The sequence below is a fragment of the Lampetra planeri genome, chromosome 21, assembly GCF_965212315.1.
Source record: "Lampetra planeri chromosome 21, kcLamPlan1.2.h2, whole genome shotgun sequence".
Taxonomy (NCBI): Eukaryota; Metazoa; Chordata; class Hyperoartia; order Petromyzontiformes; family Petromyzontidae; genus Lampetra; species Lampetra planeri.
The window spans coordinates 12,012,882-12,157,060 of record NC_136127.1 but is presented as its reverse complement, the minus strand read 5'-3'; the positions used below and the strand labels follow the sequence as shown (position 1 = coordinate 12,157,060).

Sequence of the window (144,179 nt, the reverse complement as noted above, 5' to 3'; positions counted from 1 at the left end):
TTTGAAGAGAACCTTGATGATGAAGACAGCCCAGTGGTGGTCTCTCCGGCTATGCAGGGGGGGGGATATTTGAGTTTACGTGCAGCTTCATAAAATAAAATCCTTCCCATGCTGTGTCGGTCATAGGGGCGTTTTGACCATACTTCACCACGCTGGTCAGTGCGGGTTGGTAAAATGGTGGGGAGGGAACCCAGAACAGGTCCAGGTATAATTCGCCACTGATGTTATCCGTACAATGGGACTCTATTTCAGTCCGCTGGGGGTTGTAGAGCAGAGCGCGAACCACCACACGACCACTCCTCACCTGTGATAGCGACACGGTGCTGACATAGTTCACATGGGTGGAACTGCTGCAGCGTTTCTGCTTCAGTGATGACCTCTGAACTAAGCGGTGCTTCTTTGCAATTGGGACCGTTCGGAACTTTTTTCCGTGACACTAATCTGGCACAATTATTTTGGCACGTGTCAGAGCGGTAGCGCTCACCACCACCACCACCATCCCCCCCAACCACACCCATTCTGTTAGTCAATTACTGTCATCACGTGCGGCGGTGACAGGGTCTATTAGGGCAGTGACATGGCCCAGCGGCAGCGCGCTCGCCGCTCGGTTCTTACTGCGGGCGCGTCAACCGTGACGCACCCTCCGCTGTACAATGAACGTGACAAACAGTCGCCCCCTTCCCTGATGTGATTCGAAATGAGCAGGCCACCGCCTGTCGGCGTCACGGTCCAAATGTGAGCAAAATGCTCCACAATTTACTTACTTGGGATAACACAGAGCAACGTCGCTCCTCTACTGGCAGGCTATTTCCATCCGTCAAGCGAAGCACCTTCGTCGTAGCCTTGCGCTAAAAGAATGGCACGAATACCAAATGTTCTAAATTGTTATAAATCACCATCATCATCACCACGATTCGACCTCTTGACATGAGAACCGACCGCTGCGGCGATTGATTCACGAGCGTGGAGACGCCCCGTCACCTTCCCCCACCCTCCTCCTCCTCCCCCTCCCCCTCCACCTCCCCCTCCTCCCCCTCCACCTCCCCCTCCTCCTCAAGAGCGAAGGGCAGCGACGCCGGTCTGTAGCCCCGGGCTGGTCAGCGTAACCTTGGCAGCTGTAACTCCGCGGAGGCAGTGGCGTTCAAAGCCGATCCGGTTGGGCCAGCTCAGACTCGCTCGGATAAGTCACAGCCAGCTCCACGCTTCACGCCTATCCGCCGTAACGTCGCCGGGCAGATGTCAGGCAGCTGTGAAACCTCCGCAGCCCCAGCGAGGGCCTCTGTAACACGGGTTGCGGCGCTAGGGTGGTGCTGCTGCACGTGCTGGGCCCTGTACCAACAAACGAGCCCTAGCGCCAAACAAAGTTCGCTCTCCTTAGCGGTGAGTCACGGCCATGGTGCCCCCCCCCGGCCCCTGACAGCTCTACAGACTGCCCTCCCCTTGCCCACCCCCCCCCTTCCCACCCCTCCTCCCCTTGCCCCCCTTGCCCCCCCCCCCGCCATCCGAGAGAAGCTGGGCCAGGTTTGGTGTCGCACGACTCGGTGGCCATGCGGACCGTGCGGTCAAATTGTTTGGGAACTGAAATTCGTTTGGGAATCTTGATCGAGATGATTGATTATTGTGCTTGCACAGCATCATCATTATTATTATGAGGGTAATTACACGAGAACCCACCTGCACGTGTGTAACTATAATAATAATAGCTCCCATGACTTTGTCAATCCACTGCTGGATGAAGGCTTCCCCATTGCGCGCCTGCCTCTGACTTGTGTTTGCGACTCGCCGCGCGAATTTTGTGCACATTGTTATCGGGTTGTTTGGCCATACTTCACCACGCTGGTCAGTGTATAGGTTGGTTGGTTGCTCATTACCAGCTCGGATATTCATTAACTCGCGACTGATGTTAGTCGTGGCCGGGTTAACTTTTATTATGACGTTGTACGAACCACACTGCACCACCGCTCCACTACCAAATGTGTGGCTGTATGCGTAATGGTGTAACAAGAAAACAAAATATTCGAGAAAAAATCATTGTTGGGGACTTTTATACTATTCTTAAAACTAGAGTGTCCTGTACATGTGTAGTGACATAGAATCGGTCACTTAGCAGCATAGCGCTGGCTTCTGGCAGGGAATGGGGTCTGCAGCTACAGCAGCCCTGTCTGACAGCAGGCCACGTGATAGACCAGAGAGGGATGTAGGTGAAAGGTCACGGAAGGGGCACATCCAGAACCCACTAGTAGGTTCCAGAAGGGGGGCGTGGCCGGGTACGGAGGCGGAGCCAGGCCACGCTGGCAGTATAAGAGGGGCCCCGGGAGGGGAGCTCGGGGCTGTCGTGTGGAGTGGGGGGGGGGTCCCGTCGTGCTGCTGCTGCAGTCTTCACCATTTCGGCGTCGCCAGTCAGGCAGTCTACCAGCTGCCCTGACTGGGAACCGTAGTTACCCAGTGTGAACTGTTAAGGCCGTGTTAATAAACAGAGTGGCTCGTACTCTTAGTGTCTCTGAGTCAGTCACCACACATGTAATAAGACACTACAATCGCATTCCCCAATGATGCGCACACAGTTTCCGTAACGTGCAAATTTTAATTGTTCTTCCTGGAAACATCTGGCTCCCCGTAAAACAAAACGAAAAAAACCGTACACACGCCGCTTCCCAGAAATTATTATTACCAAACCGCGTTGTCGCAACCAGGGCACACGCACTGCTCGCCAGAAGCGATTCGGGACAGCCGGAGCAGGACCAGCGCCAGACGACGCCAATGCTCGCACGACCCCGCACGCACCCCGCACGCACCCTGCACGCACCCTGCATAGACCCCGCATGCACCCCGCACGGACCCTGCACAGACCCCACACGCACCCCGCACGCCCCACGAGTCGCCCCTCGGGCGATCCGGACACGGAGCACTGGGGCAGGGCAACCACCGCCACCAAAGAGAAAGATCCCCCGTATAGGCTGCACAGACTGTTAGAGCATGAGCTGTCAGCGATCATCTATGAAGGCCGGAACGGTACACGAGGGGGTGGCTGGACAGCACCACGCCCGGCCGCAGTGACGATGTTTATATCACCGCACCAGGCACTCAATTGAGGCTGGGCCGATCTAGGGGAGGCCCAGGACCGGTTCAGATCAATCGTCACTGGTGTTGGCCGTGAGCGGGAATGGAACTCGGGTCGTAGGGTTCGTTGCGCAGCGTAGCGCTAACCGCTGCGCCACCGCCACCACCAGCACCTATTCTTTGGTTCTTTCGGTTAAGTCACGTCTAAAGATAAAATAATAAATTAAAATAATAGCGACGTTTCGATTGCAACACAAGCAATCATCATCAGGCATAAGAGAAATAGCAACAAAAATCGAACTAGAAAACTATAGACAGACATACAAGCAAACAGACATCACAAGGACACACAGAGAGAGGACACATATCGGCACAGAGAGAGGGGTCGTTTCTGTGACGGTCCCTTAAATATAGGGAGGGGGGGCGGGGACGGAGAGAGGGAGGGGGCAGAGAAAATTAGCATATCAATGAGTGGACGGCAACGTGTTGCTGTTGCCGTCACAGAAACGACCCCTCTCTCTGTGCCGATATGTGTCCTCTCTCTGTGTGTCCTTGTGATGTCTGTTTGCTTGTATGTCTGTCTATAGTTTTCTAGTTAGATTTTTGTTGCTATTTCTCTTATGCCTGATGATGATTGCTTGTGTTGCAATCGAAACGTCGCTATTATTTTAATTTATGATTTTATCTTTAGACGTGACTTAACCGAAAGAACCAAAGAATAATTCCTGCAGTCACGAAAGCTCCAAAAATTAAGATTACCACCAGCACCATCAACGACAAGAGTGAATTCCATTCTATCGTTGCGTATGGCGGCAATGTGTTCAGGAGCTAAACGCAGATTACGTCGAGGTCTGCTGCTCACCACAACGAGAGGGCTTCAGGAGAGAGAGAGTTGGGGTGTCGTTTTCTCCACCCCCCACTCCGTTGAAGGAGCGCAGACTCCAGCACTTGACTCTGCGGGGCCTGCCATGCGGCAGCGGCAGCAGCAGCCTTCTCACGACGGCACGCGCCGTTCCGCGTCACCTTGAACGCCACCAATTGCCGCGTCGTAGAAATGGGCGCCGTTCGTTCGAGCAGCAGAGCGAATTTGAAAGAAAAAAATAACAACCTCAGAGAACTCAAGTGTGTGGAGTTGTCACCTGTTCTGGTTTTTTGTTCTCCCCAGGATCGTCCTCTTGTAGCTGCTGTCCTGGGAATTGTGTCAGTCAGGACATGAAAAGTCCCGGCTTTTGCAAGTTGCGTATCAACAACAATAATGATCACCACGAACCACTCGCGACAATGCACTCACACGTGGCGCTCCCCTCTTCTGGTATTGCGAGATGCGTTTCTACCCGGCGCATGTCCCGGGTTTTTGGTAAACTCAGAGGTGGCGCACTCGAACGACCACCGCTTACATATTGAACGTCGTGTGGTTTTTGTTGTTTTTCCTTTCTCGTTCTGGAAACGATTAAAGTTGACGCTGCCCACCGCGCGGCACGCAAAGCTCTCACGAGCATCACTCGGCTATGGGAGCCGGGGGGATAATGGGGGTGGGGGGGCTCGGAGGGGGACTTCAAAGGGTCCCCCCCCTGCACCCCCAGTGTCCCTGCCCTTCGCTCTACGCCAGTGTTGTTCACTAGCTTGCAGTAGGCGTGGGCGTGGGGGGGGGGCCCTTCCACCGATAAGACATCATGAACGCGGGGGCTCTCGCCACATCGCCTGCAGGGAGCGTTGTCCCGTGCCGGGTGTTGTCGGGGCCGCACTGCAGGCCACCCAGGGGCAGCCAGTGACCCGCGGAGAACGGCTCGAGAGCAGAGTGGCTCCGTTCTCGAGCCGAGCCGAGACGCCCACTCTGCGGTGAGAGGCCGCTCCATGCGGCTGAGCATCGAAGCGCGGTTGATTTCCTCCCCCCTCCTCCTCCTCCCAAGCCTATGTCTCTCGTTCTGTTTTAGGAAAGATTTTTGTTTCGTGTTTTTAATAATTCCACGGGAGGGAGGGAGGGGTGGAGGGACAAGAAGGATGGAGGGAGGGAGGGAGGCGAGGAGGGAGGGAGATGGAGGAGGGAGGGGGGGGAGGTGGGGGAAGCAGAGAGATGGATGTAGGGAGGCTGATGGGAGAGCCAGGGATGAAGAGGAGGAGGGAGGAGATGAGGGAGGAAAGGAGAGAGAGAGGGAGGGGGGGAGGGAGGAAACGGAGACGTCGCAACACACCCACGGCCTCCCTGCACCCACAGCTCCTGTGGGCTTCTGGAATGAGAGCCTCGGTGCTGTTTTCCAGATGGGGTGGAGGCGGAGCTGGGATAACGCAGGACTAGCAAGCACAAACGAGAGACATAAGCACAGATTGTTTCAGTGCCCAGGTCTCCGAACCGTGCAGTCAACGTCGCCAATGTTGAATGCATTTGGAAAGTTACTTTAAAAAAGTGATGGCTTCATTTCAGACGGGTCTGTCCGGCTCGGTCACACGCGGCACACCACATCCAGTAAAACCTCATCCTGCTGTGGCTGCGGCTACCAGTCACGTAGCTACTCCAGTCTATTGCCAAAACTGGAAAACGTTCATTGGGAAATTCGTTTACAATCCAGTCGCAGGTCGATGGTACACTTACGAAGCGTACTAACTACTTTGCGACGATAATTTGCTGTCCATATATTTTTTAAGATGTGACGCGCATTGTTTAATTCATTAGCTTTCTAAAATAAATATTCGCGTTACATCGATGACGTGTCGGGGTCATTTCGGTGGCACAATCGAGGAAGCTGCCGTTTCGCAGAAAGCGACGACCTCCAGTGACAGCCAAGTCCACGCAACTCGGCAGCTGGACCCCGTCCCGCCTTGCTCGGTTTAACGTGGAAGACGGCGTTGTGTGCGCCGAGCTGACACCGTACAGCACCGCGCCAGCTGCAGGCCACCGCGTGTTTACGAGTGAAGCGACACCGCGGCCACCAACGAGACCTCCGTCACGCGAGCCCGGGCCGCGGCACCCCCAACACCACCCACACCACCCCCACCACCACCACCACCACCACCCCCACCACCACCCCCACCCCCACCACCACCCCCACCACCACCACCACCCCCACCACCCCCACCCCCACCCCCACCACCACCACCCCCACCACCACCACCACCCCCACCACCACCACCCCCACCCCCACCACCCCCACCACCACCACCCCCACCCCCACCACCACCACCCCCACCACCACCCCCCACCCCCACCACCACCCCCACCCCCACCACCACCACCCCCACCACCCCCACCACCACCACCACCCCCACCACCACCACCACCACCCCCACCACCCCCACCACCACCACCGACAGCCTCGACATCCGTCACCAAGCGGCGGCGACGTCACGACTGGCGCCTGTGCCAGGCCAGGTGCACTTTGAGGTTCCACGTGAAGTGTCGAAGGCTCGCTGACAGGGGTGCGCATGGGTTGACTGAGATGACTGGCTGATGCAACAACTGCGTTGTGAGCGTCGCTCCTCTGCCCTCCGTTGTTGTTGGAGGGCGACTGCCTCCAACTGCCCAGTAGCGTCCTTCACGAGCCTCCTCCACAGAGGCCGATCCTGACACCGCTGGTACCAAGTCCACTCAGCTCCACATCCTCCCGTACAGCATCAGACAATCTCCTCTCCAGCCCGCACCACCAACAACAACAGCAGCAACAGCAACGGGGGCCGGTCACCCCGCCTGCCCCGCGTCCCACAGCACTTGCACGCGATGCCGCTCCACTGCTGGATGAGTGAGGGCCTCCCCACGCCGAGCGCGGCGTCGCCTTTGTATCTCCCCAGCGCGGTGAGTGGACCGCACTGGGCTGCTGCTGCAGCACCCTGCTGGGCATTGGCGGTGACACGGCGAAGGTGGGGAGCATAGACGTGGGAGCAGAGTACAGGACAACAGTGGCGTTTGCTGTACCCCCCCCCTCCCCGCCTGCTACCGCCATGGCTCAGCGATGGGCGACTGCGCATGTCCCACGCGTGGGTGCCCCCCCCCCCTACCAAGCGCTCTTGTCCAGGCTAAGCCCCGCTTAGCTTCGCAGATCGGACGAGGTTGTGGGTAAAGTGTTCATAGGACACAACGACAAAACACGACAACAAACGACCAACAACAACAAACAACGAGAACAGCAAAACAACAACAACAACAACACGCAACAACAATGCACCCCAAAGAGGCTCGCTTGCGATATTGCTAAAGCTGACGTCTCCGCGGCTCTGATGAATGCAGCACTTTCCTCGCTTAGAGCCCGCAGCAAAGTGAGTCGATACATTACACATAACCTACTCGGCGTTGGGTGGCGTCGACACTGAGCAATGGTTTATCAGAGACTCCCACCAGCCCTCCCTCCCCTCCTACCCTCCCTCCCTCCATCTCCTCCCTCCTTTTTTTTCAAGCAGTTATGTATATTAGGTAATGCCCACGCCACGTTTAATGGAAAACTTAAATGACAAAACTTAGCATAGATTTACTGAAAAAAATCCAAACGCAATTCACGTGCGCAGTACTTTTGGATAATAATGCACCAACAATAACACTGCAGCTCTGTTCGAAACACTGGTGTTCTGAACACAACCACAAATAACTCCTCTTATCCGTGGTCCTATTATCCACGACTCCTATTATCTGCAGGAGTCCACAAAAACCCCATCATCCGCAACCATTTCCTACAAATAATTCTGGATAACACTGCGACTAATAGGATCTCCCTCCCCTCCTTCCCTTCCTCCCTCCCTCCTCTCCCTCCCTCCCTCCCACGCTCCCGAACGCGACAACCGCTTGAGGTGGCCGGCCGATTCACGGGGTCAGAGCGCTGAGACGGCACCGCCAAATAAACGTGGAATTCTCATCCAGGTGTCAGCCACTCTCTCGATTAAGCCGCGTGCCTCGATCGCGGTGAGTTGATGGCCTCAGCCCGGTCATCAATGACTTCACAAACATCACGTGAAATGTAGTTCTGCCCTTAACGTTGGTTCTTTTCCAGACTAGCTTTACTACCTGGCTTCGCCCGGGACTTGGATTCTTGTCTTGGATTAATACACGGCCTACGTGGAGGGTGGGGGGGGGGGATGCGTGACGTCAGCAGGCACACTGCGTGACGCTGCCGCGTGCGGGTGACATCACAGATGTGACGTCAACGCTCATTTGCCGTGCAAAATATATCCATTATTGCGCCCCCCCCCCCCCCCCCAAATACAAAAGTCTACTTTTATACTTTTTGCATTGTGTACAGTCTGGAAGCTACCCACATGCCAAATTTCAAGTTTGTTGCATGTTGGGAAGCATGCTAAACATTTCGAACAGACACACATATTCACAAATTTCCTTTTTATATATATAGATGAGAATTACAAACAACTGTTTAACTGCCATGCGACGAGCATTACTCTCAGCGGCACAGCGGTTAGGGAAAGTGCCACCCCTTAACCGTGCGGACCAGAGGTCTCAGAGGTACTTCTGCAACATTCGCTTCCGCGGACCGTTCTTTAACGCGGGCATGCTTTGCACTGCTCCGCGAGAGTTCCAAACGGATTCCTTCATCCTGTGACGCGACTCCAACAGCGCACCCGGGATTCAATTTGGGGGGATATATACCACAACGAATGGAATTGAACTCTTCTCAAACTGACGAGGTAAACGAAGCGGGTCTTGGGCTGGGCACGTCTCCAGAAGAGGCGACGCCCGCTGGTCGACACCCACGCAGGAGTGGCAGCCAGGCGAGCGAAACGCGACCGAGATGACGCCCAACTCTGAGCCAACCGATCGGATCGGCTCGTGGGGCCAACGCCTTGGGGCGGGTGGGAGAGGGGAGGCCTTCATCCAGCAGTGGATTGACACTTACCTCTTCGTCAACAGAGCGCGCGGCTCAGACGAACGCACGCAAGCGCGTGTTTTGTGCATCCACGTTGAGATTTCGGAACGCGCCTGCCGGCTCGTGGCTGAGGCGCCGTGAGCGGCTCCGGCAGCACCGCGTGTGGTCACTACCGCGCAGTAGACGACAAAACCCTCCCCCCACACCCCCCACGACCCCCCCCCCCTCTCTCAGGGCATTAATATTTCATCGAGAAATTTGCCCGGCACGCTCCCGCAGCTCCGAGCGAGCCCGCGATAAAGCAGATGCATCCTGCCGGCTGCCGTGAATAATTGACAAGGCGACGAGAAGGCGCGAGGTCGCGGGGTAAGACGCTTCCCTGCAACGCCCCCACCCCCCACCACCCCCCACCACCCCCCCCCCTCGTGTGGCCGGGAGAGGCGCGTGGCCGCCGTCGGACCGTGGAGGTTCATTTGTCGCGAAATATTCCCACGTGGCTGCGGAGAGTGGAGGAGGTAGCTCGCGATTCGTAGCCGCAGCTATAGAGGGGTATGATGATGACGACGATGGTGATGATGATGATGATGCTCGTTTGTGTGTTTTTTTTAGTGCTTTCTTTTACGAACTTCATGAGAATCATAATCTTGAGTTAGACAGCAGGAGGAGGAATCCGATGAGCAATAAAGCTATTTGTTCACAGATGTCCAGTAGTGAATAAAAAAACTAACAAAAACGTAACGATAGAAATGCAAAATAGAGCAAGGTTAAGCAAGTCACGAAAAATAAATACAAATCAAACAATATTTAAGTCCATAAATTCCTTCCGATTATTCTACACTAAATGCAAGCTTGGGCAAGGCAGCAAAACAACAACAACAACAACAGTCCCAGACCATATCAAGACAACGCACAGTCCCGCAATAAATTACATCAAAATCGAAGCAACGCTGCACTGCAAACTCAACAACGTGGTTCCGTGCCCAAGTCTCGAGTATCATCACAGCGATATTAAGACCCCCTCTAAGTCTACTCAGTTGTAAACGAGTACGTGGTGCAGCGTGTAAACATCGGCATTGGGGGAGACAAAGGCGGTCGGGCGCGGCGCTGGCCTCGAGAGGCGCTCGCTGACAGCTCGTGACCACTCGTGACCACTTGCCCGTAGCGTCCGCTAAAGGCTCCCGCGTGGGATGTCTGTCACCGAGCCTTCAGGTAATCACCTGCGATGCAGAGTCTCAAGACGGGCAGCCGACAAGCACCCTGTCACACGGTGCCTGGCGATGTCACTCTGGAGCAGCGTCTTCAGGTGCTTTTAAGACCCCTTTCATTGGGTCCGTTTCTAAACATCCACATCCCGGCTCCGACGAAGGCGTGCATTGAATGACGGGCGATTACCGTTTCTTTATCTTATCTTCATGAGATGTATATAGCGCCTTAACCGATGCGCTTTACGGCAATTGTTACAATTGTACACAGCGTGATTATAATTTGAAATAAAGAATTGGGTTATTCTAAGCGGTGTAGTTTTGATGCGGTAAATCAGGATGGATTGATAAGGAGGGGGTCGGGATAGGCCTCATAGTAGTGGGGGGAGGGGGCGACAGAAAGCTGGGGGGCTGCAAGGCAATCATCCAACATCGCCTTGGGAAGATAAAGGGGGCGGCGAGGGGCTGGAGCCAGGAGGGAGAAGGGATTTACCGGATTTCACGACGCACACGATTCCCCTGCATTCTAAAGCAAAACGTTGGGCGGTATTATAATCCGCGAAACACAAACGTTGTCTTTCGGACAACGTGCTTTGGTCTCGCTCTTCAGAATCACCGTGCACACGGTGATCCTCCGTCGAGATGCGTCGGCGATACGTGAGCACCCAGGGCTCCGAAGAGACCACCCAGCCACTCAGAAAAGTCGCCCACAAGACGCCGGCTCTGCCCATGTCGAAGCAGCGCGTTTCACGATCATCGACTTCTGTCACGTGGCCCTCCGTGGCGATGCCGCATTCTGCCCATCATGAAACGCACCTCATTTCAAAATGACGCCGAACTTTCGGGTGCGTCTCACTTTGCGAAATGTCGCGTAATCGCCGCGTGTGGCGACGTGTGAACTACCCACCGAGTCACGGAGCTCTTGTGTCAGAAGCGACGTGGCCACAAACGGCAGCTCAACGAAGCGGCTTATCACGTGGACATTTATAGCAGACAAATACTCGAAACGCGCGATGGTGATTCTCAAAGTGGAGGACCCGGGGAAAAATCCACGCGACCATAGGGAGAGAGACACGCGTACTCCAAATATACAGCAGGCGTCAGGCTCGGAATCAAAACCCACAACCCTCCTGCATACCGGGCGAGGTGGTTACAATCTCGCCACCGTGGCCACACACATATCTGGAGACGGATGATGTTTCACGATGGGGGGGGGGTAGACGCGACGGTGCCGCTGTAAAGCTGCTCGCGGCGCGCGGCAGACATCTGAATGGGGTCCACAGCGGAAGTCGCAGCTCACTGGCTAAATGACCGGTAACGTGAAACGCTTCGAGTGGCGTGGCAGCGCCTCCTGGCATGCCGCGCTTGTCGCGAGCGGCCACGTGGGGCTGGGCACCTCGTCACGCCGGGCACGGCTGCGGAGGCGCCAGGCAAAAGCAAAGTGAGGCAAAGCTTCGGGGTTCCCAAGCAGCTCAACGGGGCACCGAGGATCAGGACAGCAATATGGGCGTCACGAATATCGCCTCAAATTCAAACACTACTATATAATGAACGAGACAAGCTACTTTCGCATCTCCGATTCGCACGCTTGGCGACGTACGGTGCGAAAGAAGTTCAACCAACGTGCAGCATGTGAATATAATTAACCTCCCTCATAATCATCTCGTCCGCAGCTCTCTCTTCTCATCTCCCTACATCCGTCTGATCCGCAATTGTTTTCTCTCACATCACTGCATCTCAATCTCGTGCCTTCATCTCTCTCATCTCACCGTCTCATCGGTGTCTCTCTTCTTCCCATTTTTTTTCTTTCATCTCCCTAAGTCATCCCAGCCTCGTGCCCATATCTTCTCCTGGCGTCTCGCTCGCAGTTGTATAACTTAGACGTGGGAAGGAGAGGCGCCAACACAAATCCTGCCCAGGAACCTGGGCAGTCACGGCCAGCACCGTGGCTGGCCATGAAAGCTGCTAGCCCAGGCATCACGCGAGCGAGCGAGAGGACGCTTGCTCCGTGAGACGTTAAACACGCACGCCAGGAATTCCTCATTCCCATTGCATTGAGAGGTTATTTTTCTTGGGAGGCGGGGTCCGCGGGAGGGGGGAGGGCATTCTTTTTCAAAGGGCGCCCAAATAGCCCAGCGCAAACAGCCGGGTGACAATGCGTCGGGAGGCTTGCAGCGCATTAAACGCAACGTGTGCGCGCTTGCTTTATGATGTGTCGGCTACGCCTTGAGTTAGCCGCATCACGCACACACACACAGATACAGATTCCCCGTGCACTTCTTTTTCGGCCGGCACGGCACACGAGCGGGTGGTTGGGCCAGGTATTCGAATTGAGGCCCAGGACCGGTTCAGATAAAGATCCCCCGTTTAGCCTTAACACACTGCTGGGGCAAGTGCTGTTAGCGAGCACCAATGTGGATGACCAGCACCACTCCCGGTCGTTTTTGTCTACCCAGTGGCGATGTTTACACACCGCACCAGGTATTCATTTGAGGCTGAATCCACCTAGCGGAAGCCCAGGGCCCGCTACAGATAATGGTCACTGGTGTTGACCGTGAGCGGGATTCGAACTCGGGTGGCCGGGTTCGTAGGGCGGCGCGCTAACCGCTACACCACCGCTCCCTACACACACGCGCACAGAAACGCAGACACACGCGCCGAATCTCATTGTTCTGGCGATCAGCCCCGGCGGTGATGTAACGACAACGACACGTGGGGAAACTCAGAGGCGATGCAGGCTACGCCTCCGAAAGAAACATCGATGAGCGGATAAAGGATCTCCGTGAACTTTTCTCGAGAGATGCGGGGGGTTGGATGGGGGCGGGGGGGACGAACCCGGCCATGAAGCCGGCCTGATAGCGACTCGCGCCGAGACGCCGCCACTGGCGGATGGAGGGAGGGGGGGAGGAAGTGGGGGGGGGTCTGAATGTTGGCGCGGGGCGTCCGACATCTGGGTTGAATCGCTGCGGGCATTCCGCGCGTAGGCGCATGAGAGGCTCAGAGAGTTCAGCAGCACGCGCGCGGGAAGAGTTGCAGGCGACCACGTGGTTTCATGAGCGCTCGACCCTCCCCCCCCCACCGAGCCAGACTCAAACATCCCCCGGCCACTGTTCCCGGCCACGTGAAGACGCGGGAGCGGTGGCGCAACGGTTAGCGACGCTGCGCCATTCAACTCGGAAGTCGGCGGCCACTATTCGATTCCCGTCCACGGCTCACATCAGTGGCGAGTTTTGGTCTCGACCGATCCTGGGGCCTTGCACTTCCGCTGGCCAGCGTGGTGAAGTTTGCTCAAACAATCGTCGCGTTCGACGGGGAGTCGGGGAGGCATTCATCCAGCAGTGGATCGATATGGAGCTGTAGGATAATGGCCAGTGTTTTCATGTCGTGGCCAGCTCATTGACATTCCTCGGCGTTATCGCTCCCCACTCTGAGGACAATTGGTGATCATCGATTGCAATTAAAGGGTCCTGCCAAGTTTTCTCGCAGGAGGGGGGCGATGTAGCGGTGTGTGATCCCAATTGAGGAACTCCCAGCGTGATTTTTCAACGTCGGGAAGTTTGGCCCGTGCCGTGTTTTGTTTCGGCGATGGGAGGAAGCCGGAGGACCCGGAGGAAGGGAGAGAGAGAATAAACAAACGCCGCACAGAAAGGGGCCCGAGTTGGGACTGGAACCCAGGAACGTCTTCCTGTGATGCACACGTATTACCACCCTGCCACCTTGCCAGTTCATATCGTAATGCAATCGGTCTACAAGTGCATCCTAACGCTTCGTTGTTTGGGCATATATTCTAATCACCTTCCATTATTTGTTCAATTTTAGCGGCCTTAGGTTTGGCTGCGCAACTCCATCCGTGAACACAACCCTGAGTCCCCTCTGAGCACCTGAGCGGTGACGATGGTGACCTCTTCGCCGCATCAAAGGGAACGCGCGCCAGTTTGATGTACACGGGGTCCAATACGACTCTGTGTTGGTTAGAAGGCCTCGCCAAGCCATGCTGGTCATGAGGGTTCGTTGGACCACGCGTCGCCACGCTGGTGAGTGCCGGTTGGTGAATGGGGGGGGGGGGGGGCGCTGCGCAGGTTCGGATGTCGCTCACAGGTCGCCGGGTTCCAAGAGCAGTGGTCGCATCAATGCAGTGCTGGCGACGATTCATCTCCAAGTATGTTATGCTACTTCTCTGTTTCTCTGTGTGTCTCTCTCTCCCCCCTTCTCACTTCTCTTTCTTTAGCTATTCTAGTTTGTCCTCCGAGATTACAAGCGGCGAGGAGTCACCTCGGGTTTCATGTTCGTCACGGTCGCCTTGATATTTGTTTGTGTTTATTTACGTGTTTATTTATTTTGGTAAGCGAGCTCCACTGAGCTAGGTCGCTCTTTTGAAGAAGCGACGTGGCCACAACGGATTGCTCAACGAAGTGGCTCATCGTGTTGAGATGTATAGCACATTAATTAAATGGCTGTGTCGGTTGGAGGAGGGTGTCCGACACAACGTTTAAGTTTCGTGATCTCACCCCCCAAAAAAAATCCATCATGAGTCATAACATCGGTCGCGAGAGCCTAAGTGTTATACATATATACACTATAAATAAAATAATAATAAAAACATCTTAAACGTATTTCGTAAAAGCCACTTCTGCACGTGTCACGCAGCACACGGGCGAGCGCGCCTCGATGTCACGTGACACTCAGGCGTCATCAGCGCTTGAACCCCACGCGTCCCGTACACGTCCCGTACAGGTCGTGCGCGTGCACAGCGTTTCGCCGAGACGCGGCCAAACATTTGGAGCCGTGGGAGTCGGCCCGCTCTGTGGAGCACCACGGGGCCCGCTCGAGCACCTGCCGCGCGCGCATGCCGCGGCGTCGGATGTCGGCGAGATCCGAGGCTGACCCGGGCTGGTGAACATCGCGCACGCCAAGCGATCAGATCCGCCTCCCTGACGTTCACTGACACCGTTCCGAATCGAGCGTGGAACTCGGGGTGTATGGACAGTCAGTGCCGAATTAAGCTAGCGTGGGGCCTGTAGCAGATGTTATAAAGGGGCCCTAAATATAAAAAGCACTTAAATATATATAATGTTACTTGCATAGTAAAGTAATTGTATTTTTTTCATTTCCTTTGCAGCCAGATAATACGACAAATCGCTAACCTTAAACACCCAGTCGTTAATACAAGTTGAAGGCGGTATAGTACTATAGTAATAGAGCAAGTGCAGAATCACTGAACCGGAATTGATAGCGTGAAAGCATTTAGCGCGAGGCCCTTGAAAGTGCGGGGCCCGTAGCACGTGTAGCTACTTGTGCTCCTAGGATAATCCGGCACTGTGTACATTATGTTTGTCTGTTGAACTTCTTTCGCATCGTACGTCGCCAAGCGTGCTAATCGGAGGTGCCGGGGAGGGGAGATCAACGAGCTAAACACGTGAAAATCACTTCCAGCGTAAGGTGAAAAAAAAAATTATTTATATTTTTTTCACCTACGTGACTTTACCGAAAGAACCAAAGAGTATGGATCCTTGCAGTCACGAAAACTTAAAATCTAGATACAGGCTGAAAACCCCTGCTTGGCTTCCGAGATGTGAATAGCTCAGGCGCATTTAAAAATGCGATTCTACCTCGACAGCTCGTGGCTCCTGCTTGCTTCACCGTTCGCTTCCACGGCGGACATCACCACCGATGTCCGCCGTGACCGCGAATCCAACTCGGGGCCGGCGGGTGCGCTGACCGCGGCGCCACCGCTCCTCTCGCGCACTCGCTCATTCAAACGCCGTCGTTTTAAAGGTCCCGGCGGCATCGGTGTCTCGGGTGAATCTACACGTGGTCGCGGCTGTTATTGGCCAACTGTGGTGCGTGGTCGCTGCAGCGGTATATATTTGGCATGTTTATATACTGACAAAGTACAGCCCCGTGGAGGTTATTGGATAACCGAGATTAAGTATTTGCTTGACAGCCACACTCAACTCTTCAACCCCGCACACGCCTCTCAGTTACCCCTGTGCTGTGATTGAGGCGCGTTGTTGTGGGCAGATTGTAATGCGGTGGCCGTACGCTCGTTCCGTTCGCTTGTCTGTGTCATGACGACTTCGACGCACTTGTCTTGAGATGGTTTATTTTATTTAAGGACCCACGTGCTCACACTCGGACGGGCGGAGACCTCCATTGCAACAGCCCCGAGTCTCCCGCGCATCTCCACCTTATATACGGTCCGAGGCCACGCCCCCATTCCCGAACCTTCTCGCTGGTTCGAGACCGCTCGCTCCACCGGCAGACTCGACCGTCCTCTTCCATCACCTGGCCACGCTCCCTTCTCGATCATTCCCGGAGCCACTAGTCCCTTCGCATTCACAGCTGACTCCCCCGTCATTACCTCCCGTGGCCACTAGTCCATTCGCACTGCAGGCTGACTCCCCTGGCATTACCTCCCGTGGCCACTAGTCCCTTCGCACTCACAGCTGACTCCCCTGTCAATATCTCCAGTAGCCACTAGTCCACTCACACCGAATGTAGACTCTACTCTCATAACATACGTTTGGTGAACTTCTTTGGCACCGCACCGCTCTCACTCGCCCATGCGGTTTCGGGTCTCTACCGCGTGGTGCTTCGGCGTGATGTGTCCGACGTTTCGCTGCTCCCGTAGAAGCTCCCGTGACGGCCGGCGTGAGAACAATCTCTCACGGTACGGCTTCGTCGAGCGGCTGTGAGAGGCAGTGACAGCTTCGGGAGTCTTTCATCCAGCAGTGGATAGATCATGCCTGCCGATGCTGCTGCCGATGATTATTACAGGGCAGGAGATGCAACTATGCTTGTAACTTGAGGAATCGACCGGAGAGGAACTGGCCATTCGACTCGTATTCAGTTTGAGATGTCATCATCATGGTCATCATCTCTGAGAAGTGATCACCCGTTGTTGATTACAGACGCTGGAGGAATGTGCAGAGTTCCACCCACGCGTCCTACCCCCTGCACCCCACCCCCTCCACCATCTGCATTCCGACGCTGCCCGAGCCGAGTTTTATTGCAAGACGCGGTCTGAGTTTCGTAACAACATTCACAGCAGCAAAAAACCGACTCCGAATGCTACGGACATTACGTAATCGTGGGTGAGAATGAAGTTGACACTGGATCACACGTGTGGAGAATTATGAGAATAATCCCAGGAATTAATCTGGTTAGTATTAGTATTCGCTCAAACACGTGACAGAGCGCTTCACCTTCTAAGTTCACAAGTTCAAATCCCAATCGGGGTTCGACTCAGCCAGTCATACCTCCAATGTCAATAACTTGTACTGGAAACCCACTTCATGGGAAGTTGACCATGGGCTAATTAGTCATGGGAATGTGTAATTTCCACCATCGCACTCAAAGGAAACGCAAGCCACGTCGTTGCGCACAGCGGTGTAGCTGTTGAGTGCGCAAGCAGTGCAACTGCACAGGGCCAAAGAACGCCGCGCTCCCAAGACGGCGGAGATTGGACAGGAAGGGCCCATGCCAACTCAGGGCCATGCCAACTCAGGGCCATGCCAACTCAGGGCCATGCCAACCGCATGGGGTTGTATTCGACTTAGCTTTTTTGCGTTGAACAGGACCACGTGGTTTAGCTGGAGTGCCCTTGCCAATCGCGTCTGGTAGGCCAGTAGAATTTGTTCAACAAGCCTGACTCTACTGATGAGACCCAGAAGGTCGAAACCGGCGCACAGCTGAATTGATTAAACCCATGCAGATGGATAATGTTTGTCTGGAAAGCAAGTAGGCCGATGGACTAACGCACATATTTGTGCGTAAATAAGTGGAAATTGAATGGAGCTGTGTTCATATCCACAAAGACACTGGCCAAGGAGACATCCTCAAGACTTTTTTTACTGAGCCACTGCCATCTGACACTGGACAATCTGCTGACCAGCAGAATGGAGTCGTTGCCCGATTTCTCCACGATCCCTCACCATGAAGCAAGACTCAGCTGCTGGCAGAGACACGTCCCGTTCTTTCCTCGAACGTTGTACCACCAGCACCACCACCACCACAAGCAGCAGCATCACCAGCACCACCACTACACCACCACCCGTTAACTCAGCCGAAAGACGCCCTTGTTAGTCACCTTCGTTATTTCAGTGCTAAAGTTTTATAATTGCGATATGCACAATTGTAAAGTGCAATCGAAGTGAATACGGTAATAGCTGCAACTCGTAACACGCCGCAGCGGGCGAACCGTCATCAGGGCGCGAGGAGGAGCCACGGACAAGCGGCAGCCGCGGGATCAGCCGGTGCCAACCATTTCCCAATCTCTGCGGTCCTCTATATATGACGCTGTTATCGGCCAATTCACGAGTGTTTACATGCGAGATGAAATGGACATTATGGCGGGACCCCGGGGTCCCGAATAAACTGAATTTAAGATCGTAATTAATTTTTTAATTATTTACTCTTGATTTGCGGCTTTCGCGACTGCAGGAATCCATTCTCTTTGTTTTTTTGGTAAAGTCACGTAGGTCGAAAAAATCATAGATCACGACGTTTCGATCGCCACGCAAGCAATCGTCTGCAGGTGGCGATTGCTTGTGTGGCGATCGAAACGTCGTGATCTATTATAATTCATTTATTTTTGGCGACTCCGTCCCACCGCGCACATCAACGCCGCGACCCGCCTGGCGCCGATCATTCTGTCGTCGTGTCGTCCAAGCGCAGCAGCGAGGACGAATGCGCAGAAGAAACAAAACTTTGAAACTTTGATGAGCGCATCGTGTAGAGCTCGTCGAGAGGACTAGATTGAAGGCGAACCATACGGCAACAGACATACAATGGCGTGGCAACGCAGTTTATGCGAGAGCCGGGGGCTTATGGGATCTCGGGGTCCCTCCATAAGGTTCAAATATCGGCACATGGCTGGTAGCAATACACACAGTGACGTATATGTCTCTAATTACCAGGTTACAAGTCTACAATACAAGTCAACACATTCGTCAAAAGATTGCCAATCGGGCGTATCATTGTGCTACAATATTGTGTTTCAACCTGCAAGATATATATCTATACACACACACATTTTTACGGGACTTGCTCAAAACATGAGGCCATGGGTTGCAGCAGACCTCTTAAATCCCCGGCGTGAATGGAGCCCCGGCCACCAAGACCGACAGAGAAACGACACGGGACCCTCCGCGTGAGCCAGCGGCTGGGGTTGGCGATGCAGGAGGTGGAGGGGCGGCTGGGGGGCTGCGATGGAAGGGGGTGTGGATGGGGAATGATCGCGCCACGACATCGGCACGTTGCTCAACACCAGCGGCGGCTCCGACGTTGCCACAGACGCGAGAGCGCGCGCTGCTGCTGCCGCCGCCGCCGCCGCTGCTGCTGCTGCGTCTCTCCCCGGCGCCTGCCGCTACTCGGGACCCACGTGCCGTGCCCGAGTGGCGGGGGCGGCCCCGTGCCGCGTTGTTGCGACAAACCAAACAATGCCCGTGCAGCCTGTGCACCGCTCCTGCGTCTGACGCGCCGCGCGTGTGCCGTGCGTTTGAGTGCGAGTCGCCTGGGTCGTGAAATACGTTTGAGAAAACAAACCCGTGCGCGAGGACGGACGCACGCACGCACGCGTTAGTCAATCTGGTTTTCACAGTTTGCTCTTTCCAACCAATTGTGCATTCCGATTGTGCCGTCGGGGGCATGGCATCGCCATTCCCGAGACGTTGACATTCGCAGCTCAGCAGCTCGAGGCGTCCTGTTTGTCGAGTTGTATTTATACGAAGCGTCGCTCGTTTATGCAAATTACGGCTCACAGGCATCGAGGAGTCACATGCAAGCGGCGAGGCAGCCAGGCGGTGAGCCGGAGCTCTCAGTTGCCCAAGCTCTGTGGTCCTTGACATATGTCGCATGTCGCCAGCCGATTAACGAGTGATCACAGTACAGCAGTGCATCACCCTGTGCGAGAGAATGGCTGTTGAAGAGGACGTAACAGAACAACTCCTGAAGTCGCTCCAAAGGGGGCATCTTTAGCCACACCGAGGTGCATAGCTTAGTCCTGACCTCCAAAGGGCGCGAGACGCATGCCATTCAAAACCGAAATGACTGAAGAGCTGCAGGAATTTTGAGAAATGGAGCTACGAACCCACATTCTTTGGGTCTTTCGGTAAAGTCACGTAGATAGGTTAAAAGAAAATAAAATAACAGGAAGGTGACGATCGCTTGTGTTGTGGTCGAAACGTCATAGTTTTTTTGTTCTTTTTTGTAATTTTCTTTGAACCTATGAACGGGACTTTACCGAAAAACCCAAAGAATATGAATTCGTGCAGCCACGAAAGCTTTCAGTCAAGATTCTACGAACCCAAGTTCACGCGATGTTTTTTTCGGAGCAGTCATGGGGCGACCGGGTCGAGACCATAAACCGGCGACACCTGCGAATCCGGCTAAATCACAGGCTCTGTCTCGTTACTTAAATAAAAAAAAAAGACTCCATCGCTGGGTCGGTCTTCCTGGCTGATGTTATCTGGAAAATTCGGTCAGCTAGACGAACTCCAGACTCGCTTCATCCTTTCGAGTCTCATCAGCTTATGAAGGAACACTCACCAGGTATTCTTGGCAAGGGCACTCCCCTTTCACGATGGGACTCGGCGTAACAGAGAAACGTTCCACAAGAGTCCTGAGTGACTGTTTTCTCTCTCTCTCTCTAAAACCTGGATGACGTATAAACGGATTGAGGAAAGACCGCCCGTTGTCAGCGTGGTGTATAATTATCGGCCTCGTGAATTTTAATCGGACAATATCCACACAGTGGCAATTACAGCAGCGGTCTCGCCACCAAACACACACACGCGCAACACAAACCACACACAATTACGGGCCGCGTTCATGCATATATACATGATTACGAGTTTTATTTAAAAGTAGTATTATTATAATTGTTTTTTTTCTCACTGACGTTCATAGAGAGGCGTTCACAGAGAAGATTAAGCACGTAGCCGTCTTCCTAAGACGCATATAATTACAGAGTCTTGTCGGCAGGTACCATCACGGCAAGCAAATGCGTGTCTTCAGCTGCGACTTAGCAACAATCGATGTTCGAGACCCACGCCTCCAGCAACACCCTCCCCCCCTCAATCTCCCCCCTACCCCCCCCCCCGCGGGGAAGCATCCCGCGTGTACGGCGCCGGTTCGGGTGGCGCAGATATCGCGATACGAGGCACGATACGAAACGAGCGTCGCCACGATAATCGCGCATCGTTCCTGAATTTTGCAGAGCGTGCTCGCGGCGAGTTGAGCGTTTCCCGTTTTATTTTTTCCCAACTGTTGCATGTCCCGACAAAAAAACTAATTATTTAAACGGCAAACTCAATCAGTAAAGTTGTAACGAAATACATTAACTGTTATCTATTAAGGTCATACTTTGGAAGAATTTTTTTTCTGTTGGGAGTGATTGAGGGTCGTGGCTTTGATTATGACGTCGCCATCGTCGCGGGCCACGTGATTGCTTCATTATTTCCTCGTGCAACTAACGGCACGTGGATCAAACGCGCTGCGGATTGTCGGAGTCACGGAGATTAGAAGACTCGTGGAAGGCTTACGCTGAGTGAACTGCAACTGAAGAAGCTTTAAGTTAATCTTGATGCTGTGTTGGACGTACAGAAAAGCACTCGGGCAATCGAACTTAACGGTGAAGTACAATTAAGAACTAACGGGAAACCGGTTATCGCGACAATCGCCCCAAATCGTCTCAAATGATCCCGCGGCAATCATAGCTGTGACCGGCGTTCGTACCGGGTGGTAGCCCCCGATGGGGCCACCACATCAAACGCGTGGGGACGAGGTCACCCCTCGACCTGATGGAGCGCCCTGGCCTGGGCACGCTTGGTAACGGCCAAAGGTCATGACGTATGGCGAGACTCCAAAGCCAGGGGCGTGGACGAGGGGCGGGTGGGGGGGAGCCGAGGAATGTGACCCCCACCCGCAACTCCCCCCCCCTCCCACTACCACCATCAACTCTGAAATTCTTCTTGTCACAGCTTCTGTCCATCCCCCCCCCCCCCCCAGAAGACGGGGAGATTTGGAAACTGCGAATGAGCTTAAATCAGCGGGAGTTTACATTCAAGAGGAAAAGTTGGTTCAAACAGAGATCATCATGGTGAGGTGGCTGCGGCTTGGGGAGGCCTTCATCCAGCAGTGGACTGACCATGGCTCATGGTGATGATGATTGTGATCGTGACAGAAACAACAACAATAACAAAGTCATCCTTAGATCGGACCAAGAGCTCACAAAGCACTTCATATTCCCATCGGAATCTCAAGCGTAATATGAAACACAAGGCTCAAGAGAGATTCATCATCGTCGGCCACGATATATCAACTGCTGGATGCAACAATCCATCTCGGGCTCCTGCACGCGGTCTGGTCGATTGGCTCCAACTCTCGACCGCGTTCCCTGCATTTGGCCGCTGGCCATCATCTGTGAAAAAGAGCTTCATAGCTCATCAGATTCCTCCTGCAGTCTAAATAAAGATGATTCACCGTGCATCTGGGCGACGTGGTAATGCCCAAGGCCACGTACGTTTCCTTGACAGTCAACGTGGCATCCTCTACTTTGCATATGTTCTCTCATCCGTGTGTTCCTCTTCCCATCTCTCAGCGTAATTCCAAGCATGAGCCTCTCCATGTTACGTCTGGACTATACAACAACAGTGGAGAGATTCAAATCTGTGAACTAAAACGCGGCTCTTTGATGCTCAGTTGAACGTTACTAAAATAGCTTTGGAACAAATGCCTCTTCAGGCGTTGCTTACAAACGGGCACTGAATTAGGGAATCGTCCCGAGAGGAGCAAGCGGAGTTCCAAAGGTCACGGAGCCAGGACTTAATGCCAGCCGGGTCCGTCCAGATCGGCGACCCAGAAAAAGTGTCCGCATGCAGCACGCTTAATCCAGTCTACCTCTCGATATGGCTGTGCATGGCGACCTGTCACGTGCCATCTACTGCAGTCTTCGACCAGCGACCCGGGTAGTGTTCAATCAGCAACTGAGACCTGTCTCGGAGGATGATGATGACGATGATGAGAAAATGTGTCATCAGCCAGAGGGCGCATTTAGAATCAAGGAAGTTCAAATATGGGCATGAATAAGACGAAAGTCCAGTGAGCTAAGAGGAAGCAGAGACCACTTAAGAGCCTTACGACCTAAATACAAAACATTTGGAAGACACTAATACCCGAGGTTATGGCTGTTTTAGAGGAGGGCGATTCTTTCAAGCGAGCGCATTAACCAAAGCACGAGCCGAGTATTTAAGTTTGCCCTGCCGGGCAGGGTTAACGATGAACTTGTCGAGATCATGACAACTTGGTGTATCTGCTCGTGGAACACTGCCGATGCAAACTTCCGGTTCATTCACTAAAGCTCGGGGGGGAGGGGTCGCACGAAACCCGGGGGCAGTGGTTAGCACCCCGCGCCGTGAACCCGGCACCCCGAGTTCAATCCCCGGCCATGGCTAACAATCAGTGACGGATTACGTCGGAACCCAATCCTGGGACGCCCCCCCCCCTCCAACCCCTCCCCTCGCTGACCAACATGGTGAATTATGGTCAAACAACCCCCATTAATAACCGACCCCGTGTGGAAAAAAAAACCCTCTTCAACCAGCAGTGAACTAACACGCGGCAGTAAATTATAATAATGACGACGGCAGCATGCACGAGCTGTACACAGCGGACGGAGAATGTCGCAGCGACGGCCTTGGCTTTGTTCCTGCGTGCTGCATGAAAGCCACCTTGACAACCTGCACGACACAGCCACCTTGACAACCAGGTTTACAGCGAACCAGTTCCTGTTTACAGGCCTCATGCAAATCCTCCGCAAGGTAAATCTGCTCTCGGATTCACATCGGGCCTCTGCACATCTGCTACTGGCTGCAGTGGATGGGGTAGGTGGGTGGAGAGGCGTTAGAGCAACGGGGGTGGTGGAGACCCTGGTAGGAGACATCTGTGTGGGTGGGGGTTATGGATAGAGGGGGTGGGTTAGTGGTGGTGGTGTTGGAGGAGGAGGGGGAGTCGTGGGCCCTCTTACCTACATTCCAGGAATTCTGTCCAAATGCCACTGGCACCTTGAAAGGCCTCTGAGCCCAGCCTGCGGGGAGCAGTGGCCAGAACCGTGCAGTGGAGCCGTGTTGCAGTATCCCATTCAGAATAATTCGACCAATTAGCCAACACGATGGAATTTCAAAAACCGCAAACAAGACGTGCGGACGTGTGCTGGGCGGGTGTGGGGGGTTGATGAGGACCTAGAAATGATCACGTTCAGTCCGTGACTGGGTGTGATCACGGACAAAATAGCTTGGCCCTTCCGTGAAATAGCTGAAATTCCTCAATTAAAGAACCTTCAGATTCAATTGAACTTCTTGAAAAAAAAATACCAGTGCAGTCAATTAAACTGTGCTCGGCTGTCTAAAAAAGAAAGAGCTTAGCCCCTTTAGAAATTCAACATTCCTCAAAGCCCAAATCATTTCCCACCGCGACACCAACGTTATCTTTACGGTTGGGAACTGCCAAACCTCCTCTGATTAAAACTCTTTGGCGACTTAAAAAACAAATTGCACGCGGATCTCTCTCGCGCCTGCGAGCCTTGTGTGAGCAAGGCGATGGCAGATCTCCATCCTTGCGTCAAACACCGCGCCTCTTGCCAAAATAGCGCTCGTGTTTGATTCTCGCGCAATTATATTGTTGTTGTTACGCTTGTTTACCCTGCAAAGTCTCACCCGCAGGGTCGAACAACGCGGACAAAGCAGGAGGAAGAGGAGGAAGAAGATGATCAGTGTTCGTGTGCCGAGTGCGTTGCGTGCGTTCTGTATAGGACAGCAAACATCGTAACTCGGGAGACAAAGGCGGCCAGGCGTGGTGAATGTCACCCACGCCTTCGTATCTTCAAATGTGGGGCTCGCTACCCGCACTTGCCCGAAGAGTGTGTAGGAGGCTACACGGCGTATCTTTGCCTTTGTGTGTTCTGAATGAGCATCACCGGGGCGGGTCTGTGGTGACCGTATACGCGCGATGACGTCAGCAGCTTTATTCAGCCACTGTAGCCAGCGCAAGCGTAAACACAAAGACAAAGACCCCCGTATAGCCTTCGCCGACTTTTGCGGGCAAGGGCAGTTATCGAACACCTACGAAGACCGGCACGGCACACAAGAGGGGGAGGGAGGGTGGGTGGTCAGCACCCAAGCCCGACCGTCTTTGTCTCCCTAGCGGCGAGTTTTACATATGTTCACACATCGCACCAGGTACTCATTTGAGGCTGAGTCGACCTTAAGGGAGGGGGGGAGGTGCTCAGCACCGGTTCAGATAATCGAACTCGAGTGGCTGGGTTTGTAGCGCAACGCGCTAACGACGGCACCGCCGCTTGTCGCATGAAACACGCGGACACAGCGCACGCCTCCACGCGTCACTGGCGTCTGTGCGTGGGCAGCCGCACGCACAGACGCCAGTGACACGGGGAGCGTCACCTCTTGCAACGTTGTTTTATAGCCGGCGTGGAAGCTCGAATGTGTAAATGAGTGAGAAACGCCCTCCCACCATCACAAGGGGATAATAGTGCAGGCTGGAAAAGCCATAATACTCCACAGCAACTTTTATGGTTCAGCATTAGCAGACTTCGCAGAAGTGAGCATTGGTGACTACGCTGTGCTGATGAGTCCTAATGAGGATGTAACCGCTGCTGTTAGTCAGTCACATTTGCTCAAACGTACGTCGACGGTGACCCAAGACAATGGGACCGGAATGCACTCGTTCAGGAAATGCTGATGGGGGGAGGGGGGGGTTTGCATGACGCGCACCCGAGATGTGTTCCTGACACGCGTGGAGTGTCCTGTTGGAAAGAGCCTCCAAGAAGACTCCACCAGAATGTCCCGTGCAGGGCCCTCTCTGAGTTCGAGCGGCGGCGGCGGGAGCCAGCGTTGCGACTTTCAGGGCCGCCCCTGTGCCCCATAACGTGGATCATTAGACCCAAGCCGAAACATAACATATACAAAATATAGTTTATAAAAATATATATATTTGTTTTAATGATATAATATAGTATTGTCTTCAGTATGACATAAGTATAACAAATTTGCAGTCGATACCACATTGGGAAGTGAGTTAAAACCGAGTTACAACATTTGAGGATACAACAACAACAACAGACAGAGTGAGTTAAAAGAAAGCGTGTAACAACAGTTTAGTCTCAAGGCCTCTACGCGTCTCCCACCAACCTCGTTGAAGCCGACTTGGCATCCTCACTCTTTCCTCCGTGCGAAAGGGAGCCAGCCATCTCTTTGGCAAGAATTCTATCAGCATTGGAAAAATCAGTGGTGTAGCTAGAAATGGATCGCCCTGTACTTACTCACAAGTTGTACAGTGGCGTGTATTGTTTCACCCGTTTGAGTGGTTATATTTTGGTGATATAATTACGCCAGAATTTGTTGTCATATCGTTCGGTGCAATCCTTAGGGAGGGTGGCAGCACACACGATACGATTTATAAAAAACACAGATTTAATGTGGAGTGGTGGCGCTGTGGTCAGCGCGCTGTGCTATTTACGGCTCCTGGCCACGGCTACCATCAATTTGTGCCACGAGGTCGTGACTGACATCTCGACCCTACGACACTGACCAGCATGGTGAAGTATGGTCAAACAACTGCCGTGACCGACATGGTGTTCTGAGGCCTTCATCCAGCAGCAGATTGACAAAGGGCTGTATATTGCCATCATTATTATTGTAGTGTTATAAAATCATTTACGGCGCGCAAAATATCCGAGACTTTCATCAGACCAATGCTCACATACTGGAATCATCAACGGTAAAAGTGCAGCCCTGCAATCATTTTGCAATGCCGCTACAGGCCAAGGTGCCTGCACTAGTGGGAACTCTTAAAGGGGCCCTCCAGAGTGTATCCTTGGCCTACTCTTCCACACTGGCCAAACGTCTTGGACGCGGTGTGAGTACCCACACTGTACCCCACCATCGACTCTGTTGTACCCATCCATAGGGGCCGTCTATAAATGACGTCACGCGATTTTGGACGATGTTTGACTCCCCCCCCCCCCCTCGTCACATGGCGTCACAAAAAGTCAGACCCCCCTCAAATATGACGTCACAAAGCTCTGCCCCCCCCCCCCCTCAAAACCATATTTCCATTTTTAAAATAAAACATGCTTCAAATCGCTTTAAACTATTGTCATTGTAGTGCGTATTTAATGTGGCGCTGCACTCTGATGTTGCAGGATAAAACATTTATTCAAAAAGTCTATTTAATGAAGTAGAACGTGTTGTCTATATTTATTTCAAGTTGCGCATTTTGATGTGACGTCACATTTCTCACCCCCCCCCCTCTCATCACACATCGTCACAAATATCTGACTCCCCAACCCCTAGGTGCGTGACGTCACATATGGACGGCCCCATACCGCTGAGTGGAGAGAAGCAGGGGGTGGGGGAGTGGATTAAAAAAAAACTTACAACCTTCTTTTCAACTGCCGCACAGAAGACTGGGAGATTCGAATCGAACCGGCGACCTCTGGATTGCAAGTCGAGTGCGCTAACCATCAAACACCACGCCAGCATCCCGTGGAATCAACAGCCATCCCTCAATTAGCCCACATGGCCCTTTCGTGGTTGAAGTGGCCCACCCCCTGTTTATTTTCATGGGTTCAGGAGGTTCAAAGCGTTGCTGGCTGTACCCACGCAGGACGCTCAAAATAAACCATCGCCGCATTGTCCCGGCGCTCAGAATTTGGCACCGGGCGGCCAGATGCTGGGTTGGTCTCGCACAATCGGCGCGGTTATAATTTTAGCTCACAATGCGCGCACGGCCTGAGAAAATGGTGAGCAGAGCCGCCACTACATCTGATGGTTCCGCCAAACCGCTGCGAACGTGCTCGCAGTCTTGTCAGGTCGCGGAAGCGAGAACAGAGTTTGTGCCTGGGCTTGCACTGACGATGGGGAGACCTGTCTGACTAGGAATAACAGTGGTCGAAGGCTTGGGATGCCGGTGGGCTAAGAGATGGCGGTTTAAAATAGATTCTGGATAGATTCCCATCCATATCGCTGGGTGGACAGATTCTTGAATCTATCCGTGCGAACATTTGAGTGTCACCCACTCGTATGTGTGGTGGTTCTCCAGGCTCTCGGGTATCCAACCCATGTGAAGCAAAACACTCTCATGAATGGAATTGGCCAAAAATCCCAATGTAGCGGGACCCTCAGAAATATTGGACATGAGACTCAGTGAGCCTCTCCTGGATAAATAAAAAGCATTGTTCATACACTTCAAGAGCTCATTAAACATACATTGGCAGAGCAAATGCACTGTATTTATATTAAAAAATACAGTGGTGGCCAAGGAATGGAATACATCCAAGAGGATGTCCAACTCGGAAACGAAGCGATAAAATCAGCTCGTGTGCTCGATGGATTATTCCAACAGGATCGTGAAGGACGTCAACAGCTTGAGGGGGGGGGGGCGGATGCCTTCATCCAGCAGTAGATTGCCTATGCCCTTCGATAATGACATGCACGTATAGTTGCATTTGTGCAGTTTTAGTCGAGAGTCCTGGACACCCGATCCGACATCTGCCTCGTGTTTATTTACACTGCTCGGGCTGGGGTTGTTGGGTGTAGCAGGGTGGGGAGGGGGGAGGAAAGGGGGGTGGTCGGGTGGTTGGCGGGGACGCTGCTGCGTGCTGTTTGGTTGGGGGGGGGATGAGGATGTGTGTTTTCCATTGTCTCACCACCACCACCTCCTCCTCCCCGCTCCCACTGCCGCCCCCGCCGCCGCCGCCGCTGCCGCTGCTGCTGCCCGGAGGCCCCAGCACAGGAAGGAGGGCTCTGACCCCGACTGGCCAAGCAGGGCGGTTCCCACAGCGCTCGCCGCCGCCGCCCCTGCGGAGTGAAACTCCTCCGGGGCTGGCCGAGCGCAGGCACAGAGAGCGCCGCAGCCGCAGCGTCCCGTGGCACGCAGCTGGCCGGGATTACGGGATTCGTGCAAAGGGATGGCCCGTATCTGATGCGCCAATAAGACCCAATGAAGGCCCCCTGTATACATAGCATTGTACGCGTCTCAGAATATTGGCGTTCCGTTCCAAACGCTGTACCGTACGCGCTGTGCTAAAACCGAAACTCTTAAAAAATATTAATATGAAAACAATAAATGTTTTCCATAAGGCGCAGTGGTGTTTTGTTGTTGCAGGGACTGCAACGAACATTCACTGAGTGTGGGTAAGGACGCCCCATCGCTAGAAGGAACGATCGTCGTGATGATGATGGCACAACGTACGAGACTGGTGGTGGAATGACAGTCAAAGGAGGGAGCACGCGCCTCAAAGGACGGCCGCCGTGTAGATGGAGAGATGAGATCAGCTCAGGCGAACGAGACGGACTGTGGCACCGCAGCACCGCGGGGAAGCGGCATTCATCCAACAGCGGATAGACAATGACTGACGTTGATGACGATGAGGAATCTTTTAAGCGTGTGTTTCATATTTGCTCACACTTCCGATTGGAATGTCTAATGCGTTGAGAGGTCATGATCCCATACAAAGGCGATAAGACCGTGAATGAGTTTCGTTTCCCTCTCCGGGCATTGGTTCACTTTGCGATGAAGTGCTCCGTCGTGGCGTTAACCGAGACAGCCCCGACCTCATCGTCGTTCGTATGACCAGGAGCAGCACCAATCCCCACAGGGGCAATAAGAGACTAAAAGCGGAACCATGAATCGCCATAACCATCGCGCCAGATCATAAAAGGCGCTGTTGTCACCACACCGTATTTGCGACCAGCGCCACCTTGGTGACGCGTTCTCGTTGTCAACCTTCCCCCGTCATCTAATTTCCTGGACAACTCCGACTACGCGCGTTGGCATGCGTCGCGTGCTGTGCGTGCGTACTGCAAGTTGAACTTCTTTCGCACCGCACGTGGCCAACCGTGCTCATCGGAGTGTTGGGGGGGGGGAAGACAAACGAAACACACACACGGCAAAAGCAGTTCGAAAGAAGTGCATCTCCGCTCGTTTCCCTTCCTCACTGCCCTGCACATCGCGTGTGACCCCCCCCTTCCTCCTCTTCTTCTGCGCCACGCTGAGGATGCTCGCGCGCGCTCCCCTTCCACACAGAGCTCCCTTAATGCCGTGCACATTGCGTGGGACGAAGAATCCTTACCACCCCCCCCCCCCCCCAATTATTCTTCTGGGCCACGCTGTGCCACGCTGGGCCACGCTGGGCCACGCCGAAGGGGCCCATGCGGAGTGTCCCGGGCGGAGTGGCCAGCTCGCGCTCCGTGCGCCTCGCGTGCACTCCCCGCCCCACGCGGCTTTGATGATCTAAACGCAGTCATGTGACCCGAGGAATTCCAGCTATGTGGGCGAGACCGTACCACTCGCAGCGTTTGCTTGCGAGCGGACCGTATCCAAAGCGGGCTTCCGTGACCCCGATCAATGGGATTTTTTTGGGTGACTCATCGAAACTCATCTGCTTTGGGGGTGTTTGTTGTTGTTGTTTACGACCGTTCGGCTAAATTTGACTCGCCCGTTAAGGGACGGGCCCCGTGACGCCGAGCGTTTTATTTCTCAACTGCATCGGCGCACACCCCTCCGACCTCGCCTCGGCGAATGGTACGACCCGGGTAGGTGGAACTTGGAAACGCCACAGATCAGCGAAGCGTCGAGGCTAAATGGAGAGGAGGCTCAAGTAATTGAAGTTGTGTTTGACGGCGTCGGCTCCGACTCAGTGACGCGCTCCCTCGCTCGCTCGCTCCGCGGCACGCCCGGCCACTCTGACGAGAAGGCAACGGGGGGAAGGGGTGGTTACAGGGGAGGAGGAGGAAGAAGGAGGAGGAGGAGCAGCGGAGGTGGTCTCCGTGCCGTCGACTGACTCGACTCGCCACCACCGACGAGGGGAAAGAGACCCGCGAAGAGTGCGTGACGACAAACCCCACCCCCCCCCCCGAGCTTGTCCGAGCACAGCGCCTCGCCACAATCGCCCCCAAGTTTTGTCGGCATCGCCACAACCTCCCCCACCCACCCATCCACCCGGCAGCCTGCACCGAACTGTGGACAGCACCGCGCGGGCCGCCCAGGAAACCGCCCACCCACCCGCCCGCTCGCTCCATCGCCCGCCCGCCCGCCCACCCGCTCCATCGCTCGCCCCATCTCAGCGGCGGTCGCTCTTCTCGCGCGCCTCGCCCCAGCGGTAGCGCACGGAGAATCGCTCTTCTCGCGCGCACACGCGGCACGGAGGAGGAGGAGGAGCGGCGGCGTCGTCGAGAAGAAGGGAAGATGATTCTGCCACAGGGCCCAAACAGGGTCAACTCGAGCAAGCCGGTAAGGGCGCACTCGTCCGCTTTGTGTGTGTTTTTTTGACTTTTACGCTCCGCACAGACTTACGAATTCGTTGAGATGGCCGTCAATTGAGTCGTGAGTGATGTGACGTATTGATGGTGATATTATTATACTACGGCTAGAAAACTGTGAGGTGTGGGAGGGCATGAATGCTACTTTCATGCCCCCAAAATGTTACTTCATGAGGGCGCCACGGTGGCTAGGAGAGATTAACTACCTCGCCTGGTCTGCAGGAGGTCGTGGGTTCGATCCCGACCCTGGCGTCTGCTGTAAATTTGGAGTTTGCGTGTCTCTCTCTCTCTCCCCGTGGTCGCGTGGATTTTTCTCCGGGTGCTCCGGTTTTTCCCTCCACATTTAGATAATGCGTTTAGAGAGTTTTGCCATACATTTCCACGTGATAAGCCACTTCTATGGGCTATCATTTGTGGCCAGGTCATTTCTGAAAAAGAGCTACATAGCTCCGTGGGCCTTACCTGGTAAAATAAAACATTTTTAGTTTTACTTGTAGCTGGGAAAAAAAACATTTTTTGGAAATGTTGGCTTCTAAAAATCACACCCTCGCCCCTCCACCCAGACGTTGTTGGGTTCAACTTCATACGCCAGGCCGAGACAAAAGTCTTCAGCTGCTCTGAGTCTCAAGCCGAGCCATGCAATTAAAAGTAAATGATCTCCACGATCAGTAAACCGAGTGATTTGCCTCCCAAGGAGTGTGCCGTGAAAGCTGGTAGAAAGCGGGTACAGCTTGCTCCAGATGACTCCCAGGCGCGTACACGATGTCCTCGCACACAAAGCAGATGTTCATTTTATTATTTTATTATTATAAATACTAAATTATTCTGGCCTTATTTAGATGTGCTGTAATATATTAAACGTATTCGTATTGGCTTTTATTTATTTTGGTTGTTTCGGATATTTTCTGGATTTTTCGATGGATTTTAGCCCTCCACCCCTGCCATTCCCTTTTACAAATAAGATATCGAGACGACGCTTGTTGTTTTGATGCGGTTCAACTCGCCCAAGTGCTCACTGCAATTGTCCGATCTTACGTTGGGACCGTTGATTTTCCGAATACCAAAATCGATTTTCAAGTAGATACAATATCAACCCTACCCCCCGATCTACCCCCTCTAAACTATACACTGTGAGAAGCATTTGCTCTTTTTGACGTTCGTCGTTGTGCAATTGTCTTCATTCCTGCGTTGCAAGCCATGTCACCCGGAGCCCATTTGAAGGAGACGCTTCGTGTTGACAGATTCCCACCTGGTGTTTGAACGACGAAGCGCGATGATGATGATGAATGCGTCTCGTGAAAAAACACGAGCTTACTTGTGTTCGCCGTATGAACAACACATCGTTCCGTGTCCACGGCACGGTTCACGACAACAGGATCTTGGGGGAAATTTTACCGGAAAGAAAACGCGAGCAGATTTGTTTTTTGCTCGCCTCTCGCGCGCTTTAAGTCGTGGGCAATCGCCTTGCAGAGCGGGGAGCAAAGTTATGGGAAATTGCACTCTGATGTTTCACGCTGATGAGCCTGTTGGCAGATCGGCAAAACACACTTTGACCGGCAGACTTCCTTTAGACTTAACAAACGAGCTACGTGGAGTGACAGCTTCGAGCAGAGAAACTGTGGCCTGCGAAAAAAAACACTCATCATCGTTATCATCTTCAGCCATGGTCGATCCACTGCTGGATGAACCCCCCCCCCCCACCAGCTTTCAATATTCAGCTACTGCTCATAATGCTCCACACTTTGCGCTGCAAGGCGGCGAGAGCGGTAAGGAAATGCAAACGGTGCACGGGGTGCGTGCGACGGAGGGACTGCAGTTCTGTGAAGGGAACGTTGAACTAGATCATCGAACAATCATCTCGGCAACGTCATCGCCGGCCGTCATTTATCCGTTGCCGGTTGAAGGTTTCCCCCAAAGGTCGTCACGATCCGTCACGGGTCTTTCGCATTCAATGTGGGATTTTTTTATTAGTTTTTTCCCCAGCTACGGTTGCAAAGATTTTTTTTAATACTCGGTATTGAAGCAACTGCATAGAGGACAGTTCCGCAAATTTGAGATAACCGCAGAGACACGATTTCAAAACAAATCTAATCATGATAACTTACAGTTTAAGCAAATGTGGGTTATTCGTGGAATGGGTCGATGGTTTGACGCACAATCGGAGCGGAATGCACCGTCAACCATCCCAGCGTGGGTGACGAAGTATTTGGCTCCTTCCGAGTATGGAACCAACTTCACGAGTATCTCTCACCCCTGTCAAGCAAGATAGATACACGGGTTATTTTTGAATTGCGACCCTAATTGGTTGACACGCTACGCCCATGTTGAAAAGCCTCTTCGTGATTACACTAATGATTATCCCACAATCTTTAGAGTGTTGGAAATTTACATTCTGGATCGTAGAACTGCCCAGAAGCAGAGACCCAACAATACAATTAAACACAACAACAACACGCGTCATGCGCCACTAAGTGACGGTGAGGTTAGCACAGCCTTTGTGCCAGTGTAGGTGCACTTGAGGCCATTTCAAGTGTTGAAGGCTCCCTGGCAGGAGGTCGTGACACAGGCCCAAGTGTTACGGGTTAACTGACTGAGATGTATTGCATTGAAACGCACAAAGGCAAAGGTTACCCGATAGACATATAGACGTTTGGGGCAAGTGCTGTTATAGTTCCAATGTTCCTATGAAAGCCACCACACGATAGGGCGGTGCGTCCCGTACCACGCTGCGGCAGGTACTCATTTAAGGCTGAACCGACCTAGGAGGGGACCAGGACTGGTTCATAGATTGACTACTGATGTTATCCACGAGCTCCAGGCTCGTATCGCGGTGGTCCAACCACTGTCCTACCGCTGCCCATGAGCGGAGTGGAACGCGCTCGTGAGCCGGCGTGCGTTAGAGGCAACCACTTGGGCCTGCCATCTTAAAAAACAAGCGCATAAATAAATGAACAGTTTCCTCATTCAGCTCAGCAGGTGACGTCTCGAGCAATTATCAGGATGAGCCCACAAGAGAGTTCGATCTGGATGGAGGAGTCGCAGAATCATTGAACTGGCCGGGTTAGCACTGTGCCCCGCAGCTCCCCGCGCAACCCGGGCATCGTCCAGGAAGGTTCTAACCTCGTTATGTGGCTAATGGGGGATGGGCAGGCGGTAGTCCCCCCCCCCCCGTTAATCGTGAACGTGGAGGCTGTTGGGCCGTGGTGACGGCCGCCAGGGGCGACGCTGTTGAAAGTCTTGGGACCCGACCCGTGCGAATCTCGAAGCGGGCAGTGTCGGGGAGAGGCTGCGGTCTTGTGACCAGGGTCAGGGCTGCCCAGAGGTTCACGTGGGCCCAAGGGCAGAAGGCCACGCGGCTGCCCCCTCGTTGATGAGCGACTGAACAGCAGGGCCGTTGTGGGGCCCCCTCTTGTATGCGAGGCACCTTTCGTGCCCCGCTCTCTGCGGCGGCCCCTGTCAGGGGTTGCCACATCCAGAGGGTACGAAGAATCCCGAGATGTGTCCAAGGGAAGAATCATATCTCATGGTACCGGAAGAGGGGGAGAACGACACGGTGAATGCATTGTCTTGATCGGTGCATTGCAGCGTTACGTCACCGACAAAAAAACACGGTACTTTCATATCCTGAGTAGGTTTACAGATTTACTGGACTTCTGTGAAAAGGGCTTTATAGCTCACCGGATTGCTCCAGTTTAATATCCTGATTTTCCAGGACATCTATCTCCTCGTAGAAGAGGATGATCCTGGGGAAACCGCGGACAGATGGCAACCCGAGTCCTGTGACGAACTTATAAAAGTCTTGAGATAAAAATGCAAAAAATGTTTTTCTACGTTTTTACGCGAGGTGCTGCTTCCCCATCTCAGCAGTGCCTCCCGGGACGTCGGCTACAAAGTTTTGGTGAACGCAGCAAGAGATGAAGCGGAGCTCTCGACTCAAAATGTATCGTTGTTAAAATTCACCGCAAAGTCTCATTTCGCGTGCCCAGCGAACCGAGACGCGAGGAAGCACGCAAAATATTTGGTCGCATATCACAGTACAGTACGCCAATATTGGCGAATCGGTGGTCTAGCGTACAGTGCAACAAGCCCCGGCAGCCTGTGTTCGATTTCCGGCTAGGGCCGACACCGGCCTCCACTGACTGGCGTGGTCACACTCAGCGACATGAAGAGGCCTTCTTCTGTAAATTATAATCGTCGTAATCATTACATATACCGACATTTGATGCTGTTGCTCGTGTAGGCGCGTGTAATCGCAACATTTAGAGCAACACATTTGCAATCAAATTAATTAAAGTAGATGTGCGACGGAGTTCGTGAATCGGCAATTGTTATTTATCGGTCCGCACGCACGCGCCCACACAATTCCGGTTTCTGTTGGCACGTCGCACAAGGCTCTGCACATTGCACAAGGCTCTGCACAATGCTGCTGTGACTCGTCCGAGGGCCTGCGGCATGCCGCGTGAACTAACCTCCAGGGCAATCTGTGCGATCTAAGGGGGGCCTTTGCAAGACTGGTTGCCCAAGGAGGCGTCTCGAGCACAGCGGCAGCCGCACAACGAGTGGGCGCGCAGTGGAAAAGAAATGGGGGCCCCCTCGCGACCTCTGACCCCGATAGGAAATTGCCGGAGACTGACCTCCTGACACGGGGCAGAGCGGAAAGCCAGGCCCCATTGTGTGTGGCTGCCAGGGGTTACAATCCGGCACTGCCCACACGATGAAAGTGCCAAACTGACACGGCCATTGCCAATGAATTAAGCATTCGCTCCAGCTGCGTCCGTCAGGAAGCCGAGAGGAAACGCACACCACTCCCTTGGCGGTTACAAGAGAGGCCCGTGTGTGTGTGTGCGTGCGTGTCGCCATCACAGACATCGCCACCACCACTGAACAGCCTTTGCCACCACCGAGCCAACAATTTGCTGGCAGGCTGGCTCGCTCGCTAGGATTTGCCACCTCTGCATACAGAAAAAAACCTTGGGGCATATCAGGGGAAGAAGAAGAATTATCTCACAATAGCCGGAGAGGGGAGAACTACACGTGAATGCATCGTCCTGATAGGTAACTGATAGAAGATAACAAAACCCCAGGACTTTTAATATTCCTACACAGAAATGGTTATTTGTTTTATAATAAGAATGAAAAGTCTATGGGTCTCTATGCAAGTCTTTGTAAGTGCAGAGGTCTCGGTGTAATTTAAAAATGGGTCTCTTAAGGATGCCTACACTGTATAAATTGTTGGGCCTCTACGTAAGTCTGTGTTTTTCTAAGGAAGTCTCAGGGGTCGTGCAAGTACGATACGTGCGACCGTGGGTCTCCGTGTAAACGTGCGAGTCCATGTGGTGGGACAACAGTGGGTGTTGTCTAGAGAACCGGCCACGGAAGGGGAAAGTCACGAAGAGGAGAAAATCCCCAGCAGCACCCCCGCCCCCCCACCACTCCGCGGTACTGGGAATCGTGACTCGGATGTCACGAGTCCTCCGATTGGCATGCTTGGCTACGTACGGTGCGAAAGAAGTTCAACTTGCACACGCACAGAAGTGGTGGGGTAGGGCACGGCGTCGCGACGAGGCCCACCTGAGGCTGCCCGCCACGGCGGCTCCCCAGTGCGGCGCGCGAGGCGCTGCCCACGTTAAAGCGCCGGTTCAAACGGCACTGAAGTGGCTCGTTTTCACGGTGACTCTTTTTTTAAACGGGAATGCCTGACGGCAGATCGCAGCCCCCCTTTATAGGCGGCGGCAGTGGCGGCGGCGACAATGCGAGCGTCGGCGCGGTAAATGCGTTTCTTGTTTCTCAAACTCGTCACGATTCGGGCTCACGGGGATCTCAAGCACAGGGCGGGCGGGTGGGGGAGTGGACGCGTTAGCGCCGTCTGCCGTGGCAGCGCAATTTCGCCGCTTTCGCCGCCGTCTCCCCGGGCGACACCGACGTCGCGCGCGTCGTGAGACCGGGGAAGTTGCCGCGGCGGCGGCGTCGTAGCTGCCGCTCGTCGCTCGGCGAACTCCGCACGGCTGCCGAGGGGTTTTCGGCGACTCGCGCGGAATTTTCAGCAAATGTCAAAAAAAATCGCCTTTTGAGAAAGCATTCCGGAGAGGACCGCAGAGCCAACAAGGCAAGCTGTAACGAAGGTCAGTTTAACACGTAGGCTTTCGCGACCAATATCATCCATGACAGGTTTTTTTTGGGTTAGATTGCAATCTAACCCAAAAAAAACCTCTTATGGATGTAACTAAGATTTGATATTGCATTGCGTGCAATACCAGTCAAAATGTATAACCCTCACTTCATTTTCAGTGGGTTTTTTACCACACTTCACCACGCTGATCAGTACAGGGTTGGTGAAGGGGGGGGTTGCTGAAAAGCAGTTCAGTTGTCACTTGCCACTGATGGTAGCCGTGGCTGGGAATCAAACGCACATCACCAGGTGGGACTGACGTTCTAGGCCCCAGCCCTTCCCCAGAGCCGTCCGTGCTTCGTCCACCACTGATGAGAGTTCTTCAGTTAAATTAGCGTTAAATATTAAGCTGTGATCACAGCAGCTTTGGGTTAGGCCGTTGGGCCAAATCGGCCAATCTTGGAATTTGGTGAATAATTTAAGTTTGACCGTGTGTGAGTGACCGGTTGCCCAAGTCCAGCACCGGCTTACCAAGAGAATGCCCGATGACCCCAGTGCCACTGGTGACTGCAGCCATGATCATCAGCCATGATCAATCCAGGCCATCGCCATCTCTCACGATGCAACAATCCGTCGGGCACCGGTCGCACGAGCCGATTTCACCGTTCCACCTCTCCGGTCGGTGTTATCTCTCAGCGGCGTTTCCTCCTCTGGCTGCCACTGTCAGCACTCACCGGCCATCGTCCCACTTACACCTCCTCAACAGTCACCACGACGTCTCGAATTTGCATTTCCTTTCTGATGGACATTTCCCCTCTCGCTGCTGCTTTGTCTAGTTCGGAGCGTGCCCCCTCTCTTCTCTCTCTCTCACCGCATGTTCAGCTTCCGTCGCATTTATTTTTGGCAATGTCCGTTTATGATTCGCACCTCCGATTAGCACGGTTGGCTACGTACGGTGCGGAAGAAGTTAAACGTACGTACGCACATACGATGAACAAGTCGGAGCGGGTAATAAGCAGTGCTCGAAACTTTGATTCTTTGGGCACATTCGGTGTTGCTTTTCATTTAGCGCAGGGCATTTAAACGAATTGATCTCAAGGCGCTGGAGTCAATGCATTTAGGGCAATGGCCGAGTCTAGGACGAGACACATTTGTCAACAACACTGCCTTTTAAAATAAATTCAGGGCCCATTGGCCAAAACGTTGCCTGTTATACTAAGTAATTTGTTTGGAGCGGTGTTATTAACGAATGTATTGGGTTTTTAATGTAATTTGTGCATCGAGCATCACTGCCAGTGCAGCTGCAGCATCACCAAATACGTGATGATGTTCTAAAGTCATGACTCCGGTCTCAGCTGTCCCGATTTTCCCTGGGACCGCTATCTTGAGGGAGGTGTACAGTGTCACTGCTGTCCTGGGACATCTGTCCGTCTTCATGTGACATTCACAATCCCCGGGTTTTGTCGGTTTGCGTAATAGCAGCAGCAGCAGCAATCATCACACGCACCACTCAAGACCATGAATTCATGAATAGTTCTCCCTTCTTCTGGCACGGTATTGTGAGATCACCTTCCTCTTCCCCAGGGATCTGTTGTCCTGGTTTGTTGTTGTTGTTGTTGCTGCTGCTGCTCAGAGGTGGCAACCCCCCCACCACCCCTCCACCCAGCGCGTGAACATCTGCCGTGGCTGATGCCCAGCGCCTCCGCGTGGCGCTCAGCTGTTGCACTGTACCCTACTGTCTTTTCCACCGTCCTTTCTCCTCGTCGGCCTGGTTTGTGTTTCCGTAATGGATGTTGAGCCACAGTGGTGGGGGGTTGGGTTTGGGGTGGGGAGCGGTGGCGGAGTGGTTAGCGCACCGAGATACGAATCCGGCAGTTTAGCAGAGTTCGATTGCCAGACGCGGGGTGGAGGCGTGGCGGGTCGCGTCTGAACCAGTGCCCAGGCCTTCACTGATCGTACATTTACGAGCGTGGTGAAGTATGGTCAAAGAGCCCCCCCCCCCCATGAGAGAAGGCCGGATTGATAATTGGCTGTCATTTTTGCTTTATTTGAACTTAAACCCCTCCTTACGCGAATTTGGAAGAATTGTCAGTTTGATTCGTTCGCACCTCCGATTATATAATCATAGCACCGTTGGCTACGTACGGTGCGAAAGAAGTTCAACGCGCGCACACACACGCACACACATATATCCGGCATCTAAGAATACACATTTATATTCGTCAATTTGACGTGACGCCACCGGTGCTTACAGAACGCGGTTCGCAAGTTGCTGCTGCTGCCCCATAATTACGCATCGACCGCCGTCTCTCCATAAACGGGCGTCAACGCGAGGCAGAGGGCACCCAGAGCAGCGAGCCCCCTTGAAAGCGAGCGGTCGCAAACGAGCAAGCCACAGTTTCAAAGATCAGCCTCGCAAAGAGCGGAACGGCTCCTGCAGCAGATCGTGCTGCGGGAGCGATGTCACCGTCACGGATAGGTTAGGGAGGGCAGGATAAGTGGGCAGTTTAGCCGGGGACTTGCCCCTAATAGCGAGGCTCTCGTCGACAGCCTCAGCGAGCCGGTCCGAGTGAGCCATTCTCGATGCGTAAGCAATGTTAGCCGGACCCGCCGAAGCCTTCTGGACGAGCATGGCCACCCTGCCGCTTGCGAGATGCGACGAGATCGGGCCACTGTGTCACCGAATCTCGAGTGATAGAATTATAGTAATTTACGGCCGCGTGTCAGTCCACCGCTGTATTGAAGGCCATCTCAGTCACGCGGGGGGTTGGTTTGAACCATACTTCGCCGTGACAGTGCGGGTTGGGGAAGAACGGGGAGGTCCAGGAGCGGTTAAAATGCCACTCGGCACCGATTGTGAGCCGTGGCCGGAAATTAATTTTCAGGTCGCTGGGGCTTTTTGTTGCTGTTGCTGTTGAGTGCAGGGTGCCTTGCTGCTAATCGTTGCGCGCCACCCACCCCATCCCACCCGTACTTTATATACATGAACAACAAATATTCACACTGTATGCATAAATATTGCATCTGAAGATGTAAGTTGTAACCGTTACAGTACATTGCATGAGAAGAACAAGCGGAATGACTAGGATGACACAATCGGTACACGGCCAAATTAGACTTAATATAGAATAGCACCAACGTGCCAGCAATTGCCCTTTTTTAAAATAAAATCCAGATGGGAATTTGAATTAAACATTCGTGCCTTACTGTAATAAAATAAACAGAGTCCAGCCGTTCTCAATCCACAAACGGATGACGTCTTCCCTGTGCCGTGTCCGCAGTGGGATTTTTATTTAATCTATTTCCAGTGTCCCGAACCACCATACTTCACCACGGTGGTCAGCCCAGGTTGGTAAAGGGATGGGGCGGTCGGACCGGTCCTGATATCACATCGCTCGCCACTGAAAAACGCAGCTTTGCTGACCGCTGTTCCACTGCTGCAGCCGCACGTGTGTGTGCAGCACTACGGTAAACATTCGTTTGGTTAGTTTGAGTGTTCAGAAATACACGACAGCCATCCGGGCCGTTTTCCTTTCGGCGTTTTGCATCTTGTACATTAGAAACAATAGAAAATGTCAGTTCTCAAATTCCTTCGCGCGCAGCCTCGGATGTCAGATGGCAGCGGCATCAGGGCTGTGAGTACAGTACCCACGATTAGCGCGGTTGGCTACGTCCGGTGCGAAAGAAGTTCCTCATACATGTACAGAGACACCAAGGACTTTCTTTAACAACAGCGGCTCCCGCTGAGGGCCCCATTGGGCCATGACGCCAGGCCCACCCAGGTGGCTTGGGTGCCAAAGCGCCGTCGAGGAGGGGAAGAAGGGCGATCGTTGTAAGGGGCGGCACGACGAAGGGGGGGGGAAAACCCCAAGGGGGCGAGCGATGGTCAACGCGATAGCGAGTCCACGTCCCCCACCACGCAAGCCCAACAGCCTCGTAGCACTCGGCAACACACACACGCGTACACGCGCACACACACACAGGAATGCATGCGCGTGTGTGTGTGCGCGCGTGCGTGCGCGTGAGTGGGGCGGGCGTGCAGGAAGCAAGGAGGGCGGCATTGCTCAGTGTGCCATGGGAAGCAGGCAGGACTGGAATGTGCGCAGCCTCCAAAGTGCACGCAGCAGCAGCAGCAGCAGGGGCCGCAGTGGTCAGCGCGCTCGATTTTGCAATCGCGTAGAGGTCGTTGGTTTGACTCCATCCTCCTCCAATTGCCTCCAGTTCACCCAGCGGCGTAGAACGGGTTGCAAACCACGGTGAGCGGTTCCACGTGTGCGGTGAGGTGAAGTGTGGGCTTCTCCAACCTCGTCCAGGCGTGTCTGGCCAGCGTCGAATTGTCGGTCAAAAATATCCTCTCGACGGCTCCGGGGACACCCCGTCTGGCAGCAGCGGCGTGAGCAAGCGATTGGAGGGCGGCACCTTTACCTCTTTTATTTTTATTCCTCCGAACTATGTTGCTTTTCTCGTCAAATATAATTTCATAACGCGGGGTTGTTCCAACAAGCGAGCGGCATTTCTCAGACGGATCGATAAATCTTTCCTTGGCACAGAGGCGCAGGGCGCTTGCAAGAGGGGTGTAGAACACGGCGAGCGGGCATGAATCGACAGAGGTCGCCAACTGTTTTTGCGGTGCGTTCTCGGATTTCCAGCGGGCAAAAATCTAAATGCACGGTAAGAGTGCAAAAAGTAATGGGTTATTTAGCGAAAAAATATATAGGTTTAAAAAAAAAATCACCCCCAGACAGACACGTGTGGAACCGCAAACGCCGCACTCTGAACTTGCACTCGTGGCAACCACGTGATCATAATCACCACCAATTCCAGGAGCAGAGGGGGAAAAAAACATTCACCTAATTTAAACCAAAACCTTTTCTTGGAGATCACCCATCCATCAAGCCTCGCGCGCGTGTGTGTGTGTGCACAGGCGCACGCACACGTATGTATAGTTTTGGCACACAAAAGACAAAGACAGAGAAGCCCCATGTAGCCTTAACAGACTGTAGAGGCAAGTGCTGTTAGCGAGCACCTATGAAGGCCGGCACGGCACACGAGGGCGTGGGTGGCCAGTACCACGCCCGACCGCCTTTGTCTCCCCAGTGACGATGTTTACACACCGCACCAGGTACTCATTTGAGGCTTAGTCGACCTAGGAGAGACCCAGGAACGGTTCAGATAATCGTCACTGGTGTTGGCCGTGAGCGGGAATCGAACCCGGGTCGCCAGGGTTAATGGCGCAGCGCGCTAACCGTTCCACTACCGCTCCCCACTATAGTTTGTCACACGATCACACACACTGACACATGCACGCACCTCCACTACGCACGTGCACTATTACGCACAATTGCACACGTGCCTGCGCGCAAACGTGCACAAGGCTGTCAGATGCACACTTACACAATTGCACAGGCTGTCAGATGCACACGAAGTGGCGATGATGTCACCACGGCGCTTGTGCCAGGCTAGGTGCACTTTCAGGCCACGTGAAGTGCCCAAGGCTCGCTGCAGGCAGGAGGCCACGGGACAGATCCAGGTGCCATTGATTGACTGACTGAGATGACTGGCAGTTCCACCAACTGCTCCCCACTGTGCCAACTTGCTGCGTCGTAGCTGCCCAGCGCTCCGCTCGATTGTTGTGAGCGTCGCTCCTCTACCCTCCATTGTTGCTGGAGGGCGACTGCCTCCAACTTCCCAGTAGCATCCTTCGCGAGCTTCCTGCATAGGGGCCGATCGTGACACCACTGGTAGCAAGTACACTTAAATGCACACGCACAAATGTGTGCAGGCTGTCAGATCCACACGCACACTTGCACGCTCACAGTCGCATACAGATGCGCACTAATACACACAGCCACACTGGCACACAACTCAGATTTTTAAATATTCTTTGGGACACCAGGTCAGCCGTTTCGGAACTAGAAAGTGTTATAGCTTCATACATTGTATGACATTAGAAATCTATTGTATTACATTGCATTCATTTGATTACATTGCATGACATTGTATTCAACGGCACTGCATTGTTTCCTCGACAGCCGTACAGTCACGCCGCGTCGGCGCCGCTGGCCCCCAGCCCCGGGACCCCCAGCAGCTCCTGCAGCCCAGCGGGCAATGACCTCCTGAGCAAGACCAACCTGTACATCCGGGGACTGCCCCCACACACCTCGGACCAGGACCTGGTCAAGCTGTGCCACCCGTAAGTTCGACCGACCCTCGTTGCCCACACGGGGTCATGCGCGGGTGCACGCGGTGGCAAGATGTTAACCATCTCGCCGGGTACACAGGAGATCGTATGGTTCGATCCCGACCCTGACGCCTGCTGCTGTATATTTGGAGTTTGCGTGTCTCTCTCCCCGTGGTCGCGTGGATATTTCTCCGGTTCCTCCGGTTTTTCCCTCCACAATTAGAATCAACGTCATGCGTTCAGAATATTTGGCTGCTGCTATATATTTGCATGTGATACGTCACTTTGTTGATCTGGCCAGGTTGATTGTGAAAAATAGTTACATAGCTCAGTGGGCCTCACCTGCTAAAAATATTTAATTATTTTCAATAGATTCGTTTACGGGTGCGCGCGCACACGCGGGGCGAAAGACACGGATGTACACACCTTATGGGAAAGAACGTGAATTCGTCGAGATTTAACTCGTTTCAAATTGATTTGAAACGTTGGTATATTTCTATATTTTTGTCCACGATTCAATCCCAGTTTGCACCACCGGCGCCGTGCCGTCACGGAAGATGAACGATCGTAGAGCCGTGCAACCCCCTCGGCGTGTCAGAGAATGGTCCCGCGGAAGTGGATATTGTAGAGCTACCTCCGAGATCCCTTTCGAGTGACCTCTGGGCTACACACCGTAGAGGATGACACTTTCCCGCTCGCCCCTGCGACACGCTGCTAAAAGCCGATTGTTGGTCCATTCAAAGCTTTCATTCATCCTCGTCGTCGTCATCGTCAGGTTTACGTTGAAAGGAACATCGACGGCGAGCGTTGTGCTCAGCGATGGCGTAGGGCCCGTCCTACACGAGTCTTGGGGTCATATTAAGTTTTCTGGGCGCGTGTGTGTATGTGCACGTCTCCGCGATGTGTAATCGCTCCTGCCACAGGGATCTTATGTGAAGTGCAATATTTTGCTTCGACTCGGGAGCCTCACACTGCCCGAGTTGTTCAGAGCCGTTCACGCATTCAAAAACATGCCGTCTAGGGGGGGCCCTGGGGGCAGGGCACTGTAGCGGGGAGGAGGGGAGAGGGGGGCGGTGGTGGGGGGGGGAACACGTGTCCGGGCACCCACCCCCACTCCCTTGGCTACGCTCCTGGCGGTGAAGTATGACACGTCCAAGACTGAGCGCGCCGAGGCTGCGTGCTCTTCCAGGCGCGGCAGCGCAAAGCGACGCCTCCGCGGCGACCGAGGCGGAGGGGTTTCAAGGGGGCGACGGACGTCTGGCGCCGGTTCAAATCGGCACGTCTGCCCCGGCGCGATCGTGAGAAATCGGCGCAGAGTTTCCTTCTTCCGACACGGGCAAGGGGGAATTCGGCCCACGGACCAATTCGAGCGCGTGATTTGCACGATGGGAAACCCCGTCCAGACTGGAGAGCGCCTGAGGGTGGAAACTGAAAAACGTAAAGAAATCTGTCGAACCCATCATGGCGGTGCAAGCGAACTTCCGTGGCGCGACGGCTCGCAACGCGCCGGACTTCCAATCCGGAGGTCGCCGCTTCGATTCCACCTCCCACCGTGGGCAGTTGAAACAACGGGGAGAGTTCCTTAAATCCCTCCCGCACGCCTGCGTCCACGCAGCGGTGTGCATGGGAACGCCACAATATGGTGGGGTAAAGTGTGGGAAACTCCACCTTCTTCCAAGGGGCGTGGCTAGTGTGGACGAGCAGGCCAGAAATACTATCTCGAGGGGCTCACCCGAGCTCCCTTTCGCGTCCCTCCACCGGTGGTGGCGTGAGCAATACATTGCGTACGCATCAGGATGCTGTAAGAACTGCAATAACAACAACAATAGCGACAACGATGGCGGTAATCTTACATAACAGAGAGCGGGACATTGACGCCAAAACAGTGGAAAGACGACTCCTTCCCTCTCGGTTAGGCGCATCGCATTCCAGTCGGGACGCGCGGCACAACCAGAGCCACTCCTCGACAAACCTTTGGCAACGGCAGTGCCCGCTTTGCCTGGCGAGGTGCCACCCTCTCGTCACTCATGCCCGCCGTGGCAGGGCGCGTCCGTAACCGCTGCCAGATCAACGCCCGCCCGCCCGCCCCGCGACACCCCCCCCTGCATAATTGCACTAATGCTGGGAACGGCAAGCCCATTTCTGCGAGACATCTGTTTTATTTTTCCGTATGTTTGTACAGTTTATATAAATATACCTCGCTGCCAAAAAGCCTCATTGCCACGAAGGCGAACGGGTCAATTAGGCGGCTAATCAAATTAGCGGCAAAAATGTTCGCGAGGAAATTGGCTTTCAAAAAAAAAAGATCTCACAACAAGCGTCAGGAGAAGCAGCACGTGGAGTGAAACGTCGGACATCGCGTCGAACAGCACGCGGCGGTACGACCCGAAAACACAGGGGAGAGTTGAACAGCGCAGCCGCAAACACCTGCACAGCAGGACCGTAGTATCAGTGCACCTCACACTGCCGGTCGTTTCTTTGTTATTGGCGGTAGCGTTGTTAGATGAGAGATATAGTAGCCAACAAAACAAGATGTACATTGATTCAAACGTCAAACCCTACCCTCGTGTGCTTCCCGAACGCCAGGCGCCACACACTCTCTCTCTCTCTCCACTCTTTCTCCGACTCCTCTCGGACGAATCTAAGGAGCCGGGTATCGCTGGCGTGAGATTCCGGGACGCGTTGCCTCCAGCGGAGGAGCCGCCGGATGATTTTGCGGGTCCCGTGGCAGCGGAACTTGCGAGCGGCGCGCGCACCGTGCATGTTCAAGGTCGCCCGAGTCAAAAAACAAATATTGAATGTGTACCGGCGTGCGGTTAGATCGTAACATTCCTGGAAGGGGCAGAAAGTCACGACACAATTACCGGCATGGACAAAAGGCCGTGTCGGTTTTCTTCGAGAGGGAGAGAGCGAGACGCGGCTCTCACGCCGAGGTCGCGGGTAAATGGCACGGAGGTCGGGCGACGGCGAGCCATCACTCGCCGGTGGTGGCGAAGAGCCCCCTGCCGATCCGCGGAGACGATAATTGGTTGTGACGATCGTCGTTGTGTTGAAATGGCGTGCGACCGTGCGGTTCGCTTCGCAACTGGTCCTCGTTCAATAAAAATCTCCCCTTACGTTTATATTAAAAATTAACATTAGCCGTCATAGCAAAGTCCACTACACATAATCACTCATTATTCATCTTCTTAAGTTTTATTCCGAAGAGCAGGTCCGTCACTCGCACTCCCTTCACCCCCATCGTTCCCCTCTTCACCTCACGACTCCACACTCCACACTCCGCACCAAACGCTCTCAGAAGCCCACGTCTAGGACTAGGGTATGGCTCTGAGGTGGCTTCCCCTTGTTTCTCAAAACTGTTGTTTTTCCAGTGACGCCGTCCACCAACGTTATCGCGAACCGCAAGGATTAAAACAAGTTCATAAAAATAGCGCGCGTTGGTTATGTAACGCTTACTGACATGCCGTTTGCCTCCGGAAGGATTTAATAATCGGCTGTGCGGAATTTGAGACCGAGTTGTCAGGGCAACATGCATTTGCAAATTTGCAAATAGTCCCATTTTGCTTTGCTTTTTTCTCTCCAAGTTTTGGCTAACGCTTTGACAAATGTGGCCAGTTTTCTCTAGCTAAGTGCCTGTTAGCAATGCCGCTTCATACCAAAGTCGTGTTTATATTGGATCATCTTCACGAGAGTCGGTCCCCTTCACCAACCCCATTTACTAAATGGACAGACGAACAGCGTAAAAGTCACGTCCGTTCGCAACTGGTCCTCGTTCAATAAAAATCTCCCCTTACGTTTATATTAAAAATTAACATTAGCCGTCATAGCAAAGTCCACTACACATAATCACTCATTATTCATCTTCTTAAGTTTTATTCCGAAGAGCAGGTCCGTCACTCGCACTCCCTTCACCCCCATCGTTCCCCTCTTCACCTCACGACTCCACACTCCACACTCCGCACCAAACGCTCTCAGAAGCCCACGTCTAGGACTAGGGTATGGCTCTGAGGTGGCTTCCCCTTGTTTCTCAAAACTGTTGTTTTTCCAGTGACGCCGTCCACCAACGTTATCGCGAACCGCAAGGATTAAAACAAGTTCATAAAAATAGCGCGCGTTGGTTATGTAACGCTTACTGACATGCCGTTTGCCTCCGGAAGGATTTAATAATCGGCTGTGCGGAATTTGAGACCGAGTTGTCAGGGCAACATGCATTTGCAAATTTGCAAATAGTCCCATTTTGCTTTGCTTTTTTCTCTCCAAGTTTTGGCTAACGCTTTGACAAATGTGGCCAGTTTTCTCTAGCTAAGTGCCTGTTAGCAATGCCGCTTCATACCAAAGTCGTGTTTATATTGGATCATCTTCACGAGAGTCGGTCCCCTTCACCAACCCCATTTACTAAATGGACAGACGAACAGCGTAAAAGTCACGTCCGTGCAATGAACAATGACCATTGCCTGCGTCAATTACTGAATATGTTGTGGCTTTCAGGATCAAAAAACAAATCAACCAAATTGGATCGCTCCTTAATGCGGAAGGGCCATTGATCGAAACATCGTTTCTTACGTAAAGCCTTCCTCTTTAGGGCAATGCTATTGATGAACGCCTTGAGTTTTTTTCACCAACACGGGAGCTCACCAGCACGGGAGCTCACCAGCACGGGAGTGGCAGCAGATTTCCGATGGATTCCTGGCACCCGCGCGTTTGACCGTTAAGTTGCCACCTCTGACGTACAAAAAGACCCAGGCCATATCATGGGCAGAAGCTGGTGGTCCTCACAGTAGCGGAAGAGGGGGGAGATCTGCATGTACACGCATTGCCTCGAGTGGTGTGTGTGTGTGTGTTTATCGTTACTATTACTACGCAAATGACAACACAAAAAAACTGGATTGTTAACTTCCGGAGTCGTCTTTGAGATTTCCCAGGATTGCCGCTGCCTCTTCAACCAGAGGACGGTCCTGGGAAATCCAGGACAGGTGGCAACCCGAGTTCGATATATCGCAATTGTGTAACCGTTTTCCCCCCACCCTTATTTATAACAGCGTTGTTTGCAAAACAAAATTCATTTGGTGCTTTTCCCGCGTTCTCTGGGGTTATTTCCTCTTAGACGTGGAGATTGCAAAGGGCCTGAGTGGGCTGGGTAAGCTGAATCGAGATTCCTTACATCATCGTCATCTTCATCATCCTCCTCCTCCGCTAAGTCTCGCTAACTTCACGTCATGGCACCCACACCCACTATTCGCAGTCGACACTCGCGAGTGATCGTATAACAGTGGTAATTATTACAACAATAACATTTGCAATGTTTGCTGTCGAGGCTCTGAGGGTTACCATGTGGACTCCCACGCCTCGCTAGGTTAAGCTCGCGCCGATATCCGTGACGGACGGCGCTCCCGTGTAACTCAGGCGATCGTTAAAACTGTGCAACGTGGATTGAAAGCCTCCTCAACCTCACCGCAGCGTTCTGAATCGCTATGGGATCGTTACGGGATTCGCTTCGGGACTGTTACGGGATCGTGCCGTGTACCTCGCCGTTACAACGTCCGCGGTAAATTTGACGCCCGTCCAACGTTCAGGCCCATCGCGCTTCACCGCAGCAGCTGTCACGCGTCTGCGACAATAAACTCCAGCGGCCCACCTCGCCAGGAACGTTGAAACGATAACAGTCTGCGTTAACGGCGCATGTCGTAACCGCCGGGCCAAACCACACAACGAGTGTCCTGTCGTCTCCTCCTCGTTGCAGGTACGGAAAGATCGTGTCCACGAAGGCCATCCTGGACAAGACCACCAACCAATGCAAAGGTGCACAGCGGCAACCACGTCACCGATAGAGCATCAACGATTTTGCACGACGGGCGACGAACGGACCATGTCGTCCGTTGGCCACGTCGCGATCATTGACCCCCCCCTCCCCCTCGCGTCTCTTCTGACCCCCGCAGGCTACGGCTTCGTGGATTTTGACAGCCCGACCGCCGCTCAGAAGGCGGTGACTGCTCTCAAGGCAACCGGGATTCAGGCTCAGATGGCGAAGGTAAAGGTCACGGATGTCGCCGGCGTGTTTTATTTTGATTACAGATGTCGGCTGGCCGATGGCGCCGAGCTGTGGAGGTTTAGCCGAGACTCGGGGCCTCGAGTCAACAAGAGTGGCAAAAACATTTGCGTCTTCTCTTGGTTAGTCAATGTTGGTGTCAGGGGCTTGCAATCCCCCGCCCCCCCCCACACTCCAAACATCCCAATGCTGAAAAATGACCCGCAAATTACTCAACTGGGATCACACAGCAGCAGCAGCAACAACATCATAGCCCTGCCACTGCAAAATCTTGGCAGGACCCTCCTGCACGTGTGTAGCCAAGCGCGCTAATCGGAGGTGCTGGGGGGAGAGACAACAAAATAAGCTCCTGAAAGAGAGTCTTGAGGCTCAATGAGACTCGGTGAGGCCTTCCTGGGTAAGCAAGCATTGGCCAAACGTTTTCCATGTTCGCTGGGTTTACAGCGATGTCACAAAATTAGAGGGGAAAAATTACTCTAAAGAGCCAAACCCTTAACTGAAGCTTTGCACGCAAGATTAATTAAAGTGTGTGTGTTGCAGCTAACGCTGAGAGGTAGGGACACTTTTCAAACTGTTTATAACGTTTAAGGTGAATTAAATGTCCTGGCACGGCAGTGGTGGGGTGTCCCAGTGGCTCGCACACTGCGAGTTTGCGGGCCGCAGTTCGTTTTCACAGGTCGGAATTATAAAATTGTATTCTCTGAGTAAAATTAATTAACGGAGAAGCGGGGTAGCCTAGCATACACCACGTTTTGTTCAAGTAATTCGTTTTTTGTATTTTACTCACGCGGTGATTCTCTTCGCCGAAGTTTTTCCGACTTTTCATGGAGGAGGGGGAGGGGGCGGTAAAGTCAAGTTTCCGCGCAGCTTTTCTCGAATAACACAGCTCTCTGTGTGACTTTACCATCAGCCTGAAACTCATTGAGTTGGGGAAAATTTAATCTTGCGGCTCGCAAAATAAACAGTTGATTAGCCTGTATTCTATTGAAACAAAAACAGATGTTCCCAGACATATTTTCTCAAACAAACAAAAAAAAGAATCACCCGAAGGGGCCGTGAATTATTAACTCAAATGTAACGAGCATGGCGGATGAAGACAACGATCCATCTGGAACCGACACACGAGCCGATTTCTTCACTCATTCTCTCCGCAACGGACGCCCTCTCTCCGCCACTTTCCGTCCGTCGTTGAGCCTCGACCGCCGGCCGTCGTACATTCCATCAAAATAGTCCAAGCCGGCCCAAATCCCGCTAACCTTCATCAACAAGTCGGTAGGACGCTTCCAACTTGCGTACGTCCATCACTCCGCACAATCCCCGTCCCGTCCCTCGGCGCGCTTCCAAACGTGCGCCTCCTTTGAGCGCTCGTCGCCGTCGTCCACGAAGCTCCACCGAGAACAATATTCCCGACCGCGCGCGCATTCCTCGCGTGATTGATTACGCAGGCCTCACGTGCCCGCGCGCGCGTGTGTCGGGGCGCGCGTACAGAATTTTTTTGTCTGGACGCACAAGCAGCCGTGTGTCCGCGCGGAGCCGGGCTCGTCACGGCTCGGCGAGAGATCGCTCCACAAATGGCCCTCGCCGACCGCCGGCGCGACGCTCGTCCAAGCCCTCGCTTTGGCACCGAGAGGACGGCCGCGGCGCCTCGCGGTTGTTAACACAAGCCGGGTTCTGTGTACAGCTAGTTTGGTATTATTTACGGTCGAGGGCCCCCCCACCTCCGCTCGCGCTCCCCAGTCGGCTGGGGCCGCCAGTTCCGCCTGAGGAATGCGTTCCCCTTTGTGATGCCAAGACAGGCGGAGAAAAGGCAGGCGCTCGGCACGCACGCCGTGGCCGCAATTAGGGGCTGAAGCCTCCCCAAATATTTGTCTTATTTCGGAGTCTGCGAGCCAGGGGGCCGCGACCGACACCGGTGCACGCCGCCCGCCTCTTTCCCGCCGACGAATGATGGGGGGGGGGGGTATGCGGAGGTCAGATTAGCCCCGCGTGGTCCTCGCTCCCGAATGCGGTGGAGTTCGACTCCCCGATTCAAACGGACGGATCGGCGGGCGCCCGTCTCTCTCCGTCCTCGACAGATTGAGCGCTTGGAGAGATCGTGAGGCTGGCGCGACGCAGGATGCACTTCCACAGAGAGCCAACGAGAGGGCAATGCTAATTACAGGATACATCGATATATCCAGCAGTGGATAGATCATGGCTGATGACAATGATGGTGATAACGAAGATCATCATCAGCCAGGTCACTTGAAGGGATCTCAAGAGGTATAGTCTGTGATATCCACTTCATTGCTCGAAGAGGCTGATAGCTCAATCAGGATTAAACTGATGGTGGCCATCTTCTTGGTTCTTTCGGTAAAGTCACGTAGAAGGGAAATAATAAAATAATAAAAATAAAACATAATAAAATAATTCTCACGACGTTTCGGCCACAACGCAAGCAGCCGTCGTGAGAATTATTTTATTATGTTTTATTTTTATTATTTTATTATTTCCCTTCTACGTGACTTTACCGAAAGAACCAAGAAGATGAATCCCTGCAGTCACGAAAGCTTTACATCGAAATTTGATGGTGGCCATTTAAGGCCTTCTCAGTGTGTGCGTAGCGAGAAGAGACATGTCGCATTGTCATATGTTGCTTGGGCAAGTGCCGTTGGCGAGCACATCTTAAGGCCAGCACGGCACTTAAGAAGGTGGTGTGGCTAACACCATGTCCGGCCAACTTTGTCTCCCCAGTGCTGACGCCTACACATCGCACCACGTACTCATTAAGGACGAGCCAACGTAGGGGGTCCGGCTCAGACATTCGCCACCGTTAGCCGTGAGTGGGAATCGAACTCGGGTGCGCTCACCACTGTGCCGCGTGTGGAGAACAAACTTCCGAGGAGACAATAAATCATTCCGCTGCGCGCAATCGAGCACGCGGGGCTTGGGAGCGCCGGGATGATGAGAGGGCCAGGTCACCTGCTCTCCGCACCGCCGCTCCCAACTCCGCCGCTCTCTACGCCGCCCTAATTGGCCAACGAAGGTCCACGGCGCCAGCCGTCCGGGGGAGCGGGGGGGGGGGGGGAGCGGGGGGGGGGAGCGGGCGGGGGGGGCAGGGGGGGTGGTGCCCGGTCACCGGCGAATACCACGGAAGCGCCGGATTCTCAGCGTCCGCCGCTCGGAATGTTGAATGGGGCCTAGGAGCAGCATTGTGTTCCCGGGTTCGATTGTGCGTGGACGTCCCCGTGCTCCTGGGTCCTGCGAGGGCCATTGTTCCCGTCCCCAGCGCCGGGCCTTAATCAGCGCAGTCGGGGGGGACGCGCGCACGGGAGTCGTCCGGCCTGTGCGTGCGTGTGCCGTGTTCCACGTTGCAATGTTGCGGCGATGCTAAAATAATGCACTTTTTTTAATTTAAGGAGGGTCCTGCATTGGGACGTTTGGTCAACGCCAATTACACATCGTATGCTTTTAGCTTGGGGAGGAAGCCAGGGAACCCATGGGAAACTCATGCAGAACAGGGGGAGAGAACATGCAAACTCCACGCGGACAGGTGCCACAGTCGGCAATCGAGCCCGCCAGGTCGTTCTTGCCGTGAGCCACTGGCGCTGCTGCTGCTGCTGTGCCCCCACCACCCTGTCGCTACGATGATGTTCGCGGTCATGCGGTTCGGCGCTCACGATTCGTTTGAGTTAAGTGTGCGGCACAATCTGGAATCACGAAAGCGAGCGCGCAATTGACACAAACCCGCCCGAACAGAGTGTTGTGTTCACTTTGCATGAGCGCCTCTGCCAATGCAGCAGCAGGGACCACACAATTTTCGATTTTAACAGTTCAGGATGCAACGACGCATTGATTCGTTTATTTAATATTGATTATGAAAGCTCGATTCATACGTAGAATCGATGGCGTTTCGATTGGTGCACGCATCGCGGAATGGATGTCACCTCACCTCTGCAGCCACCAGAGGCGCTATCATTCACCGCAATGAATTTACCACGAGTCAAATAAATGTGTTCATTTTACATACGTAAACACATGTTTGACGACTTCATAAGCATGTCGAGCAACATGCAATACAGTACACGTTTTGGCCTTTCCGTCTTATGAACATGAGGCCTCACGTAACCTTAATCCGGCCCCAGTTAGGGCGGAGTTGGGAAAATGCATGGGATATTGAATTTTGTGCAAACAAAGTCTATTTCGTCACAAAAGAAATACGAGGGTGCAGATGTTTTGAGAGGGAAACAAATATTTAGGAATAGCGGCTCATAGAGGCGGACGCCCAACATTCGTCCCAAGAGGAATAACAAACATTCTGTGATGGGGGGCGGGGGGGGGTGCATCTTCTCCGGCCCCGGATGTTAACACACACGGAGCGAGAGCGCCAACCGTTGCCAAAACTCTCCAATCAAAGACAAAGGTCTCCCGTGTAGCCTTAACAGACTGTTGGGTCAAGTGCTGTTCGCGAGTAGCACCTGTGAAGGGCTGCGCCATGGCACACGAGGGGTGCCTTGCCAGCGTCACGCCCGGACGCCTTTGTCTCCCGAGTGACGATGTTTACACGTTGAGGCCGAGTCGACCTCGGGGAGGCCCAGGGGCGATTCAGATCATCGTCACCGTTGTTGTTGGCCGTGAGCGGTAATCGAACTCGGGTCACCGGGTTAGTCGCACGGCGCGCTAACCACTGCGCTGCAACTCTCCGAATCAAACACACAACGCTGTTGTCTGGGGGGGGGGGGGTCGGAGGCGGGGGGGCACATGCAGAGCGCGACGAAGCGAGGAGCGTACGGGACGGGTCGTCTCAAAAACCGAATCGGTCACGAGCCCTGATAATGCACGCCGCCTCGTCATTGGGGCCCCGCGACCCTTTTGAGAATCTCTGGCCGAACGTTCCCCAACAACAAGCGGAGTCCTCTTTAATCATTCCACTTTTTTGTTGCTTTTTTGGGGGTCGAGGGCAGGAATTCCACAGCCGCCACTCCGGCACTGGGAATCGCGTGAAAGATGAAGAGCATTATTGGAGCACGTGTGGAGGAGGTTTTGGTTTTTTTTCTTTCTCTTCCGCCCCCGCCTTTTCTGAAAGCCGCCGCTGTTTTTTTCTAACTCCGTGTAGAATAACTGGCAGAAAGAATCTCTCTGGCGAGGAGCGGAACGTTCGGGAACATTTGAACGGCCTCCAAGCGCGCGCGCGTCCCTCGCTGGTCTCACTCGCGGGCTCAGCGTCCTCCGAATGAACCCCGGCGTGGATTTATTTCCTGCCGATAAAAACGTATTCGACACAGCCGAACTTTTTAAACAAACGTGATAGATAAATAAATAAAACCTTGCGCTTTATGGCAAGGCTCACGTCCTAACCCGAAATTCCTTTCATAGGATTAACGTCTTCCAAGAATAAGGATGTAAAAATGAATGGATAAACAAGCTTTCAAGTTTTATACAAATAAAAAAAAGCCGCTGGCTTTTTCCATTTAACGAACGTTGGGATTTTTTTGAGGGCCGATGAATTACCGCAGAAAAATGGTCCTTCAGTTTTCCCCGAGTTTTGCGTAAAAAAAAAAGTCCGGTCCCCTCGGGGCCGTCACTGTACTCCGCTCTCTCCCCACGGCTGCTTGGGAAATCTCGGCGGCGCTGTTTACCAGTGCCGCCCAGCACGCTGGAATTTAAGAACTCATTTGCATGTCATCGCCGATTCAGCGCACGGTCTCCGAGTTCGGCTTTAACGTCCCAGCTTCCTGCTGCTACGCACCCAGCCTGCCACGCACGCACACCAGTGGCGGCGGCATCCGGCCTCCGCTTACACACACGCAACGCATGCTGCACACGCACACACGCGACACCCGCTACACACGCACACACGCTACACAATCTAAACCCGCACACATGAAGCCCTACCCACACCACACTCTACACACTACACGCAAGCCGCTGGATCTGTAGAGAAAGCAGCCGCGGTGCGAGGAAGGAATCCAGCGATAGAGGAGCAGAGGTCCTCTCCCGATGACACTTCAAGAAAAAAATAACTTCGGAAGCCACAGCAAGCATCATCATGATGTTAATTATTGATATCATTGGCAATGTACGGGTCACCCTGCGTCTGAAATCTACCCAACAACCAGTGAGAACTGGTCTGGCTGCGACATTTTTCACGATGCAATATTTAGAACATCTCACGTGGTGTAGTTGCTTTCGCTCCGATTTCTATTTGTCTTATTGCTGTACTTTATTTTATTTGTTTAGCTTATGTCATTTTGGTGACCCAAGTCACGCTTGCAAACAGGGCTTCACATCCTGGTCCCTTGCGATCTCACCTGGTTAAACTAAATCAACTTAAAACTTGATACCGTATCAAATTTGACGATGTGACGACTATTGTGATATAAAGTTCCCCTTAAGCCTTGTGACCGTACTTCGTCTTTCTGTCGTTGGGACGCACTTCAAGTAAGGACAGAGGGCACTTGAGCGCGCTTTGGCCGCACCGCACTCATCGTCAGCCTGCCACGACCGGGAGTCGTTCGCTAGCTGGGAGCCTCCAACTTCCACGGTGTGGCTGGGTCCCCCACCACTGCCGCTCCCCCCCCACCCCCCCGTGTCCGGGCAATTGGTGCCGTGTACCCACAAGGCCTCACTGTTCGAGTCGAACGGCAGAATCCGGCCGCACGGACGGAGCGCGGCACGCAGAGCCGGGTAGCGTGCGCGACTCCGCGCGCTTCACAGGGGCGGCATTGTTTGCCGAAAAATTGTCAATCGCTTACGCACGGGGCAGCCTCGGGGAAATTCATTGCAAATGCACACGCCCAACCCTCTCCCCCCACTTCCCCCCCCATCCTCTCCCATCCCCTCCCATCTCCTCCCCTCCTGTTTTTGCATTGTTGATTAAACCAGCCAGCGTGTATACTGTATTCACAGCTGTGTTCAGAAATCGACAGTGAGTCGATATAATAATAATAAATACACTTTATCCTCTTTTCACTCTGCTGCTGGATGAATGCTTCCCGATGGCGTGCAAGTCGTGGGGTATTTTTGACCATCCTTCACCGTTCCATTCAGCGCGGGTTGCTAACTGGGGTTCTGTGTGCCAGGGCCGGATGGTGTCCCGCTCGCCACCGACGTTAACCGGTTGGCCGCAAAGCGAACGCGGGCCGGGCCCGAATGGCAAATTGCCCCTTTCACGTTTCCCTCTCCTCTCCCTTCCCCGCCGCCGCCGCCGCCGCCGTCCGCGCCACCTCAGCAACAGGAGCAGGACCCCACGAACCTCTACATCTCCAACCTGCCCATGAGCGTGGACGAGAAGGAGCTGGAGAACCTGCTGAAGCCCTTCGGGCACGTCATCTCCACGCGCATCCTGCGCGACGCCGCCGGCACCAGCCGCGGCGTCGGCTTTGCACGGTCAGCCATCGCACCTCAACCCCCCCCCCCCCCTTACACCAGCCAGAGTCCCCCCCCCCCCCCACCACCCCCACACTTAGTCAAAGAACCCCCTGTGACCGACCCAGCGTTTGGGAGGCCTTCATCCATCCAGCAGTGGATTGACAAGGGAGCTGGACGCAGCCGCTAACGTGGCAGCACCTGAGGAGCGAAGTCCCAACGTAGCGGCCTCGTGGCGGCGACTCCAACGGACTCGACGAGGCCTTCCCAGACGAATGACTGAACGATTAATGACTAAATAATGAATGACTAAATCGGCGACCTTCGCTTCCTTCGCCTTTGCACCAGCGCTCCATCGTCGTGTGTGGTCAGAGTGACCTCCGTCTGGATCCTGGCGCACTCGTGCCGGGTTTCTAGGGTTACTTCTCATTGATCCATTGTCCCCCCTTCCCCAACCATTCCCACTGCCCCGCTCACCAGCAGGGTCAAAAGGTAGAGGCGCAGCCCTGCAATTGCTTGGCTCACGCCACTGCTGGCGGACGGGCCTCCACTCGGGAGCCGCGTTGGACAGACGTCTTCAGAGAGATGGGAATACCCAGGGCCGTCCATGTGGGGGCAAACTCCACCGTGTGGGCTGCGTCTGACACCACAGGGCTCACCACAGTGCGAGGACGTGAGCCCGGAGGTCAAACTCCGGGCGTTGGGGTCGAGCGCCCTGGAGACTGAGACTGAGCCCCCCCCCCCCCCCCCAACCTTTTCCGTGTGGCTCTTGGCGTTTTCAGGATGGAGTCCACGGAGAAATGCGAGGCGGTCATCCAGAGATTCAACGGCAAGTTCCTGACCACGCCGCACGGCGTCCCATGTGAGTTCAACGAACCCCAGCACCCTCTCCGACTCCGCACGCCAACAGCGGCGATGGTGCATTCACGCACTGTTAAGCAAAGTGCCTGACAGTCCGGCCGGGTGTGGTGACGGGCTGGATGGGGGGGCGGGGGTAGGGGGGGGCCTCCAGGCATCGCCCGCCGCTGGTGGTGTCCGTGGCCGGGTAGCAAACTCGGGGTTCGCGGCACGGTGAGCTGCGAGCCACCGCGCACCCCATGGACGTCGCGCACGTGAACACCAAGGCCCGGCAAATCAGAAAGTCTCATGTGCGAGATCAAGTGTAAGGACGTCCATAACGGTAGAACTATCGTTATCGTTGTGATAGAATCCTGACGGCGTCAATTTGAACCGCGCGGTAGGATGTTATTATGACGTGATTGTTCTTCTTGGTTCTTTCGGTAAAGTCACGTAGAAGGGAAGTAATAAAATAATAAAAATAAAACATAATAAAACATATTATGTTTTATTTTTATTATTTTATTACTTCCCTTCTACGTGACTTTACCGAAAGAACCAAGAAGATGAATCCCTGCAGTCACGAAAGCTTTAAATCGAAAAATGACGTGATTGGTTTGCGTCGATAGAGACGCCCCTCCCGTTCCGCGAGCGAGTCTCTTAACACGCGATAAGCGACTCGCATCTCATCTCAAACGCACGCCAGAGGGCACCTCCGGTGGCAGCTGTCCGTGTGCGGCACAAGGTGACTCGGCGCATGGCCTGCAAACGGGCATTATCGGTCTGCCAGTAGGGGGGGCGACGATTGCCGCCGCTGCCGCTGCTGCTGCTGCTGCTACGTATAATCCCATTTGAGTCATTTGCTGGCACGCAACGCCATAGATAAACCGCTTTAAGCTCGAGTGATCTTCAGCAGCAGAGAAGGGGAGATTTGGAAACAATCACAGCACAGATGCCGGTGAACACCTGCAACTCTCAATCTTGATACGACGTTGCAGTGCCAGTGCTATGACGGACATGTGGGGTGGGGTGGGGGGTGGTAGGGAGATCACGCTCAAAGGATAAAAATCTTCCTCGCCACCGAGCGCCAGCGTGTAGCTTTGTGCCGACGTGCCGTTTCATTAAAGACGATCGTTCCTTGACGACGAGGCATGGCGCCGTCGTGCGACGGTCAGCACCCTGGACAATCTCCCGGCGTGGCAGCTGAAACCGGGACAGGTTTCTTCATTCCCCACCCGCCGCCCGTGCCTGCCCAGCGGTGCCAACGGGTAACGCCGCAGTTCGCCGATCGGCAGGCCACGTGCGGTGGGGGGTAAAGTGTAGGCGCTCGCCGCTCCCGACACGTCTGGTCATTGTGGAAGAGTGGGCCGAATACCGCACGAGAGGGGGGGGCTCTCTTGAGCTCCCTCTAGTCGAGGCCCTTCCACCAAGAGTGGCGTGAGCAAGCAATTGCAGGGTCTGCGCCTTTTCCATGTATTACTTAATCATTTTGGACAACCAAACGGACCGGCTCTTGGCGAGGTTCACACCGAACAAGAGTTTATTTGTCGATTGTAGTTTTTGCGATGCGTTGTTCTTTATTTGCAGATTGTATTTTTCGCGATGCGGTGTTATTTCAACTAGTGGCGAGAAGCCTGTTGTTTGGCCTTGGCGCTACACAATTTGAAAACCCAAAGAACTCAAAGGAATTCCGAATTTGAGCCGGCGCGGAGTCTGGGGGGGAGGGGGGGCTTTGATCTGGCGCTCGTGTTTATCGCCGCCGCCACCGTCCGTGAGCCGTCGCGGCGCAAGATAGCGCGCGGCGCAGACATAACACCGGCGGGGACGCGCCACTCGCTCGCACACGGCCGGGGACGGCGGTAGCTGGGGTGAGGGGGGGGGGCATCGCCCCAATCAGTTCCACTCCTGTTGACGCCAAGAGCCTCTGACGCAAAACAAGCGCTTGCCAGCACCCGCCGGCGGCGAAGCGGGCGTGACGACCCCCCCCCCACCACCGCCCCGTCGAGTTGAACCCGTAGCGGCCGGCGTCGCTTGAACGCGGCGGGGCGATGGCGGGGCGAGGGCGATGCGTCGTGCGGGCCGGACGGGTCGCGGCAGAGCATAGTTTTGATGCCGGTTGACGTGTAAGTTGGCGGTGGCGGCGGTGGTGTTGGTGGTGTTGTCGTCGTCGGTGACGGTGGAGTTACCGAAGCGCGGCGCGCTCCCCGGCTCGACCGCCTGTCGCCTGCGTCGCTGCTACTGGCCCGGTGCGAATGTGTGCTGTGTACAGCTCAGCGTTGGGGAGATAAAGGCGGCCGGGTGCAGTGCGGGCCATCTCCACCCGCTCATCTGGTGTGCTGTCCTACACCAGCACTTACCCTAACAGTCTGTTGGGGTAAGTGCTACGCCCTGAGAATGATTATATTTCAGGGCGCTTTGTGAATTTTTATTATTCATTTTTATCCAAGGCTCTTTGGGAACAGATATACTGCAGTTGAATTGACGCTGTTGTGGATGATCATGATGCTGATTTATTGGCGACGATGATGATTGGGTGGTGGTGTTGTTTGAACAGTTTATATTAGAATTGCCCTGTGAGCTGGGAAGCTCTTGAATCGGGTTTCATCGACAAAACCAAAAAACTGGTGGTGGCATGACAGCAATGATGATGATGATGGAGTGATGATGTTAATGATGATGGCAGCGGTTGGGTAACGATAATGATGACAGTGGTGATTGTGCTGCTCCTGCTGTTGACAGTGGCGGCTCACCGAGTACTCCGCTAGGAGGCATCGACTTGAACTCGGGCTTTAGCTTGGAATGTACCAGCAGCTGTAACCACCACCACTGCTCTTTGTGGAGGCCTGATTCCATCATAAAAGCCCCAGCCACCAACCTTTATACTTCACACAAAGGCACAGTTCCCCCCGTAAATTATAGACATTGTTGCAGCAATTGTGCTTGTTTGCGAGCACCTATTAAAGCCGGCACGGCACTCAAGGGTGTGGGGCGGGCAGCAGAGGTTTGCGTAGTGCACTACGAATCTGCCGACCTATAATTCCATTCCAGGTCACAGCTCACATTGGTGGTGAGTGATATCTGAACCTGGTTCTGAACTCCCATCTACACCACCACTACTTCAGCAACCTGCATTGACGATCCTGACAAAGTATGGTCAATCAGTTCCCCACGTGGCCGACCCGGCATGGATGGGCAAGTCCTCCGTACACAAAGGGAATCAATTATTATTTTTATTATTCACGTCAAGTACAACGAGAAACAGGAAGTCTCTCTTTTACTCGGTGGAAAATAAAACAAAACAACGAAAAAAAAACCCCCCCCGAGGAATGTCGGTCGGCCGAAATGTGAAGACTTCACGATTTCCCCCATCCCGTTAAGGGAGTGGTTTCGACCTCCCACAGAAGCAGTGGTCCATGCTCACCCACGCCCCACTGACACCTAAGCCAAAACAAGGACCACAGCATCCCACACTGTCCACTTCGACCATTTAAGGCTATAGGTCTCAATGCAATTATATTCGCCCCTGTGTGATACTTTGAGTCTCTGTGCGAGTCTATGGGTGTCTACGCTTAGTCTATGGGTCACTACGTTTCTCTGTGGGTCCCTCTGTGAGTCTGGGATTCGGTGCGAATCTATGGTTCCCTTTGTGTTTCTGTGAGCCTCTTTGTCAGTCTATGGGTCCCTATGTGGGTCTATGGGTTTCTGTGTTAGTCCATGGGTCCCGATGTGAGTCTTGGGTTTTCTCTGCGGGTGTATGGGTCCGACACTGCCCCGCTTTGACCATTCATGGGCAAAATCGCTCGGGCATCATCTCCCGTATGTCCACAACGTCACCGGACCGCGGTGGCTTAGCAATGTCGCCAACGTCGTGCAGCCATCGCTGGTCGCCGCACGCCACACGAAAGCAGAAGGGCGCCAGCATACGCGGCGCAAGCCAGCAGTGGACTCGTCTCCGCTCCGGTAATTGTGACCCCAATTACGGTAATTAGTCTATCACGGTGAAATACGTGGCGGCTCGTAATAGACTCTCGCTGGGAAAATTAGCTTCACAAAATAGGCACACACGCACAAATACAATCACCTTAATTGCAAGGGACAACTCATTATCACATTACTGCACAAATTGCAGAGGATTTCTCTCTCTCTCTCTCTCCGTTTTAAGCGGGCAATCAACAATGCGGAGGGGATCCGTGTAATTTGCACGGCCATCAGAACAACTTGAACCAATAACCACGGAAATCCATTTAGGTCGTTTACATCCTCATTAAAGAGAATAATTACGTGAAGAGCAAGAGGGCCCGCCAGAGTGGCAGTGAGCTTTGACCGGCCGCGGCTCGAGTGACGGAGACACATTCGACGCTAATCGGAGCGTCGCCCCGACGGCTCTCACTTAGCGGTGGCGATTCGTCACGAATTCCGTGACGGTTACATTCAAGAATCGATTTTTACTTTGCTCGAAATGCAGTCGTCTTGGTCGCGACTCTGTCGGGGGGGGCGGGCGGGGGGGGGGGGTCTACCTTGTCCATGGCCCGTTGGGAATGTGCCACGCGGCTGGGTCACGGGACGTTCGTTTGAAAATTGTCTTCCGCGTGGATCGTTCGCGTTGCCGCTGCGTCGTCTCGTTTGTTTTGTCCCCGTGGGATTGTTGTACGCACCTGCGGTTGGTACGGTTGGCTACGTGCGGTGTGAAAGAAGTTCATCATGTGTCTTGTGTCGTTCGGTCAATCTCGTTCACCCCACCAGCCCCAATATAAAAATGTTCATGGCATTTACATACACTTGGCAGGAAATGCAAAAACATAAGTTGTTACAACGCGCACTTCCATGCATGCCTCCCTCTCCCCTCGCTTCTCGCTCTGCTCCCCTCCCCACACTCTCCTACCTCTCCCCTCTATTCCCCTCCCTCACACTCTCCCCTCTACTTCCCTCCCCACAGTCTCCAACCTCTCCCCTCTGCTCCCCTCCCCACACTCTCCTACCTCAGATGGACGAGAGATCGACAGACTGAGAGACAGACAGATACAAATAGAGATGGCGAGACAGGCAACCGAGGATTTTTGTCGAAGCCTCCACTCGGCCTTCGCTCCGTGGGATGTCTCTCATATTTCCTGGAGCTCCCTTCCCCCGGCCGTCCATGCTGTCCACTCCCTGTTCAAGTCCAGGCGCAAGAATATTTCCCCTCTGCCTGCGACCGACTGCCTCTGTCTCCCTGCTAAATATTCCCTCCGTCTCTGTACGGCATCTTGAGATGCAGCCGGTCGCGCTTAGACTGCGTCGCGTTGTTGTTGGCCTGTGGAGGGGAGCGGAGCGAGAAGCGAGCGAGAGGCCGGGCCGAGTCCGCCGAGGGATGCGCTCGCCGGTCGCCGCGACGAGTGCGGCAAGCTGCGGAGTTGCCACGACGCGCGAGCCAGGGTTTAGCGGCGTCCGGGGTACGGAGGGGAACGCTCGCACCGCGCCCTCCGCCAACGGCGGCGACGCTGCGTGGGCAAGCCGGCGGTGCCGCGCGGCGCCACGGCAGCGCCACGGCAGCGCCAGCTGTGACGGAAAAAACCAACAAAAATCTGCCCTTAATTTTACAAAATTGTTATTTCAGGTGGGCGTAATCAATACGCGATTGCTACGACGCGAAAAAATATATAATAACGTGCCCGGCGCTGATCGTTACCACATGGGGGCTCTGGGGTTTTTAGCGGCGCGCGCAGTTGACGCTCGCTCGCTTACGGGAATTCTCGCCACCGTCGCCGCATTGTCGTCTCGAGCGATCGCCAAACGGCGCCGAGCCGCAGCGACCGTGAGAGCATCGCGGCGATTTGTTCAGAAAGCTCGGCAATATTACTCAGTTTGTTACGGAGCGATCGCCAAGCCAGAGGAAGCGTGACCTCCCCCCACTTCCCCCCCCGACCTCATCCCCCACATCACTCTCAGATGTGTTTTCGGGTCGTGTTGCACGCTGTTCGAAGCGACGTCCGACGTTTCGCTTCACGTGGAGCGAAACGCGTGGCAGTACAACCCGGAAACAGGTGGCGGAGTATTTTAGTCTTTTGTATCTAAATGCAGTAATTGACTTTTGTTTGTCTCTGTCTTGTCTCTCCCTGTCTGTTTGTTGGTCTGTCTTTCTCTGTCTCGCTATCTCTATTTGTGTCTGTCTGTCTCTCTGGCTGTCTGTATCTCTCTCTGTCTCCATCTCTCTACGTCTCCGCGTTTCTCCATCTATGCCTCTCTGTCCGTCCGTCTGTCTGTCTCTCTGCATCTCTCCGTCCGTGTCTCTGCGTCACATCCCGCCGTCCGCCTGCACCACTCGTGCTCCAGTGCCCAGCGAGCCGCTGCTGTGCAAGTTTGCGGACGGAGGGCAGAAGAAGCGGCAGAACCAGAGCAAGTACCTGGTGAACGGGCGTGCGTGGCCTCGGGATGGTGATGGGCGCATCGTGAGTGGCCCCCCTTGCCTGCACTAGCAACAGCCGTGATCTATCCACTGCTTCATGAAGGCTTCCCACCCCCCGCCCCACCACGCATGAGTCGCAGCCATCCCTTGCCATTGTGGGAAGTAGCGATCCGGAGAGTCGGACTTGCACCGAGGCCCATAGATTCGCACAGAAACCCATAGCCTTGTGCCGAGGCCCATAGACTCCCGCCGAGACCCATAGACACACACACACATACGGAGAGATAGACATATATAGACGCTGACAGAGATAAATGCACTGCAGTCCTCTATGCTGCTCTCATTCGGGCCTCCGAGTAGCGGTCAACTCCTTGACCAAGTTGAGCAAGTTTCCTACAGTGAGTCACTAAGTGCAACACAACTTCACACGACAGCAGCTCCGTTCCCATTGGACCGTGTTATTGAGCCGACCGCCCTCCCACCATTACAGACACATGGACGACAGAGCCAATGCATAAACGCTTTCGATCTTAGCTGTCAGCTGTTTACTTTGGGGGCCGTTTATTTTGGTTATTTGGTTATTTTGGGGGGGGCAGGGGCAGCGAGTGGGACGAGCTGGCCTAGGGGGCAGTGAAAGGGCACGTGTAGGGCATCGCGCGGTGCAGGAAACCGTCCGCACGCTCGGTGCGTAGAGGAAAGTGACAATGAATGGCAGGCCCCCTAACATACACGGAAGCTAAAGCGGAAAAGGTGCAGAGCATTACAAGGGCCGCTGTTGCGTTTCTAAAATGTCGCGGTGTGCATCGTCCCGGTAACTCGACACCGGCCATGTACGTTAAACCGCACTAACCGACCGCGTAATGCCACCCTTGCAGACCGGCGTGACCCTGACCTACGACCCGACCGCCGCTCTCCACAATGGGTAAGAGTGGCTGCCCGCGTCGGAGTTTCCACCGCGCCGCGTTCCCCGCACTCAGCTGGCAGCCAAGTTCACTCGGGGGCCGTGGCGACGGTCGGGACCGTGGGCAAGGATAAACTAAACCCTTTCAACAATTTTTTATTTTACCGGGTTAGGGCCCACTGAGCTCTTTCTCAGAAGCGACGTTGCCACAAATGATAGCTCAATGAAGTGGCTTATCGTCGCATGGAAATTTATCGCGGCCAAATACTCTAAAAGCACGTTGATTCTAAATCTGGAGGGAAAAACCGGAGGACCCAGAGAAGAATCCACACGCCCACGGGGAGAGAGAACATGCAAACCTCCTGTATACCAGGCAAGGTTGTTAACATATCGCCACCACGGCGCCCGACACTCGCCTCCCCCTTCAGCCACACTCAACGAGCCAGTGGCTCCGGGGCAGCACTTGGCACCACCGCAGAATCTGTGCCCTGCGCGTGCTCTGAATGAATCTTTGTCATGATTGCGTGAGGACCAATGTGGAGCGACTGTTAGAGCGTCAACGCCAAGTGATTCAGCCGTTCAATTGCTCTGTCTGAGAGTTGCCGAATTCCAGATACACCCACTCACCCACCCGCTCGCTTACTCACGCATTCACCCACGCACTTACCCACCCACTCATTCAACTATCCACCCACCCAGTCGCTTACTCATCCACCCACTTAACCCCCCGCCCATTTAACCATCCACCCACCCACCGACTCGTTTACTCACCCATTGAACCACCTACTGACGCACCCACTTACCCATCCCACCACTGAACCTTCCTCCCGCCGATTCACTCACCCACTGCTTTCAGATTTCTATTTGAGGCACTGGGAAGTCATACGCTCTATAGTTTGGTGATCGTAGGCACATCATCGTCACCATTAGCCATAAATCATCCACTGCTGGATGCAGGCCTCCACAAGCCAACACTATCCATCCTGGTCTCACGATGCAGTGCTCCTGCTCAAGTCTGATCTCATTGTTACCGTGGGGCATGTCTCCTCCTCTGATGATGGCTGGTGGCCGAGAGGTGACGTCCCCTGTGGAGATGGAGCGATGAGATCAGATCGTGTGCTTTAGCCAGATGATTCTTTGCATCGCGTGATTGTGATAAGTGGCAACAGCTTCAATACAACCATCATCCAGAAGTGGATAGATCATAGCTGATGTTGATTATACTCAACTGTGTGCCATAGAAAAGAAATAAGATCCCCCGTATAGCCTTTATATGATGTTCAAATATTTGCCACTTCTTGGTCGTGAGCAGGAATTGAACTCTGGTCGTTGGGGTCGTATAACCCAGTACGAAAACCACTAGACTACCGCTCCCCAAACGAAGCACACACACACAGCTATTATATACACGTACAATATACACACGCGTACAGTTTTCGCCTAGTCAAACGTAACCAGGCAGCCTTGCAAAGTGCAGATCTTTTTGGGTGGGCTGCACTCCACATATGTTGCACGTACAGCAAATAAACATCGCTGGTGGCAGCCAAATGTTTGATGCTTTAGCATAAATATTTTTCCGCTCTCCTCTTCCGCCCTCGCCCCTGTCTCTGTCCCTCTTCTGCGTTTCCTTCTGCTTCATCGTTTAACGTCCGCACCCCCCCCCCCCCGCCTCATCTGCCTCTCACCATCCGGGTCCCAGGTTCTACTCCAGTCCGTACAGCCTGGCCACGGGACGTATCATGGCCCAGACGCCCGTAGGCCCCTACCTTCCCAGCAGCCCCATCTCCACCTACCAGGTGAGCTGCCGCCGCTGCCGCTACTACTGGCGATGTTGTTAATCGCCGGCCCCTATATGTATGTGTTTGTGTGTATTTTGAACTTCATTCCCACCGTACGTAGCCAACCGTGCTAATTGGAGGTGTGGGAGAAGGACAACAAACTAAATACGAAAATCAGTTCTAAAGAAATTAGTTTTCAATCTAGATTTAAAATTGCACAGCTCCAGTTTCTCCCTAATATCGGAGGGAAGAGCGTTCCAGACTGCCGCAGAAGCGCATCTGAACGCGCGCGATGCAGTGGCCGTCTTTGTTCGATGGGTAGCAAAATCCGGTGCAAGGATCACCGCGGAGTTCGCGTGATGGTTTACGTTCCTTGACAGATTTGGTTTAGTGACGAGTGTGAGCTCTGTGAAGACAGGAGGGAAGCAGAGATGTAGAGACAGAGACACGGAGAGGGAGAGAGAGAGAGAGTTGCAGAGGAGACTTAGACAGAGGAGGGTCCTGAGGAGAGAAACACTGACAAGGCATGGAGAGAGATGCAGGGAGAATGGATAGACAACATGAAAACCGGCAAAGAGACGCGGGCCAAAAGAGAGATGCACAGAGAGACATGGAGAGAGTAACAGAGAGAGAGGCAGATACAGGGAGAGGTGGAGAGAAGGGGACACGTAGAAGACATGAAGAGAAGAGACGTGCACGTGGAGGCATCTTGCAGTGCTAATCAAAAGTGCCCACAATTATTTCCCCCCCAAAATGCTTTGCGTGTCTCTGGGCGGCACCGAAACACGTTGGGGGTGTCTGGACCCCTGCCGGGCTTGCCTTCCACGCCACGTTAATGGTTTAGATTGGAAGAGCCAGGCGTGTGTATACCGTGTGTGTGTGCGTATATACTCCGTGTGTGTGTGTGTACCGTGTGTGTGTGTACCGTGTGTGTGTGTACCGTGTGTGTGTGTACCGTGTGTGTGTGTGTGTGCGTATATACCGTGTGTGTGTGTGTGTATACCGTGTGTGTGTATACCATGTGTGTGTGTGTGTACCGTGTGTGTGTACCGTGTATGTGTGAATATACCGTGTGTGTGTGTGTACCGTGTGTGTGTGTACCGTGTGTGTGTGTGTGTACCGTGTGTGTATGTACCGTGTGTGTGTGTACGTGTGTATATACCGGAGCGAGTGCGAGTTGGTTTGGTTAATACAACCGCGAATTCCGCGATGGGGGAGGAGGGAGTGAGGTGTGACAGGAGGGAGGGAGGGGTGGTCAGGAGCTATTTATACACGCGGCTTTGTCACTGACGATGGAATCCAGCCAGCCACCTACAGACAATGAGCTTCTCTGAGCCACTATCCCTCCTCCAAGCCACTGGATATCATAAGGGGCGTCGTATCTTTAGGGTGTGACGCCGAACAAAGGCAGCTCCTTCAGCCGGCCATATCATCGGCTCCTTCCTTCCTCCTTAGACAAGGACATGCGCAGCCCGCTCTGTTAATCCTCTGCTGGATGAGGGCCCTCCCCCGCACCGCACGGGTCCGCGAGGGTTGTTTGATCAGACCTCACCACGCCGCTGGTCGGTGCGGGTTGGTGGAGGAGAGGCGGAAAAGGCACGTGAGCGTAGAAATTCATCAGGACGAAAGATCTCGCTGCACAGTCCCACGACGTCCCGTTTGTGCACGGTGGATTGACACGAGCTCGTTTTGTCTTTTAAGGCAATGAAGCAGAGAGAATAACGCGACACAAAAAATTATCGATATTTTTTTGTTTCATCAAACGGTCGCACCGAATCATGACATTTCAAACGTGCCGCAGAGGGAGGCGGAGTTTTAAAGAGTTTTGTTCCCGGCAGCGGCCCCCAGCGGCCCAGATGGAGAATCCAGACGACATCACTTCCACGGCGAGGCACAGCGGGAGGGCAGACAAGGGGGAGAGAGAGAGAGAGAGAAAAAAAATAACCCGGGTCAGGTTTCCGTGCAGAATTGATTTAGAACGACTCCACGCTGGTTAAATCAATTTAGCAAAGTTGATTTGAAACTTGAATCCTCGAGGTGCGCACCCTATCCCTCCCCCCCTCCCCCCTTTCCCCCCCAAATATATATTTTTAAACTTAAAGATTGATTTAAGCTGGTTTGCACGAGCAGCCAAATCAATTCACAATCAAACCGACGTGCCAAAAATCTATTCTGCTCCAGTTGAGTCAACAAGGCCAAGAGTAAATAACGACCGAGACAGACGACCACATTTGACGGTCGGCCAGAATAATTGGCTTTCAAGGCGGTGCAGAAAAAATCAGGAGTGGAATGCGACGCAAGAATTTCACGAAAAGCGTTACGAATCCCGTGGGAGCAAACTCCGGAATCCTCGGGCCTACTCGGTTCGAGAGGAACCGAGGCAAGGCCGTGTGAATGTACGTACGTTGAACTTCTTTCGCACCGTACGAAACCAAACGTGCCAATCGGAGGTGCGGGGGAAAGGCAACAAACTAAGCAAAAAGCAGTTTTACAGAAATGTGGTTTCAATTTTGGCTGCCAACTGTCCCAGTTCAGCCGGGACGGTGGTGGTGGTGGTTTTTGAACGTCCCGGTGCGCTGCTGCAGCTTTTGTTAGAAGCGAGATTTTGATGCCGGTTTAAGTCCTGCTGGCCTCACGTTTGACGCATGATGCAGGCAAAGGGGGGTGGGGCTACCCAAGTAGTGGGGGGCAAAGATGGAGGCGATGCCGCTGGTGATCAAGTGGGTGTGGCTACGTCGGGGAGCGGCGGTGTAGCGGTTAGCGCTACGCTGCGCTTTTAACCTGGCGACCCAGGTTCGATTCTCGCTTACGGCCAACACCAGTGACGATTATCTGCACCGGTCCTGGGCCTCCCCTAGGTCGACTCAGCCGCAAATGAGTAGCTGGTGCGGTGTGTAAACATCACCACTGGGGACACAAAGGTGGCCGGGCATGGTGTTGGTCACCCACCCCCTCGTGTGCCATGCCGGCCTTCATAGGTGCTCGCTAACAACACTTTCCCCAACAGTTTATTGAGGCTATTACGGGGGATATTTATATTTGTGGCGATGTATAAGTGGGCAGAGCTGACAGAGGGAGGGTCTGCAAGCTCACCATGTGTCCCAGTTGAGCTTCCCAGAAACCCTTCGTCCTTGGCTCCCGAACCCAACATTTCGAATTTTTTTAACTTAAGACCGATTTAATCCGGTTGCACAAGCAGCCCCGCCCAGTGCTGTGGTTCCCACACGGCGGCCGTTCCGCGAATTCTACTCGGTGCAAAAGCGAGCGAGCGTAACGCCGGCGCGATCGTGACTGATGGCTCGCCGTGTCCCGACAGGTCCACAGCACGTCGTGGATGCCGCAACAGCCCTACGTCATGCAGCCGGTGAGTGGCGGCTCTCGGAGGCACGGCTCGGCCGACCTGTTTGTCCAGAACCCCCCCCCTCCTCCCTCCCCGCCCGCCCGCCTCCTCCCCTTGGCTCCACCGCGATCCGCTCACCGCGCGGGAAACCAGGGAACGCAGCCGCAGTGTGGACTCTGAGGGTGACCTACGAGCAATCGGTTATTAGTTACATGACAGAGAGCATCTGTAAGCTTTGCCTCCCTCCCTCCCCTCACACTGCGAGGGTCCACGGCCCTATTGATCATATCACATCTATGGAACTACTAGCTACCAACTTAGTACGGTACCTTCAAAGGTACCGTCATTGGCATAAGATCACCTTGTTCAAGTGACTCACGAATCCTCATAGGATTTTGTCCATACATATGGGGGGGGGAGAGGTGGGGGTGTCTGGACACTGGATACCCACGACTTCTACCACAGCGGCTGCTCTCCCGGGGCCTGCGACGCTGACGATTGTGAACGACGCAACTTCAGGACCCGTGACTCTGCAACGTTTCCAGTCGACGGGCGTTTAAACAATTAGGACAACGGCAACGGCGCTGTGCGTTCGCTTGAAGTGAAAAGAACGAGCCGTGAGACGTTGCGCAAGATAGCGGCGCGGTCGGCGATCTCTCTGCCTGGTTATCACGCGACCCTCGACGCGGAACCACAAACGGGCAAATCGGGTTTGAATTTCCGGTCAAAAATGCAGAAGCGCCCCTTCGCGTGGACGAGCAGAGCGCCGCGGCAAAACGGGGGATAAAAGGGAGATGGACCAAATTTAATACAACGCCCACGGGACGTGGCCCAGACGTGCGTGTGTATTGTGCACGATACAAGTGTACAGGCGGTGCAACTGCACTCGGGCCCACTGGGCGGAAGGGCCCCGATATGCCAGGAAATTTGACCTTACCAGCCATTCTACATCTCCTCCACCCACAGGCGTATAAGAGACCCAGAGATTCACGTGAACACCAATCGACTCACATATAGACCCAACTGCTCACATAGAGACCCATCGACTCACATACAGACCCACAGGTTTATAGTGACCCACAGATTTCACGCGTCGACCCATAGACTCACATGGAGAACCATAAACTACCACAGAACAACACAGGAGTCCGTTGCGTAGCCATCCGCGTGTGGTAGGCGGTGCAACTGCACGGATGCCAAGTCACAAAGCGGATGGGGGGGTATATGGTCAGGATATGGGAGGGCCATCATATTTAGTTCCTTGCACCGGGAGGGCCCGTGCCAACCACGCTTCGTCACTGGTATCGCCAGCTCGCTCACTCACGCACGCTTGTTAGCGGACGAGCCGCACGGAGAGACCCCCCCCCCCCGCCCGCCCCCGCGTTGCCCCACCGATGGCGGTGAGGCAACACCGCCAGGCCCACGTGTTGGCGTCGCGCGTAACGGCCGCACGGCAGCCGCGGCCAGGGGCGACGCGTGGTCCTGGGAACGGGAGCGCCGAGCAGAGTGCTCGCTGGCACCGCCGCCCCTGTTGCGCAACGCGACGGGGGCCGCTCTCCCGTAATGAGCGGCAGACACGCGGAGCCGCTAATTTAAGCTGCAAATTAGCCCAAAATACAAGGGTAATTGTGTAAAGTCATGGGAACATTTCGGCGAAAAACACGAAAAAAACCCCTCTTAAATCAGGTAAACAAGCACGAACTTATCAGATATCAGAAGCTAAGCAGTGTTGAGCCTGGATTGTGCGTGCATGGGTGACCGCCCTGCACTAACAGGGTCGTCATAGAGCTGCAGGGCTATGTGGTGGGCAGCAGGGGGCAGTGCAGCAACATCCGTTGTTGCATTGTACTTCTACGCACCCACATCTACTGCTAATCGCCTTCACCAACTCGCACTGACCGGCGTAGTGAAGTACATTCAAATAACCCACCACGGACCTGCACGGTGGGCCGGGGTCACATTGTGTCATAGAGCATGGATCTCTGTGCGAATCTGTGGGTCTCTGTGCTGGTCAGTGGGTCTATGTGCGAGTCAGTGGGCCTCTGTGCGAGTCTGTGGGTCTCTGTGCGAGTCTGTGGGTCTGTGCGAGTCTGTGGGTCTCTATGCGAGTCGGTGGGTCTCTGTGCGAGTCAGTGGGTCTCTGTGCGAGTCAGTGGGTCTCTGTGCGAGTCTGTGAGTTGATGGGTCTTTGTAGAAGTCCGAGTCGAGTTGTGACTGCGTTCGTGTGCAAAGCATCGCTCATGTCGCCGACCGTTGTTGCCCAACCGTGCACGGTTTTGCAGGAGGTTCAAACGGCGTCCGTCTAGCGACCCCAGACCCCGGACGCCATCGAATAGCTTCCCACAGACAGTCTTAATGAAAAAAAGCTGTTGCTTTTCAAATGCCTTATGAAAGACGACTCATCGTGAATTAGCGCATTATCAGCAGTGCCCCCCCCCCTGCTTCCACCCCACCCCACATGCCCGCTGTTTTGCGGTGCGATCCGAGCCAACGCTCGATCGCTCTCAACTTAACTTCCAAAATCATCAGCGTTGCTTTTCACACCCCCCCCAGCATCTGCCCCTTCCTTCGCCATCTCCCATCGTCCGGGGTTGCCCTCCCGCCCCAGCCCCCCCCCCCCCCCCGCAGCCCTAGTCATTGGGGAACGGGGGAGTAGAGGTGCGAAAAATCACACCCACGGTTGTTTTTTTTTAAGTTGCAAGTGGGAATCGCCGTACGACGCGAGCGCTGGTCCGCACGCGCTTGTTGATTTAGGCCAAGCGGGCGCATTCGCCGTCAGCAGCCACGATCCATCCACTGCTGGATGCAGCAACGCGTCCGTCTCTCGCGAGCGATGCTGAGCGTGAGCCGACTTCATCTCGTGACGCGATAAAACATTAAACGAAAAGATGAGAAGTGCCCAAAAAAGCACGGGGAGGTGCAGGCTTGAAATTATGCTGGGGAAACATAAAGAAGGAAGGCCACGGATTAGGGAAGAGATCAGAGGCTTCTTATCGACTTTGAAGAAGAGTGAGCGGGCTTGGGGCAGCACACGATGGCGGATGGGCTGCGGGCCAGTGGTTGGGATGTACAGACACACCGACGTACGTACGGACAGACCGACGGTGAGACGAATGGACGGACGGGGTGAGACGAGACGGCAAGCGGGCGCCCGGCGTTCCGCGCCTGCGCGTGCGTCATCGCCGCTGACCGCGGCTGACCTGGGCGGCAGCTGTATTATAACGCGCGACAGCTGTCTGGTGCTCGCGTGTGCGCGATGCCGCAGGGCACCGTGATGTCGCCGGGCATGGAGCACCACATGTCCATGCAGCCGTCCGGCATGATGACCCCGCTCGCCCAGCAGATGGGACACCTCTCCCTCGGCGCAAGCGCTTCGCCGGTGAGGATGCGAGACGGGCACGCGCACACACGCTGTTGCGCCGGTGGATTGACGCGTGTGACGGTGCGTCGGGTGACTTGCCAGAATCGGTCGTTGGGACAGCAGCAGCTGGACAAGTTGGGGCTTCTTTTCTCACGGAAATATTGATTTACGACACGCCGGTACGACACGCCGGTCAGACGTGACAAATTGCCACAGCTGCGGCGAGAGATATACTTGATGCGGTGTGCTGGGAAGGCGACGCAGTCAGACCCTGCTCAAATTAAGCCCGGATTGGAAGCAAATTATAATGGTAAATAACATATTTACTTATCCAGGAAAGCCCCACAGAGTCTCAAGACTCTTTCTCAGGGGGGGTTTTGCTTCGTGGGGGCTTCGCTTCACGTGGGCAAGCAAGCGGAGAACCCCGAGAGGAACAAACACTCAAAAGCTCCGCACGGGTAGACTCACGAATCCACGGGCGGCGCGGTTCTATCCGCGCGACGGCCGCCGTCATCTTCCCAGAACCCGGTCCTCGTCTTACGGTGAGTCATACGCTCGCCGGGATTTTAAACTCGGAACTTTCCAACCGCGATTCATCCGCTCGCAGAAATCCCCCCCCCCCCCGCCGCACACTGCGCCCCAACCGAGAATTGTGCGGCAGCGTACGCACGAGAACGATTAAGACAAAAATATTTTGTAGATGACTCCACCTGCCAACCGCTGGGACACGATCACCCCCACCCCACCTTCCACGTGTTTGTGTGTCTGCTCATGCGAGTCGTGTCGCAAGCTCCTGGAAGTTAGCAGGGACCTAACGCTGCCCCCGCACGACAGAAATACATTTAATTTCACGCTCGTTGCCAAAGTGCGGGGAAAGACCCCACCGGCAAGGATTGTGGTGACAGATTCATCACCGTCAACCTGCGACGGCTGTCATCTCCCGCGCAAGCTGCACGCCTGCGTCCGTTGTAGATACAAATTGTTTTTTTGCTTTCGGAAAACGATTAAAGAATTTAACTTTTGACAAGTTAATTTGGTGACGCTGCTGCGATGACAGTGGTGCACAAACAACAACAACAAGCTCTGCACGCTTGGCAATAGCAACACCGCCTGTGACCTTAAAAGGAAACATTTAACAGGTGACAATGTTTCGGGCAATGGCTCTTCATAGTGCATTTCCTGAAACATTGCATATTTACGTGTGAGCCCAGCGGATTCTCTTAAGTGTGGCCAAGTTGATCGTCTCAGCCTGGTCATTCAATGAGAAAAAAAAAAACATTCAGTAATAAAATAAACAAAATCACTTGATTCTGGAAAATTCCACCTCTGAAGTTGTAAACGTTGGTTGGAGTGTCACGTGACAGGTGTCGTGTGGATAAGCGGTCGCTTGAAAGAAACTCGGAAGCAGTTCTGTGATATCTCAATCCACGGGCCGCTCTCAACGCACAGGCTGGTGATGATGCTTCGTGCGAGAGCTCCGAATGGACGCGTCAACTCAAGACAACAAATCCGATGGCAAAATTGGAAATATTGCGTCGGCGCCTTTTCATTTTTTTTGGAAAAAATATTACAACGGGGACAAAAACATTCCTCGCGTATTAGGAGGAAGCTCACAGGGCTCAACCGCTGTGCCAACAAGAAGACCGAGGAGCGTTGTTGTCCATGCGAGGAGACGCAGCGATTAGCGCAGCACTGCCACCTGGCGCTCTCGACAGCCCAGTCCGCCTCGCCACCCAACGCGCCCCCAACCTTTGCCAGCGTGGTACGGGAGACCCCTAGCGGCCAACGCGTGACAGCACGAGGAATGTTATCTGCCGTCGCGGTCCCAAGTACAACGGAGCGGGGGAGGTGTTGAAGGCGGTTTAACGTGAAGCGCAGAGAGACAAACGACTTCGCGCACGGATGAATTTGACGCATTTTGGTGACGCAGGAAATGCTCACCGAGTCTCAAGACTCGTTCGCTCGCTCGCAGGAGGCTCCTGCTCCATTGGGGTGGGGTTTTTTTTGCGGTTGTCAGTTATCGGCCCCGGAGAGATTATTGGGCGAGTTGACCTCTGACCAGGATTCGAAACTCACGCCGTCCCACCGGAGAGTTAAGCGCCTTTGACCGCGTGTTGGTGGATATTCCCTCCCTCGGATAACGAAGCTGAGATATCCTGAGATAACCGACCAGAGTTGGGCGGAGCGTTGGCTCAGCGATGACGCACGGTGCCATGAGACCTCGGTTCAGTTCCTTGGCCACGGCTAACATCGGTGGCGAGCGACAGCTGAACAAATCCTGGGGCCTACCCCCTTCGCAACCCTACACAGACCCGTGTGGCGCTAAATAGTCAAACAACCCTCACGAATTTGATTTAAAGCTTTCGTGACTGCAGGGCTTGATATTCTTGGTTCTTTCGGTAAAGTCACGTAGAAGGGAAACAATAAAATAATTTACAAAATACAAATTTAATAAAAAAATAAATATATATATATATTTTTTAAATCATTTGTTATTATGTTTTATTTTTATTACTTTATTATTTCCCTTCTACGTGACTTTACCGAAATAACCAAGAATATGAAACCCTCATGAACTAGACGGCACGGGATGGCCGTCATCCAGCAGTGGATTGACAAAACGCTGCGAGTTACCCTTTTTCATGTATTTACAGTTAAAGGTAAAGGTGCCTCCCTGCAACTGCCTGCGATCGCCACTGCTGGCAGATGGGCCTCCACGAGAGGGAGCTCTAGAGCAGCTGGTTCTATCGGTGTTATTTTTAGCGTACTCTTCCACAAGGGATAGGCACCTAGCTTTACTGTGTATATATATATACTTGGACAGCTGCAGTCGTTCTGGATCCAGAGGAACTTGGCTCGAGAAGTCGCCAGAGCCTTCGCCGTAGCCGAGGCCTCTGCGCTGTCCCGTCGCTGCGCCCTAGAAGGGATGAACAAGGAGGCGCTTCTAACGCACGCGCTGAGCTCAAGTAGAAAACCATCGCACCTCGGGGTTCTCATCCGTCGCGCGTGCGCTTCGTTCCCGGGCTGCGCCGCCACGGCCGAGCGGACCGGCGTGGCACACAGCTCCTGACGAGAACCAAGATCGATCCCGCACCACCAGAGCGCGGGCGCCTCTTTCGAAATGGCTTTCCACCGAAGTGATTGACCGGCGGGCGCCACGGAACCTTTGGAACTTAGCGGCACGATGCAAACGCGGTCGTTGTTGCGTTCACCAAGCGTGTGATGTGTTATTTTCACCTTTTTCCGAGGGAAGCCAGGTACCAGCAAAGGGCTGCCCACGACGTCATTAAAAAGGCGGCGAAAACCGAGATGCCGAAAACTAACCGGAGCGCGACGTTGTTTCTCGTCCGCAGTACATGACCGCGAGCTCACACATGCAGGGGACCTACATCCCTCACCAGTACGCGCACATGTCCGCATCCTCCATGGCGGTGGAGGTGAGAACCAGGGGAACTAACGCCACCGTAGATGGGACCGGGGCCCGGCGGGGCCTGACGGGGCCCCAGCCTGCTCATTGCGAATGTCCATCTCGAGCGTCGTTCACACACGGCGCACACAGCACGATCCCCTCCTCGGAGCCGGACTCGGCCGGAGAGAGCGCAAGGCAGCAGCGGCGAGGGCGCAGCTGTTAACCCCCCCCCCCCCCTCGTGCCCCTGGAGGCGTGGGTCTACTGCACGCCCTGCCAGAGGCAGCCTTGCGCCGCTCTCTTGCTTTTGAACGTTGATTTTTGTAAAAGTCGTGTAAACAAAACGTTTGGTTGAGCCTCCCCCGCGAATATTTACACCCACCGCTATGCGAGCACCGCGCGCTCCCCCACGCGCCGTTGGCTCGCCGCGCCAATTGGTCGATAAAAGCCGATGGACGAATCGAATCGTGCTCGAAGGACACAATGAAGAACGTTCTATTTGCATGTCGGCGGTATTTTTCACGGAAGCGTCACGCGTCTTCGCTTGCCCCACTCGCCGTGCCCCCAGGATGGTAGCGGCCAGCAGCAGCAGGTGTCCATGGACGGTGGCGACCACCAGCAGTACGCGTTCCAGCAAGCCAAGTAGCGGCCGGCACGGCGAGGCCACTGCGCGCAAGGTAGCGCCGCCACCATCCCTACCGCCACCATCCTCAACACCATTACCATCCCTACCGCCACCATCACCACCACCACCATCCATGCTGCCACCATCATCCATACCGCCACCACCATCCCCACCGCCACCATCCCCACCGCCACCACCATCCCTACCACCACCACCATCCCTACCACCATCCACGCTGCCACCATCATCCATACCGCCACCACCATCCCGACCGCCACCATCCTCAACACCACCACCATCCACGCTGCCACCACCTTCCCTACCACCATCGCCACGATTCCCATCGCAGCCGCTCCACACCACATTGCAACTATGCCATACAAAATAAAATCACAGTTAAACAAGTGGAAATAAAAATGAAATTCTAAGCGCAAATACCAAAATGTACTCATGATGATGGCGCTCTAACGCTGTGGTTGCTGTTGTTCTTCTTCGCCTGCCCCGATCCCTGTTCCTCCTCCCAAACACGCAGGTTGGCCCACGGTGGAGCAGCCCGGTGATACGCAGTTGGGGAATGTGAAGCAAAGTGCCTTGGCTCTGAAGCACGGCTCCCGTTCGGGGGGGGCAGGCACCAGCCCTGCAGGGCAGCTTTAGCACACACACACACGCACGCATGCATACACACACAAAGATTCTGCGTATAGCCTGGACAGACTCTTGGGGCAAGCGCTGTTAGCGAGTAGCACCGATGAAGGCCGACACGGCGCACGAAGCTGTGGGTGGGCCAACACCACGCTCTGATGCCTCTGTCTCCCCAGTGCTGATCTTTTAAACACCAAACGAGGTACTCGCTTGAGGCCCAGTTGACCTACGTACACACACATGCACGCACGTACACACACACACATGCACGTACACACACGCACTCACACACGAGAGTCTTAACAAGCGCCTTCCTTCGCGCGGACCGACATAGACGAGCCTGCGGGGACTTCTTTTCCTCTGCCCCCCCTCCCCCCAAAAAATATATTTTATTTATTTTATTTTTTGTTCCCCGGTGACCATCCTGAGCAATTGCTACGCTACCTAAGATGTCGCCACCACGGTGCTTTACGCGAAGACTCCTGCTGCTGCTGCTGCGAGTGACCGAGTTTCAAGGAGCGGGCATCCAGCAACCACCCCCCCCCCCCCCCACGGCTGTCGTGACGAACCTCCAGCAAAGGGAGCGGCGTGTAAATAGACGCGTGCTTTTTACCTTTAGTCACGCGCGAGAGATGTGTTTTTCGCTCGCTCACATTTTTTCTTCATTTGTGTTGTCGACTAAAAGACGTCGCTTCTCCGGTCGTTTTAATTCGCTGAGCGGGAGTGGGGGGTGGGGGGGGGAGTGATGTTCCACGTGGGTTTGTTTCGCTTTTTTGGGATAGTTTTCGAGTCGGGTAACAATCTCCTGGGGCGCGCGCACGGAGACAAAGCCACGCTTCCCTCGCTTGAGTTTGCGTTCGTGATCCCTCGCGCACGTACGCGTACGAGCCCCGTGCGTTTTTAAGTCTCTTTTAGGAGTTAAGTTTTATGCATTCGCGTTAAGTCGTTAAGTTTGATTAATTTTTTTGTTCTCTGCTTAGATGTTTTAAGTTTTCTCGCTTTTTTTCCTTAAAATAATGTAGATCGTACTTTAGGAATTATAGGTAGCTTGTTAAGGCTTGCAAATAGAATAAAAAGAACAAGTTTGTTTTATTCCTTCTCAGAAAATTTTACCAGATGATTGATTTAAACGATTTTTTTTTAAAGAATATTCTATATAAATTCTTTTTTTTTTAACAATGACTTTTCAAGATTCACACATTTTTTTTCTGGAGTGCAGTAATTTTTCTATATCAAACAAAAAATTGAAAAAAAAAACATTTTCCGTCAGATTAAGCAACGATAAGAGGTTGGTTAAGTTTATCTTTCCGTTTCTTTGTGTTTGTGTTGACGTCGCTCGTATTAAGATAGCAGGTGGGGGGGGGGGGCAACCTCTGGCGAAGAAGCGTGGAGGCGCAGGAGGAGGAGGAAGCTGGCGGGGCAGTCTGCTGCCGCCACCGCCACTGCAGCCAAACACAGAGTCTAAAGCACTTAGTCAGCATTACGCCGCCACCACCGCCACCGCTGCGGGCGACACGCAGCCACGTGGGGCCCTACGACACTACCAAAGACGGCGCGCTTCTGCGGACGCGCGGACGCCAACTTTAAGGCGGGGGGGGGGGGCGTGGGGTGGGGGGCAAGGCTTCAGAACTACAAAACTGTTAACACTTTAAACCTTTTTACATCTGTGGCAGGACCATTTTGTTCTCATATTTTACTCCGTTGTTTTTGTGTAAGCGTGCGTCGTCGTCGTCGTCGTCGTCGTTGTTGTTTCTCGCGCGCGTGGCTGATGTGGCTAATGTGGCTATGTTGGAAGGAAGACGCGGCCCGATCACGCAAATACCTTTAGTTTTGTCCACGTGCGCCGTGGCCGTACGTCCGTCTGGGTTGTCGCTCCTGCCCCTTGAGTGAAGCAAGTCGGTGAGAATTCTACGGCAGCAGGCAGCGCAATTAGGAGAAACTCCGCGGATAAAAACGCCGAGATTGAGATTCATCATGAGTGACAAAATCACAGTTGGCATAGACCCCGGGTCTGGTGTGCGGCGCCATGAACGTGAGGCACAAGACTTTTAAAGTGGCTTTCGGGGAAGGGATTCCGCAGCATTTGATTGACGTTTGCTGGCGCTGAATGGAAATTAATTCTTAGAGCAGGAATTTTGTTTCAATGAATTGCAAACCCAATTCAAAGCTATTGTTTGCATGGAGAAGTCATTGGTGACCGGGCTGAGAACCGCCAGCTGGCAACACCCGTCGTTAACGAATGCTTCAGACCCGCGTCGGGACGACCCGGGCCACGCGTCTTAAGCCATTCACCGTCTCAATAATCGCCGTTTGCCTCTATTGTTTGTTTCTGTCGTCGATCGTGCCTCCTTCCTCCAACACGTAAAGCAGAACTGCGGAGCAATGTGTGTGGGGAACGTTCGCTCCGAATACGTCTCGTACGACGCTGCGCGGTGCCAACCAAGGGGCGCGTAAGGGGGGGGGCGGTGGGGGACGTCGGTGTAGCACGCGGTCGGTTGGCACGGGCCCCCCCCTCCCCACGGTGCAACCGCCGCAGCCCGCGCGCTCGATAGCCACGCCGACCGCTCGACGCACGGCACGGTCGGCGTGCGTGGGTCTTCCAGCGTGCGTGTGGGGGTCTTCCAGTTTCTGCTCTCACGAGCGTCGCCACGAGGGATGGCCGATATCTACCTCAACGGGCGAGCGCGTGCGTCGTCTCGTATCCTCCTCCCGCGCACGCCGACGAAGAGCGCCCTCCCCGAGCACGCGGGTGCGGCGGTCCACGTGGTGGAGAAGCGCCGCGCCGGCGTATTTTCTCAGACTTGTCGTTCGCTCGCTTCGATACGTTTTGTAATCCGTGGCTCGATTTCAGCCGGGGGGGGGGGCGGGCGGGGAGATCTGTCGGTCTGGGTTGGCGACTCGGGAGAATATCTCTCCGTGCGCGGTACACCACGTCCAGTATAGCTCCCGCTACGGCTGTGGTGACTTGCTCCTACGACTCGCGCGCCACTGCGCCGGTCTCCCAGCGACCCGGAGAGAATTCAGAGATGGAGTGTGTTGTTTTTCTTCCAATAACACAACCCAGCAGCGTTCTTTATATATATATAAACAAGCGGAAACCGTTCCAGAGTTTTCTTGTTCAAACAAATGCTGCTGGATAATATTGGTCTGGAAAGCCTCAAAAGGCCCATGGATTCCAGATATTTGACTCTGCACGTGGAAGCGCAGGAATGGAGTTCCGCTTACAGTCGAGAAATACAATCAAGCCCTCTCTTCCAGTTCACGTCACCACCACGGCGGCATTTAATTTTTTGTTCGTTTTAAAGAGACATCATTTTTCACGGGGAAATGTAAAACGTCACCCCTCCGGAGCTGTACAGTGCGACCAGTTTGTAGGTTTGGTAACGTTGGGCAGACGTTCGGCAAGACGCGCCGCGGATCTCTCGCGAGACGAGGCCGGACCGCGGCACGCGACCCAGCCGGGGCTCCGCGTCGCCATCGTTTTAGGAGACGGTGCGCGATCGCTGTCCACCACGAACCCTGTCCAGCACGAACCAGACAGAGCGAGGGCGGAATCAAGGATGTCGATGGCATTGTCGTTAAAGTTCGTACGCTCGCACGGCCTGACGTTGTTGTGCGAGGCATCTTTGTAAATAATCGTTTAAAAAAAGAAAAACTACCCACCCACCTCTTCTAGTTACCGGCAGTAAATTATCAGATTGTAATTTATAACAAAGGTCTTTTGTCTGTACAGATATAAACAGAGATGTCTATACGATCGCGCAAGTCAATTTATGGTTTTTTTTTATTTTGGGGTTTGTTCTTCGTTGTTTTTTTTTCGGTTGCCTGGACTCGGCCGACAGGGGTTGAGTTTCATTTTCTGGTTGACACGTTTTGTCGTTGAAATTGATCGCGACCGGTGGAAGGAGACCTGAATTGTGGAGTTCTGAATTAAAAGAAAACGCTGTTTGATTCGAACGTTTTCGACTCGATGGACGACGTCGTGCCCGGTGGTGATCATCTCGTGGTTGTTGTTCGCAAACCTTCCAGGGCGGTGGCGGCGCAGTGGTGACACGGCCCACGCCGCACAGCAAGAGGCGCCTCGGTTCGATTCCAGACTCGGGCGCCCTTCTGTGTGCAGTGCTTACGCCTTCACAGGGGGCTCTCGCTAACAGTTCCGATGCTCTCCCCCGGTTCTCCATGAGTTTCCCCCCATAGCTACACACACACTCACGCGCACGGTGTAAATGACTCGAATTGGACGAAGGTGACGGTCGCTTGATCATGCTTCAGCACGCTGGTTAATGCATCCTGGTGAAGACCGATACGGCGTATGTCATCTGCGTCATTACACTCTCGTGCGTGGGGAGCGGTGGTGTAGTGGTTAGCGCGCTGCGCTACGAACCCGACGGCCCGAGTTCAATTCCCGCTCACGGCCATCAACACCAGTGGCGATTATCTGAAGGGATCCTGGGCCTCCCCCTACGTCGACTCGGCCTCAAATGAGTACCTGGTGCGGTGTGTAGACATCGCCACTAGGGAGACAAAGGCGGTCGGGCTTGGTGCTGGTCACCCACCCCCTCGTGTATCGTTCCGGTCTTCATAGGTGCTCGCTAACAGCACAGGCTATACAGGAGATCTTTTTTTACAGAGATAAAGATTCCCTGTATAGCCTGGACAGACTGTTGAGGAAAGTGCTGCGAGTGAGCACCTATGAAGGTCGGTACAAAATACGACGTGTTGCCAGCACCACACCCGACCGCCTTTGTCTCCCCAATGCCGACGTTTACACATCGCAACCCAGCTACTAATTTTAGGCCGAGTTGACCTAAGGGAGCCGCAGGACGGGTTCACAGTGTTCATCGCCGATGTTGGCCGTGAGCAGGAATCGAACTCGGCTGATCAGGTTCGTTAGCGCAGTGCGCTAATCGCTGTGCCACCAGTCCCTGCACAAAACAGACAAAGACCACCCGTATAGCCTTTAACAGACTGTTGGGGCAAGTGCTTAGCGAGCACCTATGAAGGCCGGAACGGTACACGAGGGAGTGGGTGGCCAGCACCACGCCCGACCGCATTTGTCTCCCCAGTGGCCATGTTTACAACACACCGCACCGGGTACTCATTTGAGGCTGAGTCTACCTCGGGGAGGGCCCCAAGACCGGTTCAAATAATCGTCACTGGTGTTGGCCGTGAGCGGGAATAGAACTCGGGTCGCTAGTTCCACAACGCAGCGCGCTAACCGCTACACTACCGCTCCCCCACACACACCGACACACACCCACACACCCCCACCCACACACCCACACACACCCACACACACCCACACACACACCCACACCCACACACACTTGCTCACATGAATGACCCGTCCTGCGCTCTGCTATCCCTGCACAGACACAGCGATGACGGTGCGCTCACAGGGCTGCGTTTAACCCACGCGTGTCGCCGGCTTGGCAAGACAGCTGCAGCGAGGCTGCGTCTGCGTACGAGAAGTCGCGAGCACGCACACGGTGATGCGTCGGGGGAGGGGGGGCGGTGGGGTGGGGGGTTGAGGGGGGAGGGCCCCTGCATCCGACCCACCTATAGCCCACCCAACAACACCCCATCCCTCACCCACGGGGGCTCTATTTTCGTTTCTCCCTCGATGGCCGATTTGTTTGCTTGCGAGACACGTGTGTCTACGTGTGTGTGTGTAGGTCGACTCTGCCTCAAATTAGTGTCTGGGGCGTTGCGTAAAGATCGCTAATGGGGAGACAAAGGCGGCCGGGCGTGGCGCTGGCAACTCACCCCCTGGAATTAGGTGCTCGCTGAGAGAACTTGCCCCAAAAGTCTGTTCAGGCTCTAGGGGGGATCTTTGCCTTGTGTCCGTGTGCGTATCTGTGTGTGTGTCTGTGTGTGTGCGTGTTTGGCCTGGCGAGCAGTTTGCACGGAGGGTGTCCCAAGTCCTCCTTCAAATCCGCCCCCCACTCCGAGCTGGGCAGCAGCCACGGCAAGGGGAGTGCCGCGCCGCGGCGCTCCGCTGGGGGCTCGAGACATTCTCGCGACGACGCAAGCGCCGTGCTCGCCCGCTCTGTGTCCACGGCTGGGGGACCGGCTGCACTCGCGGCCCGTGCGACCCGAGGTGGTCCTGGCCGCCGCCCGCACCGCAGCCGGACCTCACGTCCTGCCGGGGGGGGGGGGGGTGCGAACCCTCCACAGCTGAGGACGATGGGCGAAGCGAGGGTCGCTGGCGGTATCACTCACCGCTGATGGCGGATCGAACTCAGGCCGCCCTGGTACGTTGCGCAGCGACCCCTGGACTCGAACGGGGGTAAGGAGCCAGTCGTGAACAGCAATAGATGGCCGGTGTGGGGGGAGGGTGTGGGGGATGGGTGGGAGTGGGGGGATTGGGGCATGCCAGAGGTTGTTCGGTTTTACCAGCCGCTAACCATCTTCGCGGAAGAGTAAGAACCAGGGCCGTGTCAACGAGGCCAATGGTCACGGTCATGGAACAAAGCGAGTTTCACAACTCCACGGGGGTCGCCTGCCCCGAAGCGTCGGATGGGGGTTGTGGGGGGGCTGAAGGCTCCACCTCCCCGTTAAAAACAAATTGAAATCAAGTTAAAAATAAAAATGTTGGTACGATACTTAGTGCCAGTGGCGGGTTTTTTTCTTCTTCTGCTTAGTCAAAGTTCGCGCTCGGATCTGCCGCTCCATCGTTCGTGTAATCCGTGCGACGCACGCGCGAGAGAGAGAGAGACAGAGAGGGCTGGCGGGCGGGCGACTCGGCCGGCGCAGCGCGAGGCCTCTCGCTCCGGCGTCTCGCGGAAGAGGCGGCGGGCGAGGCACGCGCGGGCCGCTCACGGCAGCCAAGACCCCCACACCGTGCTCCATCGGAGCGCGGTTATTTTTAGGAGATGAAAACCACGGGGGCCAAAGTGCTGTGGTAAATATAGCGGCGACACACACACACGCGCGCGCGTATGTGTGTAGTGAACGAGCGCGCACAAACAAGGGAGCAGTATAGGACTTATTGACAGGCTAAGCGCGCGAGACAGATCCGAGTCACTGCACGGCTCGTGAAGGAAGCGCTTTGTTGGGTGCTGATCAAAAGTCATTCTGCGTTGGTAGTGGTGCCCAAGCACAAATTATACAAAAGTTGAACACATTTGTTTTAGATTGTTTTTAAGGCAGTGCTAGTAACACGTGATATATCTGCTTTGTAGAAGGACCGTATACCAAAACGTCATCGATTATTTTTCGATTTAAAGCTTTCGTGACTGCAGGGATTCATCTTCTTGGTTCTTTCGGTAAAGTCACGTGACTTTACCGAAAGAACCAAGAAGTCATCGATTATTGTTTTTGCTTGTATTAGGGATGCTGCCGTGGTGTAATGGTTTAGCCCGCTGGGTTTAGAGGGCCCTCGATCAGAAGTCGAGTGACAATGTGGGCAGCACGTGTGAAATGCAACTTGCCCACAGGACCTCGGGGATCGATCCCTGCGGTTTCTGTCCCGACGCTCGCCACAGTCACATCTAGCGGCGAGCGAGAGTCAGCCACCGTGGAGAAGCGCCACATTGTACAAAGTTGACGCTTCAGTGTTGACCTAAAGCAAAACGTTAACTAACAAGTAAAAATTCGAATATCTTTTCCACTACTTTTCGAGGAAAGGACGCTGCTGCTCCGTGACGGTTCGAACAAATTCGCACCTGCGATCCAGCAGGTTCGATTCCATCTCCAGGCGCGGCAAGTTGTAACAATGGAGCAAGGTTTTTAAAATCCTCCCTGCTGCCTTTGTCCACCGAGTCGTGAAAATGGGTTCCACCACAGTTAATCGACCGACCCTATTGGAAGAGTGGGTGTCAACACAGCCTCCTGTGGGGCTCTGGACAGCTGCATGTGGAGGCCCTTCGACCAGCAGTGGTGGTGGTGACCAAGCAATTGCAGGCCTGCACCTTTACCTCTGCTGTTATTGTTTTTTTAATAAGCGTTGGGGAACGGCCTTCGAGAGGTGTCGGTGTCGTCTCAAATTGGGAATACTGTGTCTCCAAACGACAGAACGTATCCTCGCTGGTGAGGGCATCGTCATTAACCGCGGGTGTCACTCGCACAGTCGCAAGGAGGAGGAGGAGAGGTGTGGTGGTGGGGGGGAGACAACCCTCGCTGCTGGTGTAGGGCCACGGGGGAGATGGCGGCATGGCTGGTGCGTCCACCCGCGGTGACCTTTTGTGCCCAGGCGGCATGACGGATGCCCAACCATCGCGCCAGGAACGCGGGCACCGTAGCGATCGTGGTTTGTTTGGAGCAAGTGCTGTTGCTGTTAGCGAGTATCACCTCTGACGGCCGGCCGGCACGGTACACGAGGGTTGGGTGGCCAGCACCACGCCCGACCGCCTTTGTCTCCCCAGTGGCGACGTTTATACACACCGCACCAGTTACTCGTGTGCACCGGGGTACTGAGGTTAGGCCGAGTAGACCTAAGGAACCATTCTGATGGTCGCTCGCCACTGATGTGAGCCGCGGCCGGGAATCGATCTCAGGTAGCCAAGATCAAAGTGCAGTGCATGAACCACCCTCTCCACAACTCGCCACACGTGCAAAGACAAAGCTCCCCCCCCCCTCGTGTAGCCTACATAAGGGCTGTTGGGGCAAGTGTAGACCTACACGGCATTTATAACGGAGCAAGTCCTCAGATCGCTAAATTCACAATCACCAGGAACGTTGCCCGAAAATAAAAGTTGTAGTGATAAATCACTGTGTAACAATTTTTAATTTATTTTTGTTCCTGGGTAGTAAGTGTTATTTCCTAATTGCTTATGCCTCAAAAGTACAGAAAATGGCGATTATTCCCACAAAGTTTGCTTTTGTGACCAGGACAGTGATATTTTGAAATTTACCTATTTTCCAGAACATTCCAGATAGATTCAGTGCTGAGTAAACTTGGAGTAACTGGCTCACTCGGTGCACCTCAAAGAGGATTACAACAGCATCAAGACCTTGCTGGACGCCTTGAAGTATGATGAGTACGGCTGGAAGGTCATCAGATATATCAAAAAGGTGGCATTCCTGATGGGTCTCCAAGGCGATTTTACCAAGTTTCCCTGCTATTATTGACTTTGAGACACCAGGGACACCAAGGCGCACTACCACAGGCAGGACTGGCCATAATACTTCTTCCCTAAGCTGTCTGAGGCAAAGGTCAAAGCCGGTGTCTCCGTCGGACCACAGATAAAGAAGATCCTGGAGTGCAATGAATTCCCCAAGAAGCTCACTAGTAAGGAGAAAGTGGCTTGGAACAGCTTTGTCGCAGTGATTCGTGGCTTCCTGGGCAATCACAATTTCCTCCCGCGTCAAATAGAGATTCCGAGGATGTTCAACCCGCCGCGGCTGATGTATCCACACCCGCGGTATCCGAGGCGTGGGGAAAGCTCATCATGCGGCGTCGCTGGGCGCCGCTCTCATGGCCCAAGGCGATCGTCGCGAAGGAAGGCGCGACACCTTCTGCACGGTCATTTGTGGCATCGCAGGAGGGGGCGATGGTTCTGTGCAAATCGCCGTCGGGTAATGTTTGCGGGCAAATGCCAGCATTGGGGGGAGTGTTTGTTTTTGTTTTAGCTACGGGAGGTAGAACCCGGTTGGAGACCCACGCGGAACAGGGGGAGAACATACCAACATCATACCAGCGTACCAACAACATACAACAGACCAACATCATACCAACTCCGCACAGAGACACAGCGAATAAAACCCCATTGTGTGGTGGTTGTTGTGCTCCCTGTCCCCAAATCACCTGGGGGTGTTCAGGGGTGACGAATCCAAAAATGTCAAAAGTCAAAATTGTTCACGTTTGGCCCCTAAATTATTGCAATGTTTGGGTGCCTTTGGCAGAGTGTGACGCTGACGCCAGTATAAAGCGGACGAGGTGACGACCACGCCGGGTGCCCCCGAGATCAAGGCCGTCTCTCGTTTACTCATTTATTGTCCTCAACAGAGCGACTTTTATTTGGCTGCAGAACGATACCGATGGCAGGGGAGAGGTGGGGACACGGCGGCAAGCACACTGCGCCATGAACCCGGTCACCTGAGTTAAATTATCAGCCTCAAATAGCATCAGTGATATCATAACGGGTCTTGGGCTTCACTTCTTTCCTTTACCAACGCTGACCACCACCAAGTGTGGCATTGGCGAGGCCTTCATCCTTGATTGGATTGAGGAAGAGCTGAATTTATTTAGTAATGTTATAAGTGTATGTGTGCACGCGTGTTGAACTTCGTTCGCACCGTACGTAGCCAACCGTGCCAATAAGATGCGCGGGGGAAGGGCACCAAACATTACTATGATTACCTTCAACAATAATGATATGACGTCTCGTGCACTGTGGCTACGGCTACTGGTCACGTGGCACTGCCAGCGACTCGTCACGTGCCCGGTAAGGAATTGGGCCCCTGGATATGGCAACCGCGGAGACAATTGGGAAAAGGCTCCCCAAGACAGCACCGCAGCGAGCGAGAAGCAGTGGCAACAAGAGTGGACGTTCACGGGGGGCATGGCAGCGACCGAGAAACGGAGAAACAGGGACGGAGGAGGCAGGCGAGCAGGGTGCTGGGGTGGGCCCTGCATCGACAAATGTCACCGTGCTCCACCAAGTTCGCTCTTCTGAGCAGTGAATCCCTGTGAAGGTCGCCCCCCCCCCCAACACACAACAGCTCTGCTGCTTGCCCCCCACCCCCCAATCTGAGAGGAGTTGAGGCTGTTGCTGCTGTTGCCAAATGATCATTGAGCCATGAAAGGCGTCGTTGGACAGATACAGCGTTACACGGCAATGTATCCCACGCCACCGTCAGGTAATGATATATCTATTGAGGGCACAGTCTGTACCGCGGTACGATCTTTAAGGGCCCATTTTACGACACGAAATACGGGTGAAGCTGCAATCACGGTGCACGCTCACCCTGGGACAATACGCAGCGTGTTCATAAAATCTAAGGGTGGCTGGGGGCACGATCGATCGTAAACCCGAACGCGCCTCTCGGCAATGTTCCAGCCGGGTGAAGCATTCAGCGCCCGTGTGCACGGACGCGCCCGCCGATCGGTGACCATCGCGACTCTGCCGAGGCTGCTTTTGCCGAAGGCTGCCGCATCGCAGCAGTCGCAGTGGCACGCGGACGCCCGCTAAAATATTCATCATCGTCATCATTGTCGTCATTATCGTCATCATTGTCGTCATCGTCATCATCATTGTCGTCATCATTGTCGTCATCATCATGGTCGTCATCATCATGGTCGTCATCATCATGGTCGTCATCATCGTCATCATTTTCGTCATCGTCGTCATCATTGTCGTCATTGTCGTCAATGTCGTCATCGTCGTCATCAGTCGTCATCATCATTGTCGTCATCGTCGTCATTGTTGTCATCATTGTCGTCATCGTCGTCATTGTTGTCATCGTCGTCATCGTCGTCATTGTTGTCATCGTCATTGTCGTCATCGTCATTGTCGTCATTCACAATTGGTTTGTTGGTGAGGCCACGTGGATCGCACGGATGTTGTGACACTCCCTTCCCGTGGGCTTCGCGGAGGTGCCATGCCCTGGCTCGCCAGGAGAAGGCAGCACAGCAAGTGGACGCATCGCCATCTGTATCCATCTGTACGGGGATTGAGTAATACCTTCTCGCGCAGGGCGTGGGTTTTCTCATTGCGCAGAAAACCCGTTTGCAAATGTAATAAGCTACGAGCCAGTGTCGTGATTTACGAGCAATACCGAATGACATTGAGACTGCACGAATTCGTGTAAAACAACTGATTGCAAAATAATTCACTACACTGAAGGTAAAGATGCAGCCACAGCGACTGCTCGCTCGCACCGGCGACCTCTGGAATGTATACCAGGACAGACGGGCCTGGCTGATCTCAAAGCTCTGTGGTCGATTGTATACAATATCTCAAGTGAAATATTCCCTTCCGTTTTCAATGTGGGTAGGCGGCGGCGGGGGGGGTGTATCTGAAATTCTCAGACAAAGCAACTGAATGGCGAAACCTCTTACAGCTGAATCTCTAACGCCGTTCCTCTCCAACGGCCGCAGGAAACTTCGAACGCTGATCGCAAGCGAGCGTGGTGGCTGCTCCGTTCGCGCCACCGCGGCCGCGAGCCATCGCCGCCGCGCTTTGCTCACGCGGGCATCGCCGCTCATTAAATTTCGCACCTCCTCGCGGGAGAGGACACGCAGAGCCGCGGTGGCGTTTCTCCAGCTAAGCGGGCCTTTTTGCCCGGGGCTGCCGTTGGCGAACCTGTCACTTTGGATAGCGCCCGCAGGAGGGTGCGGAGAGGTGGCGCCAGGCGCGAAATGCCTGCCACCGTTAGGGCAGAGCGCGCGTGTTAGAGACTTGGCGCGTTTGTGGAAAGCCCTGAGTGGTTTGCGTTGTTCTGAACGACTATTTGGCGTCCCGTTAACTGATTTCCGAGAACAGCTGCTGAGATTATGCAATCGCTGCGCGTTCGCTCTGACAACACGTGGAGCGTCTCAACTCGACTCTCAATATGGGAGGAGAGGGGGCGCAGGGCCGCTGGAAAGGGTTAACGAACCAACGCGTGCTTTGAAGACAGGTCCCAAGAGCGGTGTGCAAATTGCCAGCGCGGTGGAACACTTCTACCACCACCGATGCAATCGAGTGCATTTAAGTCACGATTCAGAATCAAGCGTTTTGATTCAAGCGTCGATTTCTCGTTCTATCGTCGTGGCGACGAGATGACCGAGCGCATTCCGGGTGAATTGTGTGTGTGTGGAATAAACACGCCCCTTGACGTGGCGCTGATGAATGATTCTTTGCAGCGTTGACTGCGCACTTGGGGTTTGTTTACATTTCACGTCGCACACATGGAGGGGTGGGGGGACATTCATCACGTGGTTCCCGTATGAGAGGGCGGCTCTCAGAGGAGAATGCTCAGCCAGGGCCCCGGTCTATAAATTCCACTGGAAACGTTTTTCAGACAGACGAATGGGGCGCTCTGCGCTTCAAAGCCGTACAAACAAGTTGTGGAAAAATCATGCCTACGCATGGGACCCCGTGACGCTTTCCAGCACTCGTTTGTCCTCGAAAGTATTTCATTAGCCGGCGAGGAAGGGGATCGGGGGAGCTGCCAGAGTAAAGTGCAAAGTTTTCGTTCACGTTCATTTCTGCAAGATTTGAGAAATGACACTTTTATCAATGCGACTGGTCCTCTCTTACAGGGAGTCCCGAATAGCAGCACAACTTTACACCGAAGCGTTCTTCATATTCAATCATCTGCATCATGACCCCCCCCCCCACCCTCGTTACAGATGGACCGTGTGCTGATGCATTGGCTCTCACCTCAAACCTTCGTTTGGACAACGTTTCAAAAGACGCGTTTAATGGCTTAGGGAGGTGGAACGTCGCCGGTGTCCAGAAATACCGTTGCGAGAGAACGGCGTCCCAATAACTCAGAATGTCACCGCGCAGGCACTACGACAGGAGGCCTCCTCCACGTGAACTCCTGACCCTGTCGAGGACATCGACTAGTGAATGCTGGATGGGCGACCTCCATGCGTAGGAGGTGTTATAGGCCGTGGGGAACCTCGAAAAATACGACGGAAAGCCTCGCAGAGTCAATTTGCTTGGACGGGTGGCCACCGTCTCAAGGACGCGAGGCTGTGGCGAGCAAGCAGAGGGCGGCGCTGCAACATTCATTGCTGTTGTACGATACTGCATATGCCCCCCCTCTCAGCGATGTGTTCTTCGACAGCACCGTTCCGCGACGAACCACCACGCCCCTCCCCCCCGCGCGGCGTGGGGAGGCGCTCATCCAGCAGTGGATTAGCAACAGGGTGGTGCCTCCGCGTGTGTACGTTGGCAACGTTCTGCTAATGCCTCGCTGTGCATGTCACTGGCAACTACTACACGTGTGCCCCATTACATCAACGCATTGGTATCCTTAGGCGGCTGTGGTACCACCCGGGCTTCTGGCACCGATTATCCACACACGCGCACACACAAATACAGTACACGATGGGACATTCTTAGGCTGAAAGGGCAGGAAGTAACAATGACTTTTAAACGCTCACCAGGAGCGATTTTAATCGCGCCGACCCTGTGGGGGCAACCGATAGCAAACCACGGCGTGGCTTTGCTACCGAGAATGCCAACTCAGCGCCCGCCAGCACCGCGCCCGACACGACAAACCGTGCCCTGTGCTCGTGTTAGCGGAGTTTCAGGACATGGATCCACGCCGGTGGTCTATCTGTTCACGACAGCACTGGAGGGGAGGGGGGCCCTTTCTTTACCGCGGTGCAGATACGACTTGAAAATAACGTTGGAGGCACCAACAAACAGTAACACACATCACAGTGTTCAAGCCAAATCAGGAATAGTCCGCTCCCTCTAAGTAGCCGATCAGTGACGCCAAGATGCTACTTGCAGCGATGGATAAACTCGAAGCGGTAGGCCCTCAATGTCGGCGCGGGCCGTATGGGACGAGGTCGTGGGCCGTGGGTTGCTGACCGCCCGCTGCGCACAAAGGGCCCGAGATGATTCGTTACCCTGCGGGCGCATTACAAAATGTGAGTTGTTTACCCACACGGGATGTGCGGAATGTTGCGTTGCGCGACTTACTTATTTATTTACCGGACCAAAACAATGTTCCCCTGTCTCTCATTGCCAACGACGTGTGTCAAATCTACCACAATCATCTTGCAAGTCGCCAAGGCGGTGGGAGGTGGGGGAGGGGAGGCTGTATCTTTTGGGAACTTTCTTCTTCGACATGGGAATCTGGCCCTCGGAGCGTGTCATCTCGTACGACGGTTTTTGTACTCAGGGCGGAGGCAATCACAAATGAAGACGGACATGAGGAGGCCGCGACCCAGGGAGGTTCGTGGTTCACGTGACACACACGGGCAGGAAACAGCGGCGTGGCAAGATACACGCCTTGCGGTTTCACGCGTTCCCATCACACTGTGCCCGGCCGCCGCCACGGCCCATCAAAAACAAAACCCCAAATAAGCCCGGGCAGATCAGAGACGGCAGCAGAGAGCGAGAGAGCGATGCGGATGGGACAGCGATGCGGATCGGACAGCGCTGGCATGCCACGGGGATTTTGAGAGGAAGGGGAAAACGTTGTTGAGGCAAACGCTGAGAAATGCGGGAGGACATCGTTAAGTCCTCGTCACGCCGCCGCACCGCGTGAGATTTTCACGGTTGTGCTGCCGAATTGCTCTCCCCCGGTGCGCTTGCGGGGAGAGCTGTGCGGCGTCCGACGTTTCGCTCCACGTGCCGGCAGCTTCTTCGGCAAGGAAATGGAAGGAAAAGTTAAGAAAAAAACGCCAAAAAGTCCTCAACAACAAAAAAACCTTCCGATGTCTCAAAGTCTGCACCGAAGGCGCCTGACACAGCGGTCGAGATAAGCGGCTCGTAAAGCGAATGCGCCATAAATTGCGGCGCTAACCGTAGTGACGGAGCGGACGCACCCGGGAGATTACTCATTAACTGCGGCGATGACCGCAAAGAGCAAGGGCCGACAGCGACGTCTGGCCCCTCCGAAGCACGCGGCGTCAATAATTGAAGGGGGCCGAAAAAGTCGAAGACATCGCACGCACGCACAGGCGCGAAAACACGAGACGAGACGGCGAGCACATGTGGCTACGTTCAGCGAAAAAGTGACCCCGAGGTTTGGGGGTTTAAGGATGCATCGATTCGTATCGGTTTAAAGCTGGGACGATATATGAAGCTTCGAGTCGATTACTCCTCGAAAAATGTTAATCAACTGCTAGGACCCACACCTTAAATGTGTGTATGGTAAACCTCTTTCGCACAGTACGTAGCCAACCGTGCTAACAAAGAGAGGGGTCCTTGCCTTGCACCATCTGGCAATTCGTCAGCATTTGGTTCGAGCAAGCGTGGCTCTGCTGATGAGACGACTTCATATCGACACCGGTGCAACGTTTGCTTGTGTTGAATCAATGCCGCTGAAATGATGCCCGTACAGAAGGCCGCGTGGTTGACAGATGTGTGAAGGAGAAAAATCGTCATCTTGCTTTCATAACACAGGGTTTTTTTGGGTTAGATCGCGTAAATATAAATGCGTCGTTAAACCCGCCGCAGCCAATTAGTAAGGTTTGTTGATATTGGTTGCGAAAACCTACGTGCTAAATCGTCGTCTGCTTGTTCATTTTGTTACTTTTATTGGGGTCGACTACTTTGGGGCCACTCGAAAAATGACAGCGCCTCCCCCCACCACCACCACCACCGAGTGATACCTCAACTGGCCATGTGCAGCCCCCATTCACTAAACCCGCACTGACCACTGTGGTGAAGTATGGTCAAACAACCTCAATGACTGACGTTGCACCGTGACTGTAGGTGTCACGGGTCCACGTGACACGCCACTAGAGGCCGCTATACTCGCCGCAATGTAAAAACATTACCGACTTACTCTCAATCGTGAGTCACGAACATCCATTGTCACGAGCTGGTGAATCATTACACCCCTAACCCCGAGTAGTTTACCTTGGCTTGGTATTAAACTAAACATCATTCATTGACTGTAGGACGCGTTTATTATTACCTGTCACTGGCCCAACTTTCAGGAACCTGAGGGCCTCAAAAAACGACACATCGGCTCTAAAGTCCTGGGGCTGGAGTTGAACTGCGTCTGGTGATGGTGCCACCTAGAAAAACACCACTGCTGAGCAAGGCGCGGGGAAGCCACCTCGATCAGCCTTGCGTGGTCGAGGTTCAAGATGCCGAGCGGGGCGGAGTGCGGAGCCGTGAGAGAGGGGGAGTTGAGATCGGATGGGACGGAGGGAGCGTGAGACGTGGGTAGAAAACTTAACACGTCGACGTAGGGAGCCACGGCCTGAGAGAAACACTGTGAATCCAACATTACCACGGACTTGCATGAAGACCTGTAGACTTACACACTTCTATAGGGACCTGCATACAGTACTTCCACTGGGAGATCCACAGACTTACAAAGTGACCCGGTAACTTCCACAGCCTTACATCGAGACCTATAGACGTACCTGCACTTCCAAAGTGAGCCGTGGCCTTATATAGATATTTCAATCGAGATCCATATCTTATTTTATATTTGTAGAGCGCCTTTATTCATACCGACACATTGACGAACATAGAACCAAATCGATGTAATTGATGCCGCTGCTGCGTTGGCCTTAAAATAAAATACGTCATTGGCGACGTTTCGGGCAATGGCCCTTCATAGCACGTGAACATAGCGCTACAGAGACGTATACAGCATGAGGTCCTGACACTCAACACGTGGGTAATTAATGCAGTATAGTTGGCAGAAAGCCACGAAGCCTGCTGCTATGGTAAACCTATTAGTGGGGGAGCACTTGCAATGAATACTATTTACATCGCATCCATTTGTCAATCCACTGCTCGATGAAGGCCTCCCCGTGCCTTGTTGGTCACGGGGTTTGTCTGAACATACTTCGCCACGCTGGTCAATCCGGGTTCGTGGAGGTGACGGGGGAGGGCCCGGGGATCGGTTCCGGATGTCATTCGCCACTGATGTGGGAGCCGTGGTTAGGAATCGAACTCGGGTTTCTGGGTTCCTAGTGCAGCACGTGAATCAACAATACCTGCAGCACCAGCTCCTCCATCGAGCGATAATTATTGGAACTTTGTAATTATTTGTTAAAAATAGATCACAAACGAGGCCGTCAGTCCAGGGGTTGCAATCCAGAGTCCGTCCTCAGGTTCAATGCGATCTCCCGGCGCGGCATGAAGTGTACACGGGCACACTACAGACAGGCGATCCGGCAAGCATGGCGCGCCTGTGTGGTGGGGTCAAATGTGGGACCCGTACTCCCATCTCTTCCGAGTCGTTTCTGGGGGGTTGTTATTGGCCAGCAGCAGAGGCGTGAGCGGGCAATTTCACAGCTGCACCTTTGCCTTTTGTGACTTGAGCAGAGCGCGACTCCCCTCTGCTGCTCTGTGCGTCGTGCAGTCTTTCACTCTCATTCACTCCATCAACCTTCTCCGACCTCTATGGTTCATGTGCTATGAATAAGGCCCATTGCCCGAAACGTCGCCTATTATATATTTGTCCTTTTACAGCCACGCGAACGCGTTTGAGTGTTGTTGTTCTCTGTGCGTGTGCACCACTGCCAACGCAGCAGCAGCAATAGGCAGATAAGTTGTACGTGTTTGTGAACTTTAGCAGCAACAGTGGTAACTGAGGGAGAGAAGAACGGGGAGGGAGTAAGAGGTGGTGGGGAGGAGGAGGAGGTGGAGGTCTGGCGTGAAGGGGAGCTTGCCGGCGGGGGTGTCGGCGGTGAGGTGAATGACACGGGGAGGTTTGTGGAGAGAGAACGAGGGAGGACCCCAAAGGGGTAGACGAATCGTGGAGGCAGCGCGAACACAATCCGTGGTCGCCTGTGATCCTCCCTGGACCCCCCCCCATCACCCCTTCCCCGCCCCCCACCACCACCAGGACTGTGAGAGCGACACAGCGCCGGCACCACCGCGGGCAGACGAAGCGGCCGGGCTGACACCATGAACAAGGTCAGTGCTGAGTGGACCCGAGGCGACTGTGCACGTTGCGATGGATTTGCCGCGGCGGCTGCTGCTTGCCCTGTAACTCGAGTACTCGCGACACCCCCCCCCCCTCAAACGATGCGTCCTCGTCCTCCGTATTTACCGAATCGTCTCCGCGTGGAACTTGGTAGTGCGCTGCACACGCCCGATGCTTGCTAAACACGTCGTCGTTCCCACGTGACGGCTTAAATCGAGACGTGTGCCGTCCCACGTGGCGTCGTAGAGGGACTCATTCAAGTGGGCTCCGCTCACCACCAATGACGAGTGGCGAGTATTTGAACCGGTGCCGAGCCTCCCTTAGGTCGACTCGGCCTTAAATAAGCGCAGTATCTGGCGCGGTGTGCAGACAGCACCACCGTGGTGCTACCGGCGAACAGCACTTGCGCGACAGTCTGACGTCCTTCTCCCCCCCCCCCCCACGTGACCTAAATACCAGCAGCACTTCATGTGGCCTCTTAAAGTGCACCTAGCCTGGCACAAGCGTCGCGGTGTCGTTTAATGCTACAGCCGCGTTCTGACAGGAACGCTGTGGCCACGTGCTCACACGCGTTCACGCGTTAAGAAGGCCCTTGACCCACCATCCCCCCCCCCTGCAGTCACGCGTCTTGTTTGACTTGTTTACACGTATACTGTAGCGTAGACGCAACGTTATTACACCAGTTGGTTCGCTTCATGAGCCTTGATATAACATACCGGTCAACCCATACAGTTTACCCCGTATTCTTGTACATGGAAATTTAGTTTTCAATTCCATACGGCATACAGCCGTTTCAATACGGCCAAAAAAGTGTCTATTTGTTTGTGTTTCTCTCTTGTTATGGGACTTTGTAGGATGAACGTTGAGATTTATAAGGGCACGGGGTTGACTAATAAGGTCTGAATTGGTCTCAAATAAGGTAGGCACATATTCTATGGTCTTCCCAAGATCCATAAAGAAGGTGCCCCACTACGGCCCATCGTGTCCACGATCAACTCACCTACCTACAAGCTAGCCCGTTTTTTATCGGATACTCTGCTTCCCTTTACTGGCAAGGCCACCTCAGCAGTACTTAACTCAACTCACTTGGTCTCTCTAGTCAAGGACATTGTGCTTTCTCCTGATGATGTCCTCGTCAGCTTTGATGTGGTCTCTGTTCACCAAGGTTCCAGTGCCTTACACCATAACAATAATTGAAGACTTAGTCCAACTTGGACTGAACCCGGATGTCCCTGCGCTGGTTAGGCACTGCCTCACCAACACGTACTTCACCTGGAATGGTACCTTCTACAAACAAAATGAGGGTACCCCAATGGGTTCCCCCTTGTCACCAATGATAGCCAATGTTTTTATGGAGAAATTTGAAACAGACGCCATCCAGACATCCACCCTACGTTCTTCCCTGTGGAAGAGATATTTGGATGACACTTTCGTCATTTTGCCACATGGCCTCCCAGCATTGAACCAATTTCTAGACCACATCAATTCCATAAACCCATCCATCAAATTCACCATAGAAGTGGAGAAGGATGGCAAGCTACCATTCTTGGATGTTCTGTTTGAGAGGAGGCCCAATGGCTCTTTGGGACATTCTGTTAACAGGAAGGCCACCCACACAGATTCCTACTTGAAGCCTAATTCCCACCACCATCCGGCACAAAAGAATTCCCTCATCAAAACACTATACCATAGGGCCCACTGCATCTCTGACCAACACCACCTGGCCAGTGAATTAAAACATGTACATCTGGCCCTCAAGATGAACGGATACTCGGACCGTGCTATCCGCCAAGCTGTTGCTCCTACCGGGGAGAAACAACCCCCTGAGACTCCGATCAAAATCATTGTTGCCATACATAGCAGGCGTTACCAAAAAGATTTCCAAAATTCTAAACAAACACAAGATCCAGGTCCGATTCAGTACAGTACACAAAATCCGTAGTCTGATCCCATCCGTAAAGGATGTCATTCCTGACTTACAGTACCCTGGTGTCTACAAACTGAGTTGCACCTGTGGTGATTGCCATATCGGGGAAACGAAACGACATTTCTGATCGCATTCGCGAGCCCAAGTCAGATTTAAAACACGGTAGGACGAATTATTCTGCTGTAGCCGATCATTGTTTCAACACAGCAGGTTCTCATGATATTTATACTCTTTAAGCTTCAAATCTAGAATCTCATGATATTGTTTTCTCCGATACCAAAGTACTCTGCAAGCCGTCTGGATACTACCAAAGATTTGTCCATGAAGCCATCCAGATATACCAACATAGACAACTTCAACCGAGAGGATGGTTTTAAATTAAGCAATCATTGGAAGGATTTCATCAACCAAGTCAAACTTTAGCTGCCTTGTAATTTTACAGCCATATCCATATTTCCAGTTTTTTACTCCCAGCCTGATACACCACCATTACTCGTCTTACCGGCACTGTACTCACTCAACCTCCCCTCCCCTGGCATCACGAAAGAAAAAAGATGGTTATCTATCGGCTTAACTCATGTTAATCCCCTGCCCAACCGCCCGCGATGCTACACGGCCTGCCGCATGCTCCCCCCCTAACACCCTATATAAACACGTTGTCTCTGAAGAGCTATCTTCATACGCTACAGTAATTTTGCTGGAGCAGACATACCTGATGACGGATGCTTGTGTTGCTTCCAAAACGTCGTGATTTAATTTAGTTGTTTTTTCTTTTCTTTTTTACCTACGTGACTTTACCGAAAAAACCAAAGAGTATGAATCCTTGCAGTCACGAAAACTTCTAGAAAAAAAATCTAGAAAGGTATGCAGTTACATATGATGCACTATGCGATGCAGCCTTCTAGTCAATCCACTGCTGGTTCACGCCGCTGCATTTCCCCACGCCGTGTCCGTCACGGAGGTTGTTTGACCATATTTCACCACGCTGGTCAGTGCTGGGTTGGTTCAGCTATCGCTTGCCACTGAAGCTTGTCGTAGTCCGGGAATCGAATCGAAGTGGCCAGCTTCATGCGCTGGCCAATGTGCCACACAATTCCATCGAGACCAAAATTAGATACATGCATTGTGAGCGAAGGAGCGATTTTCATCGATTGTAGTCGATTAACCGATGCGGCTTTAACCGATGTGTCAAGCCGACGACGAATAATCATCCGGGATTTCACCCCGATCCCGGTCGAGTTTCCACCCACGGCTCGGCCAGCCCCAGCGATTTCCCCGAGAATGAAATTGAGCAAAACAGAAAGCCGGACCCCCATTTTGAAAGCGGGACCCAAATCCATCACCGATTTAATTCAAAGCGCCGCACCGGGGATCGGCCTTTCTTGGGACGGCCTTTCTTGGGATGGCCATTCTGAAATCACCGTGGGGACTGTCCCAGCACAACCGGGCAGTTTGATGGCCCACGCCGAACGCGTGGCCGCGGTACTGGACGATCGGGCCCGGCTGGCTCAGCGGTAGAGAGCGAGACCGTCCGCTATCGGAAGGTTGCGAGTTCAACTCCTGGGTGTGTGCATACCTGGCAACCCCTTATCAGTGCCTACCTTATTAGAGACCAATTTAGACCTTATTGGTCACCCCGTGTCCTTAGAAATCTCAACGTTCACCCTACAAAGTCCCATCACAAGGGAAGAAACAGAAAACTGACTAAAACAAATTGCCCGCATTGAAACGGCTGTACGCCGTCTAGACCTAAAAAAATAATTTCCCTGTACAAGAATACGAGTTAAACTGTATGGGTTGACAGGTATGTGTATGTATGTTGAACTTGCTTCGATTGGGGGGGGGGGGGTGCAGGTTAACCCAGTCCATCATCGATCCGGGGTGGTTAAAGTGAAAACCACTGCGGGAGACGTCAACAACGCTTGCCATATGGAAGGAAAAGGCCCCCTGCCATGGGACTGTCGCACACCTGTGTGTCACACCTGTGTCTGTCACACACCTGTGTGTGACAGACACCTTTGTGTCTCACCTGTGTGTCACACCTGTGTCTGTCACACACCTGTGTGTCACACCTGTGTGTCACACCTGTGTCTGTCACACACCTGTGTGTCACACCTGTGTATCACACCTGTGTCTGTCACACACCTGTGTATGTCACACACCTGTGTGTCTCACCTCTGTGTCACACCTGTCTGTCACACACCTGTGTGTCACACCTGTGCGACAGACCTGTGCAACAGACACAGGTGTGTGACACACACAGGTGTGTGTCACACACCTGTGTGTGTCGCACATGCCCGGTGCACGCTCGCTGGAGCCGACTTAGCGGTGCTCAATATTTTCTTTGTGGGGGGGAAGGGGATTTCTCACGTGCCAATTGTGTTTTTTTTGACCTCGTCATTTTCTATTTGCTGCATTGTTGCGCTTTGGTTGTATTTGTTTCGTTTCTGTCATCTTGATGACCCAGGTCACTCTTGCCATGACGCGGCCTGGGGCGGAGGCGGCGGCAGCGATTATTCCTGCGGCGTCTGCTTCAGAGTGGACATTAAACACCCCCCCCCCCTAATGTCATACGCAAGCGGAGGGAAATTTACCAAATTGGAGAAATTACCAGCAAATGTACTGCTCAATTGGGATTGTACACCACCCACAGCAGTCATCACCCCCCCAACTGGCACGTTGATGCCCCCAGGGACACTCTGACCAATGAGACTCATCCCGCTCTCCCGAGTTCTCACCCGGGTCAACAAACTAAACTACCAATTTGAAATTCCAGGTGCTGCGAGGAGTTCTGGTGGCGCTGGCCGTCGCCGTGGTGATCACCCTCATCGTGGTGCTGCCCCTGGTGATTCTCCAAAGCTCAGGCGAGTCCTCCCTGCCCTCGCCGGCACGCCCAGCACCGCAGGCAGACCGCAAACCCTCACCGCATCGAGGAGTCTCACGACCCCGTGGTCCGTCTCCTCCTTTGCGTTGCAGACGATCCGGTGGACGAGAGGAAAACGTTCACCCTGGACGACTACTTCGCTGGGAGATACAACCCCAGGTCGTTCGGTCTGGAGTGGATAACAGGTCAGGGGTGGGGAGGTTGCGGCTAGGGGCTCTGATGGGCATTGCTCGTTCACCTGCTTGACGATTGATGATTATTGACGATTGAAGACGATGATGAAACGGTAATCGTCCTCCTCGCTGTTGCTGTTTTGCTCCACCCGACAGACGACGAGTACATCTACAAAGACAGCAATGGCAACGTCCAGAAGAAGAAAGTCGATGGGAACCCCAAACCGACGGAGTTCATCTCCAACTCCACGTTCGTGAGTGGCGCCTCTGGCGGAGCTGCGACGTTCACGCTGGGAACTCGCGGCCTGTGGGGGGCTCTGTGTAGGGCCGCGATTGGGGAGGGGGTCCCCTGTTGGGGCCGTCCCCCACAACCTTACCCCATTGCCACGAGCCACGGCGCTCGAGTGAGTACATCGCCCGGGTCACTCTGCCCCATCGCCCGTGCGACTAAACTCGCGTCTTCTCTTTTGCCTGTGCTCCACCAATCAGGAGGAAAAGCAGGCGTCAGGATTTCTCGTCGCCCCGGATCAGCAGTACGTCCTCCTGGAGAGCAATTACTCAAAGGTGCGGAGCACTGCGAGGTCGGGACACGCGGGGGGGGGGGGGGGGGCTCTTCATTCCTCTCTCTCTCTCTCTCCACATCCTCCTGACGTCTCCTCGCATGTCGATCCATAGGCAGTCTCTTCGGGTGGGTCAGTAGTCAATCGGCTCGAAGTCACCTTCCACCACCGCCACACACGGCCAAACGAATCGGGACGTCACGCAAGGCAAATGTGCCGACCGATTTTCAGCAAAAACCGGTTTTGTTGAAAATCGCCCATATTTGTCCGGAGATGACAACTCGATCCGTTCGGCCGTGGGGTGGCTGAGGGCACACAACACAGCTCCGGGGTGGACAAAGGCAACGTTCAAAATGTCGTCGTCGCCGGCATTCGTGGTTTGCAGCTGCTTTGTCAACCCACCTCTGACACAAGCGCTGAACGGAGTCACAATACGATCTACTGCGAGTAACAGTGCGATCTTGTCTCCCGTGGTGTTTCTCCTCCAATTCCCGCCCCCCCTCCCCCCCCCCCGTCGATTAGGAACGGGGCTCCGTCGTTTAATTGGCGCTTTTATTTTTACATTTTGATTCAGCCCCCTCTCCGGGCAACTGCACACCGTGTGTATATTACCATCACCATCATCATCACCATCATCACCATCATCATCACCATCATCACCATCATCATCACACGAAGCTTGCTAATTGCTAGAAGGAAGATCAGTCTGTGTGTGTGTGTGTGCGAGCAGTCTCTGCAACACGTGGATCACAGTCATGAGAATGTAGATGGAGTACTCGAGTCAATAACATCTGGTAACCCCGCAGCAGTTATATTTAACAAGTCTGACGCTGCCGATGAGAGCTATAAGGCTGAAACCTGCCCAGAGTCTGTTTAAACAAATTCTGCTGGGTTAGACTGGAAAGCTGATTGGGCAATGGATTAAAACATTTTTATTTTTATTCGGGAGATACACACAGTGGAATTTTGCTTGTATTTGATTTTACCCACAATGCTCCTCACCACCAGCACATCCCGAGTTGGTATAGAATACTTGAAGTCACTTTTGTGTAACCGGTCGACAGAGGCCCATTGAGACGCATGACGCGTCGCCTCTTTAGCAAGGGCGACCTTGGTTACCAACAAATTATTTAGTGATTATTTAATGCGCTAAGAAGCAGGCCCATTGCCCAAAACGTCGCCCGTTTATACATTGTGCCTTTTTAGGCCACAGCGTCATTGACGGACGTGTTGAGTGGTTTTATTTTTCCGTTGTGGGTCACACCCAAGTCGCTTTGAACACACGGGACATATACGCGCATTCTTTATTGAACAAATGACGACTACATTCAACAATAATTCGACACAAATTTGAATGAGGCCAAGTCAATACATTTTTTAAGAGGGGTTGAGCTTTGAGCGGGAGAGGGGGAGGCTCAGCCCCCCGCCACCCACCCCCTCCTCCCCCCACTCGCCTTCTCCCTCCCCCCCACTGAGTACAGGGCTGACACAATCGCCCAAGGAACGAGATAACGTCTTGGGTTGCCAGCTCGACTGCTGGGGGCACACAGAGCAAGGCATGGCCGCGCTCACAATGGGAGCGTGCTGCCCGATTGTACCGCCTGTTGAACCGCCCGCAACCCTGCCGATATTTAACACCGACTCGAAGTGACCCCGTGGGTAATATTTAACCAGCAGAGGAGCCCACGGGCGAGGGAGACCTGGGAGAGAGAACAAACGTCTGTAAACAAGTCAATTGCACCGTTTCACAACCATAGAAACGAAGCAAATGTGCCAAATCATTGTTTCACAACTCCAGTCCACGCGGCGACCCCCCCCCCCACCAGCACTCCCCCCCCCCCCCACCGTACAGATTTTCGTGATTACCAACCATCAGGTGCGTGGGGAGTGCAGTGGCTACTTTACCTGCTTCACGTGGACTGAGCTAAACCGCTCGTCACCGCTGCTAACCGCGTCCGGGAATTAAACTCAGCTGGCTGGCTTCATTGCAGAGTGCGCTAACCGCTGCGCCACCGCTCCCCCACCTCTGTCCACTTATTTACTGCTCTCATAGACTCCGTGAGCCGCAGGCCGATTTGTTGACTCTCTAAAGCCATAGATTGTAAGACACGCTTAGGAAAGCTCTCGGCCTGGTGGTGTGGATGGCATGGGCCCTGGTGTCAGGAATTAAATGGGAAGGGGGAGTTGCCCAGTGGCTGGGCCCCCTTTGGCCCGTGGTTTCTGGTGCATTTGTCCTTCTGCCACTGTCCCAGCCTCGTGCCATTCGTTACCAGGGTCTCCAGCCTCAGGAGGGACGAAAGCGCCAGGAATATTCGTATTTTACTCTTTGTTTTAACCGGATGAGAACTCAAGAGACCCAGGATGAGTCTCATCTGCAAGAGCGACCCGAGGCTTTTGCGTGCCAGCAGGGGGGGCGATTATTGCGGCTTGTAGTCAAGTAAATAAATTCGAGTAACTTTTAAACAATGGAAAATTTGTATCCTGACCACACAATGACCTTCGCGTGCGAACGACGTCAGGGGACCTTTAACGTCCACTGTGAGTGAAGCGGACGGCGACCCCGTAGCTCCGTTGCGGGTTAACGCGCCCGCGGTAGCGACGAGGGTGGCCGCCGGGTTGGAACCGCGAAACTCCGCGACGAGCGGCGAACGCGCTCCCGCCAGGCCAGCGTCACCGCCGCTCCTTCCGGAGACGGCGGGGCCGTGGCAGCGCACGGCCGCGCAGACGCGCGGAGAGAGTGAGGGAGAGCGAGAGCACGACACAGAGAGCACGCGTGCGCGCCGCAGCGCCGACGCATCGCAACACACCGCAACATTCCACAGGGGCCGGCAAAGTGGCCTCTGGGTGGGAGAGCGGGCACCGCTTGCGCGGGGTTCGTCACGGCCGTGCTGCTGCCGAACGGCTCCCCGATGGGGTTCTCACGGGCGACGTGACCACCGCCGCACGTCGGTCGGCACGACGCCCCGCCACGACGCTTCTTCGGAACCGATTCCGTTCGTTGTGGTGCACGGAGCGAAACGTCGGACGTCGTGCCGAGCAACGCGCGGTACACAAACCTGAGAGCGCGTCGGAGAGCGGAAACCCCTGACCTTCTGGCAGACCGGCCCTGGATTATGGGCGACATTTCATTCCCATTCCCCCCCATGAAGGACACGCACCGCACTTTGAACCCGCCGACCTGAGTTTGAGTCCCGGCCGTGGCTAATGTCAGCGGCGAGTGAGATCTAAACCAGACCAGGTATCGCCCACCACTCACGTCCCGGGACCTTCATCGGCCCGGCAGACGTAGCGTGGATTGCATAAGCCAGTACGAAGTTTGAGATAACTGATCGTCAAAGCATCACCGATGCATCCACGATTACCACGGTTAATAAATTGACGACTATGGTTTATGATAACAATGATGATGGTGACAGTGTTTCTCCCCGCCCACCCCCCCCCCCCCCCCTCTGTGTTGTTACAGTTGTGGAGGTATTCGTACTACGCGTCATACCACATATACGACCTCCAAAATACGTAAGTAGGTGCCCCCCACTGCACACGTTGGGCCATTGCTTGCTATTTGTGACTGTATAACGATGGACGCATCGGTTTGTAGGAGATCCAATTTTTGGAGCTCACGATAGAAGCGTGGGGTTGCGTGCCCTGGGATCTATGCTTTTCGGTTTGAGTGCTGAATGGGTTCCCATCGCCACTGCAGCCAATAAGAAATGGGAATTGAATCTTCAAATGAATGGTGAGGCCCTGAATATTTGACCTCACCTGACATTGCTGGCCGGTGCGGGTTGGGGGAGGTAGGCAGCATAGACGTTGTAGCATAGTACAGCACAACGGTGGATTTTTCCGCACTGCCCTCTGCTGCCAACAACCTCGCCCCATGGGCCAGTTGCATTAAGAATGCCGTCATTAGTTTAACAATATAACAATATGTTTTACCATTTCTGTCAATGAAACAGGTGTCATGATCATGAAACACCAAACAGAATCCTTATTCAAGGAATCCTGTCTGCATTAACCACACGTACTTGTGGTGCACATGCAAACAAATCGTCACCGCTTTCTACTGGACATCTGTGAAATCTGCCGGACATCCGTGAAAAACAGCTTCATAGCTCATCGGATTCCTCCAGTCTAAATAAAGATCGTGACCCGCTTCGAAAGCCATAAAGCGTGAGGAATTCCACCGTGCTGGTCTACCCAGCCGGCCACCAGGGCCCCACGGAGGGTGACGACGGTGGCGTCTTGTTGTTGTCGTCCTCCGCAGGAGATTTGTGGAGGACAGCCCGCTGCCGCACGAAATCCAGTACATCACGTGGTCTCCCAACGGCCACAATTTGGTAAGAATTCGCCGGCTCACGCGGCAAACCACTCGAGCTGCAATTACCCGAAGCTGCACAATCTGTATATTATCGACGCCATCATCATCGTCGTCATCATTACTATCATCATCACCGTCGTCGTCATCATCCATGATAACGACGACGGTAAGCACGTGACGTTTAGAAGTAAATAAAAACGATGGTGGTGGGACGGCGACACCGAGGCCGAGCGACGTAATGGGAGAACGAACTTCGTACTCGTCAGGCGAAGTCATCGGCGCGCTTCCGTCAAATCTGTTCATGGGCGCCGTTAGAAGCGAGGCAGTCCAGCGGCACCTCTTGCGCGCAAAACAATCCGCTTCCCTTTCAACGTTCCCTCCTCCAGTGTCGTTAAATAATCTAATCAATCGGCGTAGATGGCCACGTGACACCTTCATTTGATGAAGGGTTATTAGTAATAATGAACATTATACTTACACGATGATCTAGAACAAATTAAACTAATTACGAATCATGATATTAGCAGTGAAAGCATACGTATAAACTTCGTTATAAGCTGTTTTCAGAAAATTGGATGGGTGCAATAAATCCATAAATGTTTTAGGTTACTAAAAAAGAAAGTGAGATTATTCATAATAAATATTTGGGTCAGAAAGCCGCGTGAGTAAAACATCAACGTGTGGCGTAGACCCTCCTCCACCCGACACGGCCAAATCAATTAAGTCACGCGATGAACAAAGCGGTGGTCGCTGCTGGAGAACGATCCGGGACGGGCGTTTGACGATCGCGTGCGCACGTTTCTCTGGCAGTTGTTGTAAGCAAGCTTCGTCGGATCCGAAAAAAATCAATTGCGAACGAAAATATCGGTCACGATTGTCTGCGTGTTAAAAAAACAATATTTCAAGAAGCTCTAAAAAACGTAATCTTGTAACGGAAAACTAAAATCAGATTGCGGGCCATCGTGGTGCTCTCTTAGGCCTACGTGTTCGAAAACAACGTCTACCTCAAGCCAAACCTGACGGGCCCAGCGGTGAAGATCACGACCAGCGGCGCGTACAGCCAAGTCTACAACGGCATCCCCGACTGGGTCTACGAGGGTGAGGCGGCTCACTCTCGTCGTTGTCGTCGTCGTCAGTGGCGACGCTCGCGCCTCGCACCAAAGATTCCCGACTCGGGCACCCCTTGTCTGCGTGGACTTTGTACGTTCTCTCTCTCCTCCCCGTTCACCATGGCTTACCTCCGGGCTCTCTGCCTTCCTCCCAGAGATAAACAAAACCATACAACTGGTGTGGCATGGGTAACATGTGGGTAACTCCCACCCCCTCTTGCGAGGACCGTCTGGCCAGCGTGAAAGTGTGGACACAACCTCGGGAGGGGGGCCCCTCTCTAGACACTCCACAATCTAGCAGAGGCCCTTCCGCCAGCAGCGGCGTGAACAAGCGGTTGCAGGACAGCGCCTTTACCCCCCCTCCCCCCCCCCCCCGTGCTGGTACCATGCAGAGGAGATGCTCGGCAGCAACAACGCCATGTGGTGGTCACCGGACGGGCAGCACCTCGCCTACGCCGAGTTCAACGACACGGAGGTGCCGTTCATAGAGTACGCATTCTTCGGCGAGGAGCAGTATCCCAAGACCATCGGGGTGCCGTACCCCAAGGTGAGGGGAAGGAGGCGACGCTCTAATCTCACATCGCCGCGATCGATCGATCGACGACGATCGTCAGGCGTGCCGCGAGCAATGCACATCGCCAAACAGCGCGCGAAGTTGCATAAGTCGCCCGACACTCGGGGATGTTGGAGGCAGCGGCTCTGGGAGACCCACTCCAGTGGGCCATTCTCGAGCTTGCTGTTGTGTTCCAGTTTGTTGTCCTTCCCCCGCACCTACGATTGGCGCGGTTGGCTACGTACGGTGCGATAGAAGTGCAACACACACACGCACAAGCGGATTCGAGTTGAGTTGGGAAGTGGCGTTCAGACGCAAAGAAAATATCCATCAAAGTTTTTTTGGGTAATGGTCGCGTAAATATATAAATGTGGCGTTAAACCTAACACCACCCGACACAGCCAACTAGTAAGGTCTGTAAAGTAAACAAAACGTGGCAATTAGTTTCTAGTGAGTTGTTTTTACGCGATCTAACCCAACAAACCTCTATTACGGGTGATATTGGTCGCGAAAGCAAAAGAGAATAACAAGACGAGTTTTTAGAGAAGGCCCGCTGCCTGCTGGTGTCTGCAGGCGGGAGCCCCAAACCCCAAAGTTAAGCTGTTCGTGGTGAGCGTCGCCGACCCGGACACAAGGACGCAAATCACAGCCGTCCCCGAGATCGCCGACAGGTGAGAGGGCTCTCGCGCGTCCCAGCGTGCTCCCAACGCCGTTGTTTATTCACCCAGAAGGGCCTCGCCAAGTCCCAAGGCTCGTTGACAAAAGGTCGCTTCCCTTAGGGCTTCATTTTCTCACTAAACATATCCCAACGTCGCCGCTCTAAAAAACAGGACGTGACTCATAACCACAGCCATAGTGAGAGGGACACTGGATGTAGTTGAAATATTTTCCCGATAGCTGGTAAACCAGTGTAAGCCTACGGACAAAATTTTACTCGTAATCACAGCCATATCTAAAGGTATATTGGATGTGGTGTACCGGGTACCTAAATATTTTCCGGGTCACCGACCCTGGCAGACCCAGCTGGGATGAAGCCCCAGTCTTATGATTGTGATGTTTGGCCAATTTGATGCATGGCCGGTGATGACGATGGCGATGATGATGGCGAGTGTGGACTTGTGGTCGATTTTGTGGCAGAGATCACTACCTGGGCATGGTCACCTGGGCGACGAGTGACCGCCTGTGTGTGCAGTGGCTTTCGCGACACCAGAATTACTCGGTCCTGTCGCTCTGCGATCGCGATTCCATCAACTGGACGTGCAGCAAGGTGAGGGCCCAGAACATGCTGCCCAGGGCTTCTCGCTTTCCTCACCGAATATTTCCCGGTCGCCGATAGACTGGAGTAGGTGGAATGTGACTCGCAGAATCGGATCAGAATCAGAATATTTATTTAGACTGGAGGAATCCGATTAAGCTCTTTCTTCACATACTTTCCAGTAACGGCCCATAGTCATAACCAAAGGTATACCAGACGTGGTGCGCTGGTTGAAAGAGATATTTTCTGGGTTGTTGATCCGGACAGAGCCGGTTGAAGTGAAGCCACAGATCCTTGAGAGTGTGAGGTCACCAGTGGCAGATGTCATGGTAGACGGACACAAACGGTGGACCCGTGCCCAGGGGCGACCTTGTGCTCTCTTGCATATTCAATTTCTTACAAATGAAATTATAATAATATATGTATTTTTATTGATTTCTTTCTGCCCCCAGACAAAAATGTGCTTGAGACTTCCCGCCCCGAATCAAAAAATGCCCCCAAAGAATGCTTTCACACGTCACCTAAAATCCTCACACGTGGTGCCAAAGATGACTTCAACTGCCGTTGCTTTGGCTGGGACCAATTCCAGGATGATTAATGTGCTGACCTGGCACATCGACCCTGGCCGAAACCCACCGAGCCATTGGGGCCAACTATCATCGTACAAATTCGACAATAAATAATAAATATCCCCAATAATAAACGCCTTGCCGTTTTTGTTCTCTTTCAGAACCACATTGAGATGTCGCAGACTGGATGGATCGGCACGGTATGCACGCGGCTACCGCCACACATGTGCAGCCTGCTGCCGAGTCTGACAATTGCTGCACGAGTCAAATTAATCGCCTGGCCGTTAAAACTCCTTCGGGTGCCATCCGTGTCGCATTGATCGAGATGGGAGATACCCGCGACCTCACGACGTTCGTACCGGCGTCCGGATCGTGTGTGGTCGTGGGTGTTGTATATTTTGATATATTAAACGACCGTAAGGTAAGGTCGTTTAATATATAAAAATATTCAACACCCACGACCCACACACCTTCAGCCGGGTGGGGGGCAATGGAGCCACAGTAAGCACCCGGGTTTCTCGCCTTACCAACAAGGCTCACGCCTCCCCGTTGGTGTTAAATAACATTCCTAGTCCAAGTGCCTGTGACACCAGCCTGGGCTAATAAAGTTTAACAAGTACCCCGAGCCCAGTCAATATAATTAACACGTCCGTGGGATGACCTGCTCAGCCATTCGGCGTGTTCGACGCCGTTAGCCTGAGGTGCGCGGGAAGGCAGAACTGGCGCTAAAGATTGCCCAAGCTCTGTGGTCCTACATTGGGATAGACTCTGTTAAAATCCGGCTCCGGCCACTCCTCCGTTACGAAAAGCAGCTTTGGTGTCGGCCGAGTGGGTGTGGTCGAGGTCGGGGGTCGTTTGAATGTCAAGGTCGCGACAAGGCACCGTCGGCGTCGTTATAAACCACCTGGGCCCGGCTCGACCGGCTCCACCGTCACGTGGCGTCCGCCGTGACGGGATTCCCTCGTGTGCTGCGGGTGCTCAGTTTGGTCCCGCGGAGCCGCACTTCGCGGAGGATGGAAAGAGCTACTACCGCGTCTACAGCAACAGCGACGGATTCAAGCATCTCCACCACGTGCCGGAGGTGCGTCGCCCCCCCCCCGCTCCGCGTCCGCCCGCGCCCGCCGCCAGCCCGTGTCCCCCCGTTCGGTTGCGACCGCCGGTTCCGGTGTTGGGTTCTCATGGCTTTGGAGATGTGGTCAGTTGGGCTTGGGGCGGTCGGAACTGACGATGGAGCGGCAGCCCGGAGAGGAAATGTAGCCGAGAGGTTCGTCCGCCGCGGAGATGGAGGCGATGACACTCGCTCGGAATATCCGCTCTGACGTCGCGGATCGTAAAGAGCAGAGGTGGGACAAAGTCATTGTTATGCAAGTCCAAGTCGAGTCGCAAGTCATCAAATTCATGACTCGAGTCTGACTCGAGTCCAAGTCACATGACTCGAGTCCACATCTCATAGGTGGGACAAAGTCATTGTTATGCAAGTCCAAGTCGAGTCGCAAGTCATCAAATTCATGACTCGAGTCTGACTCGAGTCCAAGTCACATGACTCGAGTCCACACCTCTGGTAAAGAGGGCACGGCTGAAAAGCGCGCCAAGAAGCGTCGAGAGGTGCGTGCTTGGAAATGACACGAGGCACAGTGTAATTAGCACGGCTGGCTACGTACAGTGCGAAAGCATTTCAACGTACGTACGTAAAAGAGGAACTTGGGGGTCGGCGAGCAAGATGATATTGACCGTTGACGTGTCGCTAGAAGAGATGTTGGCAGATTTATCCGACCAACGGCGGAGTGGTAGCCAAGGAACGGAACGTATTTCGATAGGTTGTCCATCAGGGAGATGGAATGATGAAGTCAGCTTGTGTGCATGTGCCGAGTGGATTATGTGGGATCGTAAGAAGTTGTGGATTCGTGATGGGAGGCCTTAGTCCAGCAGTGGATCGAACGTGGCTGAGGGATAGGGAAGTGAAAACACAGGCAGGAGTACGTCTGCCATGGGGAGATGGAGCAACAAGGTTCGAACTCGTGTGCGGGAACTCGACGGCTTGTTGCATCACAGGACCGTGAGAGATGGCGACGACTTGGGGAGATCTTCATCCAGCAGCGGACTGATCATGACCGATGATGAACTCAATACCTTGGCCACACGGGTTTTTGAAGGGGACGAGGCTCAGGACCGGTTGAGACGTCGCTCGCCGCTGGTGTATGTTAGCAATGGCCGGGAATCGAACTCAGGTTGCAGGGTTGCAGCGCAGCGGCGCTGACCAACCGAGGCCGCCGCCACGCTACCAGCACATCAAGAAAGCAATCAAATGGAAACAAGCGTTGATCGGGTTTGTTGCTAAGTATTTATGGCGAACCACTTCGAGATACGAGATACCAGCGATTGCCGCAAGGTGTACTTTTGCTCGCGTTTCGATTGCGCCGTTGGTCCAGACGAACGCCACAGCAAGAACGCTCAAGGCTACTGCAGCTCGTAAAGCGAAACGGCTCGACGGGCTCAATGGGGCCGCCGCTTCACGGGGAGGGCGGTGGTCGTTGAGCGCCGTTTGGCGATGGTGGTTCAGAGGTCTTTTTTTTGGTCGCTCTGTGTCGTTGTCACCGCCGACGACGTCGACGATGCCCAAAGTCGAGCTCGAACTTCTGAGGGAGGAGGGCAGAGGAGGTGCGGCAGGGGGGGGGGGGGGGTGGAGGAGGGGGGCGGCTCCGCTGGCTTCGGAGAAGCTCGTTACAAAACGAAGTCGCAATCACCGGGGGTCTCGCTGTAGTGGGGGCGCTTAAAAATGGTCTCGTTCAGCCCGTTGCCGAGTTCTGCTTCTCCAACGGCACTCTCACTCACTCTCGTCCACGGCTGTCCCAGGTGCACACCAGATGTCGCAATCGGGTACCCGATACCCGTACCCTACCCGATACCCGGCCGGGTACGGGTAGCAAGGTATCGGGTAGGGTACGGGTACCCGTTTGCGACCCTGGTGCGGCCGGGTACGGGTACGGGTAAGGAATCAAAACCCGTTTTCGACCTCTGGTGCACACACGCCCTGCTGCGGCCCAGCTGTGTCCCCTCCGACAGACGTCTCCGATTGTGGAGCCAACTCACTGCACTCGACCGTTGGCGAGGTGTTAATTACCTCACCTGGTATACAGGAGGTCGTGGGTTCGATCTCGACCCTGATGCCTACTGTATATTTTGAGTGTCTTTCTCCCTGTGGTCACATGGAATTTTCTCCGGGCTTTCCTGTTTTTCCCTCCACATTTACAAACACGCGTTAAGAGTATTTTGCTGCTGTACATTTCCACGCGATAAGCCACTCTTCTCGTTGGGCTATCATTTGTGATGACCAGAGCTCCATAGCTCAGTGGGCCTTACCTCGTAAAATAAAAGGTTTAGTTTATAGTTTTGCTAACAGTTATCCTGAACATTCACTACAAACTAAATGTATTTTTCAAAATAATTAGGGACATGTAAATATTTGTCTAAGTTCATAATTAATTTCTTTTGGATTAGATCGTGGAGGCATCATGTAATTGTTTGTGGTGAAGGCTTACCATAAACAAATACCTAATACCTCTACATGGATGAGCTAACCCAAAATAGATTCATTCTCAATCACAATATTTGGTCGTGAACAGCCCACGGAGAGAATTTTATATTTGTCTCGGGGTATGTTTATTTTTTTATTTTCTGAGCGAGCGAGGTGAATCGGTGCATCATTGCGTGCGTTGACGCGGCCGTGCGGTGCGTGCGTGTGTGTGTGTGGCGTCGCGCAGGACTCGAACCCGCAGCAGCTGACCCAGGGGTCGTGGGAGGTCATCTCGATAGAGTCCGTCTCGGTGAACGCACTGTGAGTATAACTATCTGACAGACGTGGGCGATGGTCGTGGCCTTCCTCACATTCAGCTCTTCTGCCCGTCAAATTTGCTCAACTTCTTTGCATCGAATTCTCCTCCCAGTTTCATCAAATTGTTCAGGTTCACCGTCTTGTGGAACCTGGAGTTTTCGCAGTCAACACCACGTTCACATTCAGTCTCTTGTTTTCTCATTACATGTCTAAGAATAACCCTGCCTTTCTCTAATTATATATTTTAAAAAAAATTCTCCTGTAGGAATCCGATGAGCTATGAAGCTCTTTTTCACAAATGCCCAGCAATACATTTGATACGCTCACATTGCTCTTCTGGTGTCTAAATCACTGCGCTGTTGGTGACGATGAGAGCAGCCCGTCGCACGCACGCCCCACGCTCGTTCTCAGCGTCGCATCCCGTAACAGTGGTGATGGTGGTGGCACAGCGGTTAGGACACCGCGCCATGCACCCCCAGGAAATGAGTTCGATTCCCGGGCGAGTTGGTATCCGAACCAGTCCTGGGCTTACACACACCCCTCCTCCCCGCACCCCCCTTGCTCAATTCACCAACCCACACCGACCAGCGCGGTGAAGTACGGTCAAAACAACGCCCGTAACTGACGACGGGCACGGGCAGTCCTTCATCCAGCAGTGGACTGACACACGGCTGTAAGAAACAAAAACATCGGCTGACGATTTTTTTGGCAACAATCCCCTTTTCTCGGAGCAGTGGGCCGCTTCCGCAAACATCCGTCAGTTGCATTCCTTCTGTTATGCGGCAGCATCCGTTACTAATGTGGCAAGGAGCGTGTTTATGTGTACGTGGGTCATTCCAGACTGCGCTGTGTTGAATGCTGTCTGCGCCAATCAGCTGCCCTGCGTCAAGGCTGTGGGGTGCCTCTGCTTGGCTTTGTTTCGCGCGAAATTTCTTCTCAAGACGCTTAGAATGTCGGTGGGGGTGGGAGGGGGTGTACTTGTTAACAGATATGATATGAATTTGCGCTCGAACCATGAATTCTGTCACTCCGAATATGCATTCTGTTTGCGAGGCATCGCCGATTCGGCCAACACCATGCCACATCCGATTAGGCCTCGTGTGGAGCGACGGTCCACGTTTCTGGCCCACGTCACAGCTCGTTATGCACACCGACGGGCGCCGAGGAGCACATGGCTGAGAGGACCCGAGGCAAGTTATAGAGGAGAATAATAATTATTTACATTTATAAAGCGCCCTCAAACAATCGTTCTCAGGGCACTAGAGAGAGATCGCATTGGCTGTCAAGCAATATTAGTTTGGCTTGGGCAAGACCCCGTGGCTGCGAGGGATGATTGTCGGCGGTCGGGACCAATGATGGAGCGACAGCCAGAGGTTAGGAGCAGGACGTCCTCCGTGGACGTGCAGCGGTGACATCGGCTCGATCGCGGGACCGCGTGGGATGACGGCGGTTTGGAGGGGCCTTCATCCGCCAGTAGATACATCGTGGCGGACGATGTTCATTGACGATCGTCTCGTCGGTTTTCCGGTCCCCCTTCCCAGGTACTACATCAGCAACGAACACAAGGGCTTCCCGGGGAGCAGGAATCTGTACAGGTGAGTTTGCGCGGCGCGGGGTGGAGGGGTGGGGGAATTCAAGGTACCAGCTCTTCGTACAACTGTGTTAGAATTGCCAGCTTCGCAGAGACCGCAGTGCCCCAGGGGCTGAGTTAAGTCAGTATCCGCCACCACGTGGGTGCCAAAGTGTCAGCTGCTGCTCGTGGGATTTGTCGCGCGCCGGCTCGAACGTCGTCGCTCGACCTGTCAACTCGGGCGCCTCCCTCGGGAACCCCTCAATTCAGTTGCCACCCCCCTCCCCCCCCCCCACCGAAAAGCCCCACCAGGCCAGCGCGTGGCACGAAACGTCGGGACACCACTTACCAAACGACCCGTGGCATAGCCGGCCAAAAAACACAACCGCCGTGCTCAGCAACAGCCGTGAACGGACTACACAGAGATTGCTGCATCCACTGCCCCGTTTGCGTGGTCGTCAATAGCGGAGTGCCGTTGGATGCGTGTTGCCGCACTGCCTATTGGCAGCGGATCACAGATCGCCTCTTCTGTACAACAGCCATAGCAAGCGGAGCAGTGCGTTTCTGATTGTCGACCTGATTTCCCCGCAGAGCTTCGCAATAGGAAACGACCCGTTGTGGTCCTTTTTAAATCTTTCGACGCAGTCAAATTACACACACTTATCTCCGGACGCAGTGTCAGGGTGGGAAGGTGGGTGGGTGTGGTGTGGTCCAGAAATGGTACAAACATCATTATCCGCGACTGGGAAGCTCACCGGATTCATAGCGCAGTGCCGTTAACCATTGTGCCACCACTCCCCACACATTTTAGACGGCAATTAACACAGATTTAATGAGCTGTGTCCTGCAGTGGCAAAGCGCAATTGGCACGAGGCCCTGGTGTAAGATAGTCAAATGGGTGGGGGGGGGAGTGTCCAATTCTACCCCCTCCACTTTGGTTATCTTGCCCCTGTGGCCCCTGCGGCCCCGTAATGCGACGTCTCCGCTGTGATATCTCCGCTGCGCCGTCTCCGACACCACGTGGCTGCAGGATCCAGCTGGACGAGCCGGACGCCCCCGCGAAGTGCGTGAGCTGCACCCTCGACGAGGAGAGGTGCCAGGCTTTCTCCACCAGGTTCAGCAAGGCCTCCACCCACTACCAGCTCACCTGCTCGGGTATGCGAACAGCTGCTCGTGTTGCCGAATGGGTACATGATAAGGTCGTGCTCATTACACGCAAAGAGCTTGCCACAAATGAATCACATTACCTCGCTGATCTCGTCAAGGAGCATGAACCATCACGTGAACTCCGGTGGTCATCCTCGCAACAGCACCGTTTGGCGAACCATCGAACAAAGACAAGCACTGCATCACTGCATCTGCGCCCGTCTTGAACACGCTTCCTTCCAATATTAGGAAGCCGCTGGAGCTATGCGCTTGTACATCATCATCTCGATTGACAATTTGTTTAGCACTCATTTCTATGTTGAGTTTGTTGTCCTTCGACCCGGACCTCCGATTAGCACGGTTGGTTACGTACGGTGCGAAATAAGTTCAACATACATACATGTGTGTCCAGTAACCCACACGTGATACATTCCTGGCTCATATTATGTTAGTGCATCTGGTGACACACACCTGCTCGTGCCACCGATATGTGTCTGGCAACACACACGTGCACATGTGGTAGTTCTACATCTGGTGACACGAAAGCAGATGATCTAATCATAAAAATCCTATGGGCTTTTTTATACCCCAGATAAATATCAAGAAAATACCAACTTTTGGGATCTAGGAGTCGCCTCCCACTGCTGTTGTAACACACACCTGTACATGCCATCTTTACGCAAACTTGCGACGGCACGCAGCTGCATGCATGCATCTCGTGGCACAGAACCGCCACCAGTGTCACCGTGATGCACAGCTGTGCCAGATGAAGCAAAACCCCGGGTGACGTGTGGAGGACGCGGGGAGTCTGGTGGAGGAGGGGCAGCTCGGGATCGTTCCACGGGGAACCAAGCAACGTGGCCACGATAATTGAAACATCGTCATCGTTAAAAGAGTATGCAAAATGTCGCCATCATTGAAACGTGGCGATGAAAGAAGAAACAGTTCGTGGCTTAAGCCGGCGGACGTCACAGTTCCTCGGGCAGGCAGTCAGCGTGAGAGACAGCTGCGGTACACTAGACAATATTTCACCGCTTATCGCCACGGCCGCCACCTCCACCACCGCCACCACCGCGGCCGCTTCTTGTCAAACAGCCTTGACGGCGCACGCCGTCTTGCTTCAAGCCGTTGCGCGACTATAAGCCAGACTGTGTACGGGGTAGACAGGCGTGCCACCCAAACGTACACACACAAACACACGCTACTACTATCTGGTGCACGTCCGTTCACACCACATAACGTCGGGTGGTGTTTGAGCGACACTTTGTGAAACCGCCCACAAGTCGCCGCCGCTGGGTTATGATGGCCGGCCATGGGGGGCTGGGGGGTGGGGGGAGGGGGTGGTGGGGGCTGGGGGTCCCCCCCTCTCTGGAGTTTTTAACTGCCGCCGTGCCCGGCCACATGGCTCAGCGGTAGAGCGAGCGGCCCGCGATAAGAAGGCTGCCAGTTCCAACTCAAGGGTTGGTGGTCGACTCAGACCCATCATCACTCTGGGGTCGATAAAATAGTTACCACTTGCTGGTTGTCTACTAGAGAGACTTGCCCCTGTCATAGGAATGTAGAATGTTCAGCACTAGCTCAGGGCTGTCGACGGGAAATGAGCATCGCTTCAAGGCTCGTTTTGATCAAAATAAAAATCACTGACTTCTTTTCAATTGGCGGGTCACGGGGCCAGATTTGGACCGCGAAGGACTCTTGGGAGTGGCCTGCTGAGTTATGGCCCACCAAGAGAGAATTTGGCTCACAGATACGAGAGATAGCGATTAGATACAGAAAGTTGCAGGCAAGAGATAGAGAGAGAGAGATACGTGAGATGAAAGTGAGATAAACACAAGAGAGATTAGGGAGCTGGAGATGAGAGATTTAGACGAATGATCACATGTACAGACGTCATGGTATCAGTGGCACCGATAGCACATAACCGTGGGTTAGAGTACGAGTGTGGTGAAGTTTTCTGAAATAGAACTTCATGACCGGCAAGGCAAGGGCAGGGCCCTCTTTCAGCAGCGTACTGACAAAATAGAGGTCTGTAAAGGATCATACGAGCGTAGATTTATTTAAGTGTAGGTGATGCTACCTCTGCTTTCTTCACCTTTGCACTCTCCATCATTCATATATGCATTCTTTTTGAGTGAAGTAGTCAGTTTGTTCCACCAGAACATTCATCATCGTTCCGTAATTACCGGTGCGAGCGCGACTCGGGCAGTCCAGGGGAATCCACGGCAACACCGTGAGGGCATTCAAAGCCGCCCCCCCCCCCCACCACGCCCCGCCACCCACATCAACACATCCGCTGGTCGGTTTATTTTCTCATTCTTGGTCGCGGTCGTTGACACCGCGGATCGATTCGCTCCAGCTCCTCGCTCGCCCGCGGTCAGTCGCCGCCCCCTTTGCGACCCTCTGTGGCGACTGGCGTGGTTACCGCTGTCGCGAGCTTCACCCGTCGATGCCTCTACCACCCGTGTTGAGGGTTGCGCCGGCACGCGGAGCGAAATGTCGGAGCGATCACGCTGAGAAAAGCGCGGCACGGTGCGGCTTTCGGCTGGAGCGGACGTGTCGGCGGATGTGAAGGGATCGCAAAACGCGGCCACGTTCGCTCAACCAACTCGCCCCGAACCAGCCGCACCCCCGCCCTGAACTGTGCGCAGTCTCGTTGCATCCCCCAAGCCAAGCCAAGCGGTGTCGAGGAGCCTGGTCAGCGTTTGGATGGAGGCTTGGCATGGAATACCAGGGGCTGAGAGATGGGCACGAGATGGCAGCACGGCAATGGGTTGAGTTCAATGATCGCAGAGCTCCGAGTGTCATCCCCTTGCGTGTGGTGGGTTTTCGGCTGGGCACTCTCGTGTCCTCTCATGCTCCATAACACTCCTTAAAAATGGAAATTGGCCAAACATCCCGATGTAGCAGGACGCTCCTACAAACGTGTCCAGGTTTCGGCGAGCAAACTAAGGGGATTGCAAAAGATCTTGGTTACAGCTGGGCCTGTCCGAGCTCACAACCTAGAACATTTCCCCCCGCACCGGACAAACCGCATCCAGTACATCTCTGGCTACGGCTGTGGCTACTACACGTCACGTGCAACCAACTCCACCCTACCGGTGACCCAGGAAATACTCGGCGAGAAATTAAGCCCCGGGTACGATTCTCACCGTTGCGGTTTACAACAGAAGTGCGCTGCGCTCACTCTCACCAATTTCTACTCCCCGCAGGTCCCGGAATCCCCATGTCCACCCTTCGCAAATCGAACGAAGACAAAGGTACGCGCGCACCCGCGCGATGGACCACCGTGCCATGCGTCACTCTGCCAAGACGTTACCGTGACTGACGCTGCTCGACAGCTTGCGATCGCCTGCGTCACCGCTGCCTGGCGGCTATTGTTCAGCCGGTGATATTCTGTGGTGTTGGGAGATCACGTAGAGTGCTCGAAAGGACACAAACCAGTGGCGCTGATCCGATGAAGCAATGCCTTCTGTCACTCGCGATGATGCTTGCAATGATCACTTTACGGATGTTAAGCACTGCCCAACCCACGCAGTCTGAAACGTCCCTTGTCACCAACCCACGGGCAATGAGTCTCCTTGCAATCTGCAGCTTCCTCTTTCATATTGCAAAGGTGAAAGTTGCAACGTGTGTGTACATATAATTAGAGAGAGTTGAACAAGCCGTTTAAATTTTGCCTCTGTAGAGGTTGGGGGATGTCGGCGATGTTGCCCCTTTACCAGGCACTGCTGGATCACGTGACCCGTGGTCTGTGAATTGGCGGTGCGGGCAGTGTTGACCACGTGACCCATGGTCTGGCTCTGGTGACCGCAGCAGGACTGCTCTTCAACTTGAGATGCAATGCCCACTGCCCATTCGCTGCACTCGAGCTCGCAGCAATCAGCGATACTGGCACGCCGCGTTTTCCACGCTGTTGATTTCCCCGATATCTCGCGTAACTTCCGTTGTTTGGACGGACGCGACAGTCCTCATTTAAACATTTATGTTCGCCAAGGTCGCCGCGATGTGAATTTACGCTCGTTGCATGCTTGTTTTCAGAAATTGCGCTGCTGGAAAACAACACGGCCTTGGCGGAGCTCATCGAGCGCACACAGATGCCAACGCTTGAACAGCAGAAACTCATGCTCGGAGAGCACGGTAACGGTTTGCTCCGAGCCATTGCCCCCTAAACATGGCAATTGGTACCATCCAGGGTGGCACGGTGCTCGTGTTAATTTTGACGAAGCATTTTACTTCTTGATCGCAGGCACGCATGATAGCAGGATCACTGATAACTTCTTCGTTGGGCCAACTTTTCCCCAACCGTTCTAAGTAAATGCCAACGTTAGCCCAGCATTGGCATCTTTGCTGGGGTTGTATATTTGGAATGAAACAGGAGGATTTGTCCACAACTCTGAAAGCTAGTTGTAATTACTGGCGAAACGTCGTACTCAGATTGTAAATGTTGTGGCCTCACTCTCCAACACGCCGGTGTGCTGTACTAGTGACGAATTGTCACGTTCTGTTTATGTGACAAACCTTACTAGTTGGCTGTGTCGGGTGGTGGCGGGTTTAACGACACATCTATATAGTTACGCAATCTAACCCAAAAAAACCTGTTTTATGGTTGGTAGAGATTATCATAAGGGAAGGAAAATAATGAATGTGACCTAAAACACTGAAGGAATGTGAAAATATATTGGAAGCGTGTCTATAAGACAGATGGTATGTACCGTGAAGGCTTTCTGCCCGTAGTAGATACCGTCCATGGTGCATAGTGGTAACATTTACCACCACAGTCGGTATCTACCAACCTCCCTTGGCACAAGGCCTACGACCATGGCAACACAGCCTGCTCAGGCCTCAGGCAAATGTCCCCCAAGAACCAGTGTGGCAATCCCTGTATACATTTCTCAACAACTGTTTGTGGGTTTTCTGGGTTGAATAACAGATGCATTACATGTGACATGAAATGACACGTGACATTCATAGAATATGAAATGCACCTGATGCGTGAAAATATTATGCCCAGTCAGGAAAATTAAAAAAAACTTGAGCGATAAAACTTAGTTTAAAATGTTCCTGAAATGTTTAATGTAGGCCCTCACACAGTGGATATTTAATTGAAATGGAGTGTTCAATCATTGAAATAGTCATTGTTTTATAATAATGTTTAATTGCTGTGGCATTTTTCAAACAGTATTTTCTGTGTTGTTGTTTTCCTTGACACTTTGGGGAATTATATATTTGTATTTATATATTTGTATTGTGCTTTGTAAAATAATAATTATCTTTCTCAGAAGGATGATGTTGCTTGTTTATAGATATAATATGTCTATCGCAGCGATTCAGAGAAGATTTTCCAGGCTCACGACGCAAACGAGAAGCTACATTTGTACTTGTATCAGGTCTACGTTAACGTGCGCACAGCAATCTCGGCAGCCACTAGAGGCCGCTACATTCAACGCGATTTGAAACAAACCACATAAAGAGTTTCTTCTACAGACGTACAGCCATCAGTGCCCCCCGGGAGAAGCTGCGTTCCCGGATTTCGCGTGCCCATTGAGAGACGTGCATTACGTGTGACGCTTCGGTTTCGCGTGGTGCGGGACGCGTAACTATTTTGACTTCATGTGACAGCCACAAAGCCCGACGGCACGTTTGTTAACGTTTACTGCTCAACTTGCGAGAGCATATGAGTTTTAATTTCATTCGGGATCACAAGAATGTATTTTTTTTAAAGAAGAAAAAAAAACGTTGCTTGAAATATACTCTCTGAGAAACGCTCTCGGGGTTTGTTTTGTCCGTAAGCTAGCGTCAAAGATTGCACGGTATTGATGTAAGTTACCCCATGACTTGAAGCGATCGTCACATTCAATTTATTCATAATCGATCGCGTTATTTATAAATGTGTCGTAACCCTCCACCACCCGACACGGCCAATCAGCAAAAAAGTGTCACGTTGACAAAAGACAAATAGTTCACTACTTTAGCCCACCGGTGTGTTGAAGAGTGAATCCACAACATTTACAATTTTTGAGTACGACGTTTCGCTGGTAATTGCATCCAGCATCATCGTACGTGTTAAGCTGACATTCTATTTACTTCGCGTGAAAATCCGTATCGCTCACATAGCGTCAAAACTTGGAGGGTAAATTACCCATAGAGATTGAGTGTTCATCAATTTATTTGATTTGTTACACGGATGATGATGGCCCCGTTTAGCCAGTTTCATGGCTATTGCACACGGCAACACGGAAAACAACAAAACCATTGCAGGGAACGAGTGTGGAGTCCTGAAGGAATAGCGCTCCCGGATCATGAGAAGTCAGCGACTTGCCAAGCGGGGTTGGCAACCTTCGCGCAAAACTGCACGCACAATTGTTACACAACCTGTGGAACATTTAACGCGTTACGTAACTATATCTGCCTTGTGCGGTGTGGGGGGGGACATGATTTTAACGAGCATCTGTTGCATGTGTGCGCGCGTGCGTGCGAGCGAGCGTACTTGTTATATGTCAACCTCCGTTTTTCCGCTCCCTCATTCGTCCACACAGAGGCCTGGTATCAATTTATTCTGCCACCAAACATGGACAGGAAAAAGAAGCACCCTTTGATCATCGACGTGTAAGTCCTTTCGTTTGTCTTCTCTCTTTTAAGAACAAAAAATAACACCGTATCGTGAGTTGACTCGAAGGCTCCGGGGTCAGAGGCGCTGAGTCACCACCGCACAGATCCTGGGGTTAGAGCAGCCGCCCAACCACAGCGATCGCACGGAGCTCTCAAGTGCAGCGAGTTGATGGTCTGGGCCCGGTCACTTTGACAAATACAAACCAATGTTTGTACTTCCACACAGTTTGCCCATATTCCAGCTGTGAGAATGAAATTGCGCTTTGAGCATCATGCATCGAGCATTACTGTCACACGGCAGAGCGGATGGGATAGTGCTGCCCCCCCCCCCTACTGTGTGGAGCAGAGGTCACTTTAAGTGACCTCCGAGGTAGCTCTGTGAGATCTGCTTCCGTGGGCCGTTCTGGAACACGGCGGATTTGCGGCACTCTGCGAGACATCCGAATCGATCCTTCGTCCCGTGACACCGACACCGAAGCCACAATCGGGATATCGTTCGGAAGGATTTGACGGAAAAAAAATAGGTACGTACAAAATTATTAAATTCCCACTGTTGCATTTCAGCTACGCTGGACCGGGCAGCCAGAAGGTGGACTCGCGCTTCCGCAACAACTGGGCGACGTACCTGGCGAGCACGGAGCGTGTCATCGTGGCGAGCGTGGACGGACGCGGCAGTGGCTACCGGGGGGACAAGGTCCTGCACCAGCTGTACCGTCGGCTGGGCACCGTTGAGGTGCAGGACCAGGAGGCTGCGGCCCGGTGAGTGCCGCCGCTGCCGCCGCAATCATTTTCACTTAACCTTTTTCCCGTTCCGATTACGTGCGCGCACGTCCTCATTTTTTTCTTCCGATTCCTTTCAAAACCGGAAGCAAAAGGCCAATGCGGGAGGGCATGTGGCACAGTTTGGCGCCAATTGCCGGCAACGATTGACCTAAATCTTCCACCCCGAGTACAACGTGGCCTTGAGGCCGTAGCGCATTTCTGACGAAACGTGGCCCTTGCACGTCGCCCCTATCGCCCGCGGTCGGTCAAGTGGCGCCACTGTCGTCGAGCCCTTGGCGAGCCACGGTATCCCACGTGCACAGGGTGATACGTAGGACCAGCATGTGCCTCGCCGTGCCACCGGCGAGCGGCCTTGCCAGGATGACAAAACAACAACATCAGCAGCGGCAGCAACATCAAGGACCGGCCTGCGAGTCACTCGGACGTTTACGATGCCGTTTCCTCACTGCGCTGTTGTCGTTTCCTCTGCCCCCCGCAGGGAATTCGGGAAGATGGACTTTGTTGACGAGACCAGAATAGCGATTTGGGGATGGGTAAGTGTTTATACCGCGGTGTAAAAAGCACCGCTTTGTGTTTGCGTCCATTTATTATCCAGTTTGTTTTCTCGCAAGGGTTTTTTTTATTGCGATTCATAATTTACGGCCCCTTTGCCAACAGACTGCCGGGTGAAGGCCTACCCACACAGTGACGGTTACGGGGGTTGTTTGACCATACTTCGCCATGCCGGTCAGCAGTGTAGGCTTGAGAAGTGGCAGGAGGGTGGGGGCCATGACCGGTTCGCCACTGATATCAGCCATGGCCAGGAATTAAACTCGGGTCTGTTGGGTTTATAGTTTGTTTATTTTATAGCAAGAAAGAGGCAGTCGGTCATAGGCAGAGGAAGGAAGTTCCAGAGCCTTGACTTGAACAGGGGGAGGGAATCAACTCCACGGATGGCCGAGGGAATGGAGCTCCAGACCTGGGGACAAGAGGGTAAGGAGCAACCTCCCACAGAGCGAAGGTTGACTGGGTGGTTGGGCAGAAAGCCCGGGTTGCGGAGCAGAGAGTGCGTGGAGGGGAGTAGAGCGAGATGAGAGAGGCAGGAGAGTGCGTGGAGGGGAGTAGAGCGAGATGAGAAAGGCAGGAGAGTGCGTGGAGGGGAGTACCGGAGTAGAGCGAGATGAGAGAGGCAGGAGAGTGCGTGGAGGGGAGTAGGGTGAGATGATAGGGGAGCGGGAGGGCAGGCACACGTCCATGTAGGATCTTGAAGATGGCGAGTGCAGTCCGAGATTGGTTGGTGATTCTGGTGCGTGTGTCTACGCGTGCGTGCAGTCGTATGGAGGCTACGTCTCCTCCATGTCCCTGGGCTCCGGCTCGGGTGTCTTCAAGTGCGGGATGGCCGTGGCGCCCGTGTCCGACTGGCGCTACTATGGTGAGACGGCGGCCGTTGTGCATCCAGACAGCGCACGACCGCGCGGTCCACCCAACCACACGCTCCGCCAGATGCGTACGCAAATGTGAACACTGGTTCACCGTCTCCCGCGCGTTTCCACTCGCTTAATTCGCTGGACGAATCGCTCCTCACGCCAGGAGGTGCCGCCGCACCATGAGGGTGGTGCCGCTTTGGCGGTGGTGGTGTTGGTGGTGTTGGGGATTTGGATGTATGTAGCGGTGGTATACTCTTTGGTTCTTTCGGTAAAGTCACTTCGGTTATAAAAATATATATATATATCACAGTGATATATTATTTTTAGTTTTATTTAATGGTTCTACCTACGTGACTTTACCGAAAAAACCAAAGAGTATGGATTCCTGCAGTCACGAAAGCTTCAAATCAAGATTGTAGCGGTGGAACTTGTATGTATGTTGAATTTGTTTCGCACCGTACGTAGCCAACCGTGCTCATCGGAGAAACTCGCACCGTTGCTTTTCAACTGCCGCGCCGCGAAAGTAACGGACCGTGGCGTTGCCGTGGCGCGACTCGCGATTCTCACGACTCTCACGACTTGCACGCGCTTTGCGCCGCGTTTCTCTTTCCCTCTCCGTGCCACCCCAGACTCCATCTACACGGAGCGCTACATGGGGCAACCCACCAAGGACGACAACCTGGCGGCCTACGAGGTGGGGTGCGCGCCAGAGAGCAGTGCCGAGCGTGCGGGCGGTGACCGCGCCCCACGCCGCGAGAGCCCCCCGGGGGCTATGTACCGGCATCACGGCTAGGGTCAGGGTTAGAGGAGGGGGGACATTGCACGGGGATGGGGAATTTTAAATCCTCGCAGACCACCAGGCAGGGTGTCTCCTGGCCACGCCACGCCACCGCGTGGCATTGTAGCTCAGCCTCATCCAAGGGACCCGCTGAGAACAAGGGACAGACAAGACTTGTGTTCTCCAAATTGAAGGAACGAACCAAAAAAAACAATGAATTGTTTTTTCAAGTTGTCATCTTATTGATGGACGATCCTTGCCATGATAATCACCATGATCACCATGATCCCTACTGGACATCTGTGAAAGAGAGCTTAATAGGTCATCAGATTCCTCCAGTATGAATAAATATTCCGATTCTGATCGTCATGATCAACGTGTAATTTCCACCACTGGCTCAATGCTGCCATGAGGGATGGACGCCACCCACATTGTTCATCTCAGCAAGGGGGGGTGGGGGGGTGTTGGTGATCGTTCGAAACACGTTCCAATTAATTATATAATTAACAATTCATCTACAGGAAGGATTTAGATGTGTACACGCATCCTTCTGAAAAAGCCGTGTCCATGCTCGTGCGATGTCGAATGCGTGTGCGTTCAGGTCGCCGTGACTTGAGATTCAGGGCTAAAGAAAGCAGCGCTTGACAAAATTCCGTCTCAATCGCGGTTACGATCAAAACGCGCGGGGGAGCGTTCAGCCCGCGAGTGTGGAGATCAGAGGGCCACTCGAAGGGGCCTCCAGAAGCAGTTCTGTGAAGTCCGCCTCTGTGACCCATTGTGGAATTTCGCACGGGGCGATGCGCTGCTCCCCGCGAGACACATGGTCTCGTGAGAGTGACGCCGTGAGCACAACCGGGATGAAATACTGTACTACATTTAAAAAGGAACTAAGCAGTTTGTTTTTAAGAAATGTACAAGAGTGAATAAGTAAAACTGACCGATATATGACAGATTCCGTCTGGTTAGAATAACAATCGGAGGAGTTCAGTAAAAAAAAACAAGAGATAAGAGCCGGCAACACGCCTCGCGGCTGACGAGGATTCTCCCCACAGAGTTCCACCGTCATGGCCCGCGCAGAGAACTTCAGGAAGGTGGACTACCTCCTCATCCACGGCATGGCAGACGGTGGGTCCCACCTCCCTCCTCACCCCGTCACAGGGGGGCACGCTGCGCGCATCATCGACGCGTCGTGACGCACGGCACGATTCTCATGCTCGTGGTGCCTGCGTGCGTGCGTACCGCCTGCATACCACGTGTGTACCGAGTGTGTGTGCGTGGACTGCGTGCATTCCGCATGCACGCGAGAATCTATTTACGCAAACGAGATGGAACGAGAGAGAGAGACAGACACGAGCCTTAAGCACTTCCCCCAACGGCTCAACACGACGTCTCAACTCAGAGACTGACGACGGAATGGCAGCCAAAGAGAGAGCGCCGCCCCAACAGAGGTCCATCGCCACGGAGACGGATCCGCTGTGCTGCGGTGGCTACAGACGGATCGCCGGATCATTGGACCACGAGAGATGGCGACAACTTTGGGGAGGCCTTTTTCAGGCAGTGGAAAGATTCTGGCGGATGATGATGATGATAACAACAACAATAATAACGAAGGACAATCAGGAGGGATCCATTTAATCATCACAGCCTCCTCTAGATGCCACTTTATTCAGATCGACCGGCGACGGTCAACAACAACGATGGGGTGGCAGCCACGGAGTGGAACTCATACTTCGAGCACCTCTGCCGGGGACACGGAGCTCATTTGCCCTGTGCGGGCGCCGGGCGGATTATGACACCAGAGGGTCACGCGAGATGCCTGCGGCTTGGGGAGGCCTTCATCCAGCAGTGGATTGGCCATGGCGGATGACGATGATGATGATGATGAGTGGTCTGCATGAGAACGCCCGTTTCTTTGTTCAACCATTTCACCGCCGCCTCTCTCGCTCTGTCGGCCGCCCCTGTCTTGCAGACAACGTGCACTTTCAGCAAGCGGCCCACATCTCCAAGGCTCTCGTCGACAAAGAGGTGGACTTCTCAGCTATGGTAACGACGCATGACGCACACACGGCACGCACGCACACGCACGCACACACACGCGCATTCAACGACAACTGGCGGTCACGTCAGCGTGATGCACGTGCCAGGCTAGGTGCATGTTAAGGTCACGTAAAACAGCGACGGCTCACTGGCAGGGGGTCACAGGGCACACCGTTGTGTTATGGGATGAATAATCGAGGTGACTGGCAGACGGACCACCTGTGCTGCCCAGTGTGTCAACCCGCTGGGCTTTAGACACCTGTTGCTCTGCTCGTTGTTGCGAGCGTCGCTCCTCGGCCTCCCGTTGTGCCTCCAATAGCATCCTCTGCAGCAGCCGATCTTGACACCACTAGTGCCGGTCGTAGGGCAAGTCCACTCAGCTCCAAGTCTTGCTGTGCCTACAAAAGTCCATCAGTTTTCAGCCTGTGCACGCCCGTTTAAGTCCTCTCTCTAGCTGGCCAACCAGAAGCAGCTTGGGCATGCGGTGGCTGGGCATGTGGGCCACATGACTCAGTAAACGCTTGCATGGAGGAGCTCAGCGATGTAACCGCGTCCACGTCCATAATATTTGCTTATCATAATATTTATTAAATGACACGGCAACCCAAGGCTCCTTAAATCACACCTCAAACATTCGAAGGGGGCCTCCCACCAAGTGACAGCTGTCCCCGTGCAGCACAAAGCGATCTCAGCACGAGCCCGCAAGAGGGCATTAGTCCGCCAGTAGGGGGCAACGACTGCTACTACAGCTGCGTGTAATCGCAGCAGATATAGTTGACCACTTTTGTCAGATTTCAACCGCGACGTCCACCTCTCAAGAATCTGCGAGCTTCTCGCACGCGTCCGCACACACGCACGCACACGTCCACACGCACTTATGTGTCCGCACGCACGGACGCACTTAGGCACAAAAGCGTGCTAAAAATATCGCTCCGGCCGTGTGGCGCCTACCGAGGCGTGAGCGAGAAGAGCCCGTGTTCTGGCTCGGCTCCAAGTCTCACACACCAATGATCAAATGGGGTGGGGGTAGGGGGCGGGTTTAGGAGGGGGGGGGGCCTTACCGATTACGGCGGGTGTCGCAGGCGGCCGATAAACGGCGTCGCGGACGATTGCCGCGTGGGGGGTTTTCATCTTCACAGTTGACTTGCAAACCATCTGCACCAAATTCACCGCCGGGGCGGGCAGCGACTGCTGCGGCGGCGATTCACAAACAGTTTGTTTAAGAAATGACAGGGCCAGGTGAAGGCAGGATGTGCCCTAATGGACACAGCAGCAGCAGCAAACAGCAGCAAACAGCAGCAAACAGCAGCAGCGCGGTCTGACAAAGATGTGCCTTTATTGCAGTCGGATAGCAGCGGCGTCCTAAAGCCCAAATAATCGTACACTTTGCTTTGGAAGATAAGTCAACAGTTTCCTTTAGGTACGTAAACACAAGGGGTGGCGCAGCAATTAGCTCGCTGCAGAATGAACCCGGTGACCTGCATTCGAGTCCCAGCCACGTCTCACATCAGTGGCGAGTCATATTCGAAGCCATCCCGGGCACCTGCCCTGTTCACCAAACCCGCACTGCTCAATACGGTGAAGTATGGTCAAACAGCCCCCATTACTCACACGGCATCCAGCAGTGGATTAACCAAGACGTGTACGTCACAAGAGCCCGTTGAGAGCCGAAGTCACTCACTTTTTCAAAGGACACGCGATACGTATACTTTCACTGCGTATCATGCAACATTGTACTTTCATCTGCGAACACACTCATCCCTTTAACACGTAGTAGGCTTTCGCGACCAATATTATTCATAATAAAGGTTTTTTGGGTTAGATCGCGTTATTTATAAATGTGTCGTAACCCTCCACCACCCGACACGTGACACATTTTTTACTGATTGGCCGTGTCGGGTGGTGGAGGGTTACGACACATTTAAAAATAACGCGATCTAACCGAAATTTGTATTTATTATGGACACACATCCCTGTCTGTACGGATGACGAGCGGGCATGGGGGGGGGGGATAGCAATGATCGGCTGACCTTGGAAGGGTCGCCAATAGTCCATCTAATTGCCTTTTAAATATCCCTCGAGCAAGAATTCGAATATGTGACAAAGCCTTTGCCATTGCAACACCCACGTTTTGGAACCAACTTGTTTCCTCCCTTAACATCGTGAGCTGTCGTTCAAAAAATAGCCTGCCACGGAAGACTGTTGCTGGATACAGTCACACTTGAAAATGTGATTTGTAACTTTGATCATGACCTGCGTATCGATAGTTCAGTGTTCATGTGCCATTGTATTGAGGGACTACTGTGTACTGATGTCTTGGTGTGGTCTGGGACTGTTTTGTTGTTTTTGCTGTCTTGCCCAATCTCAACAAATCGGACTTACATAATTACTTATTCTGCTATTTATTTATATTCAGTCACTTGCTTACCATCCTCTCTATTTTGGATTCCTATCGTTGTTTTGTATTGTTTGCTCTTGTTACTTGCCGACCCGCCCCGTACAGCTGTGAAAAAGAGCTTAATAGCTCATCGGATTCCTCTTCCAGCCTTCTGAACGGCCGCGCGTGTGTGTCCCCCCCCATCCCCTATATCCCCCAGTGGTACACGGACAAGGACCACAGCATCTCGGGGCTGGCCAACCACCACGTCTACACGCACATGTCACACTTCCTCAAGCAGTGCTTCGGCCTCCAATGACCGCGTGTGACCCCCCCCCCCCGCGCGACCCGGGACGCCTCAGCGACCGCGCGGCCAACGCTGATCGTTGGCCGGCACGCGCCAGCGTCTCGCCAAAATCTCAAGATGCCACTCCTCCCGAAGCTGAACAGAAGCGACGACATTCACCCTCCGTGCCGACCGCGGCGGCCGCTCTCGAGGGACTGGCGCTAGGACAGCGCGCCGGCGGGCTGGCAGGAAGGGCGTGGACACTTCCGCGACCGTTTGCGCGAAACTTGCGCCGCGATTGCCGACCGCACCTGCGCGCGTTGCGTCAGTCTTTGTGAGACGACCACAAGTTTTTTTTTCCTCCTCCCCCCGCCCGCCCGCCCCCCGCTCCCTCCCCGATGGTCCCCATTGTTGCCGTGGTGACTCAGCAGACGGGCATTGTCCTCCTTCCGGCCACGCTCGCTCGCCGCTATTCTGTAACGTCGTCCCCTCGTCAGCGCGTGGCTTCGATGACCTGACGTGACCCCCCCCCCCCGCCCCCCACGTCAGCGATGAGCCACGTACGTCCATCACGCATCGTTAATTTCTGTGTCGTTCCGTCAATCAACGCTGACCCTAATGGTACCTTACCCTAACCCCCCTTGAGCCCCCCCACCTCCCCCCCCACTTATATTTTTGTAGCTAATACACTGCCCCCCTTTGAAAACAGTTTGCTCACGGAAGTGGCCAGGTTGGTCAGGGGTCGTCGTGCTGAGCCAGCACTGCCTAGACCCTGGGTTCGAATCCAGGTTTCAGCCGCCCCTTCAGTCAAATCGAGCTGTCAAGTGCAGTGAGTCTATGCGCTTAGCCTGGTCACTGATGACTGCACACACACACACACAACTATTCGGTTGATTTTGTTTTGTTGCTTGATTTTGGTTAATTTTCAGTTCCGAGATTTAAGTGTATGAGATTGTCACGTGATACGCATTTCCCGAGGAGTGTGGAGATCAGAAGGCCACGTGAAGGAATCTCAGAGGTGCTCGCATCAAATCTTCCGGAGGCCGTTCTCCATTGCACAGGGTGGTGCACTGCTTATTGCGAGAGATCAAAACGAACGCTGCATCTCTTGAGACGACGACGGCGATATCGCAATTTAATTGGGAAAAAATAAAAACCAAAAAATACAAAAAAGAATCCAGGGACAATGCGGTGGTGAAAAAGTGAGCCGAGAGAGACCGAGATCTCCCCCGCCCTGTGCCGCCCCCCCCCCCCTCTTCTGCCGTCTCACGGACCACTACAACACCACACCACCACACCACCACACCACCACACCACCACACCACCACACAACGTCCTCATTCATATTTCTCCTGGAATCAGCCGCCCACCATCTCTCTCTCTGTCCTCTTGTAGGCAATACACAACACACGTCATTACGAATATCATTTTAAACATAAATTCCCGGTAATTTGTAAATTCAGAGGCGAGTTTTTTTTGTAATTACTGATCGACAATTCGATGGCTTGTGGTTTTGTTTTTCTTTATTTGTTGCACCGCTGTACGCGCCGCGCTCTGCTCTACGCACCCCGCTCCGCTCTACGCACCGCTAGCCGTACCGTTGTGTACACTGCGCGCCACTATTCCAAATTGGAACCCTGTCAATGCTACGCCGCCTCCATCCGGACCCGGAACTGGACCCATCATCTGCGCCTTGTTGAGCACCCGGAACCACGCAAGGGACATTGTCAAGCAGGTGGAGGTGTTTGGTTCGTTTGCTTCAGTCCACGACGATTACGAGTGGACAACAAACATCGAGCGTGACAATGGCTGCGACTACCCACCCAATAACACCACCACCATCATCATCACCACCACCATCATCACCATCATCTGCCCACCAAAGACTAAAGTGCAAATGGCCATGACAAAAATAACCAAGTGTGAATGAAGATGTAAACTGAGATAATCTTAATAACGTTATTCAAGACTGGAGGAAGACCATACGGTAATTTACAACGTATGTATTTCAAAAGATTTACCGAGTTCGCCGATTGGCCGAACCTGATAATACTCTGGGGGGTGGGGGGAATTACATGCCCCTCTCTCAACGTGTGACTGCTCTAGTCGACGAACCTTGAGGCTTTCGTCGATAAGACACAGGGTGCTTGCCCTGTTGACACCGGTCCTCAACCTCGGGACGTGCGAGGGCGTTTGCGTCGTAAGCGAAGGATTCTCGATTTCAGACACTCTGCAGTAGGCGGATCGTGGCTCGAGTTGAGGAGTTCGCTTCGGGGCTTAGGTGAAGGGGGCAGGTAGAACCACGTGCGGTGTTTCATGTCCCCATGCGTTGTCTGTAATTAGCAAGCACAAGCAGCACTCTGGGCTGCGTTTCCACATCTAAATAACGGTGAAGTTTAGTCCATCGTCCAAATGGCTTTCCAGACAAATGTTATCCAGCACAATTTGTGAGATATCAAGCAAAATTCTGGACCTGTTTTGTCTTCCGGGGTGTCGTCAGCAGAGTCCGGGTTGGTAAACAATTGCTGCCGAGTTACCCGATATTATTGGCAGGAGTTCTCCATCCAAACGATGGGGCCCTGTTCAACGTACAAAATGATGGTAAAAACGTTGGTGCGGATTGACATCACCCCTGCAGCCACTAGCGGCGCAACAATTCACCACCGTTTAAAATGATGGATTGAGTAGCGATCGTGAAAATTCACGTAAATCAATTCGGGATGAATTATTACATCCCCAATCATCATCGCAGGTAGCCATCCATCATCCCAGGGCTTGATTTCAGCCAGGTGTCCAGGGCTGAGATCCTGAAAAATATTAATCCCAACCTCCTCTGCCCCCCTGCTAACCTAACCCTCCCCCAGAAGAGATTGTGGGTTTGAAGGGGGTGATGGTGGTGGTTGGTGGGGCACAGGAAAATATTCCATGAGAAATTAAGCCGTGAGATATCCCATCCCTGTTGCTCCATGAGGCCACCTGCACGCACACGTATCACCCGAGATGCGGGGGCGCGGGGGAGGAAACCCGTGGTGGATTTTCATCTCACTGCACGCGGAGGCCACGCTCCACCACATAAACCCTGTTTACAATTTGGGACGCTCCATTAAAATGTAAAGTATGTAATACTTCGCTCTTCAAGTCGCTGTTTGACGACGCGCACTCGCCAATCAAAATATTAAAAGATGAGTGAATAAAATCAATCAATTGACTCAAGACCACCCACAGCTGTCTTGGTGCCGCGCGGTGTGTGCGCCCCCATCGCCACCCTCCTACCGCCCCCTGCCCTCTCCCGTTCACTAGCGGGAGCCACGAGGCACGTGCGAGCTGGGGGGGGGGGGGGGGGGCTCGCTCGGGAGATGTTGACGATCGAAGCGATCACTGGAAAAGTGGGGTCCATAAAATCCCACAACGCCGTGGCGGCTTTTTATTGTGCCGCAAGTGCCACCGCCACCGCCATTAGGGAGCGCGAGGAGCGCGCTGATTGCCGTGGTTATTGGGGCCGACGTGGCGCAGCTGTTTGGCGCTGACGATGATGATGAGGTCCTGTTTGGACAGGGAGGGATCACGGTGTGGGCCTGAGGTGGTGGTGGTGTTGGGTGCCCCCCCATCACCCTCCCATCACCCCCCTCCTCCCCCCACCCTAATTGCCCCCTCCCCCCTTCCTCCCCCACAGCCTCCACCCCCCCCCACCACACAATACCCACGAGTAGGGAGTCTCCCCCCCCCCACCTATACATCCATAATAACGGGCACAAGGGTGGTACCAATTTTATCAACCCCAAAAGGATGATGAGTCGAGTTGACCCCAGACCAGGTTTGAACTCAAAACGTTCTAATTGGCAGTCGAGGTCCCTGAGCAGCACACCAACCGGTAACACCACCATCATCATCGTCATGCATGATCTATCCACTGCTGGATGAAGGCCTCCCACAAAGCTGTCATCATCTCCCAGCGTCACGTGATGGAACGGCCCATCACGCCGCTGCGGACGCAACCGCTGCGTCCGCCGCTTTGGCGCTGCGCTCTCCTCTGACTACCGCTCTCTCTGTCGTTCGTGTTGACCACCGAGTCATCGTCGCTGCGAGCGATGTCCGGCTCCATCCCCACTCTCCTTAACACTCAACGCGCCGCGTTTCCTCCTCCAACTCGCGTGCGCGACCCGATCCGTGCGGCTCCTCGTCTTGCCCCTCTCTACTTCTCGGCGAGTGCCTCTCTCCAGGCGGTCATTCACCTGCGCTGGTTTGACTGCCCCATGGCACTACCGCACCTGATAAGTTGCAATCGTTATATAGCAGTGTCAATAATTATTTACCCAGGAAAGCCCCGTCGACTGAGTATCAAGGTACGTTTTGACAGGGCTCAGCTACATCGGGATGCTTGGCCCATTCCGTACAAGGAAGATTGTCTCCGTGTGTGAGGAGAAGAGAGAGGCTGGAGAACCCGAAGTGGTGGACACGCCGAGGTGAAGCTATCGCCAGAGAGATTCGGGAATCTATTGCAGTGTCGTCTCCTGGCCACCTCAGCACCATGCTTACAAGAGCTGGCAATCCCTGGATGTCACCTAAGAATCAACAAGGCTCACCTCGTCTTCGAAATTATATGAGTTGGGCACGTTTGCTATGATTTAGATGCAAGAATTGAACGCTTGCACGGTAAACTATTGCGATGGGCACGACGCACGAGGGGGTGGTGTGAGCAGCACCACACCCGGCCGCCTTTGTCTCCCCGAGTGCTCGCCACAGGCTCGTAGCGCAGTGCGCTAACCACGACACTACCGCTCCCCATACAAAGACAAAGACCCCCCATGTAGACCGTTGGTGCAAGTGCTGTTGGTGGACACCTGTGGTGACCGGCACGGCACACGAAGGGATGATTTCGCCGGGGCGATGTTCACGCACCGCACCAAGTACCGGACTCATTTGAGTCGACATAGGGGACCGTCCAGGGCCGGTTCAGATCATCGTCACTAGAGTTGGCGGCCATGAGCTGGAATCGAACTTGGGTGGCCTGGGTTCGCATCGCAGCGCGATAATCGTTACACTGCCGCTCCCCGCACAGACGCACAAACATACATACACAGCGACATACGTACAATATTACAGACACGTGTGTACACGCACACAGAAACGCGCGGAGCCACACACTTGAGCGGTGGCTGCGATCGGAACACATCTCCTCCGCTTGCGCCACCCCATCTCGGCCGTGCGGTCACCATACCTCGCTCCCTCGGAAATTACAATTTATTTTATTTCTGGACAAAGCCCTTTGTTGCGCCACGTGCGCCGTGTTTGCCGCCGCGTTTTATTAAAAAAAAGACGTGGAAATTGAATGGTGTCAATGACACGAGGGACGGCTCCGGCCCTTGCGGTGCCTCCACCTGGCAGCCACGGACAACCGGCAACACCTGAAGAGGCCACCTGTCACCTACCGCCCATCAACCGTCACCTATCACCTGCAGCCCCCACCCCGGCACCACTTCCACGACCACCTCCGTCCGGTCCAACACGTTAAACACCGCGCATCGCCGCTTTAATTGCGCGGGGTGCGTTTGGTTTGTCACGCTCGATGGACTTCCTCCTCTTAAGTCCGTTCTCGTTTCCACTGCGATAAGTCCGCGATGCGAGGGGGCCAGTCAATTAACTGTGCGGAGAGAGAGAGTGAGTGAGCGAGCGAGCCCGCCAGTAATTGTCGAGGTCTGGAGGGCACGTGGCTTTAAGTGGTGATTCATGCCCCCTTCCGATGGACGACGGCGTCCGTGACCCAGACCGAGCGGTGGGGTTGGTAAACCGCAGGGAAGGCCAGGGACAGGGGTGGGAAGTTTAAGGTGCAGCCCTGCAATAGTCTTGCTAATGTAATAACAGCTATCGTGGGTTCATGTGGGGGATTGGCTTGCCGGTCCTGCTTGTAGCCAATAAGGGTTGAGATAGGGAGTGTGGGGCCGGCGTGATCACGGCATGTCAGCAGGAGTGATTGGCCCAGCCAATTGGGACCCCAGCCAATGGGGACCCGGGTAAGAGGCGTGGTCCCGGGATTGACAGGGAACCATCGAGAACGGTCGAGATTGTCCATGGAGGATTGGCTGGGAGGACCACGTGACGAAGGGATTAAGAGGGAGAGAGAGGAAGGATCGGGGAGGAGTCTGGGAACTGAACGGGGGCGAGAGCCACGCGCGTACGGGGCTCCGGGTGCCACGTGCGCGGTGGGAGCTGGTGGGAGTCCGCTGACGCTACGTTGTCTGCCAGCAACGGAGCGTGTGGGAGCAAGTGTACCGTCAAGTGAAAATAAAGAGGACTGATTCCGAATCCGTCTCCGGAGAATTATTACATTGGTGTCAGAAGTACTTCTGCGACTGTTTGGACGATCGTCAAGATGTCCAAGCACCCCAGAAAAAAGAACCTGCCTGTGCCTCTATCGGAGGAGGAAGTCGAGACGGATGAAGATGAGCTGTTGGGAGCTACAGCCCCTATGCCGCCTGTTGAAGATGTACCTCTCGACGTCTCTCAGCGTCGACCGACGGCAGATGCAACCGCTGCAGGAACAAAAGACGAGTGGCGGCTGATGGCGGAGCAGATCGAATCATTACGCGCCATTCTGCTTAGTCTGGTGACCGCCGTGGCATCCTCACCAGCCGCGGGCCGCCAGATTGCCGATCAACTGGACGCCGTGGGAAGGAGTCCGGTGAAGGAACCTGCGTCCGCCATTCCTTCTGCTACGCGGGAGGACGCCGTCGTTTTGGGTGGGGCAGCTGCGCCAGAGCCGTCGACCGCCATTTTGGGCGCGCCTACCGCCACGCGGCCGCCATTTTGTCTGATACGGGTGGAGAGCGGGAACGCCAGTCGGAGACGCCCGCGGCGCGTGCTTGCCACCGCGGACATCGCCTTCCACAAATCAAAGAATTCATCGCCGGAGGTGATTGGAGTGCTTTCACATGGCGCTTTGAATCAGCTTTTAGATCCGTCAATTGGACGGAGGAGGAAGCACTGGGAGCGCTACCTACACTGCTCGACGATGTTTCTCTGGGGGTCTTCCGTTCCATTCCGGCGGCAAAGAAGAAGACACTGCGGGACGCGTTCGTGGAGATGGCGGAATTCTATGACCCACCGACGTCAGCCACCAGAAAATTTATGTTACGTCGCCGAGCATCGGAGGAATCGCCGTTGGCCTATCGGGGAGCATTGATGGCGCTGGCCATGGCTGCCTACCCCGACGCGACAGCCGACCATTTGGATCCTCTCATCCTCTCCCGTATGCTGGAGTTGGCTCAGGAACTCAAGATTTCGCTGCCAGTGTGCGGCCACGAACCACTTACATCGCGATGGGTGGCGCGTTGCCTGGACGCAAAATTTAATATCAGGCGTTGGGACCAGATGGCGGCGTGGACGGGGAAGCCGGAGATCGACGGGCCACCTTTGGGGTGGTCTCCACGACTAGTGGTCCACTGCTCCGACGACTCGGGCGACGACGACATGCTGGCTGCTGCTGTTCAGCACGAGAGTCCGGGACGGCGGCTGCGCGACCAGCGTGGCAACTACATGGGCCGTCCGCGTGCAAGGGCCGGGTCGTCCGACCGCCGGCCGACGTCGGCGGCTTGCTTCAAGTGCGGCAGACGGGACCATTTCGCCCGTGACTGCCGCTGTCGGCCTCTGCTGTCGCCTCCTCCGACGAGGGGACCTCCATCTCCTCCACCTGCCGCGGAGCTGCAACAACCTCGGGCGAGTCGGCACACATCGGACACCCGGCAGGTCTTGTCACATCACCCATCCATTCGCACTCATTCTCACACTCCTCGGGAAAAATTTACTTCCCCCGCTACAGTTACGCGCTCTGCTACGCAGTGGAAAAAATTGGCTCGCAGGGTGGTAGCTGCGGCTTCGGGCTCGTCGACGGTACGAGGTACCATCGACGGCGTTGATGTGCGCATCTTAGTGGACACGGGCGCGTCGGCCACCATCATTTCTGATGTTATTTTCCATCTGTTGTCCATCCCTGCGTCGCAGATACGTAGGGTTAATGATGCGTGTGTCGCCGCGAATGGGGGAAGCATGGGTATCTGTGGCCAGGTGGATGTGAGCATCGCTATCGGTAATATTACCGCCGCAGGACCTGTGTTAATCTCTCGCTCGCTAGCTGTTCCATGCTTACTCGGTACTGATTTCCTGCGTCGGATGCCGCTGAAAATACGAGTCGACCAGGACTGTTTAGAAATGCCGGGGGGTCGTCGTATGGCGTTCCTGCCTTCCTTGTTGGCCAGCGCGCCTACAGGTAACGCAGTCACTGCCGTTGTTGCTGCTACGGTAGAAGTACCGCCGGGAGCACAGATGTTGATACCGTTGCGTTACCGTAAACCCCTTCGAATGGGGAAGGGTGCAGAAGGCGTGCTGCTATCCCCATCCAATTCGGCATCTAAATCATTTTCTTTAGCGGCGGCGCAAACGATCGTACGACCGTGTCAAGCACCTTTTATACAGGTGTTAAATGGGGGACCTGACCGCGTTATTGTTCCAGAGGGGTCGGTGTTGGCTCACGCCACTACCGACTTCGCCTCTTGCGACGCAGCGCCGCGCGCACGAATGCCCGCTGGTAGGCCCCCACACGATCGCTCTCAAGAACGTTGGATCGCAGATTTGTGCGGAGAAAATTCTTCCTTGTCGAACGAACAAAGGAACGCCCTGCGTTCATTGTTGATACAGTACACTGATGTTTTCAGTAAAAATGATTTGGACCTCGGCCGCACGTCGCTTTTGTCGCACCATATTGACACCGGTGCGACGCCTCCCATCTCTATGCACCCTCATCGCATGAGCCCGGCGGAAAGGGATCACGTGCGCGGAGCGGTAAATGAATTGTTGGCGGCGGACATCATTTCGCCGTCCAACAGCCCCTGGGCCGCGCCCGTCGTTCTGGTAAAGAAGAAAGATGGCGGTACAAGATTTTGTGTTGATTTCCGCCGGTTAAACAAAATTTCGGTGGCGGATGCATACCCCTTACCGAGGATGGATGATTCGTTGGACGCTTTATCGGGTGCTAAGTTTTTTTCTACCCTTGACTTGTCCTCGGGGTTCTGGCAGCTTCCCCTCGATGATGAGTCGAAGGCAAAAACGGCATTCCGCACGCCGCAAGGTCTCTTTGAATTTAATCGGTTGCCTATGGGCTTGAATGCGGCACCGGCGACGTTTCAGCGGCTCATGGAATTGGTGCTGACTGGACTGCAGTGGGAAACGTGCCTCATATATCTTGATGATATAATTGTTTTCAGCCGCACGTTCGAAGAACACCTCCAACGTCTAGAGGCGGTTTTTCAAAGAATGCGTACGGCTGACCTTAAATTTAAACCTAAAAAATGCCACCTTCTGCAACACTCTGTCCGCTACTTGGGTCATATCGTCAGTTCGGACGGCGTATCCACTGACCCGCTGAAAACGAAATGCGTACGAGAGTGGCCCACACCCACTTCGGTGGGAGATGTTCGGCGGTTTATTGGCTTCGCTTCCTATTATCGCCGCTTCGTAAAAAATTTTGCGACGTTGGCAAAGCCATTACATGTTCTGACTGGCAAAAATCAAAGGTTTCAATGGGGAGCGGAAGAGGAAAAATCTTTTATTGCACTTCGGGACCACCTCGCCACGGCGCCAACGCTGGATTACCCAGATTTCTCACAGCCGTTCATCCTCGATACGGACGCTAGTGATATCGGCATTGGGGCCGTTTTGTCGCAACGTAAGGACGGGGTAGAGCGAGTAGTGGCGTACGGCAGCCGGGTTTTGTCCCCTGCGGAAACACGCTATTGCGTGACAAGACGGGAACTTTTGGCAATTGTTCACTTTGTCCGTTTGTACCGGCCGTACCTGTATGGACGGAAATTCCTAGTTCGCTCGGATCATGCGGCTTTACAATACTCCTTGAAATTAGATCAACCGTCAGGCCAATTGGCCAGGTGGCTGGAATCGTTACAAGAATTTTCCTTTGATATTACATACCGAAAGGGTGCCCGTCATGCGAACGCTGACGCGCTCTCAAGGCTGCCGCTCCTTCCTCCGTGCGCTTGCCTGACGGGCACGCACCGCTGTGCGGCACCGGCCGCTTCGCCTTGTCCGGTTATGGGGGCGATAGCGGATGACGAGGCAGGGGCGGAAGCGAAGGAGGACGACCAGCAAGGGTCGGTGGACACGGATGATATCTTGCGGTTACCGCACGCGGTTTGGCTACGTGAGCAGGAGGCTGATGCCTCGCTGTCTCCACTACGGAAATTGATAGGGAAACAAAAATCTCGATTGGCGGGTTGGAAATGGCAGATGATCCGAGGCAAGTCGGGATTGTTAATGTGTACTGACGGGTTGTCTGATCGGCCACGCTTGGTCGTGCCTACTTCACTTCGCTACGACCTGCTTCGTGCTTTGCACGCTGATAAATTGATGCACCTCGGCGTCCAAAAGACTTTGGCCGCACTGCAGAAGGATTTCTTTTGGGCCGGTATGACAACAGACGTCAATGATTTTATTCGCTCATGCCAGGACTGTGCAAAGAGGAAGCCGCCTCGTAACCCCTATGTACCACCGTTACGTTCCATTGAGGTGTCCCGCATTAACGAATTGGTCGCGCTCGATATTCTGGGCCCGTTTCCCCCGTCGGCGAGGGGCAATAAATACCTTCTCGTCGGGGTGGAATATTTTTCTCGATGGCCTGGCCCCTACCCGACCAGACGGCAGCATCCATTACCGACGCTTTCTTGAACGGGTATGTCATGGACAAGGGGGCACCTGAAAGGTTGCTCACAGATCAGGGGCAGAATTTCTCTTCCAAATTGCTTAAGGAAGTTTGTGACGCGTTGGGTACGAAGAAAATTCGCACTTCTCCTTACCACCCACAAACAGATGGTATGGTGGAACGATTTAACCGCACCCTCTCGGCTATGCTTTGTCAGACGGTCAGTGAAAAGCAAACCGATTGGGACCTGCACATACCAGGCGTCTTAGCGGCTTACCGCATGGTTCCGCACACATCCACGGGATACTCACCATTCTTTTTGATGTATGGCCGTGAAAATGTTCCACCCATCGACGTGCAATTGGGTGAGCCAGGCAAACGGCCGTCCCGTTCCATGCCTGACCACGTGCGTGACTCGCTTAAACGAGTGACGGAGGCGCGAGAGGCTGCCCGGTGTGCGACAGCCCGTGCTCAGGCGAGGAACGAACGTTATGCGCGTCGATCGCATACGCACATGTCTTGGTCAGTGGGGGACCGAGCGTGGCTCCACTGCCCCCAGGTACCGGCGGGCACATCCCCCAAACTGCACAGGCCGTGGCGGGGGCCTGTAACACTAATAGATGTTCGGAACTTGCAGAGTATCCGTGTTCAGTATGAAAATCGGCGGTGGTATGTCCACTCCTCACGGCTCAAACCCTATGTTGACGTGCGTGTCGGCCCTTCATCCCCATTAGTTGACCTGCCGGGTTCCGTCGAGCCGACCACGCCGCTTGTCACACCCATTGATCCCAAGGGGGACTGTGTTGTGCCTCCTACAGATGAACAGGTTCTGAGGGCTGAGGTGGCCCCAGCCGCCCCCCCTCCAAGGAGACCTGACCTGGACGTGACCAAGCATCCACAACCTACTTCTTCTTCAAGCCTACCACCTCCTGTCCATCCGGAAGCAAAGGGATCAGGCGCTGGGAGCGGAGGGGGTCCCGCGTCGCGTACGCGGTCGAAATCTCTCCCGTTTCGTTAACGTTTTGTCGTTTGTTTTATTCCCTGTTGTTACTGCGCTGCAGGGGCGCCCTAATGTATGTCGTTGTTTTTGTTGTATGGGTGACTTTTTATATGTTGTAGGCGCAGGGACGCCGGTTCACCCTTATATCGTTAAACGCACCTCGGTGCCCTAATAATATGTTTCGGAATTGGTTTATCACCCTTTCCCAGCCGAGACGGCTATTTTTTTCACCGGGGGGGGGGGGTGATGTAATAACAGCTATCGTGGGTTCACGTGGGGAATTGGCTTGCCGGTCCTGCTTGTAGCCAATAAGGGTTGAGATAGGGAGTGTGGGGCCGGCGTGATCACGGCATGTCAGCAGGAGTGATCGGCCCAGCCAATTGGGACCCCAGCCAATGGGGACCCGGGTAAGAGGCGTGGTCCCGGGATTGACAGGGAACCATCGAGAACGGTCGAGATTGTCCATGGAGGATTGGCTGGGAGGACCACGTGACGAAGGGATTAAGAGGGAGAGAGAGGAAGGATCGGGGAGGAGTCTGGGAACTGAACGGGGGCGAGAGCCACGCGCGTACGGGGCTCCGGGTGCCACGTGCTGGTGGGAGTCCGCTGACGCTACGTTGTCTGCCAGCAACGGAGCGTGTGGGAGCAAGTGTACCGTCAAGTGAAAATAAAGAGGACTGATTCCGAATCCGTCTCCGGAGAATTATTACACTAATGTTACTGCTGGCGGAAAGGACATCCCACCAGGGGGAGCTCTAGAACGCCCCTCGAGTCTGCAGGAGTATGTTGGACTCCTCTTCTCACGTTCAGCCCAACGATTTGGCAGTGGATGGGAGTACCCACATCTTGCCCCGCCACACGCCACTTGCCCATCACTTATCTTGTGCTCCGTTAGGAGGCAAAAACGGAGTAAAATATTCAGTTAAAAGTGTCGTGATGGAACGAGCCACTGGGTCCTTTTCTGTTTGCACATAGTCACATAGTCACTTTAAGATGTTTTCTTGTTCGTGTTCTTTGTTTGTTGCGGTTGCACCCGATTCAAGAGCCGAATGGCTCACAGGGCTATACCAAATAAATGAAACTGAAAAAAACTGAAAGTGAAAAAACAGTGGGATATCAGTCGTCCTAAACCCAAACTAGGCAGACACTCTCGCCGGCTCACCACAGCTTATCCTGGCCCGAACGGGGTTGGGTCATCTTGATTTAAAAACTAAATAAAATAGCGGACGTCTCCTTGACTTATCGATTTTCTTCACATGTAAATACATCAATATGTACACAACCAATCAACTGCAGGGCCCTCTGGAAGTGCCAAAATGTATTCAAGACGAGCAAAATTCCTGACCGGTTTCGATCCAGAGTGTGGAAGCAATACGTTTTATGTGGAGGTATACGAGGGCGAGTATGGCATATTTAATTCGTAATCTACATTCTG

At 53.9% G+C, this 144,179-nt stretch overlaps 2 protein-coding genes and 1 long non-coding RNA gene across 7 annotated transcripts; 2 read left to right on the top strand and 1 right to left on the bottom strand.

The window, feature by feature from the left end:
- The first annotated feature begins 31,172 nt into the window (after nt 1-31,172).
- On the top strand, nt 31,173-82,308 carry LOC144724702 (RNA-binding motif, single-stranded-interacting protein 1-like). 5 transcript variants are annotated; one of them, XM_078604035.1, is made up of 15 exons: nt 31,173-31,372; nt 43,543-43,703; nt 48,796-48,828; nt 49,432-49,490; nt 49,628-49,719; nt 56,948-57,105; nt 57,867-57,946; nt 64,231-64,304; nt 65,179-65,225; nt 66,904-67,000; nt 70,299-70,346; nt 73,555-73,701; nt 77,037-77,120; nt 77,659-77,767; nt 78,248-82,308. In XM_078604035.1, the coding sequence occupies exons 1-14, from the start codon at nt 31,328-31,330 to the stop codon at nt 77,734-77,736; spliced, it is 1,203 nt and encodes a 400-aa protein (XP_078460161.1). In that variant the 5' UTR covers nt 31,173-31,327; the 3' UTR covers nt 77,737-77,767; nt 78,248-82,308. The 5 variants fall into 5 exon arrangements, with proteins under 5 accessions (XP_078460161.1, XP_078460157.1, XP_078460159.1 ...); XM_078604031.1 differs by having other exon boundaries at nt 31,174-31,372; nt 64,231-64,346; XM_078604033.1 differs by having other exon boundaries at nt 31,176-31,372; nt 64,231-64,346; nt 73,588-73,701.
- A 1,668-nt stretch (nt 82,309-83,976) lies between these two features.
- On the top strand, nt 83,977-134,252 carry DPP4 (dipeptidyl peptidase 4). Its single transcript, XM_078604030.1, has 27 exons — nt 83,977-84,611; nt 96,787-96,857; nt 101,571-101,658; nt 101,771-101,863; nt 102,008-102,105; nt 102,341-102,415; nt 105,875-105,927; nt 106,676-106,748; nt 107,707-107,827; nt 108,231-108,385; nt 108,965-109,062; nt 109,529-109,658; nt 110,377-110,415; nt 111,198-111,296; nt 113,977-114,050; nt 115,589-115,642; nt 116,648-116,772; nt 119,973-120,020; nt 120,802-120,900; nt 123,300-123,369; nt 123,937-124,131; nt 124,634-124,688; nt 125,467-125,566; nt 126,191-126,255; nt 127,392-127,464; nt 128,309-128,382; nt 130,974-134,252. The coding sequence occupies exons 2-27, from the start codon at nt 96,849-96,851 to the stop codon at nt 131,070-131,072; spliced, it is 2,262 nt and encodes a 753-aa protein (XP_078460156.1). The 5' UTR covers nt 83,977-84,611; nt 96,787-96,848; the 3' UTR covers nt 131,073-134,252.
- On the bottom strand, nt 127,951-129,601 carry LOC144724703 (uncharacterized). The gene is made up of 2 exons (XR_013586558.1): nt 129,438-129,601; nt 127,951-128,774 (listed from the first exon to the last, which is right to left on the bottom strand). It is a non-coding gene; the product is annotated as an uncharacterized LOC144724703 (long non-coding RNA).
- Nucleotides 134,253-144,179: the final 9,927 nt, after the last annotated feature.

What these genes read in the sequence shown, in the direction of transcription:
- LOC144724702 (XM_078604031.1), top strand. Translation starts at nt 31,328, where the DNA reads ATGATTCTGCCACAGGGCCCAAACAGGGTCAACTCGAGCAAGCCG. An exon ending in TTCAGGCTCAGATGGCGAAG is followed by an intron (nt 49,720 to 56,947) that starts GTAAAGGTCACG and finishes GCGCCACCTCAG; the next exon opens with CAACAGGAGCAGGACCCCAC. An exon ending in GGGATGGTGATGGGCGCATC is followed by an intron (nt 64,347 to 65,178) that starts GTGAGTGGCCCC and finishes CCACCCTTGCAG; the next exon opens with ACCGGCGTGACCCTGACCTA.
- DPP4 (XM_078604030.1), top strand. An exon ending in GTCCCCGAGATCGCCGACAG is followed by an intron (nt 109,063 to 109,528) that starts GTGAGAGGGCTC and finishes ATTTTGTGGCAG; the next exon opens with AGATCACTACCTGGGCATGG. An exon ending in GACCAGGAGGCTGCGGCCCG is followed by an intron (nt 124,132 to 124,633) that starts GTGAGTGCCGCC and finishes TGCCCCCCGCAG; the next exon opens with GGAATTCGGGAAGATGGACT.